The 105535-nt window shown below is 40.8% G+C and overlaps 3 protein-coding genes across 4 annotated transcripts; 2 read left to right on the forward strand and 1 right to left on the reverse strand.

Moving 5' to 3' along the window:
• Positions 1-3838: 3838 nt before the first annotated feature.
• Positions 3839-21258, reverse strand: LOC119720728 (fibropellin-1-like). The gene is made up of 15 exons (XM_038190546.1): positions 20930-21258; positions 18534-18700; positions 16814-16949; positions 15506-15657; positions 14909-15060; positions 14077-14187; positions 11480-11721; positions 10876-11063; positions 10185-10412; positions 9296-9931; positions 8098-8273; positions 7309-7495; positions 6721-6886; positions 5621-5715; positions 3839-4719 (listed from the first exon to the last, which is right to left on the reverse strand). The coding sequence occupies exons 1-15, from the start codon at positions 20963-20965 to the stop codon at positions 4323-4325; spliced, it is 3069 nt and encodes a 1022-aa protein (XP_038046474.1). The 5' UTR covers positions 20966-21258; the 3' UTR covers positions 3839-4322.
• A 4276-nt stretch (positions 21259-25534) lies between these two features.
• On the forward strand, positions 25535-56166 carry LOC119720133 (cytoplasmic dynein 1 intermediate chain 2-like). 2 transcript variants are annotated; one of them, XM_038189688.1, is made up of 17 exons: positions 25535-25623; positions 27926-28069; positions 31283-31397; positions 31644-31734; positions 32570-32694; positions 33790-33807; positions 37172-37270; positions 38085-38241; positions 39246-39345; positions 39659-39784; positions 41119-41265; positions 42378-42491; positions 43139-43272; positions 46519-46663; positions 48466-48606; positions 50136-50261; positions 53620-56166. In XM_038189688.1, exons 2-17 carry the CDS (start codon positions 27971-27973, stop codon positions 53722-53724), a joined length of 1842 nt encoding a protein of 613 aa, XP_038045616.1. In that variant the 5' UTR covers positions 25535-25623; positions 27926-27970; the 3' UTR covers positions 53725-56166. The 2 variants fall into 2 exon arrangements, with proteins under 2 accessions (XP_038045616.1, XP_038045617.1); XM_038189689.1 differs by lacking the exon at positions 33790-33807.
• A 1056-nt stretch (positions 56167-57222) lies between these two features.
• Positions 57223-96406, forward strand: LOC119720134 (macrophage mannose receptor 1-like). The gene is made up of 28 exons (XM_038189690.1): positions 57223-57729; positions 60558-60731; positions 63092-63261; positions 64286-64388; positions 65316-65569; positions 66695-66857; positions 68224-68466; positions 70501-70686; positions 71601-71768; positions 72577-72743; positions 73903-74011; positions 75024-75271; positions 77027-77189; positions 77556-77837; positions 79669-79848; positions 80551-80571; positions 82343-82494; positions 84193-84272; positions 85535-85638; positions 86221-86478; positions 87314-87480; positions 88793-88892; positions 89083-89327; positions 89957-90128; positions 91340-91594; positions 92740-92916; positions 94134-94211; positions 95454-96406. Exons 1-28 carry the CDS (start codon positions 57690-57692, stop codon positions 95882-95884), a joined length of 4890 nt encoding a protein of 1629 aa, XP_038045618.1. The 5' UTR covers positions 57223-57689; the 3' UTR covers positions 95885-96406.
• Positions 96407-105535: the final 9129 nt, after the last annotated feature.

Below are 105535 nucleotides of genomic sequence, written 5' to 3' on the forward strand. Positions count from 1 at the left end.
TGTTTACATTCTCCGCTTTGTTCTTATTTCCTCTTCCCATGGACGTCGCGAGGGGGGGGGGCACCCCCCCCCGGAAAGCGGTAAAAAGGGGGGAAAAGAAAAAGAAAGGAACAAGAGGTGCGAAGCCATGTTGCTGTTTATTTGATGGGGGGGGGGTAGGACAAATGCTCCCCTGCTCAGGCTAAATAAAAATGATAAAATTGAGAATATAATGAAAAAAATAAGGAATTTTGGGGAAAAAATGCTTCCCCCCCGGAAAAAATTCTGGCGATGCCCATGCCTTTCCCCTGCCTTCTCCGTTCTTCGGAACACTGGTACCTAGGGCCTACGAAGCACTTAATCCGGGCCTGTACAGGGCTAGTCAAAAAGAAAGTGACTTGGATTTATTTTGATGCACCAATGAAGAATGTCTTAAAAGAGAATGTTCTTCCACTCTTCTAAAAAAATAAATAATAATAATTGAAATTGATATATGCTAGCAGAAATTACCCATGTTTTACTGAAAGATCATATTTTTGTGGCTGTCTATGATATGCCAGTAGAAGCTTTTGAGCTGAGTAAGAATTACAGTTTTCAAACAGGCATTCAAATACATTTCAGATTTTAATCATTGAGTCAAGACTGAAATATTCTTTTTGCTCCCACGTGTTTTAATTATGAGGAACAAGTCAGCTCCTACCCCTAAAATATTGATGGCGAATTTTGTCTGTTTCCTTTGCAACCTCTCATTCATTCACGAAAGTGGGAAACGTTCATGTTTCATTGTACTTATAACGGTATTTATCAATTCGCAGGACGCTAATAAATGATCAGCGGTGGACAACTGATTGTGTGATCATTTTGATTAAAAGAGACACAACGTAGGACTATATGCAAATTACGTGAACGTTCCAGAGTTACTAAACTATATCTTGTACTGTACCCCTATGTTTATTTTATGAAATGGAGCGAGCCACACATTTTTTGAAATGTTCTTTTCTAATTCGGTCACTTTCTGTTTTACTCGCCCTGTACATTGGACGTTTCGATGACTTATATAAGGGAATAACACAGTGCAAAGTACGATAAATACTGTTTAATAAATAGCTATTAGATTTATGGTACGTATAGGCAACTTGTCTGTAGCGCTTTCATATTAAAGCTTTAGAATTTTAACAGTTCCCGAACATTTTGTATTCTTGATTTCCGCACAAATGTTGGTTTTATTCCTTAACACAGCGATATACTGTCAAAGACTTCATCAAGCTTGTCTCACGTTTTTCGTTAAAGTGTCTGCAATTACTTTGATAATAATCATGTTCCTCCAGAGACGAAGGATGTTGACTTTGCGAAAAATCATGTTTTGGGTTGAGAAGCAATTTTTTTCTGAAAATCGTTGGTCTTTCGCCAAAAAGCCTCTTGCCGTAGAGTGATGGGATTTTAGACAAATGATTGTGATGGTAAAATGGGGGAATAAAAAAGACATCTGGTTTGAATAGCGGATGTCTCCAGTCTTATTTATCAAGACTTCCATTCATTTTCTTCTACGGGGACTGGAATTTTGTGCGTCACAATACACCAAAAGTCGCGTGTACTATGTTTTGTGATACATCAAGGCGCAGTAAATTCTCCTGTAAATTCATGAACACTTCCAACAAATTTATGTATTGATTAAAGGTGAATTTAGCAGTTGTGTTAAACATATAGGCATGGATAATAAATACTGCATATAATCATATTGACAAATTGTAGTTTTCATATATCTGTAGAATCTCTTTTTGGTTTATTTCATCATCAAAAACACTAATTCAAAAACAACTTGCGAGTACAAAAAAGTTTAAATTTGGGTACAAACTACAAAAACGAAATTCTATACTGAGGTATCCTGCCTAATCCGATTTGTATCTGATAGGCTTCGTATGGTATTCAGTGTGACTTCATTCCGATTTTTTTTAAAGCGAAATTGTAAGGCGAAGTCACTTTTGAAATAATTATGAATTACTTCTTTAATGGCTTAATTTAGCCAATACACGTTTTTTGATCAAAACCCAGGATGATTGAAAACCTTGTAAAGGGATACAGTTCAACGCTGAGATAAAGCAGTTTTTCGTGTGAAAAAAAGACACCTAAATATAATGAGGTCGACAATATCCTATTTTCAACGAAATTTACAAAGAAGGGTTTTGATACAACTCGCATGGAAACAAATAACAAACAAACAAAAAAACCAAAATAAAATTTAACAATATAAATCTCTATATATACACATATTATAGGCCAATCTGTGTTATCAATTATATCACGAAGGCCCCTTAAAATGGCGACAGCATTGCGCTAGCTATTGCTCAGATAATCCGTCATGGGGCGGTATAGCTTTGTATAATAGCTCACACAATGCTTTCGCCATTGAAGGGGGGCTCGTGTGTGTATCGTGATCACGTGATCTAATCCGTCTATGCCTCGAGTATAATGAATGAAAGTTTACACAATTTGGAATATATAATGCAAATTATTCTGCAAGCTAATCTATACCTATTTTGTGTTTACTTCTTAATTTGTACGCCTAAAGGGACATACATTTCTGTGTGTGCATGAACCAATGATTACTCTGTATTAAAATATCATCAATGCTCTATAAAGCGGTTTTTCTGTGTATGTATGTTCATCGGTTGCTCATGTGTTAATTACTTACATTGCTAAACTATACAGGGTGAGTAAAAAAAAAAGCGAAACCCAAATGTCGGGAATATTGTTTTAGTGAAGGTCTGCATGTAGCACTTTCAAAGTTTAGGATATAAAAGGCCAATTCATAAGCTTTTGTTTAGTACAAGAATCATTCAAATCACTCGTGTACTTTTCAAGTTACCGAATGTTAAACACAACCACCGTTTTAAAGTTCTGTCCACGGATCACAAAAAAGGTGTGTGTTCTTTCAGCAAAACGAAAACATTTCACGCACATCTCTATGCGATTTGGTTTCGTTTCGCTGAAAGAACACTTACCTTCTTGTGATTCGTGGACAGAACTTTAAACGGCGGTTGTGTTTAAAATTCCGTAACTTGAAAAGTACATGTCTTTGAGTGGTTTGAATGATTCTTGTACTAGAAGAAAGCTGTTATGAACTGGGTTTTCATATCCTAGATTTGTGCTACATGCAGAACTTCACTCAAACAATAGTCCCGACATTTGGGTTTCGTTTTTTTTTACTCGCCCTGTAAAGCAAAAACTTTAATAGTACATTAAAATTATACAGCAGCTGCAATTAAGTTTGTGCAATACGGACATAGTGAAAGCAATGTACAAAGGAGGTATGAAATACAAATACCTCGCCATAGTTTGGAAGGTGCCCCTTAAATAGCTGATCCCAGGTCCGCTTTTACTTTGTTAAATCAGGACTTGGATACTGTGTTTGTATTAATCAAGAAAGGTCACGTGTCAGGTTTGTACATTACATAGTATTTAAATATATGCATAATTCAACATCGCTCAAATACCGTCTGGCACAGTATTTGCGTCAAAAAGGTGCAGTACAGTAATCAGAGATAACATGACGATCATTCATTTCTTACAAAGTAACCGACAACTTTCAATAGCTATTTGGTTTATGGCACAAAACCATTTTACATTACTGTGATCATGGACGTTAATTTTTTTTAAAACTTCGAGACACACGGCGCGTTCAGTGATGTGAAAAACATCATGTCCAACATCACAGTTGGTACTAATTGTTTTTTTTTAATTTGGCACTGAAATTGCATAAATCCCGGGGGATGGGAGGATGCATCCCCCACACTTTCTGACCGGGGGCTGGGGTGTTGAATCATTCCCCCTCCCGCCTCCTCCCCCCCCCCCCCCCCCGTTTTTGAAGATGAGAAACCCCAAAAAATCTTCCCAATTGTCCAAATTAATAAAATAGTTTTGCAACAAAAACGCGGAGAACAAGCTTTTAATGCCCTTTAATAACCCCTAGGCCCATTTTGCTAGGAACCATCCTCAATCCTCCAAAAGTTTACACTCATGCTCAAATAAAGGATACCCAGCGCCTTAACCCTTCAAAATTGTCAGACAGTCCTGCCGCTCAAAATGCATTCATCCTCAATACTCGACTGCAAACACCATTCATCCGCAATCTTCCAAAACCGCCAGGGGGATTTTGGAGGATTGAGGTTGGCCGGGGTTTAAGGGACGTATAAACGCATGTTTCCATTACATAAACATCATTTTGTTTCGTGAATGTTGCATAGTGTCAACCCCCCCCCCCCCCTTTAGAATTCCCACCGCCGGGCAATTTTAGGATTTGGCCGTATGGTCATCCCCCATCCGCCCCACTCGCCAGAATGGATTTACGCCACTGACGAATGTCCTATTTCATTGTACGGGTTCTCCTTAGCAATAGCTTCGGCCTTAAGCGCGGGAATATCGGCGTAGTGGTTGTCTGCCTTCTCCTTGCCCCCATCTAAGGCAACGAAGAAGCCTGAGTCGTCGGCACAGGCGGCGGCAGACCCACAGAGGTCAGGCTGCTCACAGCTCGATATGTACGCGGGGTTGAAGGACTCCACCATGTTGGGACGGGCGGGTCTTTTGGGCAGAGTAGGGGCGTCATCCCTGATGCGGGTACTGTAGGCGATGTCCCCCTCCCCGATGCGGGTATTGTAAGGTGTCTCCAGATCCAGCGGCAGGGCCGATTGGCCCCGGTCGCGGCCTTGGTACTTGATCGCAGCATCCTTGGCTCGATTGATGCTGTAAGAGCAAAAACATACATCTCAGGTAGACCTATACTCCGATATAACTTTTGGTCAGATAAACTCAACATGTCACACTTGCGGCCAGGTGAATTATCACAAAAACGGGCTTTTAAATAGCGCTTTTAACTAAGATCAATGCGCTTTATACATTATTATTACCCCTGATCATTGGACCAATTAAACATTCCAAATACCATCTCCAGTCAGCTCCCTGGGAACTATGCCTGTTAGGCGCAAGGAAGCTAATTTAATCACAATAGCCATCTCTATCCTCACAGGTGCAACTATCAACTGAAAACATATCGTCAGCCGGGTGTAGTTAAGACTGATTTCTACTTCAATCTCATTTCTAACGGTGCAATTTTTATGAGGTATAAAGCGCTGTTACTGGAACATGCCTTGGAAGCTTAGATAATGCATTTTTTTAAAATAGAATTCTAGCGAAAACTACGCGCAGCAGATGCTTGCTTTGAACTTTAATTGGTATCGGTTTGTTCTCATTTTGGGAAGTCGTGAAAGTGAAAAAAGTAGAAAATATTACTTTAGTTCAACATCATATCTTGAGAAAAATAAGAACTATTTATCGGAATACCCTACTATTTCTCAATTTATTGGTAAACTGGTCATTGCTATTTTCCTTTTGGAGTTTGAACTTAATAATTTCATAAGTAGGCATATGTTAATGAAATCGTAAGATTTACAATTTGATGGCCTGCAAAAAAATTAATATAAAACTGATCGTTACATTGATGATATATCTGAAAACTGCTTTGATATAGGCCTACCAGCACCCATCGACATCCTTTGCAAATGCAATTGCAGACAAATATTTTCTCCTTTTTTCCCTGGACCTATGACGTCCTGATTCGACTTTAATTTCGAGCATTATTACTTACTATCCTTTTCGGTAGGAGATGACCCCGACCGCAACAACCGAAGCCACAACAACGACAACGACTAGAATGATGTACCAGTTGGAACCGATCCAGTTCTGTAAAGAAACAGCATATACCTGGCTTTACCGTCTGTAATATTCCATCACCATAATTGAATTGTCACGATAATTTACTTATCTGACCACCATCATCTTTTTTTCACCATTATCAATTCAACATTATCACCATCGTCACTGCTATGTATCACCATTTTCACTACCATCTTCAACCATTACTGTTAGTGACATCTTCCTTCTATTGGCATTTGTCCATCAGCTCTCGATCAGTTTAACATTTTTAAAACACGAAGTCATTATTTAACAAGATTGCTACAGGCCACTATAGGTGGGAGCTACAAAAGAAAACAGAAAACATAAATTTAAAGACAAAATGAAATGAATTACCAGTTGACTTTCCTTCAAATTGAGATGTAAAAGTTGGAAGGGGAAAGAGGGTGGGCAATGAGTTCCACAGGGAATCAGTGAGCGGGAAGACGTTAAGTAACTACCTCAACTCGTGGAACAGAAATGACAGAAGGATGAAAGGAGGCAGGAAATCGAAGAGGGAGGTCAAGATGCGAGGAAGGAGTGAGAAGGGAAAGTCCTCCTGACAGAAGGAGTAGCGCAAAAAGGAAACTAAGCCTCTGTCTTCCAATCCCCAAACCGCAGCCCTTTTTCACAACATGAAAGAGTTTTCACAGCTTACATAATAACAAGTCACTGAAATTGAGTAAGTCAAAGAACTTGGTCACATGTCAAAAAATGTTGTTGTAATCAATTAACCATTGTTTAGTGAGGCATGAGGGAAATTAATTAAAACTCTTAGGGGTTGAGGCCAAGGATTAGGAGTATCTGCACAATCAATAATTTTCAAAATTTACTTCGTAGTTTTGTTGTTCTTTCAAAAATATTAAGGTGAACACTTTTGGGAGATGTGCTGTAGAAGAGCTGCCAGTTATAAGGTCTCCAGGTAGAACTCTCCTGACTTCGCATTGTGCCATGATTGATCCTCAAAAATTTCCACTATTCAAAGTTTCTTCCAGTTAAGGGGAGAAATCCTACCTCTGACGGGTTCCCGGTGAATGGCTCCGCAGATCCCTTGTAGATATCGAGGCCGTACTGGGCAGGAAGATCCGTTGACGCCCCATCAATCCAAGCCTCAATGGTGTCCTTCTGTAAGTAACCCGACTCAGTCCAAGCTAGAAAGGTCACTTTAGTCAGAGGTGAGCTGGGGTGAATAGAAGGTTAATATTTTGAGATGCATGGATTTTATAGATCACTTCATGGTCAATAGTAACCGACGGATTCACTAATCGCTTTATGTAGTAGGATTGCCTTTGCGCGATTGTATGGAGTGCCGCCCTTAATGCATGTTATGCCAATAAAATTAAAAGGCATATAAACATTTGGAAATATTTTTTGTTTCTGTTTTTAGATAGATAGCTTGAAGATTGTTTTGAACTAAATTGTCAACAGGGCTTTTCTCACACGGAAAATGCGTTGATAATCTTTCGGTAAACTAATTACGAGATTATTAACTACAGTATCCAACAATTGAGCAGAATTATGTTTGCACCATTAACTGATAATTTCATTTCAATTTCTGTGTCAAGTAAAACTTGCAAGAAAACTGTGAAATATTATACATACCTATCGGTAGATTTGACATAGTCCTCTGTCAGAACTACTTTCACCGACACAGTTTCTCCGGTGTCTCTGCGCACGCGCGATTGAGGTGCGTAGAGTTTCTGCAGCAGATTGGCCAATTTGGTCTCAAATGCAGACTTATCTTCCAGCTTTCCTGTCACGAAGACGACGGCACCGTACAGTTTTGAATCTTAGACACGTGACAAAAACAAAAGAAATACGGGAATTTTTTATTTTTTAAATTTCGTGAAACGATTGCCCCCAAATAGATGATAAATTAAATTTAAGGCACTATACTAAGCTCTGATTTTGATTTTGAAAATGCAACAATTAAAGTACTTGTGAAAAAAATGCCGGCCTTCAAATGTGCTCAACGTGTGCGAATTCGGAGCACAACTATACTCGGCCCGATTCCGAATTTTGCGTTCGATCGATTCCGCTTCTGCGCTGAGTTTTATCCAACCAACTACATTTTGGTATCACAACTAATGAACGACAGAAAATATTGTCAGATCGGACTTGATTCGAGTCTGTGAGATTGGGGACACCACTTCACCAAAAACAATGTCAGGTATCTAAAGTAGATAACAAAACACATCATGGGACTTTTTATTTCGAAAACCTGTTTGGTTTTATATTCTGGATTTTTTTCCCAATAGAAAATATCAAGCTCCATTAAAATGTGGTAAATGTAGGCCCTACTTTCATAATTATAAAGGCTTTGCATAGACAATGTTGAATTGAGAATGTTTTGTTCATTTAAGTACTAATTCCATTTTGATCTTTTCTTACCTATGTCGCAATTTGTTCCATAGAAGCCGTCATCACAGGTGCATTTATAATTGTAATCGTTAGCGCTGTTGGTGTTTTCACATGTACCATTCTGACACGGTGGGTCTTTGAGGGCGCATGGCTTATCTATCACCGTGTCACACTGAGTGCCCTCGTAAAACACATCACATTCACATCTGTAGAAACCAATTATAATGCTGAGGTAAATGCCAGTGAAGACTGATCCACTGTATGCAGTAGCCATCTTGGAAATATATTTTGCTTATTTTGAATTCAGTGTCAAGTTTGAATGCACAAAATGGTCTGTGCATGAGCTTAGTAAAAAATATCGACTGGCTTTCCTCGTTATTGAAAATTATAGTCGAACATGCAAAGTTTCATACTATGACTAGAAAAAGGAGTTACAATCGACACAGATTTCAATTGCTTGCACAGCTATTTTTCCAAAGTCAATGGAAAAATCAAGTCAGATTGACTGATTTTCAGTTGCACCCAGCTGACCATGAATGGTCAAATTTGCTTTCTTGTCAAATCTGACTAATGCTTTTTTAAAGTGTGTGCATGCCTGTGGGACTAAAGCTCATGCATCCCTAAGATGAATGTCATGCAAAGGGTGTTAAGGCCTATGTCTTGCTACATGTATTAGTAGTTTGTAAACATGTTTATTAAGCAATTGAATACTGATGTTTAGGAATTGAACACAACTGATACACTCAACAACAAAAAAGAAAGTCCCCCCTTTATATATTTTTTTTTTGTAACTCAAAAACTACTGGGCATGTCTTGCTCAAATTACGACTGATCAGTACAGAAATTCCTTAGCAATCCAGCCCTACTCTTTGTTTGGCCCAAAATCGTGATAATGTGTACAAAATTATTCAGTTTATGACAAATGGTACCGAAAAAAATTTGCCCATTTGTATACGTGCAAGGTGAGTGTGAACCACAACTTGCACAAAAGTGCAACTGTTCTCGGTATCATTGGTCATACATTGCATAAATTCGTTAACTGTTTTTGGTCAAATAAGGAGTATGGCTGGATTGCTAAGGAATTTCTGTACTAATTAGTCGTTATTTGAGTGAGAGGTGCTCAGTAAGACAAAAACAATATTGGAAGGGGGACTTTCTTTTTTTGTTTGAGTGCATTAAGATTGTGTTTAATTGCTAAACACAGTTGTTAGAGTGCATGACTGCTCACCTGTAGGCATTCAACTCATCCACACACGTTCCATGCTCACAAGGCGAGCTAGCACACTCATCTATTTCGCTCTGACACAGCACGCCTTCATACCCCGCCGTGCAGTTGCAAACGTAGCCGTTGATGAGATCCCAGCAAGTCCCGTTCAGGCAGGGTGAGCTGTTGCACTCGTTGGTTTCACTGTGGCACGTTTCTCCGCCGTATCCCGGCGGACAGAGGCAGGTGTACCCGTTCAGGTAATCGGTGCAGGTGCCCTGGTGTAGACACGGCGAGCTAGCACACTCATCTATTTCGTTCTGACACAGCACGCCTTCATACCCCGCGGTGCAGTTGCAAACGTAGCCGTTGATGAGATCCCAGCAAGTCCCGTTCAGACAGGGTGAGCTGTTGCACTCGTTGGTTTCACTGTGGCACTTTTCTCCGCCGTAGCCCGGCGGGCAGAGGCAGGTGTACCCGTCCAGGTGATCGGTGCATGTGCCCCGTAGACACGGCGAGCTGGCACACTCGTCGATGTCTTGGTCGCACGTCTTCCCGCCGTAACCTGCCGCGCATTCGCAGATGAACCCCGGGTAATCGTCCACGCAAGTGGCGTTGTTCATACACGGATCGTAATCACACAGATTCAACCTCAGACACCTGACATAAGGAGAAAAGACATAATTACTTCTTAAATTTTAAGAGTTTAAAGCCATCGTTCTGTCCAGTTGGAAAATAGACAAGAGAAGTGAGCTGACGACGCTAACCAGATAGTCACAAATTCGCGACCCTCCTAAATTTGGTTGTGACCCACCGCTGCCAAACGACTAGAGAATTAATGAACTTCTAACGGACAAACTTGGTTGAAATTGTTCACAAATGCTTGCCCAATCATACACGGCGCCACACTTACCAGAAACCGTTGATCTCGTCCACGCAGGTCTCATTGGCATAGCATGGGTTCGAGGCACATTCGTCTATGTCCATCTCGCACGTGTCACCATCGTACCCGTCGACACAGTGACAGTGGTATCCAGCGAACTCGTCCTCACAAGTTGCGTTATTTCTACACGGGGAGCTCAGGCACTCGTCCGTCTCCAGATCGCAGTGTGTTCCCTCATATCCTTCTTGACATGCACACCTTTAGGGAGAAACCATTCAGTTCTTCGATAAATCGAAGGTCAAGCGCTGTTCAAAATGTTCAATGGTATAGTGGTCATGGAACTTTTTTGATGTAGAAGTTCAGTTTCCACCAGTAGGTCTACATTTTGAATGAACTTCCAACCACGTGATAATCCCACACTCGTTTATACGGCTGCAACTGGTGCTCTTCCACCGGGACAATTACAAATCAAGTCAATAACGTGACGACCATTTAAAATTAAAAGTTAATATAGCCAGTCCGATGTTCACAGAAAAAAAAGTAGGGGAGTGTCCCCCTAGCAATCAATGACCATGGCCACAATAAATTCCAAAATGTTATTGTTCTATTTATTGATCAAATAGGCCTAGTATTGAACGAAATCAATAATGCCGGTTTCATTACACTGCATATAATAGGCCTAATTCACGCGTAAATTTGCTTGGGATTCGATCGAACTTACTGATATTTCCCAATGAGATCATGACACGTCCCATTGTGAAGGCACGGACTGGAACTACATTCGTCTGTGTCCACGTCACACAAGAAGCCCTCGTAGCCCGTCTCGCACAGACAGTGAAACCCGTCCACTCGGTCAACGCACGTGCCGTTATTGGCGCAGGTTTGGTTGATGCAGAAATCGATGTCGACCTGTAAACAAAAGAAATTACTCATTAGCAAGAAGCAAACCTCATTATTATTAATAGTGAAGAATAGGGGACTGACAGCTGTAGGCCTATGTCATGTTATGCACAGAACCTTTGATAATGCGACATTCAGTCAACTGTTGTGCAATGGAGTGCATGAACATCTGATCTGATCTGATCTGATCTGATCTGATCTGATCTGATCTGATCTGACTGATCTGATCTGATATCACCAAGAACATAGCCTACAGCAAATTGCTTGTTGGCCGACCAACAAGAATATGGTAAAGTCAACAAACAGCAACAGTTGCTTCATTTATATAAGTGTTGCCGAAACCTCTGAATACGTGAATTTGCTTGGCGTAAATGAAGAAAAAAGACGACATGCGCAATAACAAAGGAACATGATTCCGTTCTTACCTCGCACAGATCTCCAAAATAACCCAGAGGACACACACACTGGAACTGTTCAATCAGATCATTACACGTGGCTCCGTTCTGACACGGCTGACCAGCGCAGTCGTCGTACTCACAGAACACATCCGCGTACACAAAACCAGGGGGACATGCGCAGGTGAAGAATGCCACGTGATCGTGGCAAGTCCCGCCATTTTTGCACGGCGTGGATGCGCAGTCGTCCACGTCGATGTTGCATGTCGTTCCTGTGGAACACATTGACGATTTTTTTTTTTATATATAAACATGGTAAAGCTTACCTAAGAAGTCCTTGTAGAATGTGAGAAGTTACAAGGGATACGATAAAAGGAATCATGTGCCAAGTGGGGGGAAAAAATCTCAGTCTATGTAGTATTTTTTCATGCAGTTCTTGCACCTTCGTGCCCCATTTAACTTTATTTTCAAGGGTATTTTGGTGCCTTTTCTGGTTTTTATGCTTTTGCCAATTTCCATATTCATGAGTAAAAGTGTGATGTCATTTCAGGCAGACACCACTTTGTAACAGCTATTTCAGCAAAAAAAAATTGCAAGGGTTTCGATATTTTGCCGTTGTAAATTTCCTTTTCTTTGGCGATTAGTTGTGTCAGTACATAGCAGTAAGCCAATGAGCAAACCTTTCTCACAAATGGTTTCAATGAGCAGAATTTTGGATTCACATCAATAACTGAACAGTTTCTTCCTGAAATGACTACAGAGCAACAGCGCCCTCAGTTATCTGGAAAAGCATGGACAATTTTTTATATCTTTAAAGAGGGGCACCTCTGAATAAAAATTAACCAAAAAGGGGGTTAAATAGTTTTCATACACTTTAAGAGAAGTAGAAAAGTGCAGAAAAAGTGCTCCCTAGAAAAATTCTAAAGTGGTAAGGAAGGCAACTTTTGGTGAAGCCGATCAGACAGGGGTATGTTAACAATGGACACGTGGCATTTTAAACATTCTGCTAGCGGCCCGGTAGCAGTATAGCAGATCTATGTAGAATGGTTAGAGCAGCAAAAAACTAGAAAGCGCACAGAGAGCGCAAACCTCCACCAAGGCTAAACAATTCCCCGCCATGTGCCAATGGGTCCCTTCGGTGGGGCGTGAGAAATACCTGGATGGGATACGACCAAGGCGCGATGACCGCGAGTGTTGGAGGGCGCCATCTATGGACATGCTTTGTCATCATATACACCCAAAAGAAATACTCGCATAAATGGGGCAGAATCCTCAAAACAAATCCTGGATCCAGACCCAGATCCGGATCACTTCCAAAATCTAATGGACTTCTACTGGTACCAAGGACCATGCACGCCCTCAAAAATGTTCATGCAAATCCGTCCATAACTTTTTGAGTATATTAACAAGAGTTATCTTGTTAACAATAGTTACCTTGTTAACAGACAAACCAACCAATGAAAACATAACCTCCTTCGCGGAGGTAATAATGGGTCAGTTCTTGCCGCATGCCATGAGGTTCGCTCGTACTCCCGACCTGCAAACAGGACGCTGGGAACGGCCAATCTTTTTGAGCCCTGATTGGATAGATTTTGCGTGACCTATGACGTAGATAGCCCCATAGATGTGGCCTATTTACTGGACTGCCTCCGTAAACATAGGCCACACATCCACATGTACAAAAATCGTGTCGACTTTACCCAATTTTGATTTTCACATTTAGGCTTACTTTGTAGGATTTTTTTGCTTTAGAAGCATACCCACCCTCTTTATAGGCTAGTCAGAAAGTGCTGCCTTTTTCAGATGTCTAATTTTTGTGAAATTTCATGTTGAAATTTTGATACGCAAACGTGTAAAAATGAATCTGGAAATTTCACGAAAAATAAACATCTGAAAAAGGCAGCACTTTCTGATTAGCCTATAAAGAGGGTGAGTATGCTTCTAAAGCAAAAAAATCCTACAAACTAAGCCTAAATGTGAAAATCAAAATTTGGCAAAGTCGACACGATTTTTGTACATGTGGATGTGTGGCCTATGTTTACGGAGGCAGTCCAGTAAATAGGCCACATTTATGGGGCTATGACGTAGAATGCAGCACACAAACTCGCTAAAGCTGTTTATCATTCGTGACCATGGGCGTCGCGAGGGGGAGGCAAGGGGGGCACTTGCCCCCCCCCCCCCTGGAAAAGCAAAAAAAAAAAAAAAAAAAGAAAAAAAAAAAGAAAAGAAAAGAAAAAAAAAAAAAAGAGGCGCGAAGACAAAGTGGTGTAAATTTAATGAGTTGGGGGGGGGGGCAAAATGTCCCTGCCCCCCTCTAAAACTGATAAATCGAGAATGTGTTGAGAAATACAAGCATTTTTTGGCAAAAGTTTTTTTTTGCCCCCCTCTAGAAAAAATCCTGGCGACGCCCATGTTCGTGACGCGTGCTAGCTGCATACAGTACATGCGAAGGTCATCATAAGTTACCCAGAATGCCGTCTGCACTTCCTTCACAAGATTCTGTGAAGCTAATCAGCCCCCATCACCCTGTTTGCAAGGCTGGGGTACGATAAAACGAAGCCAAGAGGGTAGGATATGTAGCGCCCTCAACTGTTTACACAATAAATCGTTAAAATGTACTCGCTTACCAGTCCAGCCATCTGAGCAGAAGCAGCTGAATTGATCGGCCCCGTTGACGCATGCGCCATTAGCACAAGGATAAGACAGGCACTCGTTTTTATCGAGCTCGCAATTGGATCCTGCAAAGCAAGAAGACGGAGACAAAATGCTGATGAGAGTTTACAATTAAAGGCCGTGCTCTAACGCCTAAGACTTAGAGCCATTGATGTAATGGTATGACAAAATTCATATAGTCATACTTGTGAACAAAAACAACATCGAAATCACTAAATGTTGTCCCTATTCCCGTTATGATAAATTATCAAAAGGCTATCCTTTTAACGTCTTTGCAAGCTGAGCCGGAAGCGATTTTTTTTTTCCAAACAAGATCGGACAATATCAAAAGAGGGCGCTCTCTCTGCGTTATGCATATTCATGATATGTCCAGGGCTTTAGAGAAGAAGTTATATAACAATGAATAATGGTGTTTAAATCACCGACGATTGGCAGCTGATTCGTGGACTGGTTGGAAGACTAGTCCTGACTTCTAACCAGTGATCCGAGTTCGAATCTCAGAGAGCGTTTTTCACTTCTTCTCATTTTTACCTTTTAAATAACTAAAGTGAGGAAGGAACACTTCCCACAAGACGTTAAGCCTATCTTGGGTTTGTCTTGTAGAGAACAAGGCATTAGATATGCATGTAATGGACCAATCAGAAGATAAGAAAAGATGGGATGTCGGTTGGAAAAAAAAGGTTTCGCGAGCCGGAAGGGTCCGCAATTCGTCTGACGTTTGAAAAAAAGTTTGTGTGTCGCCCATTTAGCTGCGAAAAAAACAGACTATAGAAACACTGGATGTACCTTCCCAGCCACTGTAGCAAATTTTGGCTCCCGAATTTGAGTCACATCGGTAATGTCCATACTGGTCATCCCTGGGAATACAGTGCACACTGCAGTCGGAGCCATAGTAATAACTGTCGCAATACACCCTCACTTGAAAACTGAAGTCGATCCTAGTTAAAAAAAAAAAACGTAAAACGAGAAAGAAAGAAGACACATTAAGAGTTGGTTACAAAAATTACAATCTCCAATTAAGTAGTTAAGTCTGCGAAAAAGAACTGTCAAACGTTGACTTTTTCAAGCCATGCATTCGGAGAAAAAGTTTTAGAGTGCACACCCAGGAAATACATATTTTGCAATTAGAGGCAGGCCTAGTTATTGAAGACTAAATGTCTGACTTTGATTCTTCCCTGACATTTCATATTGGTCTTGTGAGTGAAATGATTATTCATGTGCCGCCTGGAGCTGTTTTTGTTTTGTGTGTTTGTTTGTTTGTTTGTTTGTTGGGGTGTTTGTTTGTTTGTTTTTGCATGGTATTGATTTGTTGAAACATACAATTCGGAAAGATGTTGGTAGATAAATCTTTCCTTTTTTGTCATTCATGTCCTAGTGACGTACTGTGACCGTGAGCCCAGCCTATACTGCTGCCACGTCGCGCCCGATAGACTCCGTGCAGCCGCTTTGTAAATGGTCCTTCTATCACGATCAATCTCGTCATCATTATTCTGGGTATCCAGATCCCAGACTCGAACGAAGACTTCCATGCTGCCCTGTCAAACAATCGAAAATACGAACACTTAAAGTCGGATTGAAAAAAAAAACATGCACTCATGGGAGCGGCTGAAGCCACTTCATTATATAGACTTATACTGCCAGCTGTACGCAGACCGGCAGCAACACATCAGCCCCAGAATCATAGACAGTAGGCAATACGCTTCCAACCAGGATTTGATGTAAAACGAAATGAACACAACTGTTGAACAAAGATCAGCGGCAGTGGGGAGTAGTGGCAGTGTAAAGGGTGGATTTCGGGATGGGCGTTTCCGAAGCCGGCCTGTTTATTTGTCTAATTTGCAAAATATATAAGCCCGCTTGAGAAAAAAAAAACATACATTTCTTTTCATAAGGAAAAAGCAAATTACGATTCATTGTTTAATGTTCCACCTGAACAGGTATTTCATCCTTTTTAGTCCTATTTTAAACCCTTTCAGCATCATAAATATGACAAAATACAATAGGGTTACAGTAAAATGTTTCACTGTTTGAAGTACTTGTGTTCAGGATGAAAAATGACTACTTTGACATAATTGGCATTTTCTCAGCAACCCAACGTGCTATTTTCATGATTTTTGTCTCAGTATTTGAAGAAAAAAGCTCTCAGCTTTAATCAGATACACAAAACATATACTCCCTGCACCCATAAAATTGAGCCCAGTCACGAATCAGATATTTTTCACAGGGGTCAGGTCCGTCAGGCCTACCACAGGACTGAGATGTTTCCAAAATGGGTGAAGGGGCTGTCCAAGAAGTTACAGTCACATTTGTACAGAAACCAACGGTCTTAAGAGGTATTTCCATCAAATTCATTTGTACTCTTGTCATAATATGGGCTGTTGATTGTAAGGATTAGGACATGCACTAGGTACCTTGAAAAATCATTAAGGTGGTAATTGTTTGTGTACAGGATGAAAATAACTACTTTTACATAATTGGCATTTTCTCAGCGATCCAAAGTGTTATTTTCATGATTTTGTTCAGTATTTGAAAGAACAACTCTCAGCTTTAGTCTGATACCAAAAACATAAAAAATCACCAATCACTTTATTGTTATTAAAGTCAAATGTTTTAGGGTTGTATTTTTTTGTTGGGTCACCCTGTATAATATGCTAAATATAGTGTCCCATAGTGCCACTCTGAATAGCTTACCGACCAGGAGTCGACACGTATGGTGTACGGGTTCGCTATCAGGTTGGGTATGGTGGAGGGGAAGTTGAAGTTGTCGTTATCCTCGTGCAGTTTCGCTGTTGTGATAGCTGCCATGTCGCAGGATGTACCCAAGGGACTTGAAAGTGTTCAAAGAGAATGATTAAACACAATTAGATATTTGAAGAGGTCTTAAAACTAAACATGAAACCAATAGGCCTAAAGAAATATATAATTCAAAAAAGGTCTACGAGGTATCACAACTATCCTCGAAAGGCGGCCAACACACAACGAGCTTTTGTTCTTTTGTTTGTAACAAAACCGACACTTAGTTTAGCCCACTTCAAACTAACTTCTCAGAAGGTGAACTTCACTCTGCACTTATTACATATTCATTTCCATATTTTATATTGTTCATTTATATCTATCTAGCCTTGAGTCAAGACGTCACTGATTTCCTTAAAAGTGGGGTCAATTTTCAAGGTACAGCGTCGCAACACTAGTATAGTTTTAATTATCCTGTTTGTATCTCCGTGCCGTTTCCTGACAAAAAAAGGCATCGCTGTGATGTCAGTGTAGGCACGCACTCTACACTTACGATATCTTCACAATTATGAACCCCAACATGTGCACTGAAATTATTGAACATAAAATTGCGCAATTTAAATGGCCTATGCTATGAATTTTGTTCAACTTTCTGTATGTATGAACACTTTTTCGCCTCCCTTGTTGCTTAATTGTATTGAAAAGAAACATTTAAAATGTTCCATGTTTTCCGGACAACTGAGGACGCTGTTGCTGTGATGTCATTTCAAGAAGACACTGTTCATTTTAAGGGCTTTCTGATCAAACTGTGAACCCAAAATGTGTTCATTGAAAATATTTGTGAGAAAGGTTTCCCGATAGGTTAACTGCAATGTACTGACTCAATTAAGGAATCACCAAAGAAATGTAAATGTACGACAGCGAAAAAAAAAAAAAAAATTACAGGGCATATAGCAACTTTTTGTGCTGAAATAGCTGTAACATTTGGGAACGACATTACAGTTTTGCTCATGAATATGGAAATTCGCCTTAGCATAAAAACACAAAAGGCACCAAAATACCATTGAAAATGTCCCCAAAAACACCCAAAATATTGAAAATAAGTTTCGCTGTTCTTGTATCTGCCATGTCGAAGGAAGTGCCACAGGGACTTGACAGTGTTCAAAGAACACAGTTTAATTGTCTCCAAAACTAAACATGAAACTATTGAAAATAAGGTTAAAGGGACACAGAGGTGCATTTCCCATGATAAATTCTTTAAATGGGCCGTCATGTACTAAGTCAACAAACAAACAGAGAATCGACCACGATCCCGGCCCCCAACACACACGAACAAATACTTATACTTTGGAACACAAACACTGAAGATGCTGTAAAACTGATGCTTCTAGATGATGTCACTCTAGCTCTTGCTTGTGAATATGGAAAATCGCATCAGCATGAAAGACTTTAAAAAAATTATCATAGAAATGGCTGTATTTTTTTAAGTCAGAAAATCGTCACCAACACCACGAACTGACATGTCTGCGCAAGTGGGAGTTAGTTCGTGAAAACCACGTATCACCAACTGACACCCGGTAGTACGTGCGCGCGCACATCGCGTATATCGGACACTGACCCGAAATAGAACAATTATATGTTATATTGACACTTGAATGATGCCGACTATCTAACGTACCCTGTATCGTCGCCGTCGATACACACAAAGAAGTAGTTATCACAGAAGTCATCGCAGCCACCAAAGAAGTCATCGCAACAACCACCGTCATAATCATTATGGTCGGAATTGTAGAAAGATACAAACTTGAACTGGACAGAAGCAGTCGCCCATACCAAAAGGAATACCTGCCCAATTCAAACAAGATCATAAAGGAATAATGACCTAAACAATGAACATGACTTGATTAAAGAGTTCAGGCCAATAGCCTACAAATATGATCTGGGTCATTTTCCCTATTTTGCCAATATTTATATTTCATATAATTATAAAATCCATATATCTATTCCCCCCCCCCCCCCGCAAATAACATCTGTAAAGCCAATCATATTCATCATTAGCAAACAAGTCTTTTGACACATTCCTGCAGTTATATTTTCGCTCTTTTTAAAAACAAAACCACTGTCTTGGGTTGTTTTCTTTCATTTTATCAACGAATGAATTCAGCTGTCAGTAAAAATAGATCGAATACTTTTGAAGGCCAGTGTAAACACGGAAGAAGCGCTATGCAGACAAGATGTGGCACGAATTTCGTTTTCGAAAGTAGCTCAAGTTACACTGAAACTGATCTTTGCATATTGCGAACAATTTGTGTCGAGCATTAACACCCATAAGTACCTAATGAGCGTTAATGCTTGTCGTGAAGTGTTCAATTGCAAGGTACAAATACAGGGGCCAATTTCATAGAGCTGCTTAAGCACACAATTTGCTTAAGCACGAAAACGTCATGCTTAATCAATTCAGGTTACCGGCCAAAACTCCATGCGATTGTTATGCTAAGTAAACAACAGCTAAATACCAGTCACAAGCAATGTACATCACATGGAGTTTTGGCCGGTAACCTAATTTTACTAAGCAATGTTTTTTTGTGCTTAAGCAAATTTTCTGCTTAAGCAGCTCAATGAAATTGGGCCCTGCAGGTTTCAGTGCAAACTAATTCAGTTTCAATGAATTCCATAGGCGTAGCCAGCGGGTGGGGGGGGGGGGTGTAAGGGGGGTATTTACCCCCCAATATATTGTAAAGACTGCCTTTTTCCATTCAAATTCCCTTTTTTTTAACGGGCTTACCCCCCCCCCCCAAATAATTTGTAAAGAGTGGCCTTTTTTACGAAGTGGCCTTTTTTTAACAAGTGCCCTTTTCAATAAAGCAGTGGTGCCTTTTTTTGTGGCATTTGGCGTTTTGGGTGCCTTTTTCAGAATTTCGCACATGTATCGCCCTGAGAAGCACCATATATTGGCCCTTTGTGCGCATAAATGTCGGTTTTGAACAGTGCCCCCACCGACAGATGGTACCATTATCCCCCCCCCCCCCCCCGAGGCCCCGACTTTTGTATTTTACGGAGGCTAAGTGTCCGGAGGAAAGAACCCTGTCTACATTTCACAACGGATGTGCAAGTGCCCTTTCAAAATATCCCCCCCATAAAAATGACCATGCTACGCCCCTGAATTCGTATAATTGGTCGTGAGTCGCCATATGTGAGCCCTTATTTTAATGTCTCGCATTATTTTATCATGTCAAAAGTTAGATCGCAAATTTGGAGGAAATTGTTTTCATCTTTGTCGTCGCATAAGAGTATAAGTAATACATAATCATGATTTTCACTAAAAGATATAGCATAATAGAATTACCATATCCAGGTCAACTTTGTTAACCTTCATTGTTATACCCCCCCCCCCCCGCGGTTATTGTCACCCACATGACAAATTTGTTGAATTTCGCTACGAGGTACTTGATCCTTGCATTTATATAGGATCTTTATACTGCTAAATCAGTCATATATAGGCCTAAGTGGTTTACTACTTTGCGAATATGCTGAAAATTCGAAGTCATAAACATACACGTCATTACTGAGCCTCCATTGTATTCTGATCTATGAAGTAAGATAGGTAACAGAGGAACCAAGATAGTTCATGTAATACCAGTTCCTTTGTTAACTTTGTTCCTTTTCTAAAAAGGAAATACCCTTACATAAGCATGGTTCCCTATAGGCCCTGTAGGGAGCGATAGGCCATTGTGATAAATCAGCAAGGTGAATATATTTATATTCATGCCCTTCTTATTCGACCATCATTGCATGGATTCCTCCATGATCATTGCAATCTCAAACACTTCGACCAAAATTGTCCACCGTTGTATTTCCAGATTAAGTTGAAGGATCAATATTGACGAATAGACCTATAGGCCAAGTCAGTCAATAATAAATCTCTTCTGGTGAGGTGCGTATGTAGAGCCAACCAGTTGTTTGCTCTATGGTTGTACACTGCAGAGTCCGCTAGCGCTGACGATTAGTACGCTTAGTCGTTTTGGTTAACTCGAAACCATTATGACCAAATCGAAAAGATCTCAAAATTCTTACCTGTGACAAAGTCGTCAAACGAAGAACAAGCTTCATGTCTGGGACAGGTCGCTCGCAAAATAAACTCGTTGATGTCCGTGTATAAATTTCCCGTAAACTACAAATTGGTATTGCTTTTTGATGCGCAATAAAAATGGAGTTTAGTTCCGTGTACGACTACCTTTATATTCACAACTTGGTAGAATGAGCAAATAAAATAGACACCAAAGAAGTATAAAGGACCACGGAGTTTCGGCTCTAGTGTTTTGCAAATAAGGGTCATGGCCATAAAGAAACCAACGTCACAGTGTTTTTTCGGAATACAAAAGACGCTGTGGCGCTTATCAGAAGTCGTGGAGAATTTGCTTGCTTGCAATGATCTTTATCTCACAACACTGCAGCACCAAGGATCAGGAATGTCAACATAACAGCATAAAATGTTTGCCCTCTCCGTTGCTATAATATGAGTGGTCAGGTTTTTTTTTTTTTAAACATTTTCATTTCAGTAAGTAGATAAGTGATCATATCCTAATATAATAAGTAAGAAAGAAAAAGTTTATACCAAATTTTTTTTTAATCATAGTACATGTATGGTCTAACTACCCTCACATCGGAAGAAACTTTCAAGTTTGGCTCGATTCAGTAGCCAAAGTCCACCCTCCGATTAAGAATTAAATTTCAAAGGTGCATTGTGACAGGGGGTGAGTGTACTATGTCTGTAACATTTGAACAGATTCGCTGATTAATTGTGCCAGACAACCGCATCTTGACCTCCAGATTTTGACCAATCAGCGAGCGCTTTCTATATCCGGTCTTCGGTCATTCACCCGTAGCGCGTCATAGACATGGATAACAAAAACTGTGTCATGCGCTCTGTGTCATGTTACGCGATATGCGCCCGGCTAATGTTGTATTACAAAACACTGCATTCGAATTGACCAATCAAACCATTAGTCCTGATTTTGGGAAAGAAGTGACGTTACAATTTAGTAAAGTCGACTCCGATTGGCTGGCGCGCGGCTTGTATATAATCTGCATGGTTAGACAAAAAAATTTATCAGACGTTATACAGGAGACTTGGCTCCGTGGATAACGGGTGATATTCAGGAAACTTGGCTCCGTGGATAACGGGTGATACTCAGACTAGGGGATCGGGGGAATAGTCTCATACAGTGGGAGAAGAGTGAATTATTTCACCCATGTTGCCATCTATAACCGTTGCAGATCATTATAAGGTAGCTACAACTGGTAAATGGTAATGAACCGCCATTATCAAAAGGGGGGGGGGAGACTGAAGAAAAAAACCCAGAAAGATTGTGTTCAAGGTGGGCGACACGCATTCATAAATTCCTTTTCGGTCAAAAACAAATCAAAATGTTTCGGTCCACAGGAGTAAAACAAAAAGTCACAATTATAAATTTCCGACAATTTCGTTCAACAAAACACCCCTCTATGCTATACACTGGCTCTGGTAAACAACTTACGTACTATGAAATACAGCCTCATTGGTAGTATTGCGCATGCCTACGCGAGGATTGTGATAAATGCACAACCAATAAAACGGTGCTGGCACAGGATTTCATAGGAGTCCAATTTCATGTGACACTGCAAAAGTGTTTAAGTCTTAAAGACCAGCTAGCCAAGGGCGGATGGGGGGGGGGCCAACGGGGCCATGACCCCCCCCCCCCCCCACCTCGACCCCCCCCCAAAAAAAAACCCCGATTTTTTTGTTTTAAGTGACGTCGCAATAAAGTCAGGAAATGCGTACACCACCATCTTTTCCTGAAAAGAACTTGGTCATGCAAAGTGGTCAGAAATTGCCCCAGATCGCACCACAGAGCATCTAATATCCGGGCCCCGAACCCCACGCAGTAATTTTCTGGACCCACTTTTTTGGGAAAAGGACCACATTTTTTTGGCGCCCCCCCCCACCCCCCCCCCCCAAAAAAATAGCGTTTTGGATCCACACCTGCAGCCGGCCATGTCTTTATCAACTGTTTAATACCGGCCACAGGACGGGTTCTCGACCAATACAGGAATGGGTAAACTGTCTTAGGTATTACCCATTATATTTGTCGAGAGCCCGTCACGTGGCCAGTTTTAAAACGGTTGATAAAGACTGGCTGGCTGGTCTTAAACACTTTTCCACTGTGTCACATGAAATTTGGACTCCTTTGAAATCCGGTGTCTTTTGTAACCGTTTTATTGGTTGAGCGTCCACAATGCACTTAAAGTCATGCCCAATACTACCAGTGAGTCATAGTATTTCATAGTCCTATTAATTCACACCACACCGGTGTAGCATGAATTAAGGTTTTATGAAATACTCATTGGTATTGCACATGCTCATGCATAGATAATTAGGAGAGGGACCGGTCACGTGAGAGGGTTTAACCAATAAAAGGGGAAAAGAGTCCGATTTTCATACGAGTCAGAGTTTCATATGACACCGGCACAGCTGTATTCTGCGCGACATCTCGCATTACGCGCGACACGCCGCCGATCTCCATGTAAGGAGTTGTGTACGACATGGACACTACCATAATAAAGCTACATATGGGTGTTTCGAAAAACATGAAGTATCATTGTTGAAAAAAAATCGTTGGAAATGTATGATTTTTGACTTGTTTTGACTTTTGGACGGGAGAGGACTAAGTTGCGTCAACGCTGGTTCATATGGCGCTTGCCACAGTAGAGATTTATCGCACTGGTCAATCACTCAGGATCAATGTCCGTCGAAGGCCACCATATTAATGCCGAGCGAGGATTTATTTTTTTAATACTGGTTACGCCCCAACTATCGCATCGGTCCCAACTATAGTTGGGCCTGTCCCAACTGTAGTTCCACAGTTGGGCTGGCCCAACTATAGTTGGGCCTGTCCCAACTATAGTTGGGACGGTCCCAACTGTAAGATCCACTGTTGGGCTGGCCCATCTATAGTTGGGCCACTCCGATCTTTTTATTTTGCGGTGTCCCAACTAAAGTTTACATTGATGTACAACTATAAAACGTTCCCTACAGCTCTGATACACGTCTGACTTTACTGGGGACCACTGAAATTAGCTATTGATGGGGCGAATCTATAGTTGGGCCACCCCAATCTTTTTATTTTGCGGTCCCAACTATAGTGTACAAACTGTACATTTTTGTACAATTATCAAACATTCCCTACAACTCTAATACACATCTGACTTTACTTGGGACCAATGAAATTATCTATTGGTGGGGACCATCTGTAGTTGGGCCACCGCAATATTTTTATTTGGCGGTCCCAACTATAGTTTACATTGATGTACGACTATAGTATAAAACATTCCTTACAGCTCTGTTACATGTCCAACTTTACTTGGGACCTTTGACATTAGCTATGGGTGGGGCCCATATATAGTTGGCCGGCCATTGCAATCTTTGGGTTTTGCAAAATGTTGCTGGACAATAAAACCCGGCAGCTGCAACTCATCTAGCTAGGCAGTACCACGTGACCGGCCAGCCTTGCGGCATGCATGCACGACGAATACACGGTGCCAGCGCTGCGGAACATCGCTTTGCTCACGAAGTGACAAAAACCTCGAAAATCGATAATTATTCGATTTTGAGTTTTACTAGCCATTTTATTATAGTTGTCTCAAGGAACAATTTGACCAAGTTTCAAGGCAAAATATTGTTTACTTGCTTAATTATTGCAAACAAACAATTGACAAAAAGCCTGAAATCGGTGATTTTCATTTTCACCAAGTGTAAAAATGTGTAAAATGTTCTCACGAAGTGACAAAAAGTCACTTCGTGAGCAGGGCCAGAAATTATACAATGGTCTACACGCGGAAGGATGGGAGCATACACGCGCGCGCGAACGATGTTGAAAAAGAACAGACGCGCGCGCGCAAAAGTAACAAGTTTGTTGCGTCGAAAAAAATCCCACGAAGTGACAAAAACTGTGTACAAAGTAATAGGCAAAATATGGGACCCAAAGTTTTGATGTTTTCACGAAGTGCAAAAAAGTTTTATTAATGAATTACTGTTTAATTACGAACTATTTTTAACAAACAACTATGAATTAACAAAGAGCAAATCATATCCTATCGGACAATGCAAAAATTTCCGAATTCTGTTACTGCAAAGTGGTCGAAAATGTCTTTTGAAAAAAGGAATAACTTCAAATGCGATTATCTCAGAATGAACTTTTGTCAATTTTTTAGGTTTTTGTCACTTCGTGAGCAAAGCGACGAAAGATCTATCAAGCATGAAGCTTCCGGCGCAACTCCAGTCCCAACCATAGTTGGGCCGACCCAACTGCCGCACTATAGTTGGGACAGTCCCAACTATAGTTGGGACCGATGCGATAGTTGGGGCGTACAATACCAGTTGGTTTTGTCTCTATTTGTAGAATACATGCGATACAGGTTGGACACTGTACACGGTGGCCGTGAATGCAATTTTCTCGGCTGGGCTGGTTGCGTGTATCGATACTGTTAATTCCAATTTCTTTTTGGTATACTCTTCGTAGGTTTTGCTTTTCATGTTTATTGGGGATTTTCAAAAATGTTTGATCACAGCTTGATGAAATAGCACATACGCTACTGCAATAGTTTTGAAAAGGGCGAAAATAAATTACGCCTACTCATGGCCACCGTAGGTATTCTCATCCCGTAATGTATGTGATCTACGTGAACAATCATTTATATTGATCCCGTGCAGCTGCTGTCGTTTGAGAAGGGTGGGTACTTTATTTTTCGCGATAAATAATGCTCGATTATTAAGCGATTCTGTAAATTACAGAATTTTAATTTTGATTTCAATGCAATTTTATGTCTGCATCAATCTTAAGAATCCATTGCCAGCTATTTAGAATTCAGTGATCATGATCTTGATGTTAATTGTCATTTTTAAAATTTCTGCTCAATTTTCAGAAGTTTAGGCCTAGTACATGTACTACTACTACTACCATGGAGCTATAAACACATAGCTCCATGCTACTACTTAGGCCTTGTGTTTATAGCTCCATGGTCTTAGTAGTCGTACTCGTGTCGACGCAAAGGCTACATGTATGCAGTTTGTTTGGCGGTAATCCTTACTTTTAGGACCCCGTTCCTATATAGGAAGGGAAAGACTCACCATAACAGTTGGCTAAATGACACTCAAAAGTGACATTCTGATATTTCTTGGCACATCTAAACAATTGGCAATGACACCTTCTTGAATATCAGCAGGTTTAATTTTGTGGAAAGAGGGCAGGGTTTTGATTTATGAGGGAAATTCAGGGGTAAAAGAAGACGATGACAACCAGAAAACACACTCAAAAACCAAGATGGCAAACGTGAAAGCTCGATGCGATGAAAGCTCGATGCTGATTGGCTGATAAAAAAATTAACTTCTTATTTATTTTTTTAGCAGCCAATCAGCATCGAGCTTTCATTATGTAGGGCTTTCACTGTGTTGTGAGAACTACAACATGCACGTCTGACTGCGAAAAAAAGGTAGGAAAGTCACATTTTCTTTAAAAGTGCTTTCAAAATTACAACTAACATGAGTTTATATGAAGAAAAAAGATTGCTTTAGCCTGCAAAAGTCACTTTGGTACTGGACAGTCATCTGCAAAAGTCGGTTTTGAACAGAACTCGTAAAAAAAACAGAGGTGTCCTAAAAGTAAGGATTACCGTTTGGCGATCGTGTAGTGTAGGGCCTGGTTCCTATAGGAACAAAATCCAATATTAGACTGACCAAACTAGTTGGCGACATTTTATCTCAATAAACAGTTAGGCCTATGTCATTGATAGAAAGGCAGGGTTTTGATTTTTGGGGGGAAATTTGGGGTAAGACATGGTCATGGTAAGATGATGATGACTGCGCGGCGACAACACGCAACCCGAAAATAAAGATGGCAATCAATCACAGCGCGATGTACCGTGAGCACGCACGGACACAAGGTACAAACCGCGCAGGGAAATCGTGATTTCTACCCCCCCCCAAAAAAAACTCTTCAAAATTGCAAAACGGGTGTCCTTAGAATGGAGAAAAGTCTGCTTTTGATTGTAAAGGTGATTTTAATTTGAGCAATAAAAACATTTTTGACTCTAAATTTGATCAAAACAAAACAGGGGCCCTACACTACACGATCGCCGTTTTTCGGGGGTTTGTGTAGTTGAGGACGCCTCAGTTTTTTGTTTTTGAGAAAGTTTTGTCGCTCCCCCACCTCTGCATGCACCTCAGGTTTTCTTAATTATGTGCCTATTAATTGTTTCCCCCACCCCTCCCCTCCCGGGCTGCCCCACCAAAGACGTGGGGATTACCGATTGTCACTTTTTAAATGACAAAATCCCCACCCCTCGGGCAGAATTTAAGTGACAATCCCCGACCATGCTTCGACTTACATATGTGGAGTGCACTAGTGATTGCCTTTCCATCAGTACCCCAATGTTAACAATGTAATTTGAGTGACCAAAATCCCCACCCTGGGGCATGAAAAACATGACCAAATCCCGACATCAGACCTGGGGTAGCGCGGAGGTGGGGGGGGGGAACATTTGATAGGCACATTCTACTGACCCTAATTTGGTTAAGACGTCTAAGGTAAGGCCAAGTAAAAAATAATAATAAGTCAGTTTCTCGCACAGGCGTTTTGAAAAAAATGAAGGAGTACTAACACTTACACTTAGGTCTAACGTTAGACAGTTAGATGGGTTTTCCATTTTTTTTTTCTGCTGTTTTTCTGATCAATACTAACTTGTGTCCAAAGTCCAAACGAGCCATAACCTTCCTGTACAGGCCTAGCATGCCTAGGCACCGGCTACAAATTTGTTGGAAACAATTAACCAGTTCGCATCGGAGGATGTGATATTAACACGCTGGTGCGTGTAACAAACACAGTCTAGATTTCATAATCAGGAAAATTAGCATGTGTCGCTGTGTCCAGCATTAGTGATGGTAAGAATGTAGCATCCTGACGCCAGTGTAGCAACTGACAAACTCCATAAACGATTCGCATTTTAAGTAATACTTTTGGTGACCTATTCTGCCAGGCTTGTACATCTAGAGTTGGTAATCTTCATGTTCGTACGTGAGTGATGTCTGACCGAAAAGCAGAGCTTGAACGCAAGAAGCTGCGGCTTCAGCAAATACGAGAGGAGAAGAAACGCAAAGAAGAAGAAAAAAAGAAGAAGGAGGTAAGAAACTAGAAACAAACTTTCATGCTCGAGGTAAGAACTGCCATCCATGCGCGAGGTAAGATTTATCAGAAAAAATCTGTCAAAAATACTGTACTGAATTCAAACCCTTAGTACATGTAGATGTTCCACATACAAAATTACTTTTGCCGACCTTGTCCCATAGCCCATCTTGGTGATTGGTGTGTGTTTACTTTGTCTGTTTGTGTTTTGGTTGGAAAAAAAAATGGTTACTGAACATGTACATCAAGTCCAGCCCTCTTGACCCTACTTCCAGAACTGTAAGGCTTTTTACAACCTTACAGAAAGACCAATTGAAAGTGATGTAGACAAAAATTCTCAATTTTTTTGACATCCAAACTCTTCTGTCATGAAATTTTTGACCTCAATATTTCACAAGTATTATCTTGATGTGGATTAGAACCGGTACCTCTAGGGTGGGTTGAAATCCCTCAAATGTCAAACAAAAAAGTGAAATTTACCAGACTTGCATTCACCAGGATCATTGGAGTCTCGCACTCGGCCGTCTGTCATCGTTTGTCGTCGACTGAGGACGCTTTATTTTTGATTCTCTTGACCAACCACAGTGCGGCTTTCATTTCATCGTGTGAGGCACGGAAGCCCTCTAGGAATGAAAGCCAAGCATAAACAAACATCCAGTACTGAATCAATGAGAGCTAATCCCATTGAACGACGGATCCTCTACACAAGCATAAACGACTCATCTGAGCTTGTGTACAAAGTGTACGAAACGGTTTGGTTAGAACTTAGATACGTGATAACGGCCTGTGTGCGCATAGAACATACAATGCGCGAGACTCGGCGCGCGCCCCCTACATGAAACCCAATCACGCAAGACTTGACAGAAATTCTAGTCTCGGCCCGCGCATTGTATGTTCTATATGCGCACAGGCCGTTATCACGCCTCTAACCAGAACTTTTGGAAGTCGTTTATCCTTGTGTGGAGATCCGTGATTGAACTATGCCACAGTTGTATCCTGCTGCATTCAGTGACCACAGATTCTGAAGCAGTTTGGCCTTGGGACTTTTGACTTGCTGGATCTTGCTACACTGGTCAGGCTTGTCACTTAAGCAAATTTTGCTTGAGTTTGTTTCTGCATTCAATAGGGGACGTTGAACGACAGGGTCCCCAATTCCCGAAGGTCCCCAATTTGGCAATCCTGTACAAAACATACGGGAGGTCTTCCTAAAAAGTTAAAAAGTACAAACAAAAGAGGGACAATAGGGGGTCCCTAATTGCAGGCAAATACACACTTGTTTGTTGCTGTGTTTGGAAGGGTTTCTGGCCAAAATACCCTTGATGGTTAAGGTTTTAAAGTACGATAGAGCTGATAAGAAAATACATGTTAAGTGTTGTATTGAATTTTCTTGTGCTTTGTTTTTCTGTTGTTTTGTTTTCACACAGAAAGAGCTGCAAAATCAGCAGTGGAATGCCACTTTAAATAAACTTGAGGTGGTAATTTTGTCTGAAGTTGTTGTCATGACCATGTAACGTGCTTTGTCCGATCCATTCCTGCTCAAACATCAGCCCATTTTGCTGTAGTACAAATATTGTCTCTGCAAAGTGCAAGCTAAACATTTTCCACACAATTTTAAAACGTACAGAAAATGTTCAAATTGTAGGTTCTTCTGGCACAATCAAGTGAAATGTGCAACAGGCTGTAATAGCAAATTATCATAGGAGTTAAAACTTGCCCAAGATCAAACAATGTTTTAGGAATGTGCCATACATTGTAGGTACATTTAAGTGTTGACAAAACTAAATGTGTTGTCACACTAAAAAAGATACATCTACATATATGTACATACATTTACACCTTCTAACATACACTTTTAGCTTTGGCTGAGCAGCTCAACAAATGGTCGTGTTTCTCCGTTAATTGGTTCGTTGGTTAGTAACAAACATCACCAACAGCCTTGCATGGCTGTAAATTACCTTGTCCCTCAGGCCCTAATGGGTCGCCACTGACCGCCAACCAATATATGCAGTCCTGGAAAATTGGGTCATTGGGGTCCAAAACCTGATGTTTGTACTGAAAACACTACTCATACATGGCACAATCACGTCACACATGCATGAACACAAATGCATTGGCCCGCAGCTTCAGAGATTATTTCGAGCTTGATTTGGTTTGTTGTAAGGGGCATAAGGAGGGGAATTTTCAATGTTCCCCTCCCCACAGTATTTCCACTCATGATTCAGCTACTGGTACATGACTCAGTACGCGTACCCTCGACCCACCTGCTGGCATCCATAATCAGTGCATAATTGGATTCTTCAGTATAACGAGTGTATCACAGGGTTCCTGCACAGTGATGGATTTTTAAGAGTTCAGAAAGATTCCCAGCAAAAATGCTGAGGGGAATGAGGGTTAAAGGAAATGTACAACATTTGCTTTAGCTGTCATTTTTAGAAATGGATGTATTTGGGATGGTTATTATTTTATAGCAAATATTGTGACACTTACGTTTTGAAGTTTTGGGTTTGCACATGTCGATGCTGGAAAAACCAAGAAAAACAATCATGATCTTGTAGTCTGGTTCCCTGGCCCCACTTAATATGAACCGGGGCAATTTATAGACGTCGGGTAATTATCGGGTCCGGGAATCAGTCTAGCTGGTTTGCACCCGTTCACAGGTGTGTAATCAATTGCAAAGAAAACACGGACTAAGTAAATAGTGATCAATTGGGAGCAGTATTTGAAAAAGGCCAGTTGATACAATAATACCACTTTTCTTGAAAATGTCAGCACACCAGCTGCCATGATTTTACAGGATGCTTTAGACTGTCATTCACTAACAGTCCAGTAAGTTATTTCGTGATAATTTGGAAATTTTGTTTTTTTATGTTTGCAAATGTTTTACATGTCCCCTTTGTTAATAACATTGTGCTTTTATAGCGCTTTATACCAAAGTCTTAAAATGCTTCATCATTACCCGTGTTCATCAGACAGCGAGACCAGCTTCCAACAGTAACTCGAGATCACTGATATCCACTCTCTGTATGGAGTATATTGTAGTAAACTATCTTACCCAAGAACACCATCACCATGTTCTACTGTCGGGTTCAAACCCGCCTACCATCACACACATGAGTCAGTCAAACACCATAACCATTGGACCACAGCGCTCCATTGCTAGATTTATGCATTTATGGTATTCTATGTTCTTTGTTTTGCCATGAATTGCCAGGCTAATGATGCCACCAAGGCAGTAGCGGATGCAGCGGGGGCGGGTGATAAGAACCTGGAGAGGAAACGACAGGATGCAGACGCCCTCCTACAAGAGTTAGGCTTGCCTCAATCAGGTAAGTGCCACAGCTCGTCAAATCTTAGATGTTGGCTGCGGTTGGTTAGACAATCTCCCAATCCCATATTGGCTTTTTTTGTGCGTGGGGGGGGGGGGGGGGGAGGGGTAGGATAAGGGGGATGTTTAGACAGAGCAATGGGCCAGAAACTTACAGGGTTTTGATTATATAACTGTTATTTCACATTCAAAGTTAAAGTACATTAGATTGTATCTAATAATGTTTTGTTTATCTTATCTTGTATAGCTGGGTCGCCACCCTCTCCTTCCAAATCATCTGTAAGTGATGGAGGAAGTCAGGACTCCAGTACACCAGATACGACACCATATATCGCCAGGTACTATGTTGTCCAGGTTTGATATTATGCAATGATATTATGTCAAATTGTTCAAGTGCTGAATTCAAATCTTAATCATCATTTGGTTTGGAGTGACTCTAGCATGCCAGTCTGAAATGTGTGTTTTGGGTGACTGGCATTGGTGGCTTGTGCGTAAAGCGCTCGCCTCTCACCAAGGTGACCACGGTTCGAATCCTGGCCGCGGATCGCATGTGAGTAGAGTTGTGTGTTGGTTCTCTCCTGTGCCACGAGGGTTTTTCTCCGGGCCCTCCGGTTTTCCTCCCTCCGGAAAAATCAAACACTTTCGATCTCAGGCTGTGCTCCGTGGTCATATATGGGTCGATGTGGCCGGCAGCCATAGGCGCCTTTACGTGCCAGCGGCCCGACAACGTTGTAGCCGCGTCCTTTGCAATTTAGCATTCCAGCTGCGAGTAAGGATGATTAGCCTCCCAAATTATTATTATTATTATTACATATTTTTCAAATAAACCTCGACGGGAAACTGACTAGGTACATTATAATTTGTTTTTAAAAAATTGAACAAAGAAATTGACTGAAGCGGGGTTTGCACCTGTGACCACCGGATATCCAGACCTATATTAGCTATAACCATTTTGTCAATGTCTTTGTTCAAGGAGTGCTAGTCAGAAGCCATGTAGCCAGGAATCATACCCAAAGTCATGATGCTAGGAACATTAGCAATATTGCAAACCTGGGATATAGCAAACGGGGATCACTCAGAGAGGATACGGCTTTCTATTACGAATTTCTCAAGTAAACCACAAAGAGAAACCAACTAAGTGCAATATCGAAAGTCTCAATTATCCCTTTGCAGTGCCAGCCCAAGACATAAGCTCAAACTGGGACGGTCCAAGCCTACCATCATGGGCTTCCCACCCAAGGAGGTAGTGACATACGCAAAGGAGACTCAGACACCGACAGAGACGCAGGACAAGGAAGGTGGGTACACATCGTAAGGCCAGTTTCTCTTAAAAATGAAGACGAAAAGCCAATTTCACAGCGCAAAACATTCACAGCGAAATTTGCCGGAATCGCATGGGTTCAACTAGTGAGAAGTTACAGTTGGTGTTACTAGTGCTGTCGAGTCCTTCACAGTTCCTCACAAGTCCTCATGAGAAATCTCTTTCTCATGACATACTCTGACTGTGTGCCAAATGCCATGCTTGTATCATCAAAGGCACAATCCCATCACCTATCTGCCGTATTAAATGTTTCAATAATCTGCCACAAGAGCATCCCTGTGATTAGACTTGTGATTGGACTTATGATGGACTTGTGACTAAACAAATCTGGTACAGAATCACCGAACGCTCGCACAACCGTAACGTGGTGGAAGCTTGGGCCAGCTGTGAATTATAATAACCTCCATGGAGGGGTTGCTCTCTACAATGACTTGCAAAAATGTGTCCACCAGTTTAAGGGGCCTCTGTGAATGTGCAGTGAATTTTTTTGTGCCTCGTGATTGCTACTAAACAACCTTTTATCACTGATGGGTGAAATTTGGCGGCTGTTTGGACAAAACTGGTTTTTAACACTGTATTTAACACATGTCTATTTATTTCCCAAGAAATTTGGGATGTGAAATTTAAGTTCACAAGTTGTGGAATTTCTTTGAAAAATCTAAGCTGCCATTGCACTAAATACAATTAAAGCACATGGCTCAAAAGCATCAAGTTTTCCTCAAAAGCTGCACCAGAAAAGCGGCACGCATATCTCAAGCTGCTACAAACGATACGCTGCAATGAATATGCTTAAAAATGTGTGCATCCTTTGTTGCAAATGTCAAATGCATAAAGTTCAAACAAAATATCTGAACTTCTTTCTTAAATTTGTAAATACATCCACTGTGCATGATGTCATTCTACTATTGTATCTACCAGTCGATATTGTATTTATTTACGGAAACAAAATGTGTGTGTGAAGTTCTTTCTCTTCCAGTGTATTTAATTTATTTTTTCGTCTCTTGTGATTTTGCTTTGGATATTTCTCTTTTGTGGTCACCAATGCTATGCCCACACACTTGGCTTGCCACAGATCGATCAGACAGTGAAGGTATAATGGTCCGACTGGAATCGCATGATGCACTCTGCATGTTGTTGTAGTTGAATATGAGATTGTTGTGCGTGATGACACAAGTGATTTATTTTATTTCATTTTATTTTGTCCTTTTTTGGGACTGGGAAGAAGCTTGCTTCTAAAGTGTTATGATTGAAGGAAATTGGTGAATGAAGGTTTTTCATTTTGGTGCAAACTTTGATTTGGTTTTGGATACGGCTGTGCGTCGGAACCGGGTACCCGAGTACCCGACCGTTCATGTCAGGAACTGGTTCCAGATTATGGAATCGGGTACCCGAAACAAACTTTACAACTTACAAAGTACCAGGGGGTAACTTCTCTGACAATAAAAAAAAAAAAAAAGTTTCGACGAATGTCATTTGTTGAGGATTTTAAAAATGAAAACCAGGCTACATGGGAAAACAAAGCATATTTCACAATTATAACGCTCATGAAAATTGCAATTTACACAGTAAAGCTGTAAAGCTCATTGTACACACTTGTATCTTGCTGCATTGATGCAGCGATGTGGCAGTATTATCATGTGGACATTTTTTTAACAATCTAAAACAGCAACTTCTGAGATTTGAATTTCAGGTTGGGTTTCTTTTACGGGTACCCTGATACTCGTGTTTCTTTCAATCGGGTACCCTGTTCCAGTACTACCCGTAAATGCACACCCCTAGTTTTGGAGATGGAGTTTTGATTTGGTGATGGAGTTAATTTAATGAACTAAAATAGGACTTAACTTTCAGTGCCTTTTTTTTTTTGAAGTGTGCAATTATTTTTTGAAGTGTGCAAAATATAAGGGTCAGAAATGCAATCCACTATTTAAGGATTCAAGATTTAAGGATTCAAGAGAATTTGCCGCTTTTCACCTTTAGCTACCATAAGCTCAAAATAAAGGATAAATATACACTAATTCGTCAAACAATTAGAAGCCATTTTTTGTAGTGGTGGAACCATGTTTGCACGCATGCCACATGCGTTCTTAAAGACGAGGCGCGCGCGCATTTTGGCAACCCTGTTGGTGGAAGGAGCCCGGAGTGCGTGCGTACTACCTGAGCCCGAGCCTGGTTGCACATTAAAAAAAATGGCTTCTAATTTTGTTCGCCGAGTTAGTCCATACCATAGACATATAGTAAAACCTAGACACGACATTATCTGCTTTTACGTTGTGAATTCTGTGAGCAAAACGGACTGCGTCACGCGGCTTAATTACGCGATGCGCGAATGTAATGCATGGCTTCGATTTACGCGCATACTTCTTATGTTATTCTATACGCGCAGCATTGTGCTCACAGGCGCAATAGCAAATGTCGTGTCTAGGTTTTATTATATGTCTATGGTCCATACAAACCTGGTTTTGCAGGATGTGGTTGAATACATGCACATAGGCTACGGCCCTGACCTATAGACACTGTGCATGATGGGGCTTTCTGACCACTCGTGAGAGCTTGCAAGGAGGATTGCATTGCAAAGAATACACATAATTAAGTTTATTCTCATAACCCTAACCCTTGAGTGATGTACTAGGAACCGTCACCACTCTTGCAAAATCCAACACCATATGGTAAACTCAACACCCAAACTGTTGGACTCTGATTATGGTGCTATGCCTAAACCCCATGTAAAGCATAATCAGTTCACCAGTGCAGTACTCACTCCAACAGATTCCAACAAAACATGCAGTTGGATTTTGAAGGGTTGGGGTGGTTAGGGTTAAATAAAAAAGTGAAATAGGAGCATGATCTGCATGTTTGTTGATGCTTTTGTGCATTTCAGAGTGAACTGAATGTTATCCTAGTGAACATCGAAAGGGTTTTCATCCATCTGAGGTGGATTTGTCCATGATGTCAGATGATGCAGTATCATAGAGCTGTATTAAATTACTAGAGCACTGACTCGATGCACAAAGTGATGCCTGCTGGGCGCATCCATGTTTGTGCACAAACCTATGGAAAACTCTAGATTTTGTACGGCTTTTTGCATATCTACATTTGTATTTTATACAGGTGCGTTATCGAAGCAGATACGCCCGAGACCGAAAAGCACAATCAGTAAATGAGCATTTCATTTTACGCTGCGCAAACAACGCAATGCGTGCGCGCATCCGCTGCAGATGTTTTTTTACCGTGATGTGTTTTAACGGTCATGGCACTAAGTTGTTTGCGTATGTTGTTCTTGAGCGTTGCACTTAGAGTACACTTTCAAAATTCACTCCATCTATTTAAATTGTATTATTTTCTACAAACACGCACATGAGTTCAAAATGTCTGCACGCAGGAAGGATTCAATACATCTCTGAGTGTAAGACTGAGGAGTTAGCGCTCTAGTAATTTAATACAGTTCTATATGCTTTGAAATGCAGTATGCAGATTTGAAAAAAAAAGGCATTTGCAAAGGCATTTTTGTTCACATGCATTCCAGAGCACTTTGTTTTCGTGTTTTCTTTTAAGTTAGAATGTGAGGCAAGTTGTCAGAAATTATTTGGTTCCATTAAATTTAAATTGTCTGTGGCATGATTCATTTCATCCAAAGTGTGTTAAAGTGTTGGTGCTGGATGTATATAATTTGGTCATTTAGAATGATATGCAAGGATGCTGGTCACAATACGTCTCTCAAGAAATTCTGTGAAGGAAACGCATGATTCGCAAAGCATTCTGGGTAGCTTACCAATATGATCAATGTGTGTGCGTTCAATGCACACTTTACGTGTGCACGAGGCAGAGTTGATCCTGGGGAGCAGGTCAAACGCAATAGGGACCATTAGAAATGTGCGTGTACGAGAGACAAAAAATAGCTGGTTATATCACCATTTTGTGTGGTAATTTAACCAAACTCGCATACATCTTACCAATATGATATGAAATGCATACTGCCCATAGTGTGCCAGATGAGATAACCACGCAAAATGGCGATGTAGCGAGCAACTTGTCTGAGCTGCAGTCATATCCTAGATACAAGCACCATTTCTAACGGTCCCTAAAGTCTCAAGAGCTGAGAGAAATTAGAGGTTACCAGCCTCCGTTGATGCATCGGTGAGGACAAGCAAAGTTGTGTTTGCCATAACCTGAAATGCTTCACTTCATTAAGCTGTTTGTGAGTAACGGTGTATGTGTACAATATCTACATATCCCTTTAGCAGCATTCCCTCGACCTTTACTCTTCCCAAGTCTGCAAAATCCGCCTGCCGATTTGTAGGTTTTTTTGTGGGATAGAGGATTTTTTTTGGGGGGGGGATGTTTTGAAAGAACATTGTAGCTGTCATAGATCTCCTTAAAACTTCAAAGGGTTTTTTGTATGAAGTTTCATGAAGTCAAGGAATGAGTTGTAATGATTGTAATGGTTTGTGTGACAGATGACGATGAGGAGATGCCATTGAGTCAAGCACCGGCTACGGTCACTCCGGTTCCTGAGGCACCACCGGCCGAAGAAGAGAAAGAAGAAGAACCAAAAGGTTTGAACATTCCAAACATTCACATATTCTGAGGATGTGACTCTACATTTAATTTTGTTTGTGGGGTCCATTCCAACACGCTGACATACAGTTATCTGGTGGCATTTTAAAATAATATGATAAAAGGTATGTCAATATTTGCAGAAGCATGTTCAAGAATGTCAGTAAAATGGTCTGTCCAGATAAAACTCCACCCCACAATCTTGAATTGTTTCTGACATCTTGAATTTCTCAAACTTGTTATGTTCAGCTGAGGGATAGCAGCTCCACAAATCATCATGTCTCTCTGATAGTTAGTAACAAACGTTGACATTGTCTATTGCTCCTACATTTGTGATGCGATCAAGCTACATGAGTCGTTTGTCGGGAATTTTCATTTGGAGATACAGGCCAAAATAGGACCACTTTATCACATCACTTCATCACATCTCTTGGTGTTCCGACTTCCATAATTTTTGAACTAAAGATGGTACCAGCATGCGGTTTTCACATGAGTAATGCTGAGATTGTGCTCTTTTCAAATCTGTAATAAACAAAAATTGACCAGGGTTGACAAACGACTCATTTAGCTTGATTGCATCACATATTTTGACCGATTTCAACCAAGCTTTGTCAAGAGTACCAGTAGCCCAGCCCCAACATGTCACATGACCAAACTGGGGTCAGAGGTCATCATGAGGTCACTGGGGTCAAAATACTGATTTTTTTTAACACGATATTTCCAATCAAGCTTGTTTAAAAATGTTCAAACATTTCAAACCGCTTTGAGCAGATGTTCCAAATTTGATTTTTGAATATTTTTTTACTTTTATAGTACAAGAACTGACCGAGGAAGAGATCGATCAGATCCTGGCATCAGAGGAGTTCTTGAACTTCTTCAGTCAGAGCACCAAGGTGGTGGAGAGAGCGTTGACGGAAGACAAGAACATCTTCATTGACTACCGAGGCAAAGGGGACGAGGATGGCGAAGGGTGAGTGTCTAGACAAATCATTCAGCCATCATTACTGAAGTGGTGCGACACTCAGGCGCATGCCACACACGTGATCAACAACCCACCAATCAGATGATGGGGATTTATTCATGTGTTGTATAAAATTGATTAACCTCCTTTTGTTTGATCAGTCACAGACAGTCAGAAATTCATTTCACTTCCCTGCCATGCCTTTATACACAGGCTAGTCACCAATAGTCAAATCATATTTCTGTAGGCACTGTGACTAGTCCTATTCCATCCACAGACGAAAGCAAGTAACTGGCAGATACAGCTGGCTTATCAATCTCCTACAGTCAAAGCATAGCTGTATGTAATAAATACATCAATAAACGGTTGCGGCCAGTCAATCTTGCTTCATATGGGCAGGGAGCACTCAACTGTCAAAAACAGTCACTTGATTTATTTTGACTGCTGGGCTGGCCTTGTTGAAATTGCCAGCCAGAGAGGGGGGTTAAAGGTAGAGTATATCATTTGTCATTTGTGCATTGTTTTTTTGAGCAAAAGTGCTTAACAACTAACCTGATGTAGATTTAGCTCAGCGAATGCTGTATATTCCTGAGAAAACAATATTCTAGGATCTCGATTTCAATTCAAAAGGTGCCGGGTCATGTTTGAATTGCGCCCGAAATCAGCGTCCGGGACACGTTCTCATTCAGCCGATTGCAACTACGGGATGTCACGCACTAAACCAACAAATTATAGCAACCGCACCCATTCACGGCTTCCAAAACATTTCAAAAAATGCGCCTTTAGACACATCTTTGGAAATGACTTTCTTTTATTATTTTCTTCAAAATGACAGCATGCCGGGAAGAATAATTTCAACAGTAATTTCATCGGTTACTTTTTGGATAGCTGCAAATGATATACTCTACCTTCAATTATTGTTCCTTCTTTTATTTACATGACTCATGCACAAAACACATCTCTAATTGTGTGGATATTATCCCTGTGTGGTATTTTCTTGTTTCTTCATACAGGGACAAGGATGCAGGAGCCAAGTTATCCCTTAACTATCAGTTCTTTGATGAGCGCTGGTCTCGTCACCGCACCGTCACCTCACTGGATTGGTCATCTCAGGTACTGCCACGTCGCGCGATGTCGCGCAGAACGCACGTGGGCTGGTGTAGTGTGAATTTCGGGCTATGACATACTGATTCACTGGTAGTATTGCGCATACCTTTGTGAGGAACGTGAACGTTCAACCAATGAGAAGTTAAAAGGCACCAGATTTCATGGGAGTCGAAATTTCATGTGACACTGGAAAAGTGTTTAAGACCAGCCAGCCATATCTTTATCATCCGTTTAAGACCGGCCACTTGACGGCTGTCGACCAATAGGAATGGGTAAACTGTATCTATGAATTTTCTCTCAAATGTTATTTCCTTTGTAGTTCCCAGAACTGGTGGTAGGATCCTACAACAACAATGAAGAATCTCCCCATGAACCCGATGGCGTGGCCCTGGTGTGGAACATGAAATTCAAGGAGGCTTCTCCAGAGTTTGTCTTCCACTTTCAGGTAAGAAATGCTGTCAGGAACTCCTCATCACCGGCCAGCCGACCTCGGCAAGCTGGGTGGGTGAGTGGTAAGACACCTGTACTAGTGAGCAGGACGTGGTGGGTTCGAGTCTCACCCGAGGTAGCTTGCAAAGTGTTTATTTTTGTTATTATTATTATTTCTGATAATGAAACCAAGGATTCCTCAAAAGCGCCCTAGGCACTGTAGCTCGCAAGCCTGAAGAAATCTGTGGAGAGAAGACAATGAGAAGAAATTACAGTTCTAGAGGTGGGAGGAAAACCCCAGAAGAGTATTCTGGGGAAACCCTCGGAATCTAGTCTGAGTATCACCCTTTATCCACGGAGCCCAGACACCTGTCTAACGTCTGATATATCAAAGCATGCAGATTTATGCGATCTCGCGCCTCAGCCAATCAGAGTCGACTTTACTTAATCGTGACGTCATTTCATTCCCAAATCAGGACTTAACATTTGGTTGGTCAATTCGAATGCAGTGTTTTGTATTGCAACAACAGCCGGGCGCGTTATTCCGTAACATGATATACAGAGCGCGTGACGCAGGGCTTTTTTAATCCATTGTCTATAACACGCAACAGGTGAATGACCGAAGACCCGATATAGAAAGCGCCCGCTGATTGGTCAAAATCTAGGAGGTCAAGAGGCGGGGTCTTGCCTAATTAATCAGCGAATCTGCTCACATATCATAGACCCATGTCATTCGCCATAGGTCTATTACATAGACTACTCGGAATCAAGCAGGGACTGAAAACCCAATCCACATGTGGCCGGGCAGGAATTGAACCCGGGTCACAGCGGTAGAAGGCGAGGACAGTAACCACTGTGCCAACCTGATGTCACAAGCTTACTGACAGCACTGAGTATACAGTGCTTAAGACATTATGTTGTAGAGCAAAATCTAATGCAGGTTTTTCCTCAAATTCTCCTAAAAATCACCCTGTACATAAGCGGTTATTATTTGTAAAATTAGAGAAAAGGCCATGATTTTAGAATGACCACCACTCAATGCAACATTCCATAAGGGCCTGTCTCAAATCACACCCGGGACGAGTTCTGGACAAGTTGCGGGTAGAATCATTCACGTGGTCCGAAAGAAGCTTGGCATTTGTCCTGGACATGTTCCGGGGACATTTGCATTAGCAACTGCTTGACTCAACAAACTGATAACTTCATTGCGGGAAGATTGCAGGAAAGTTGTTCAGAATTCTGCAAGTCAAACCCGATACAAAACGTCCGCAACTTGTCCAGAACCTAATTGTACTGAAGTACTGTGGGTGTGCATTGGATCATGTTAGTGTCCTTGTGTTCTGTCTGTAGTCTGCAGTGATGTCGGCGGCGTTCGCCCGCTTCCATCCAAACCTTGTGATTGGAGGAACCTACTCCGGTCAGATTGTCTTGTGGGATAACCGTAGCACCAAGCGCACTCCGGTCCAGCGGTCGCCGCTGTCAGCAGCCGCACATACAGTGAGTTCTATACCATGCTTTGTTCTTTTTAACCCATGCTTTACTACTACATTATTGTCGTCATCGTTGGGCTGCAATTTGCAGGCAACCACAATTTGAAAAACCGAATTTAAAAGCCAAAGTAAACATTCATCAAATCAATGGGAAAAATAGTGTACAATGATGTAAAATTAACACTGATTGTAACTGGACAGTTGCCATCTTCTTCCATGCGCTGTGATTACTGGCTAGGTGGGTTATCTGCCTTGTTCTTGTTGCTCTACTATACCCTACGAAAAACTTCACCAATCACAAGAAAATGCCCATACATTTATTGCATGGACATTCCTATAGTTAGGGATGAGAAGCCACACACTCCCAAGGGATGCTGCGCTAATCCGCTGAAATACAAGTGGGTAATTCCGATTCAAAATTACAAGCACCATAACCTCAAATGTGGTATCAAATAAAAGCTATAGTCCATCATTTGCAACTATCCGAAAAGTAACTGGCGTAATTATTGTTGAAAAGCACACTTGGTTGAAAGATAGTAAGGGGACTAAACTCCCTGTGAAATTATTCCTTATGGGAAGCTGTCATTTTGAAGAAATTAACGAAAGAAGGCCTTTCCAACGGTGCTTCTTAAGACGCACCATAGGAAATTTAAATTAATAGTTCGTTTTGTTATTTGGCGAAGCGCGCGCAAGCATTGGCACGACACACACGCACGTGCGGTTGTTATAATTCGTCGGATCAGTGCGCGACATCGCGAAGCTGCAATCGGCTCAGTGAGAACGTCTCTCGGACGCTGAATTCAGGCCAAATTCATAAAATGATTCAGCAACTTTTGATTTGAAACTGAGATCCTAGAATGCTGTTTTTCTCGGAAAATACAGCCGAAGCTGAGCTGAAACTTCATCAGGTTAGTTGTTTAGTACCCTTCTTTAGATTTTGAGCACTTTTGTTGCTTTAAACGAACAAAATGCACAAATTACAAATGATGGACTATATCTTTAAAGGGAACAACAAGACCTTGTAAAAAATAATAGTTTTTCAGCTATTTTCTTTTTCTCAGAACTATAGCTCTTTGTCTAGAGTATGACTGGTTTTTGTTGTGATCGTTTCGTCCACAGCACCCAGTGTACTGCGTGAATGTTGTGGGCACCCAGAATGCACACAACTTGATCAGCGTATCAACCGATGGCAAGATGTGTTCCTGGAGTCTGGATATGCTCTCACAACCTCAGGTTAATCTCGTAAAAATAATAATCATGTGACTATGTGACGCTTATTGCAAATATCTAAAAGTGTTTCACGATTAATACCCCTGTTCATCAAGCTATGAGATCATTTTTAATGCAGCAGTTAAGATCAGTACAATGTCGTCTCTACAAGCAGGTACTTATTTATATTCCTGGATGCAGAGAGAGGCAATTGTAGTAAAATCTCTTGCCCAAGAACACAAATATCACGATCCTCATGAGGCTTAACAGAAGGCTTCAGGATTGTTCCCCTAACAACATAACCTGCATTGGCATAGTTAGAAGTCGAGGAGCTAACCCTAGGGTATCAGTTAATAGTACTACGTACCGGATCGGAATATGCGCATCATGCGTCAGAAAGTTTGCTAAAAGTACTTTTTTTTTACTACTCTTGGAACATAGACCAATAGGAGAAGTTCATTTGTCTTATGAATATGCATGAGTTGTAATAATATTGCTTGCACTACCAGTCTTGCCAAATCCAAAATAAATAGTCTACCTTCCATGCTTTTTCGAAAACTCTGAAAACCCCCCAACTATACATCTGTTCAACAAATGCATTTGTCTTTAATTCGTCCTTAAAATAACACTGTCCTCAATCTGCTCTTTTGGTGATTTTTTCACCATAACAGGATAGTATGGAGCTACACTACAAACAGTCCAAGTCAGTGGCTGTGACTAGCATGACATTCCCCAGCAATGACGTCAATAACTTTGTGGTTGGCAGCGAGGATGGGTCTGTCTACACGGCATGCAGACATGGAAGGTAATACAACTAGAATAGTAGCCTGGGTGAAGAATTGAAGATGATATTAACAAATTAGAGTTGACTCTAAACCTCCCAAATCCTTCAAAATCCATCAGATTTTTGGAGGATTGCACAGTCAGGCACAGCCAAGCCACTATTACTTTTCACGGAGAATTATGCTTCTTGGAAGTTTAAGTACAAAACAATGTTAAACTAATGAAATTAGCTTGCGGGTACACCATAAAAAAATATCTCTTTCGTGAAAAAATGTTGTTTCTGAAAAGAACTGGTGATGGGAATGGATCTTGACGTTTCAGAACCACGACTCAACATTTCAGAATCACCACTTTCTCACAAAAAAAGAGAGTCACCGCATTAAAAAAGGCTGCACTGTTGAGAGCAGTGAAGCGTGACCAAATCTACCTGCTTGCCCTGAGCTTAACCATACAAAAGAATTGTGCAGGGATTTGAAGTATTATCCATACTCCACAGAAGATTACTTCAAAGGAATTTGAAGTGTGGGTGCTAACTAAGCCAAGCGGTTAGGACACAATCGACTTGTAAAACAAATAAAGGAGTTGTATTACCGGCATAAAATCCAGAACTGCGACCAGAGAAAACTATTTTCTGTAATAGATGACATGATTGGCAACAAAGCAGCTGCAGCAAAGAATTTGCCTCAACACGACAACGATCAAAAATTAGCCGAACAGTTTCTAGACTTTTTTAATAGCAAAATAAATCGTCTTCGAGGGCAACTGATGCACGTTCCTGGTGATATTCCATGTGTATCTACTGAACTTGGTCACTCATTCATGCATTTTAGTACAATTAACGAAAAGGTTCTGATCAAATTCATGAAATCAATGAACTCTAAATCGTGTGTTTTGGATCCGATCCCGACTCACTTTTTGAAAGCTGGTCTTCCTTATGTTTCAACGCATTTATTATCGATTGTGAACAAATCTTTTGTTTCGGGCGTTTTTCCATCAGAATTAAAAACGGCTATCATAAGACCTCTGTTTAAAAAGTCTGGATTGGATCCAAATGAATTGTGTAATTACAGGCCTGTGTCAAATGTTCCTTTTGTTGGTAAATTAATCGAGAAAATAACTGCTCACCAGCTTCATGCATATTTGGTCCGATTCTCATTGTTATCCAAATTTCAGTCAGCTTATCGGCAGTATCACAGTACTGAGTCAGCACTGTTGAAAGTTCAAAATGATATTTTGATTTCACTTGACAATCGGAAAGAGGTTATTTTAGTTATGCTTGACTTGACTGCCGCTTTCGATACCATTGATCAGTCCATTTTACTTCATAGATTGAAAAACAGGTATGGGATTACAGATTTAGCGCTTCAGTGGTTCACTTCCTATTTAGTGGGTCGTACCCAAAGGATTTGCATTGGGTCAGCAAAGTCAGAGTTGAATCCTTTGCTTTTTGGTGTGCCACAGGGAAGTGTACTTGGGCCAATTTTGTTCACATTATACCTTGCACCGTTAGATGATATTTTCAAGAAACATGACATCAATTTTATGTTGTATGCTGATGACACCCAGCTGTACGTATCCTGTAAGAATGGTAATAATTCAAAGACTCATCTTGAAGCATGTGTTAAGGAAATTAGACAATGGATGTTTTTGAACAAGCTTAGTTTCAATGATTCGAAGACTGAGGTGATTCATTTTCATTCCTCGTTTCGTAAATGTGACCTTTTGTCAGGTTTGCACGTTGGAAATAATGATATTACTCCTAGCACAGTCATTAGGAATCTCGGTGTGTATTTTGATAATCACTGTAATATGGCTACTCATGTCTCTAAAACGTGCCAATCGGGATATTTTGCTTTGCACCGCATTAGCAAAATTGGCAATGTTTTAGATCGCACCACTACTGAACGACTTATTCATGCCTTCATTACGTCACGACTGGATTATTGCAATAGCCTGCTTTATGGCCTTCCTGACTATTTAATCCATAGGCTACAATTAGTCCAAAACTCAGCCGCTCGTCTTATTACCCATACTAAGAAATATCAGCACATTACCCCTGTTCTCCAAAGTCTTCACTGGATTCCAGTGGCACAGCGTATTGAGTTCAAGATCCTTATCTTGGTTTATAAAATCTTACATAAACACGCACCTGGTTATTTGTTGGATTTGTTGACAGTTCGGGAAAGTTCTATAGCCACTCGCTCCTCCAATGAAACACGCTTAGTCCAGCCCCGTTTCAATCAAAATCATTATGGCATGCGTGCCTTTTCAGTAGCAGCACCCAGTATATGGAATAAGCTTCCTTATTTTATTCGGAACGCACCTTCTTTTTTATCTTTTAAGTCGGCACTAAAAACGTATTACTTCCGTCAGGTTTTTAAATAACATTCATGATGATTGACTGATTGTGGTTTTAATGTATTTTTAATGAGTTTTACTTGGTATTTAAATCAATAGATTGGTGATGTATTAATATTTTTAATGAGCTTTTTTAGTGTATTTAATGACATTTGTTTTATTAACTTTGTAAAGCGCATTGAGATTGTGTCAATGATGTAATGCGCTATATAAGAATTAATTATTATTATTATTAACTAAGCACTGGCGATATCAGAATTTTCAATAATCAATATATCGGAAATCCAGTATCAAGAATATTCGATATATTGATTATCCCATGTAAAAGTTAAAGACCCATAAGGATGACACTTTGATTTAAGTATCAAAAAAAAACAATCTTAAGTCCCAATTTTCCACAGCTTTCTCTGGTGCATATTGCTCAAACTTTTTAAAACAAATCTCAGCACTGACAGTTTGTCCAGAACGGGCGGTTTCTTTTGAGGTTTTACATTGGGGAGACCGCTAATTCCAGCAAACGTAGAACACAATGGTGATGCTGCTTGGCATTTCGCAATGTTTTTATTTTGAGTCGCAAGCACAAGTTGCCCCCGCGTTTATTTCATAATAGAGCAAATGTTAAACACAAAGTAAAAACACAAACGGGAGATTTATTTTGACGATAAACTGACTCATTTTCGATATTTTCGATATCATTCCTCAGTGTCAAACATTTAAATATGATTAAACAATTGCTGTCGGCAATATAGATATCAAAATAATATCGAATTATTGAGTAGTATCGATATATCAATGATGCTTAGTGTTAATCCCATGGACAAATATGGTTTTGCAAAAGTTGAAAGGGTTGTGAAGTGCAGAAGACTAGGATGATTAACGTAGGTATTTTGTGATTGATTTTCTCCCACAGTAAGGCCGGTATTAACGAAGCGTATGAGGCACACCAGGGTCCAGTGACAGGCATTGACTGCCATCACGTCCAAGGACAGTTGGACTTCTCTCATCTCTTCCTGTCCTCGTCGTTTGATTGGACCATCAAACTATGGAGCCTTAAAGTGAGTAGTCTGGGGTTGTTGTTGAACCCTCACGAGTCCATCACAAGGCCTCCAGTCCCAAGCCAAGTCACAAGCTATTCAAATGAACTGTGATGAAGGCATATTTCCTCGTTACTGTTCATCAGTCTTATGTCGGTCATTCTGTAAATGTGAAGTCCACTTTTTTTCCTGTCCCTGTTACATCTGACATCCATGATTTTATAATTATGATGCTCTCCTTTTAAGATGGAATTTTGCGTTGGGATGATATAAATCAAATTAGGTTTTGCCCTTCACCGACATTTAAACACTGTATACTCAGTGTGTTACCTCCCGAGTGAAAGTTGGAAAAAAATCACTCAGGTGGGACTCGAACCAGTGACCTCCTGCTTTCTAGTGCAGACGTCTTACCACTCGACTGCCGAGCTAACGGGATCGGTTGGCTGGTTCAAATCTGATGTACATAGCAGCGGGTACCGTATAAACTATTATAAGATGGAATTTTGCGTCCTTAACCCTAACTCCCTAGGCCTTTTTTGCTAGGATGTAGCCTCAATCCTGCAAAATCCTCCAATTGGCCTCATGGAAAAACAGCATGCAGCCTCAATCCTGCAAATTCCTCCATTATTTCCTGAATATGGTCTGTGGAGGGATGAGCACTGCTTGAATCCTGCAAAATCCTGTGGCGGTGACTGTCAGTATGTTGAGGCTTGGCCAGTGACATCCTGGAGCAGTGCGGAGGATTTCAAGCATAATCCAGGCCTATATTTATGCATGGCTGAGCAAAAACAACACAAGGTCTGGCCCAAGACCTTGACAAAATGCATCCTACGAAATCAATAACACACTTTTGCCATGTAACCGCAATCCTCCAAATTCCTCCACTTTGGCAAAGACGATTTTGAAGGATTTGGGGCGGTTAGGGTTAATGCAGTCGTCTTCCAAGTGTTATTACGATTTAGCAAACTACCAACCAAAAAAAAAATTATAATAATTTGAAGTCATTCTTAATGATTCTTGAATAATAAATTACAAAGTACCAAGGTAACAGGGACAGGAAAAATATACCACTTTGGACCCTTGATTTAAAGAATGACCTATGTAGCCGTATAAGCTAGTCAATTGAAACTCAAGTCACTATTATGTCAAGTGAAATCCACATAACTCATCAGGCAATACAAATAAATTATAAGTAGTTTGTTTGAGGTACCTGCTTCAACGTTAGACTTGAAACGGCCAAGAACGAGCAAACGGAAGGTCTTTGGTTCGAGATCTGCTCGAGTAAGCTTGTGATTTTGTTTTTTTGCATGCCAGACAACACTGAGTATACAGTGTTCATAAAATACGTCGGTGAAGGGCAAAACCCACTATTGAATTTAAATCACCCCGACAGAAATTCCATTATAACGAAATAAGAGCTAGCATTGAAACACGGCTTCGGATAGAAAACTCTTGTTGTCAAAACAATTTGACTTAGACCATCCCTTTTTGTTGGTAAATACTTATGAACCCTAACAGAACTCAACCCATCAAACCCCAACAACATGTTTTGTTGGAATCTGTCAGGATGGGTACAGTACCCCTAAACTGACAGTCTTTTACATTGGGTTGGAACACCCCCAGAATCAAAGTCAGAAATACGTGTGTGCAGTTTCCCATATGGTTGGAATTTGTCAGGATGGGTATGGTTCCTAGTAAATCATGCTAGGGAGTTAGGGTTAAAAAGGTCAGAAAATGTGTGGTGACCAACAGTAATTTTAACCTCGTCATCTCAAGGTACACCACCTTTATTGTTTTTTGTTTTGATTTTTTGTTCTCCGTAGCAATCCAAGCCGCTGTACTCGTTTGAGGACAACAGTGACTACGTGTATGATGTGCAGTGGTCCCCGGTCCACCCTGCCTTGTTTGCTACCGTGGATGGCATGGGCAAGCTGGACCTGTGGAATCTCAATAATGAGACGGAGGTAAAACAAACATTATTTTTATTGTCATGTTAGGTAGAGTGCCATGGCCTTGTGGTCTGGAGCATTGAATTTGGTGGTCTGCGGGTAATTCTGCAGGCTGTGGGTTCGAGACCAGCCTGGGGTTATGGTGTGTGTGCCCTTGGCAAAGCACTCTGTCACTCATTGCTTCTCCCCATCTTAAACAGAGTGTTTAAAACCGGCCATGCACACATTTATTCCCTTATTAATCATTAGTATTGTGAATACTGATGAGTGTGAGAATGTCCCATATACGGTGAAAACTATCCCTTAATTTCAAACTTGAAATATTCTTAGAACGTTATAACTTGTATTGAGGATATGCAGACGACAACCCTGGAAAACTTAGTGTGTTGGCCAGTATAACCAAACACACTTTCTACGTGTCTACAATTGATAGCCACGTGACTGCATTCCTCTTAAGCCAGTGAAACAAAAAAAACAAGCAAAATTTAAGACTTGTAGGTGTATGTATGATGGGGCGTGCCACCTAATCTTGTTATACCTCTGTCTTGAACACTGTATTTTCGTTGGCCTTGAACGATCATGTGTTGGGTTTATAAAAAGTCACGGCACACGGCCCTGTGGGATATCACGTACATGATATCCCACAGGGAGTGTGCTATGACTTTGTACGTATGTTACGTACGGTGTGAAATGCTTGTATCGTTGGTACCCACGCTATTTTCACCATATTTTCACACATGAGTGGGAGCAGCGAACTAGCAGACGATCAGCTGTTTGCGAGCAACCGACATGCATGTGAGTTGACAATCAAAAGCCAAAGAATCTAAGACAGAGGTATCACAAAACAATTGTTGACTGCTGTGATGTGGGATATAACATTTTGAACACCCTCGGGCCGCATAGCACCCGAGGCGAATATGCGCCCCTCGGGTGTTCAAAACGTCATATCCCACATCACGGCAGTCAACAATTGTTAAATACTGCAGTAACGGCATTGTATTTTTGCAAAATATGTAATGGAATAATTAGATATAAGGCCAAAAAACAAAAATTGTCGGTCTCTGGTCAGCGCGCACGTCAATTTTAATCATGCACGTCAATCCTTTTTTTTTTCAAAATTTTCTGCGGTAGCTCCAACAGTGCCCTCTATTGCCGCACCTCAAATGTTTGTACCAAGGAGCACCAAGGAATGGGGAAATTGCACCAAGGCAAATGATCGAGGGCACCAAGGCAAATTATGGAGGACACCAATGTACATGAGGACACAAAAAAAGCAAAAATAGTACCCCACCTTGTCTGTACAATCCAAGCTTAAAAAAAAGAAAAAGAAGAAAAACCAAAAAACGCGTCGCCGCATCAATCCCGAAACTTTGGTCTGACCAGGACCAGAAACCGAGTGTTTTTTTTTTTTGGCCTAAGATCAATTGTTGTAACATCGCAAGACTTAGTTCAGAAGTACAGGCTCATCAATCCAAGTTTTCATCTTTATCGTCCATTGTGATTGTTCTTTGATGACTTTCTTAATTTTGTTGCGTCGTTGACAGGTGCCAACGGCCAGTGTGACTCTGGATGGTCAGCCAGCAGCAAACCGTGTGCGTTGGTCTCATAACGGCCAGCAGATAGCAGCCGGAGACGCGGAGGGAAGGGTCTTTGTCTACGATGTGGGGGAGGTAAGGCACCAGACATGACAATAAAGAACCAGTCTACTGCACGTAGAGGGCGCTCTGTTGTCTACTCATGAACGTGAAAAATGTGACGTGGGCAGGGCTTATGATCAAATACAGAGGGTCCATTATCTCCATTTCTGTACAAATTATTTTTTTTTAATTTTTCAACTCACTTTATTTTTGACTGATTTATCACTACCTGAATTCATGAAATTCCTCAGAATGCCCCTTTTTTGGTCCTAGGTCTTCTTTATAACTTCTATTGATAGAAAAGATTGAGTCATTAAGGGTACGCCCCAGTAATTAGGCCCAAAATCCGTTCGCCGAGCTAGAAGTTAAACACTCCAATTGTTTTATATTAGAGAGTTCCGAGAGCTATGGAATTGGGGAATTGAAGAGATATGGCAATGAACCTCTGGCCTGGACTTGGGGCTTCCAATTCTGAGCACTTTGGATGCAATTGGGTCCGAAAGTGACGCTATTTAGCCATGTTGTGGAGGGATCCTTTTTCAAAATGTCTGCTTTTCCAGTTTGGAAAGCACCATTTGTTTTAAGGATGGTGTTCTTCGGGTGAGAATTTCTCCCCAAAAAAGTCAATGGTCAACCCACCAAAACTTGAAAAGAAAAGGAAAGATGACATGTTGATGACAATTTGTCTGTCAGCCTGAACACCTGTTTTTATACTAGGGTTCACCCTTAAGCCCTGCCCCATGACGTTTTGACCAATCACAGCTGTGATTTTTTGTGTGTGAAAAGTCCAACTTTCATGCGCTGGCGCAAAACACACGCGGCTGGAACATGCAGAGCGGCAAATGGAGATCTACCCACAGGGTAGCACTGGGTGGAGCCCATTGGAATGGCCGTGACTCTTGTTGTGGTGTTTGTTGGTTCCAGAGGGCAGCGTGAAGTCCTCTTTGAACCTGACTGACTGACTGACTCCCCGTCAATGGTGAATTAGGCTTGCTTAACCCCTTTAAACTCAGCCCTAATTTGGAGGGTTTTTTTGACTAAGTTAAATTCTTGCACTCTTTTCAGTAGTATTCTTTATCATGTCTGGGTAACTTATGTACCATCTGAAATTTTTTGAGCTAGGCAATAAAACATTTTGAATGAAAGATCCAAGTATGACCCCCCCCCCCCCCCCCCCCCCCCCCCCCCCCCCCCCCCCCCCCCCCCCCCCCGTCTCAATAGCAGCCATTTTAAAAACAAAACATTTTGGGTTGTTTTAATCCTTTTTTGTTGATTTATGGCCAAAAATGTATGTAAATGCATTGCTACAAAATACAATTCTTGTTTCATGAGATTTTTTTGGGAAAATTTTGATTGCCGGCAATCAATTTTACACAGGGCTGAGTTGAAAGGGTTAAGTCACCTTGGCCCAAGAGTTTGAAACAGGATTTTCCGATAACTCTAACGAATGGGCAAAATACGGCCCATCGTGTAGGCTAACGTGCTTAAAATGATTTCCGCTAAATAGCCATTTTCAATCAATGGAATTGTGCACTTTGGGACCAGCTTTACTAGGCTGCCTCGTCCTGTTTCACAAAACGCCCTGTAGCAGCCTTAGCACACTCCCAAGAGCAACCAATGTCCAATGCCTCGGTCCACAGGTACTGCTTTTAAGTCGGTTTCTACTAACATATCAAACCATAGAGCAAGGACCCAAGGAGTCAGAACTCTTGGGCGATTTACATTTTGATCATTAACATACCAATCCCTCGGGAATGTCTATAGCTACAGCACTGTGACCGCAAGCCTCGACCATTCAAAGCGTGAATGCCAGCGGCCTTTGAACACGATGATCGTCGCCGCCTTTTTAGTTGGTAACCAACAACCTCCCTATATGCTGCATAATAAGTCATGTCACGTCGCTGCTCTTTTTTGAAAAATATATTTTACGACAAGATAGGTTTTTACAACTGCGCAGTTGTTAGATGTGAGTTATGAACTCAAGTTAGCAATGTGCAGTTGTTGGTGCTTAAAAGCGTTATCTGTCCCTGTAATTTGGAGATAAATTGGATTTCTTTCAGATAAGTTTTCATGTATTTTCAGACATTTTAATTGGCAATATATCATTGATGAAATGTGTTTTTTTGGAAAATTTCACAAGTTTTCACTCTAAAGGTACAGAGCATTTTGTTCTTCATGAAATGATTGTTCCAGTGATGTTGACCACATTTATATACAGTATCATCCAACTGCGAACAAACACTTCAAAATCATTCATTTTTAGCGATGTATGACAACTGCGCATGCGTATTTACCATGGTACTGTCTACGAAGCCATGCAAACTCCTTTTTCTGGCATTAGTGAGCGCGGATCTCTATTGTGTCGAGATTAGCGTAGTGAGCGACTGAGCAAGCTGGCGCCAGGTGCTTTCTATTGTAGCTTTCGAGCGCGGCGACCATCATTTTACTTTTGAAGTCTTGGAGTACGACTCCTTGGGTCCTTGCTCTGTGATCAAACTAACAACAGTCGAGCATGTTTTCATACCACAGAGGTTTGACCTCAAAAATTGATGCTTTTATATTCTGTTCAATTATTTTGAGAGCTACTGTGAGGTTTCTTTTTATTGATTGTGAACCCATTACACAAGCACCTGAACTACAGTTTATAAGATTGTATTTATTAAGTATTCACTGAAGGATACATACAAATCATTGAGTGCTCCTGTGGTTTTTGAGGCACAGGGGTTGAAGGTAGTGAAGATCATTTGTCATTTGTGAATTTTTTCCTTTGAAGCAACAAAAGTGTTCCAAATCAATTCAATTCAATTCAATTCGATCAACATTTATATCCATAATGCCGCAACTTTTATAAAACAATCTAACAAAGTGAAGTAATAAATACTATCATTAAGATTATACATGTAGATCTTATGGATAAGAAAGAAAGGACAATAAATCAATAGGCAATTATGGAGGCATTTTCCGAAAGAAGGGTGCTTAACAACTAACCTGATGAAGTTTTAGCTCAGTGAATGCTGTATATTCCAAGAAAACAATATTGTAGGATCTTGGTTTGCCGAGTCATGATTTGAAATGCGCAAGCAATCAGCGTCTGGGACACATGTCACCCACTGAACCGAAGAATTATAGCAACCACGCGCCTGTGTGCATCGTGTCTACATTTGCGTGCACCCATTTACGGCTTCGCTGAATTGAAAATGAAAATTCCAAAAATGACAGCATGCCAGAAAGTATTTTTTTACAGGGAGTTTTAGTGCCGTTACTATCTTTAAACCAAGTATGCATTTCAACGATTATTTCCTCAGTTACTTTTTGGATAACTGCAAATGATATACTCTACCTTTAAATAAAGTCACTAGATAAGTGTTTCTTGTTTTATTTTCCCCGACAGAGTCTTGCCACACCCAGACACGACGAGTGGTCTCGGTTTGTCCGCACGCTAGCTGACATCAAGGCAGTGACTGCAGACGCTGAGGAGGATGACCTATCTAGATAAATGGAATAGCCCAACTCATGAATATGCATGAGGCACAGTCAGCCAATGGCACTTTGCTTGCTTTTTAGGACAACGTATCCGATCGAGATAAATGAAATACCTATATGAATAATAATTGGAGTACCCTGTTAGGGCCTGTTTCACGAATAGATGCATAATAAATGGAATATCCCGGGTCATGAATATGCATAATGAATCATACCCAGGCTCATAAATATGCATGAGATAATATCAGCCAATGACAATTCACTGGCATTAACACAATGGTTTGCCCTACTACGTAGCTATTGAAAATACTGAAAGGCACAGCACAATGAACCAGGCATTAAAGTTTTACTTAGATGAGCTAGTTTCTGCATCGTTTACTTCCCATGTTTGTCATGAGAAACAAATGAAACAAAAAGTGTAGAAAGTCTGGTACAGCTAGGAATTTCCTTATTTGTTGATGCTTCTATGAACCAGATGCCATTGACTTTTAATAAATACAGAAAAATGCAATCATCCAGTTTTAAATTATTACATTTAATGTAAATTTTCATCCATGTATGGCAATTGACCTATCGCCGTTTGCGAGTTAGCCACGCCCCTTAGACAACCCTATGGAACTGTTGTACGTTTAGTTTTGTTTGGTTGTCTCAGAATTTGCGCGTTCCGCGTTTATTTGTACATCATGTAATTGGACAATATTTCACAAGCTGCATTGACGCGATTCTACCGCGATAGGTCAATTTAGATTAGTACTGAATTATTGTTAAAATATTATGTTCATATTGCTGCCTGTGGGTGATCTTATCAGCCTTCCATTTCAGTCAAAGACAAATTAGTGCTGTGATGGTAATCTAAGTAGAAGTCATTCAATACAGATATCTGGATGGCCAACTTTAGAATAGAGACTCGGACTTTGAACTACTTGTCCACTTCTGCCCAAACAAGACAAGATCATGTAGTTGAAATCAATGGGTACTGATGATCTTATCTGTCAAGTAGTTTGTTTGGATTAGATCTTGTAAAGCGGCCCTCCTGTTTGTTATACAGTCCTGTAATTTGTGGGTGAATTGGGTCATTGAGGCAACGCATCAGGAGTTAACTCTGTCACACGTTGTTATAAAAACAGGGAAACAAGATTAGGGTTTACCTGTTCAGCTGAGTTCAAAAAGTCTTGGTGTCGGTCATTATTTACTCTCGGTGACTCGGTCAGTCAGTCGGGGAGTCAGTCGGTCAGTCTGAGGTCAGTCAGTGACTCAGTCAGAGGACACTAAGCTGGAACTTCGGTTCCATCAAAACAACCTTAATTACAGTTATTTCTATGTATAGCGGTCACAGTAAATGTATTGACATGCTTCCGAATCTTGTATTAATTTGCAAGAAATTGCATGGAACATTCAATCCTTGCTGTCCAATTTAAAATATTTTCAAAATGACAGATGTCCTTGTGGCTGCGTAGTTTCATAAAACCGAAATTGAAGGAAGAATGTAGTTTATTTATATTATAGTGAACGTGTTTGATAAATAAATACAAACAAAAGCCAAAATTGTATGCATCATAATGATCGAAGTTGATGGTAACAAAAACAAAAAAATGATAACAATGAATCAAACTCGATAATACAAGAGCAAAATATTCGTCGTGTGTACTGTCTGTGAAGTTTCTTATGCGCATGTGCTTTGTCAAAATTAAAAAAAAAAAAAAATACTAAAAATTACTTAAAAGCCTTTGGGTGAAATTCTCTAACCGATTGTTGTCTCAAAAACCTGACACATTTTGGTTTTCAATTATTTTGGGGTATGGTCCATAATTCTTGCCATTTATTTGGGTAAAAAGCACCTTATACATTTCATTTTCAGATTTTTGCAAAATGTATTTACACTCCTGTAAAAGTTGTGATAAGTTTCATGTGAGAAGTAATTTGTTTCTTCTTACCAAAAAAAAAAGAGTTTTAGTTATGTAAAACACGGTCATTGTCATTTACAGATTCATAACTGTCTTTGCATTTGGGATTTGTTTAGAAATTTATTTTCTTGAATTTTCGTTAAATTATGGTAAATTGAAATGGCTAAATAGAATACATTAACTTTGACAACTTTTTTAAGTGTGGGGTCATTCCTACTGGTTTTATCTCAATTTTGGAAGACATTCAAGCCAGATTCTCATCAAATTTTGCATTGGCTGTAAAATGCAGAAATACTGCCAACATATAAAACTCCTGGAAAATAATTGAAATTTATCATATACTTTTGGAGAAGTACACTTTTTTAAAATAGAAATGTTACTGAATAACAACAGTGGAATTACAAAAGGTTCAATTTATTTTTAATCATGTCTTAGATTTCATAGGATTCATTAGTTCATTATGGAGTTGATTTAAAGACCTTTGCATGCTGGTATTTATGGTTGTATATTTTAAGTTTTGGCAGTTCTATTAAATGTCCAAAGGAAACGCTGTTGTGTTTTCAGAAGTATGTTTTATTGCTATTTGTCTCAATAGAGCCTTTGCATTCTGCAGCCCTTGCTGGGTTTTTTGTTATTTTTAATTCAGTATCAATAAATGTACATTAGGTCTACCCATGTGTTAAAAGCACAAGAATCTAAGATGGCTCCAACGCAAAAGATCTGTACGCCAGTCTTGTAAATTGATATTTGTCTCGCTTAGAAGTTGACCGGAAGTGCTTTGTTCCATGGCAGAATATGTCACATTTTATCAAGGCTGTGATGACCTCAGAAAAATGAATTTCAGAAATCTGACAAATTTGTTAAATTTTGTTTTATAAGTTTGATTATTCTGACTCTTTCCACCTTTATGCTTTTCAAAATTTGTTTTTGTGTCGAGAACTGTATAATATCTTCAGATAATTTAAACCTAAACAAATTTATGCGGCTTGACATTGCAAACTTAACAAATTGTTCTTCAGAGGCTAAATGACGAAGATACAAGAAACAAACATGTAGGGACTCACCCCGTTTGTTGCTTGTACCTTCGCCATTTAGCCTCTATGGAAGAACTTGTTAAGTTCTCAACGTCGGGCCGCATTCATTTTTTAGATTTGTATATTTAGGTCAACCCACTCAGTAAGCAGTTTGCAGCAATCCTATTAATTTTCATAACTTAAACCTGAAATGTCTGTTGTCGAAGATAGCTGTATGCGTTTCAGGCAACTGAGAACATTAAATGCAGTGATGTGATGAAAATGAGTGGTTAAAGGTAAGAGTATACAAATTAGCCTTTTTATATTTAAATACGTTTAACCTGTCCCAAAAACCAGTGCAGTCATTAGACGGTCTCATGCTGTTTGCTTCAGTATTTTTCAAAGCTACTCGAGGTTTTTAGATGCAACTACTTCTTTTTACTTGGACTTTAAATCTGAAAGCCTTGCATGTTGTGACTCGGATTGGAGAAATTAAAGAAGGATTACAAGAATACTTTTTAGAACATTTGGAATAGGGAGGAAAGTTTGTGAGTTGAATATCCTTTTATACAATTTTACTCATAAGACCACTCGCATCCCTATGAATAGTGTTTCCAATCCGCCTAGTCAAACTGCCTCGATAAGGTTTCATAACTGTACAGTACTTCTGCTATTTTAAAGTTTCCGGACATTAGTTCCAGTACCCAAATTCTTGTTTCAACATTTTTGGGTGATTATCCTGCAATTACCGACAGTACTTTGTACCATTTGGGCGGTAATTTCCATTTTTTATCAGTCATCATGTCAATGATTAATCTACCTCCCAAGTTTTCTGTTGTGCGTTTTTAACCCTCTTTTTCAGCAAAGTGCTATCAGGAAAACTTTGTCCTCGGCCATTAGGGAGTACACCAGTGCCAGGCATCGCTAAACAAGGAAAGACAAAAGAAAAGAACCGAGCGAGCCAACTTGGTGCGGAAATTAGAATCACATCTGGGTTTTGCTGCCGGTGATGAGTGCCGTTTCCATATAGTGGGCTATTTCTGTGATGCTTTCTTGAGACGATGCTACGACTAAGTGTCATTTTGCTCCTGTGCACCATTGGTAAGTTCACAAATTGTAAAAATTACTCAGAATTATCTGAGGTTGGGTTTTTTTTTCTCAGGACGATACTAAAACTGCATGGGACATTCCGGCCAAACATTCTTGTACACAGAGCTGCCCAGCAGAAAATATTGCTTAGAAAATTTAATTGTGAAGTATAACTCAACCAGAAACAGTCACAGGAATTATACATAACAAGGCATTATTACTGGGAAACTGTTTTGCCTATTGCTACAAATATTTATGCATTTAAAATGTTTAAGGGAAAGAATGTTGCAACCCGACGCCACTTCAGCTGTTGTGTACAAGGTCTATGGAGAGTCAAGAAAATTGTCTAAGTGTTTCCTAACAAAATGGGAAATGTTTCTCAGTCCCAGATTCATGTCTTCTCATAATTTTTGCAATGAATGTACTTCATTGAGATGATATATGAAGAATATGAAGAAAAAAAAGTGGCATCAGGTTGCAACATTCTTTCCAATTATAGTTTGTGGAAATTTGTTTTCTTTCCGTAGGTCTTGCTGAACTTAAAGTTATTGACATTGTATTTTAGCCCCAAAATAGTCTTTGAATAAAAAAAGCAGCTGATGAGGACGGGAACTATAATATTTTTGAAGAACACTGCTTGAGCATTTTCTTTTTTTGGGAGGGGCAGGTGTTTTTTTTTTAAATCTTTTAAATGTCTGGTCTCTCTATAAGACTTTCTTTGAGTTGCATTTAAACTACACAGAATAACATGTTAATACGTTGAAGATATGGGTTCTTTCTGCCTTTTCTCTCCAGTATACATTCACTTCTGTGGCAGAGTATCTTTTCAACTATTTCAAGATCATTTAAAAAAATAAAGAGAATTCAAAATCATTTGCCTACATATGTGTTCTTGAAATTGGTCAACAGTGGCTAACTTAAAGGGAAAATACAACATTTGCAAACATCAAAAAATAAAACTACCAAATCATTTTGAAATACCTTGCTGGACTGATAGTGAATGACAGTGTAAAGCATCCTGTAAAATCATGGCACTTGGTATACTGTCATTTTCAAGAAAAGTGATATTTTTGTATCAATTTCCAACGCTGATCAGTCGATCAGCGTTGGAAAAAACTGGCCTTTTTTCAAATACTGGCCCCAATTGACCATCGCACTTGTTTGCAATTGATTACAAACCTATGAACGGGTACGAGCCAGCTAGACTGGTTCCCTGACCTTACAATTCCCCAATGTATGTAAACTGCTCTGTTTCTTCTTATATGGAGTCAGGGAACCAGACTACAGGAAAATGATTGTTTTTCTTGGTTTTTATAGCATTTTCGAACCCAAAACCTCAAAAAAGTAAGTGTAACTATATTTGCTATAAATTTCCAACCCCCCAATTCCATCCATTTCTGAAAATTACAGCAAAAGCAAATGATGTATATTCCCTTAAAGCAAAAACTTAATTCATAATGTTAAATTGTTTTGGCTTTAAACCCTTGAAAATTAAAGTCGTTTTCCCAGTGCTCTTCAATAAATTCCACTTTATTCTCATTATAACTTTCAACTTGTATGTTTTATTCCAATAAAAAAATACTCCTTTTTTTCCCTTCTTTTTTTTAGAGGGGTCTGCAATCCTTGTGAGCAGACTGGTTCCCGGTCCGTAAATTATCAATATACTGATTATGGGGCGGGAACCAGCCTACCCCGTGAGAACAGAACTATTGTCAGGCCGCAAGTAATGCCAAATTTGGAAAGTACTAATTCAGTGACTATTAATGCGGGCCATTTTTGGGGGGGTCGATGGCTCATTTGAAAAAGAAAAACGTATTGCTAAAAAAAATAACCAATTGAAAAAAGGAATCTAATTTTCATGATGAAACACGAAAAATTCGACTTCAACGAATGCAACTTCAGAAATCTTACGATAAGATGAGTTGTAATGCTCTGTGGTTCTGTTTTCTTTATAAGAACATCCACAAGTCTCGTGGCCACATTTGCAAACTTGGCCTGAGCAATCTAGGCGTGGATCTAATTGACTCGCCGAGGGAAAAGTCCAAGGGGTGTGACCACAAAATAATCATAAAAAGTAAACAAAACCTTAGCCTCATTCAAATTATTGCAAAAAAATGATACAGCTGAATGAGTTTTTGTTTACTTTTGTACTGTAAGTGGTTAAGATTAGTGCGTCTGTAAACCCAGTTGGTTGACTACAAGTATTCAGTTTCCTAATCAAGATCTAAAGATTAACCCCCCCCCCCACCAATAAAAAAACAACGTGTTTTAGTAATGGTCATCAAGTGATAAAAAGAGATATCACATTTTGGTTTTTGAGCCAATTTGAAAATTTAATCCAATGTTGGTATTTAAATCATCAGCTAATTTAAACGTCTTAGTTCAAACACGTAAATAGGATCACTGTCTGGAAAAAACACACAAAACTTAAATAGAGAGTTAAGATTAAATAATTAAAAAAAAAACCAAATTGATAATGATAAAAAAGAAAGAAAAACAAACCCAAACTAAAAATATTGGTAGAATATCAAGCAATTTTCAAATTTTTCAAAATGGCCGCCATTGGTTGTTGTTCTACTTATATTTTTGTCAAAGAACAAATCTGTGATGGCCTTTTAGCCAAATATCTTTCTCATGACATACTCTGAATGTGTGCCAAATGCCATGCTTGTCTCATCAAAGGCACAATTCCATCACCTATCTACCATACTATTTCATCAAATCACAGTGTCCTAGTTTTGCCCAATGTCCTATCTGGGATTTCTGCTCCCAATCCCAGTGCAACTTTTTTTCTTCTTTTTTGGTCTTCTTTTTCACAAATATCCATCTTTTAATTGCAGTTCAGGTGCAGGGAACGTGCCCAGACGGTTACTCACAGTTCTCTGGTACATCAAAATGCTTTGCCTTGAAACCTACTGAGGCTGCACAAACCAGGGTAACATGGCAAGAAGCATCCACCCAGTGCGCCCAAGATGGAGCCACTCTTGCCTCTATCCAAGATCTTAATGACCAAGGTAATATGTTGTGCTGTTAAGTGGACTTGTAATGCTCAGTTTCCTTAAATCTGTACACTATATTTGGGTCAAAAAAACAGAAAGGTAACCAATGTTTTAGTAATTACAAGGGAAATGATGTCTTGACTGCAATAACTACAATATTTATTAGACCACTTCAATAATGTACCTAGGCATGTCAGGCATCAAGCAGAACAAATAAATCAGCATATTGTATGCTTTCGTAAAATGTGCTCGGATGACGGCAACATTATCAGTTAAAGTACCCGGATTGCGGACAATATTACTTTTGATATTGTTCAGTGCGCCCTCATCCAGGCACTTTTGCTGGTTTCTGCACGATTAAGAGCGTAGAAACTCACAGTTGTCAACCAGTCAACAGAGCGTATTATAACACCTCACCCACAGATTCTGTGTCTTGATTGGCCGAGAGCGAGTCACATGTTACTTTCTAATTTTGCTATCTTTCTGTGCACAGCCAAAAGTACTATGCGCATAGCAACCAAAGTACTATACCATTAGCAACCAAAGTACTATTTCCACGGCACGGTATTTGTGTGCAAATGCATGCTGGTGTGCGCATTGTGCGTAGCGCGGACGTATTATTCTAAAGAGAGCGTGCCGCAGACTTGGGTTCAAACATTTCGTGAAGGGGTAGTTTTTAAGAGAGAAATACATTTTCCACCAATTTTGTATTGAAATTGAAGTTTATTTCAACTGTGTTCAGATTTAAATAATTTAAAATATTAAAATCAAGCAGAATCTGTGGGTGAAGTGTTATAAAACAAATATTGAATGCTTTATCTCGTGGTGAAGTAAAACTAGCCTCCCTCGGTGATCCATGGACCATTCTATTTTCCCTCGGCTTCGCCTCGGGAAAATAGAATGGTCCATGCATCACCTCGGGAGGCTAGTTTTACTACACCACTCGAAGCATTCAATATTTGTATAATATTGCACTTGCTATGACAATACTGCACTCATCTTCGACTCGTGCAATATTGTCATAGCTCGTGCAATATATTCTTGTTTTCACCTCAAAGCCATCCAATATTTAAAAAATATTTCAAGTATTTATATAACATTCATTGTAATGTTGTTAAGAGATAAGCAGGGTCCCCAAGGTCATGTAAAAATTCCTTGAAAATCCTAGAATTTTAAATCCATCCAGTAAAGTCTTGAAAAGCTCATTGAATTGAATTTTGTTATTTTACAAGGAGGCCTTGAAAGTTGGTATTCCAAGAAAAAAGTCTTGTACCAGTCAGAAACCCGCACGTGATCATGCATAATATTTGAGAAAGGCAGTATAAGCTTCCAGCTTGCATTGCAGTTTATTATACTTTCTCCTCCATGTACGTTTCTATCTTTCCATGGTCTGTGCACCAACTGTGGTCCTTTTCTGGTCTTGTGTCAAACTCGAAGGTAGTGAAAGGAAGTGGCATCCTAATGGGAGACTTTTGAGACGTTGGTGGCAGCAAACATACCGCTCCTTTTTCAGTTGTTTACGTCACGTTTAAGACAAAGCCCGCATGCTCAATGTGACGCAAACAATGGCAAAAGGACCGGTATGTTTGCTGCCACCCTCGTCTCAAAAGTCTCCCATTGTCTCAGTGTGAAGACTGGCTAGTGTGGTGTGTGAAGTGGTCATAGAAAGCCCTAATTTTGTCCTTGAAAGTGGTGATTTCTTTTTAAAAGATTTCAGTGGGAAGATAAAACAAAGTTATTTAACGTAACAAAATGAAGAGTAAAAGAATATCGATAAGATAAGAAATCGGCCATGCACTTAAAGGTACAGTCCATCATTTGTAATTTGTGCATTTTGTTCGTTTGAAGTAACAAAAGTTCTCAAAATCTAAAGAGGGTTCTGAACAAATTAACTAACCTGATGAAGTTTCAGCTCAGCTTCAGCTGTATATTTGGAGAAAAACAACATTCTAAGAGCTCGCTTTCAAATCAGAAGTTGCTGAATCATGTTTTGAATTTGGCCTGAATTCAGTGTCCGAGACACGTTCAGACTGAGCCGATGTCACGCACTGATCTGAAGAATTATAGCAAGGGCGCACGTGTGCATCATGTCAATGCTTGCACGTGCTTCGCCGAATAAAAGAAAATGAACTAACCGAAATTTCCAACGTTGGAAAGACCTTAAATTGTTGATTTCGTCAAAATGACAGCGTGCCATAAAGAATAATTTCACAGGGAGTTTAGTCCCCTTACTATCGTTCAACCTAATAATTATGTTTTTCAACAATAATTACTTCAGTTACTGCAAATGATGGACTGTAGCTTTCAGATTTGTGAATTTGTTGTTGGGTTGTTGCCAATCTCTGAACCGTGAAACCCTTCTCTACTGTTTGTAGTGTACCTGAATGTGTTTCTGAAGACTGCGTCTCAGTCTGATGGCGTATGGATGGGACTGAGTGACACAGCCGTTGATGGCGAATACAGATGGCCAGATGATACTAATACCTCTGGTTACAACAATTGGGATCTAAATCAACCAGACGATAATATACCTGCGGGGCAGCGGGTAAGCACTGTGTACATATTTCTGTGATATACTATAAATATTATTACCGGGAATGGGTCATTTGGGAGACCTACCCATAGACTTGTGCAAAATTTTTCAAACTGAAATGTGCCCTAACCCACTATTTCCTTGTCCTTTTTCCACGCATTTCGGTATGCTTACTTATTAGACCACGAGCAACAAATATAACTTAATTGCGACACCAAAATTTTGCCTCTAAATGGGGGCTGTGACATTAGGGAGACAGTTATGTGTCTCCCTAATGACCGGTGTCTCCCTATTATTGAAGGAATTACAATAACGCGTCTCCCTAATGGTACATTTAGTAATATAATGAACACTATAGCGCTGGTATCTACCAGGTGAGACCCTCATGGCACATTACACAGTCAACTCTCGTTAGTACAAACACTGTTAATACAAATTCTGGTTATGGCAAACACAAAGCCTTGGCCCCGACTGTGCATTTATGTGCACAATGAATGGGACCGATGCTCCTCTAAATACAGAATTCCTTCATTGTCATGCCATCGCCATGCTAAATTCAAAACGTACAATTCGGGCAATTCACAATGCAGTGCGCCACCAAGTGTTTGCCATGGAGTGACCATTTCTCAAATTTACAGTCAACACAACACACGGCCCATTTAAATGTGTGTCAGTAGACTACTTGAGCTAATTTGTTATAGATTGGGGCATAGCGTTCGGCTGCCTTACAAAAAACACCGTGTCGATAAAAAGAAAAGAAAAGGAAAACAGATACTCGAATCATACGCTTATGAAACTACTGACTGGAAAAACAGTTTCAAATAGCCCGCGCTGCGAATTTTTCAACCATTTCAATGAATTGGGAAAAATAAACTCTCCATGGCAAAATCTTGGTGGCGCACTGTATTTTGAATCGCCTCAATAAATTGAGTGTGGCATTGCAGTAGCTCGGTGTCCAGAATGGGCCTTGGGGTATTGATGTGACAGTGGCAGGCAAAACCTCAGGCAACACAGAACCTTCCTTTTTCTCATGCAGTGTGTTCGGCTAGTTCCTGATGATCGAACACCGGGTTTGTGGAAAACATTCCTATGTGATGAAGCAAGCACGCCCTATTTCCTCTGCGAAGTAGCTCCTACAGGTATGTACAAAACAATGGAAAGTGATCGTTCGTTAAGCATACATTTTTCATTTTGTCCGTGATAGACATACAGTACTTTGGTCTAAAACTTACTTATTTGTCATCAACTCTGACTATGTTAGTTATCCAACAAGCATGACAGTGCAACATGGAATAATGCAGTGCATCTGTGCGCCTTAAGGCCGAAGGGACATAGACGCACTGCATTTCCTGTGTTCCACGAGCGCGAATGAGATTCAACCAATTAATCTTCAAGCAAACTTGATGCACAGTGGTTAACCTATTACACGTGCGTGCAGCAGGAATGGCACATGCATCTTGCTCCACAGTTTGTTGCCATGGATCCTCCAATCAGGATCGAGGATTTAATGTTGCCTAAAGATAACGTGTCTGCTAAGGGCCAGTTTGGCTGAGTTTTGGAAGGGAAGTGATTATTCTGTGTTGACCACTTAATGCCGGGATAATTTTTGTCGAAAATTAAAGCAAAATTTTCCAGCCAACTTCTGATGTCCAGGCAAATGCCACAAATACTGATTCGCAAAAGTCATTTCATCAGTATTTGTACGATATTTCTTTCCAAAACCGCAAAATAGTTTCAATACTCCGGGTGTGCACTGGAGCGTCAATTGTACAATAGGCCTTGCACCACGGCCATTTCAAGTTCAGCACACATCCCGACTCCACAGACTTCACAGACTTTGTGTGAGTGTACAAAAGGCACAAGGGATTAGCATGGTTAGACGTCACCCGGAGGCCAGTCAAAGCCATCTTAGCGTCTTAACCAGTCGACCGTGCATGTGTATAAAAACAGCCGGTGCGTGTTTACGCACACCTCTGGCGTTAACTGGTTAAATAATATAAAGAGAAGAGAGAAGACATGCCAAAATAAATCATTTTTAAACTTCCATTCTTATTTTCTGACTTCAGACGATACTGATCCGGTACAGCCATCATGTCCAATAGGTGGCAGTGATGCCGACTATTTTGTTTATGACGGGGCTTGCTTCAAAATCACCAGCAGCGGAATGTCATCAGCTGATGCTGAAGAAGCGTGCCGGGCAACCGGAACTAATGCACATCTGGCGACAGTGAGCAACGCGTATCATAACAATGCCATCCGTCTGTTGTTGCTGGGTGCGGGCGAAACAACGTCATGGATTGGGCTGAAGAGCACCCGAGGGGTAAGAAAAGATATTCTGAAAGTCGTGAGAGTGAAAGTTACGGTTAAATTCAATGGGTTAGGCTCAAAACGAATGGATGATGTGTATGACAGGAAGACTGCGCTTTGTGACCGCACACCAGAGTGCACTGTGAAAAGCCAGTGTGTAATTTTAATTGGCTTATAATGTTTGTAAGGCAAAACAAAAAGTCTTCGGTTTCAGGTATGGAGCTTGCCCCAAAAGTGGTGCAGCGACGTGGGTTTCTTTTCTTCTTCAAATGCCGGCTGATGTTGCAGATGACGTTTTGATCCCCCTAAAACTCTCAAAAATATCCTTCTGGGTGGAGCTTGAGGTGACCTCAGTAAGACAAAAAAATATAAGACTTATATAATATAAGCCATAAGACTTAAGAATTCTGCACCCACTTACGATCTCGACAGACACGAACATTCTTTGGGAAATTTGGATAGTCAAGACAAAAATCAGAGAAAATGGTAACGTCAGACCATAAATCGACACCGTGCATGTGCTGCCAGGCTGGTCATTTAGTCTGCACCCTTACATATTGCGCTAATTAAAAAGCGTTTATTACAGGTTCCAGATACACGACCATTACTCCCTCAGTCTGGCTCCCAGATGCACAATTACAAAATTATAATACCATCTGCAAATGGTGCCCTAAATTTAGTGCAAAATATACAGGAGCCCAGAGACGCCACATAAAGCTTATTCTCGATTGTAACCCCATCTAAAAACATGTCAAACTTGTACAGCAGCAGGATTCTTAAATTTGCCGACGTGCATGGCTACAGCGATGCAATAGGGGTTAAGGCCAAGGATAAAGAGTAACTGCACAATTAAAAGATGTCAAAATTGACTCCATGGTTTTGTAGTTAGTTTAAAAAATAGTCAGACGGACACTTTTTGGGGGACATACTGCATAGGTGCAAACGGCATTTCAAAAACAAGTACCTCTGCCCTATTTAGTCTTGGTAAACTGGATTGCCTGAGGACACACGCTTCACAACTAATCAGTAGATGATTGAGGTGGATGCTTCGCACCCATGTAACACCACTCCAGAGTCGTTCCAAGAGCAAACTGTTTGATTCTCCGCAAGTTTTCTTTGTTTTTGTTGTCCCCTACAGGCGTTCACCTGGATTGATAGATCTCAACTCGTCGTTTATACCAACTGGGATGCAAGGGAACCACAACCTTCCGATACCAAATCCTGCGTGTCTACAGACGGTGACATGTGGACCACTGAGGATTGCGAAGGGAACATGACAGCCATCTGCTCCATCTCATTAGGTAGGATCCTGGTCACTCGACTTAAATGGACACTAGGTCCTGGAACAGCCCAATTGGGCTACAAAACGCGCTTTAAATGAGATGATGTTAATCGGAAATAACATTTAAAAGTAGGATATAAACATCCACACAACTATCCTTTCAAACTGGGCGTTTTTGTGTCATTCCTGTATAACTGAAGGAATTTCGGGGTCCACTTTTGCAACCCTATAAATTCGAGCTATTTGGGATGCTAGTTGTGATTTCATTCGTGATGTGTTCGCCTTTTGCGGACCTTGAAGAAACCATTTTTTTTTTGCATTGGTGATTGGTCACAGCTGTTCCAGAGACACACAATGTGTATATCGTACACTAAAAACAACACGAAAAACGTATTTGTTCTCCGTCATGTCCGATGTAAACAAGCAGGGTTTTTTTTGTTTTTTTTCGGGAGCAGTGAGGCATTAGGTTGGTTTCCTTTCAACCAGATGTATGAAATAGGCCAAGTAAACAATCCAAAACATAAAATTTTCAGGGATTTCAGGACCTTGTGCCCTTTAAGCTTAGTCGAACCATTATCGGCAAATGTCTTTGCTGGTTCAGGCTTCACGCAGTGGAGCAGATTTCCTGACATACCTCAACAATTGCAATTTCAATGTGACCTTTGCCATTACCCTAAATGAAGTCCACTAAATTCTGTTGCATGAGGTATGAACCAGCCTGAAGAGTGACACATGTCACTGTCTTAGAATGACTTCAATCGCCTCGAGCCACTGTGTTATATCGACTGGACTCAATTGACCCAAGTCACCGCCTAAGAATGACTCAACTTGATTCAAGTCACTGCTTAAGAATGACACAATAAGAATGACACAACTCGACTCGAGTCACTGCCTGAGAATGACTCGCTCAAGTCTCTGTCTTAAAATGACTGGACTCAACTTGTTTCAAGTCACTGCTCAAGAATGACACAATTGACTTGAGTCACTGCCTAAAAATAACTCTACTCACTTGAGGCACGGCCTAAGAATGATCCAACTCGACTTGAGCCGCTGCCGTAGAATGACTTTACTCAACTCAACTGTAGTCAAAATGACTCGACTTGATAAGACAACCTACTTGACTCTGGTCACTGTCATAAAACGACTCGCTTTGACTTGAGTCACAAAATTTAGATACTCGTTACGACTATTTGCCTTAGAAAAACCTTAACTTAACCGACTCTGTGCTGTGCTTATAGGCCTACTGCTCACAGTTTCAGCGAAAAGGATAGAGGCTCTGTTATCAAAAAAAAAAAACAGACTATATGAGAACGGGTACTTGTCTGATTCAATCTAACAGTTTCCATTACTAATTAGAAAACAATTGGAAAACTCTCCTATCTCAGATGCGGGCCCCGAACGTCCACAGGAAGGTGAATGCCCAGCAGGCTGGAGTTTCATAGGCCTCTATGAGTTTTGCGTCCAGTACGTCAGCGAAGGCATGAATTGGACGGCAGCACTGCAAGAATGCACCGCCAGGTACCCCTTCGCTTCCCTGTATGCTCCGCACAGGGAGATGCCAATCAACTGGGCTGAATACGAAATGGCCGTTGGTACAGAATTCTGGCTCGCAATGAGGAGAAATGAGGGTAAGCACAATCGGTTGCTCCGCCCATCGTCTGGAGACTGAGTGAAAGAAAGGGGGGGGGTCAGAAAACGTGAATGAACATTAAACATTCTCGGAAGAGAAATATGCTTCAGATATTTCCAGTGTTGAAGTCCTGTCTACCACAAGTCAATCGCAAGTTTGTACATAAACATATATATATGTATCATTTTTGTTGTAAAATTCCAAAATGAAAACTTCTCAAAACAAAAACATTACCTGGACGTATATGTTTATGTATAGTCAGCCTCCTAGTACAGTCTCCCTACGATGAATAGAGCATACTGTGCGAAAGTTGTTAAAGAGGTTGTGGAATGCTCGAAAACATTTACGTCAATTTTCGGGTATATGTAGCCTAAGGTGTGATGAAATAAAAACGACTATTGTGTCCGTCATGAAATGAGTACAAAAGGTACTTTTAAGAGCTGTTTTCAGGTCCTGTTTCGACCCGAACGTGCGATTTGTGTAAAAGTCGTCGTTGGGGGCAGCAAACAAAACATAGTAAATCGTAATAAACAGGACTCCCGATGCAGCGTAGTATAAACGAGTCCTGTTTATTTCGTCACGATTTACTATGCTTTGTTTGCTGCCCCCAACGACGACTGTTACACAAATCGCACATTCGGGTCGAAACAGGACCTGAAAAACAGCTCTCAAAAGTACCTTTTGTACTCATTTCATGACAGACACAATAGTCGTTTTTTAAATTTTATCACACCTTAGGCTACATATAACCGAAAAAATGACCGAAATGTCTTCGAGCATTCCACAACCTCTTTAATGGTATTTCCTGGTTCTTTTCAGAACCTCACAAACTCACAAAAAGATGTGTCGCGTGATGTAACTGCAACTTTACTCATTGCTAACTTCACAGTACAAACCTCATATCTCATAGAACCCATAGCAGTGGAAGTGCAGGTGACCGTTTTGTGCTTTCTTACGGGGAGTAAAAGTAGATTTAGAATAATAAAGCGGGCCTCGATCTTTGAATATGAGAGGGCAGTGTTTAGATTTCAAATTATGTGAAAGTGGAAAACTACATTTTTCACTTAATTTCTTCATTTGAATAAAAGTGAGAAAAAAAAAACATGGGGGGAAAAAAAATCTGAATGGGTAGGGTCCCCTTGCCCAACCCTCAGCTTAATACTTCAATTATTTTGGTCACACATAACATGTGTGTTTACTTGGAGAACTAAATATGCATGTAGTGTGTGCCAGCATGGTGTTTTGTGTGCCAGTATTGTCTTCCAGCAGTGCCTTTTTTTTATAAATCTATAGAACTGCCATTAATCTTAAAATAACCACACCAGATGGAATTTTTTTCAAAGGGAGATTTTGTGCAAGAGCCTGTCAGAAGCAACTTACGACCTCCTGCACATAGTAAAGAAACAAATTGGAAAGTCTGTCGAGAGCCAATATGGCCCAACATCATCAGGCCAGCGTTTATCTCTGGTTTTCTTGGCATAAAACAAGTGGGATATTTCTATTCCCCCCCCCCCCGGATGGGATGCCAGTCCATTGCAGGTTGCTCCCTACAGCTAATGTCAATACCCATTTGTACTCCTGGGTGGAGAGTGTTATGTGGTTCTTATCTAAGATTGAGGCTTGGAAAGACGACACATATCCAGTCAGGATTCTGACTAACAACTGTGTATTCTAGAACTCTCTTGCAACTGCAAGTCTGGTTAACATAGCAACAAACTCCAGAGGGCGCTATACAGTTTTAGTGGTTATGAGTAACTCCTACATATATCCCAGACAGAGAGAAGCTGCAGAGACAAGTAAGGGTAAAGTGGTGTGTCCAAGGACACAACATGTGACCAGCAGCATGAATTTGAGACCCTGACCTCTGATCATAAGTCACAAACCCTAACCACTAGGCCACACTCCCTAGTAATATGGGTGTCTTACTGTCTTCCACTCGACCTCTGAGCTTGTCGAGGTCGATTGGCTAATTTGAATCTAATATAGCAGCGGCAATAAGAAGTTGATGGTATGTTTCGTGTCTCCTCACCAGATGACAGGTATCAAATGGCTGATGGGAGTGCGATAGATTACGTTAACTGGGCAAACAATCAACCTTGTTGTTGGGATTCTAATCAGGACTGCGTTGTTGGAACTGTGCAAGCCTCGGATGCTCTCTTTGAGTGGTCAGGTCGTGACTGTGATCTCCAGAAACCCTTCTTCTGTGTATTTCCTTCAAGTGAGTGGCACTTTTATGTTTTGTCATTATTGTCAAATCGTAAAGACATGGTTATTTTGTTTTTTAATTGGTACTGCATTTAGCACTTAGCGCTGTGTACTGCATATTCAGGGTTTAAAATTGGAATATTGATAAGGAAACCTCGTGAAATAGGTAATGCTGTTGTCAAGTCCATCACAAGTCTAGTCACAAGTCCGGTCACAAGTCAGGTCACAAGTCCGGTCACAAGTCATGTCACTAGTCAGATCACATGTCAAGCCCGGTTAATACTTCACGTGAAAGCGAAAGCGAAGCGAAATTTGTGACGTCAACAATACATTCAAAGCGCGTCCACCATTGTTGACAACATGAATTTCGCGTGAAGTATGAACCGGGCTTCAGGTCACAAACCAGGTCACAAGTCCGGTCACAAGTCAGGTCACAAGTCCGGTCACAAGTCCGGTCACAAGTCCGGTCACAAGTCAGGTCACAAGTCAGGTCACAACTCCGGTCACAAGTCCGGTCACAAGTCAGGTCACAAGTCAGGTCACAAGTCCGGTCACAAGTCCGGTCACAAGTCAGGTCACAAGTCCGGTCACAAGTCCGGTCACAAGTCCGGTCACAAGTCAGGTCACAAGTCAGGTCACAAGTCTTGAAACAGGTAACAAGGGATGAACTGTAACAAAGGAATGAGTTGTCACAGTTTATGTGAATTACAGCTACTGGATTGACTTTAGAGTGGAAGGCTCGTGATTGACTGGTAGTGCACTTGTGGTGAACTTGACTACCCTACTAGATATCTGAAACACATTTTCCAGATTTTTCCTCTCGTGAGGATATTATTCATTCATCTGTACTTTTGCTTTTCGTTGTCTCCACCCATTCTCTCCGCCCTCTCTTTTGCACCCCTCCCTGTAAACATTGTGATCTTGCAGTTACGGCTCCCCCACCATATGGCGAGTGCCAGGAGGGTTGGTTTAAGCTTGGCCAGAAATGCTACGGATATTTTCCCGAGGAGGTAACATTTGCTGAGGCCCGGAGTAACTGTGAGAGTAATTTTGTCGGTGGACACCTTGCCGCTATCAGCTATACCAGTCTACAGGGTTAGTTTGAGTCTGGTAAATGGGCTCTTTACAGATATAGTCCATCATTTGTAATTTGTGCATTATGTTCATTTGAAGCAACAAAAGTGTTCAAAATCTAAAGAAAGGTACTGAACAACTAACCTGATGAAGTTTCAGCTCATCTTCAGCTGTATATTCCGAGAAAAACAACATTCTAGGATCTCGCTTTCAAATCAAAAGTTGCTGAATCATGTTTTGAATTGGGCCTGAATTCAGCGTCCGAGACATGTTCTCACTGAGCCGATTGCAGCTACGCGATGTCGCGCACTGATCTGACGAATAACAGCAATCGGGGGTGCTTGTGCATTGTACCAACGCTTACGCACTTCGCTGAATAAAGAAATGAACTACCAACGGAAATTTCCAACTGTGCTCGAATGCTTGGCACATTTTCACTTTGAATTCTCCAGACCAAAGAGACTGTCACTATATCACGTGATTTCGGGGCGAGCCTTATGCTAGCAACCCCCAGCTCTGGCATGGTCTGGTGTCTTTGTGCCATTCTCACCCATCGTGAACAATGTATTGGTGCTGAGCATCTCTTACGTAACTATGGAAGAGCTTGCCCCAAATCATGTGATATAGCAACAGTGTCTTTGGTCTGGAGAATTCAAAGTTAAAACGTGCCAAGCATCATGAGCAAGTCAGTGTACCAGATGTTATTCAAATTAATTTTAAGTCGCAAAGTGTATAGGCTATTCGCAAATGTCTTATTACATTCTCATGAGTACGAGTTCGAAAAAATGTTGATACTGATCTTTGTTTTCTCATTATTATTTGGTTGAAGATATGCTGGTCTACTTCATGAAAAGCTACGCCAAAAATGTCTGGATCGGCCTTTTGGATACCACCAACAACAAAGAATTCAAATGGACAAACGGAGACAGCGTACTGTTTACCAACTGGGCACCGGGCCAGCCAGATGGGTACTTGGACTTCTTTGATGAAACTGAGGTGAAAATAACAAAGTGTATGATTATGAGGGGAGGGAGTGGTGGTCTGCCCTGGAGTGCTGTGGCCTCATGCTCTGGTGCATTGAATTCGTGGCCTAGTGCGGGTAATTCTGCAGGTTGTGGGTTCGAGTCCAGCCTGGGTTTATGGTGCCTGTGCTTTTGGGCAAGGCACTTCGTCACTCGTTGCCTCTCCATACAAGTACATGTATACCTGTGAGGGCAGAGATGGTCATTGTGATTGATTTTAGCTGCTTTGCCCTGAAATAGCAGCTTTTAGCTGCATATACTCCCCAGGGAGCTGAGATTGTCTTTGGAATGTTTCATTGGCCCAATGAGCAGGGTAATAACAATGTAGCACCTTGAGCACCAATTTTAATGTCTCCCTATTGTCTCCCTATTGTCACAGCCCCCCTTTAGATGCAAAATTTTATCGTCGCAATTACGTTATTTTTGTTGCTTGTGGTCTAATTAGTAAACATACCAAAATTTGTGGAAAAAGGACAAGGCAATATTGGGGTTGGGCTCATTTTAGTTTGAACAATTTTGTGCACAAGTCTATGGAAATGTCTCCCAAATGTCCAATCCAAGGTAATTATTATTAGTAGTAGTAGTATTACGGGAAATGGGTCATTTGGGAGACATCCCCATAGAATTGTGCACAAAATTTTTCAAACTTCAATGTGCCCTAACCCAATATTCCCTAACCCAATATTTTCCTCAAATTTTGGTATGTTCCTCAAATTTTGGTATGTTCACTAATTAGACCACGAGCAACAAACTTAATCTAATTGCGACAGAAAAATTTTGCCTCTGAAGGGGGGCTGTGACATTAGGGAGACATGATAATGTCTCCCTAATGACCGATGTCTCCCATCGCGCGAAGAAATTACGATAACATGTTTCTTTAATGGTACCTTTACACGTATTATGATTATTATTTTTATTACTGTTAATTGGTCTTGGTTAAAGACTGGCTTGGGATTTTTGTTTTCCTGATGGATGCGTTTCGGGGAACAAAAATCCATACTTAGTCTGGGACTAAGGCTAGCAGCCGGTATGCTCATGTGCACATTGTAGCTCCATCCGTGAAAGTATGACAATTATCACAAAAAGGGAACCAATGTGAAGAGTCGCAGTCTTTATTTGAATCCTCCGTGCAGTACAAGAATGACTGCGGGATGATGATGGCCGATCCAATCACACCTGGCTTATGGGATGACGTCAGCTGCGGAGGGACCAAGCTGCCTTACTTGTGCGAAAGCTACATCGGTGAGTTCAGTGTATTAAAACCCTCCTATGCAAACATACGTTCTGTGCCAAGTTGTCCTTTCAGTCAAAATCAATCAGGTGACTGTTTTCAACAGTTAAGAGCTCCAGCGTACGCAAAGCAGCATTGACTGGCTGTGACTGTTAATGTAACTTGATACAGCTATGCCTTGACCGTAGGTGATTGATCAGCCAGCTGAGTCTACCACTTGCCATTTTTTTGTCTGTTGACTGAATTTGACTAGTCACAGTGCTTACTTGAAATATGATCTGACTGTTGGTGACTAGCCTGTGTAATGATTTTTATTTCCACATCTGATTTTGGGATGACAGGTCCTCAACCATAGTGCTTTTTTATTACCCTTGTTTTCCCAATGCCCATCTAGATTGTGATATATTATACAAATATTGAATGCTTCGAGTGGTGTAGTAAAACTAGCCTCCCGAGGTGATCCATGGACATTCTATTTTCCTGAGGCGAAGCCGAGGGAAAATAGAATGCTCCATGGATCACCGAGGTAGGCTAGTTTTACTTCACCACGAGATAAAGCATTCAATATTTGTTTTATAACACTTCACCCACAGATTCTGCTTGATTTTAATATTTTAAATTATTTAAATCTGAACACTGTTGAAAATAACTTCAATTTCAATACAAAATTGGTGGAAAATGTATTTCTCTCTTCCAAACTACCCCTTCACGAAATGTTTGAACCCAAGTCTGCGGCGCGCTCTCTTTGGAACAATACGCGCAACGCGCACACCAGCATCCCATTTGCACACAAATACCGCGCCGTGGAAATAGTACTTTGGTTGCTAATGGTATAGTACTTTGGTTGCTACGGGTATAGTACTTTTGGTCGTGCACAGAAAGATAGCAAAATTAGAAAGTAACATGTGACTCGCTCTCGGCCAATCAAGATACAGAATCTGTGGGTGAGGTGTTATAAATTTTTATATGGCATGAATAAATAATAATAATAATAAGTTATTATTGTGACTCTCTTGTGTTCAGATCCTGTGATAGCCCCACAGCCGCCCCCAAACTCGTGCCCCCCGGGCTACATTGAAGATTTTTACGGGTCGTGTTACACCTTGTTGCCATTCAACCTGGAATACGACAACGCCTTGGCAGCGTGTCAGAGTAACGGATCTAGTCTGGCCTCCATTGCAGACGGATACGAGCAGGGTTTTTTGCAGTATGTCATGACAGTTTTCAGTGACATACCCACGTCTTTGTGGATTGGGATAAACGATAGAGATGTAAGTATACATTCGCATTGAAGGACCTTTCCTTCCCCCCCCCCCCCCTAAAAAAATTAAAATTATCCCAGTGCAGATTAGGCCAATCAACATTGATTCTTAGGTTTTCATCACTCAAATTGAAAAATTGGTTGGGAGGGGAATATATATTTTATATTTTATAAATTTCACTTGATTTGAGGGGACAACGTCAGATGAATCTTAAAGAAGACAAAACAAACTTGGAAATGACTTACAGTCAGCTGTTAAATGACCTAGGCAGTGGCACACCCAAGGGGGGCCCTCTGAGTGCTTGAGCCTTCCCCCACCCCGGGTTGTCAATTTTTCTTGGGGGGGGGTTAAGTTTTTGTTTATTTGAGTGCCATGATTTGACCTTGGTGATATGTATGTGGCCTATTTTCAAGTAGTATAATAGGGGTGTTAGTGGTGCCACCAACATTAGAATAGTCTGCCCCCCGAAAAAAAAAACACATTTTTTTTCTGCAGCCAAAAATTTTGGGCAACATTTTTGGGAAAAAAATTAGAGCCCCCCTGCAGCCAAATCCTGGGTGCGCCACTGGACCTAAGGTTTGCGTCTAGAATCTAACAAGGGTAATGAACCTCACAGTTTACAGCGGATTAGAGTTACTGTTAAAGGGACACTAGGTCCTGGAACAGCCCAATTGGGCTACAGAACGCGCTTTGAACGAGATGATGATAATCGGAAATAACATTTAAAAGTAGAATATAAACATCCACACAACTATCCTTTCAAAACTTGGCGTTTTTGTGTTATTCCTGTATTATGCATGCGAGAACGAATTTCGGGGTCCACTTTTGCAACCCCATAAATGCGAGCTGTTTGGATGCTAGTTGTGATATCATTCGTACGGGTAAAGTGTTCGCCTTTTGCGGATGTTGAAGAAACCACAATTTTTTGCATTGGTGATTTGTCACCGCATGCTATCTCCGAGACACACAACGTGTATAGCGTACACTGAGAACGACACAAAAAACATATTCGTACTCCGTCATGTCCGACGTAAACAAGCGGGGTTTTTTCGTCTTTTCTCGGGAACGTAAGGTTGGTCTTTTCTCGGGAACGTAAGGTTGGAACATTAGGTTGGTAGCCTTTTAACCAGATGTTTGAAATAGGCTAAGTAAACAATCCAAAACATAAAATTTTCGGGGATTTCAGGACCTAGTGCCCCTTTAACAAAAATGCAACAATGGCCTACCCTTGACAGATGTCAAACTTTGAACTTCAATACATTACGACCACGAGTTCTGTATGGTGCCTAGAGCATTGTCGTATCAATACCACATTGACTCGTCATGCTTCCCGACTATACGATGACGTACATGTATGCATTAGCACTAAGAATTTGCACAACCTGTCTGGAACATACACTTTTCATGGTGGAAAGATATCAAGACAAGATAAGTTTGCGGTAGCACCATGTGAATAAATCTCTTTTCTGAGTATGTGAGGTTCTGGTTCTTTTGAGAACCACACATACTCAGAATGGAGATTTATTCACCTGGTGCTACCGCAAACTTATCTTGTCTTAACATTCACTTTTCTATTAATATAAAATATAAAAAAATCGGGGCTGGATTGAAAATCAAGGGGGCCGGTGATGAAGTCCTAAATATCAATGTTGTGAAGATACCAACTTCCTAATGAGTCCGGAGCCTTTTGGGTACATCTCGACCAATATTTTTTTCCCTCCGTTTTTCCTTTGATAAATTAGTCCTTATCTTTGTCAATCACAGGGCGACGGCGAATACACCAATACAGATGGGACTCCAGTCACCTATGTGAACTGGCTTGACACTAACTCACCGCAAGCCGGAATGTGTGTCGCTGCTCAGAAAGGCTCAAAGTGGTTGGAGAGTAATTGCACCGAAGGACGTGCGGCCATCTGCAAAATACCTGGTGAGGGTAGTGGCACTTGTTTATCTTCTTTTTTTCTTTTTTTTTATAAGCATGGTGGGCAACTTTTGAAGCTTGGCGGCAGCTTTTGAAGCTTGGCAGGTGCCTCAGAAAGCTTGGCAGGGCACCAGGTTATTTTTACAGGTTGGAGAACACAGGGTACATCTGAGGTTTTGTAAGCTAAATGACTTTGAAAGCAGTTCTAATTATTATTTGTGTCTGCTTGTTTATGGTTTAACTCAAAGGAAGACTTTGATAACGTAGATCCATGTTATAAAATTCATGGTGTGACTTACTAAAACCCAAAGTTTCTATGTAATAATTCCATCATTTTATGTCAAACCCATGTCTTTTCTTTCCCCTGTATAGCTGCACCTGTTACCCCTGCTCCTCGTGAAACACATTGCGACGAAGGCTGGATAAAATACGAAGGCGATGGCTTGTGTTATCTGATCAACACGTATCGCCTGCCCGACGATCTCACCGACACTGTTTTCGTCTCGTATGCCGACGCGAAGCGGCTATGTAAGACCCAGGGGGCCACACTCGCGAGCATCCACACTGCTGCGCAGAATGACTGGCTGTATAAAGTGTCTCGTGTCACCTTGGGACAGAGAAACATCTGGATAGGCATGCATCGGTCGACTGAGGGTAGGTTCATGGTGGAGTAGGGATGTAGAACTTTTGCACTGAAGGGTAGGAGATGCGCTGAAGGGCACTGAAGGGTAGGAGATGTGACTGAAATCAGCCTTCCAGGGCTATTGCTAGGGCTATTTAAAGGAAGAGTATGTCATTTTTCATTTGTGCATTTTTTTCATTTGAAGCATTAAAAGTGCAAAAAAATCTAAAGGAGTGTGCTTAACAACTAACCTGATGAAAGTTTAGCTCAGTGAATGCTGTATATTCCGAGAAAAACAATATTCTAGGATCTCGATTTCAATTAAAAAGTTGCCTAGTCATTCTTTGAATTGCGACTGAAATCAGCGTCTGGGACATGATCTTATTGAACTGATTGCATCTACGTGATGTCGTGCACTGAACCAACAGATAATAGCAACCCTGCGCATGTGTGCTTCATGTCAAGGCTTGCGCAGCCATTCGCGGCTTTGCCAAAATTAAAAACGAATTACAAACAGAAATTTCCAAATAGTCCTTAGACACATTTTGGAAATGACATTCTTCGATTGTTTTCTGCAAAATGACAGCATGCCAGAAAGAATAATTTTACAGGGAGTTTAGTGCTATTGCTATAAACCTAGTAAGCTTTTCAGAAGTAATTGGGTCAGTTACTTTTTGGATCACTGCAAATGATGGACTCTACCTTTAAAGCTACAGTCCATCATTTGTAATTTGTGCATTTTGTTCGTTTGAAGCAACAAAAGAGTTCAAAATCCAATGAAGGATACTGAGCAACTAACCTGATGAAGTTTCAGCTAAGCTTCAGCTGTACATTCCGAGAAAAACAGCATTCTAAGATCTCAATTTCAAATCAAAAGTTGCTGAATCATGTTTTGAATTGTTTTGAATTGCAGCTATACGCGGCGTCGCGCACTGATCCGACGAATTACAACAACCGCGCGCGCGTGTGCGTCGTTCCAATACTTGCGCGCGCTGCGCTGAATAACAAAACGAACTACTAATTTAAATTTTCCTACGGTGCTTCTTAAGAATCACCGTTGGAAATACCTTCTTTCGTTGATTACTTCAAAATGACAGCTTGCCAGAAAGAATAATTTCACAGGGAGTTTAGTCCCCTTACTATCTTTCAACCAAGTATGTTTTTCAACAATAATTACGCCAGTTACTTTTCGGATGGCTGCAAATGATGGACTATAGCTTTAATTGAACTTCTTTGCGCAAGGGTACATTGGGTGCATTTGAGTAGCTTCTCCAGGTCGACTCGGGTTAGCTATGAGAGCCGGACTAATCGAATGCCCACCCGCCCTCTTGTGATCCGCAAGCAAGTAAATACCAAAGGTCAACCAGTTACGTGACTTGTGGATGTGGACATCAGTAGGCATTTCACGGACCGTATCCAAACAGCTTACGTTTTCAACACGCTTTTGTTAAAAGCCACAGACATAAAAAGACATAAAGAGACCATTCTGGACAGAGCTGTCCGATTGTACCATCATTTTATGCAGTCACGGGGAAATGAGACAAACAGTTAGATGAAAAATAAAGTTGACTTCTGGTCCACTTACCCTCTCGACATTTTCAAATTTTTCTCCCTGTCGAATCTTCCACAGTTTTGGTTGATTAATTTGGGCCATTTAAATTTACCTAGCTTTTTATCGGCAATCTGTAAATTAACCAGCTTACAGTTAAGACACCTGCACCAGCAGTCAGTAGGTCTCGGGTTAGCATCCCACCAGAACAAGTCGTGAATGATTGTTTTTTAGATTGTCCAATGTTCCATATCATGTTTTTTATTTTGCCACTAATTCTTTTTTTTTTTAATGATTTGCGTCTTTGTTATCAGGTATGTTGCAATGGGACGACGGTTCTGTGGTGAACTATATATTCTGGGACGAAGGGGAGCCCAGCTCTGGTCAGGAGGGGACGGACTGCGTGTCATTATTCGCTGGGAATGACGGCGTAGGACCATGGAAGGACGAGAGGTGCTTCAAACTCAATGCCTTCATTTGTCAAAAGCCGGCCAGTAAGTCATGCTTTGCCCATAGATACTGACAAATCTAGAGTGCTGTTTCTGGTGGGGGGGGGGGGGGGGGGTCGGCTGCCTTTCTCAGGGGCCTGCTGGCAGCCTATTTTAATTTTGAGGGGTGGGTGAGTAGGCGAAACTAAGACAGCATCATGAAGGATGGCCCCCAAAAATAACAAACAAAAAAGACCAAAAGGCCTTGTGTTGTGTAATGCACGTTAAAGAACCCAGTAACGCTTGTCGCTAAGAGAAGGGGTTTTTAATTTTGCTGACTTGCATGGCTACGGCGAGGCATGCGCATACCAGAAACCGGCGACTTTTTTGGGGGGGGGGGGGCCCAACAGTCGGCAATCGACTTGTTTACATTGTGTCAATAATTCGAAAAGCAAAGTTTGTTTTTTTGCTGTTCAAGATATGATTTAAATTATTGCAGTATATAATATTAGATTGATGTGATGCTCTGTGTCAGACGCTGTGTCAAACTCTGTGTTTCCAAATTGTTTACAAGTGCTCAAACTTTGACTTTTTAAGGAGACAAAACATTTTGGGATCGACCACGGTCAAAGGTGACACATGCCACTTGTAACCAATTTTTACATTGTAAACCTTTCAGGCAGTGACATTTCAACAGTACAAAATACATGACAAAACAACTGTATTTGTTCCTCTTTTTTAAACTTTTAATTATTTTTTTTTTAACAGATGATGGACCTGAGCCACAATGTAAGTGTTACACATAAAATATTTCATTTATTACAACATTTGCCTCGTGATTGTTGGGAGTGCTGACCCTTCAATATAGTTCCAACAATTCAACCATCATATTGCAAGGTCAACTTAGAAATTTGCATGAAAACTACTACATTCCATCCAGCCTGTTCTAAATTAAATTGAAATAAAAAAAAAAAATTACTTAAAATTTAATGCATATGGAAATAAAATCCATTAAAATGCACAATCTCTCTTAAAAAAAATAATTGTTTTGAATATTATGTATAATTCAAAATTTACAATTCATGGAAATTTAGCCATCAAATTAAGCACCTTTTAGCACCTCAACTTCTAACTTTCCTGCTTAAAAGTGCCTACTCATGAACAGTTATTTGTCTTGAAAAACAAATTTGTTACTCTACCTGGCGTGGTATTGTTATCATCCAGTAAAGTACTCACTTAACTTTCTTGAAAAATAAAACTTTTCTGTAGTTTTGATACCATGTGCACAGTAAAAATAATTCAGTTCAAAACTTTGATCTCGTGTCCGAATCCCGGTGTTTTATTATCTGGGTATTTCCAGTTTCATGGACATTAAAAATAAAATGTTTTTTTTTAACTATAAAAGGCATAGGGTAGATCATTTGTCATTTAAGCATTTTTTTCGTTTGACGCAACAAACATGCTGAAAATCTAAAGACGGGTGCTTAACAACTAACCTGATCAACTTTGAGCTCAGTGAATGCTGTATATTCCGAGAAAACAATTTTCTAGGATCTTGGTTTCAATTCATAAGTCACCGAGTCATGTTTTGAATTGTGCCCGAAATCAGCGTCCAGGACAGGTTCTCATTCAGCCAATTGCAGCTACTCAACATGCTCAATGTCACACATTAAATTGACAAACAATAGCAACTGCGCTAATGCATGTGTGTCGTATCAATACTTGCACTTCGTGCACCTTTTCACAGATTCGTTGAATTACAAACCAACAGAATGTACGGAAATTTCCAAAAATGCGCACTTTTACGCATCTTTGGGCACAATTGCAGAATACAACTCGATCTATGCACCTCGTAGCCGGCTACGGAGTCACGGTTGATTGCCCTCAGTAAACATTCTCAGCGCTACAAGGCCTACACACGACATGCTCCACTGCACTTCCACTCTGTATCCGCGTAGCCGGCAACAGGGTAGTTGGTTTGGACTTAGAATTTTTTCAGCAACTCCCATTCATTTTGTGTTTCTTCGTTCTCAAGAGGACCCCCACTCAGTATCCGCGTAGCCGGCAATGGACTTGAATTGTTTATTTTCCAGTGATTCCAACCACGTAGCCAGAGATTTTAGGGATGCATTTCCAAGTGGCGGCGTATTCTGCAATTACTCCCTTCTTTGAAAATGGCCTTTTATTTTTATTGTTTGATTCAAAATGACAGCATGCCAGAAAGAAAAATTTCACAGGGAGTTTAGTATATAACCATCTTCAAGCAAGTAAGATTTTAACAATAATTTTGTACGTTACTTTTTGGATAGCTGCAAATGATTTATTCTACCATAAAGAGCTCAGTGAATAACCATGAAAAAAACATATTTTTTAAACATTATACATCTATCATCTAGTAATGGTCAAGGAGATGACAGACTAGGAGTTTTGGATCATTTCCCTGAATCCTTAATTAGATATCATGGTTAATTGTCTCTGTCATGGACATTACATTTTGCTTCTTAACAATGGAATTGACCATCTGTTTTTATTTATTTATTTATTATTATTTTTTTTTAAGGTGAACCAGAATGGCAGTTCGGTGGACAAAATTGTTTCTACTTTGCGATGGAGATGATGAGCTGGGAGGAGGCCGAGATGTCTTGCAATCAAATGGGAAGCAACCTCGCAAGTCTCAACGATGAAGTTGAGCGAAGGAATCTCTCTACCATCGTAAGTTTTGGTCCGATTCAGTTGAGTAGTTTCGCAGTACGAATATTTTGAGGATCGATGGCACAGTAATGCCAGCACGGTGTTGTTTTTTTTGAAAATCAAAAATACTTGAATGCGGATTAACCACGGAATTATTTTGACACTGACCGGACCAGGGTGCTGGATTTCTTTTCACGGACCTCCATGCCAGATGGGCTTAGGCTGTTCTCTGCGGGTAGCACTGGGATATTTCTGGCCTCGCTCGTTGCGAGCAGCCTGGCACACAGATATTTCCGGCCTCGCTTGTTACGTGCTTACCCGTCAGCCTTTCCGAATACCGCAAAACCTTTGCGTGTGAACAAGGCCTCCGGCGTGAAGTGGTTCAGTCATATTTGAAACTAGTGAGGGTTTGGGGTAACACCAAGTGGAAGAATCTCTTTTGAGAAGATATGTGGTTCTGAAAAGAATCGGTTGGTTGTGAAACCCGTCCTTCTGATCAGTATGCTCTGATCGTTGTCAGGGAAAAACCAAACAGAAAGCCGGAATAACAGAATTGTCTGTGTTCACGCCCTGTTAAATATTGACATGACTTGTGGTTGTGTGCATTACATCTCTACTGTCCAATTCTGTTTATGTTGTGCCCTGGTAGCCCTGGAAGAAAGTTATGTATAAATTTAGTCATTACATTAAGGAGAATACACGAGAAAGTGTGGATTCGTAATTTAAGAATCACCGAGGTACGAAGCGCCGAATGAATTCATAAATTAGGAATCCACATTCTTCGACTAAAACCATTGCGTCAAAAGAAGTATTGTCATTAATTAACAGTCCAGTGAGTGGGGATGAAAAGACTTGCATATCTCGTGTCGAGTCATGGCCATTAGGGTAATTTTCAAGGGAGTTTTTCGAGGCTCTTATAAATCAAGCATTGTTGTGTGTTTAGCATGTGTATCACCACACCCGTACAACAGATTAATTTTGTGTGTAGGCTCCTTCCGCTAACATGGATAGTTCAGACGACGATTTCTTTCCGACTCAAAGTAGGTTTTGCAGTGACGGCGGAGAATCTGACAGTGAAGATGCATTTGTTATTTTTGGAAGGAAACTTTTCATGCAGACGGTCCTATTCATGCTCATTATGGAGAACAATTGTCCGACGTGTTCAAAGTGTGGATTCGTAATTCCTAATCCACACTTTACTAAAGATTCTTCGTTCCGAATCCACACATTGTGACCAGTGTAACAGATTTGTAGTTCCGAATCCACACTTTTAACAATAGTGTGACGTCATAGCAATGGTTTAATGATACAGATTGGTCATGCTATAAAGTTAAGGTCCAAAGTGGGTCATTTTTTTCCTGTCCCTGTTACATTGGTACTTTGTAATTTGCCATTCAAGTATCATTAAGAATGGCTTCATCACACGATTTTTCATTTGTTTGGTAGGTAGTTTAATTTGCTATTCATAATCACTCTTGGAGGACGACTGCATTAAGGGAGCCCATCAGAATTATCAATCATCGATGTCAGATGTAACAGGGAATGGAAGGAAACAAAAAGTGGAATCCTAAATTTATAGAATCACCCAATCTCAGACTCGGAGTATGAATTGAGAAAAATAAATTGGCTTAAAATTGGACCTTCTTTGATGAACATGTAGTTTTGCTGAAGGCCAGCAGAGTGCTGCTAACTTTCCTTTTCAATTTTTTAATTCGTCAGCTCATCTATGAATTCCCAGAGATTGTAGAGTACTGGCCTTGGATTGGATTCCGTCGATTACCAAACGCCGCAGACTTTACGTAAGTACTTGCACGTTTTTCCTACCTACTACTTTATGGCCAATTATCCCTTACCCTACTAGACCCTCCAACGCATGCCAATATGTGCCTCAAGAAAATCTCCTATGTTTTTTGCATGGCCCTCCAATATCTGCCATGTCATTTCAAGGGTAACTGGACAGGCACTCCAATACATGCCACAGAGAACAACGAGAGTCCTCTGATAACAAAGTGAGTGCCCCCAGCTGGTCAGTATCAGGCACCCTCCAGGGCCTCCAACTCCTGCCAATTGGAGCCTTCACTGTTAAGACAAACTATCTGCCAATAAACTGCAGCTGGAGGGCATTGGCATAACCAACTGACATGCAGTAAACTACCCTCAGAGAGTAAGGGTTAAGCAGTTGAGGTTTGTTTAGGACAGAATCCAAGATTTCCTCATTTGGGGACTAAAAGGGCTATATGACAAATGTGGAGGTCATTAAGGCCACAGAAATATTGTTGTGTTGCCCTCACAAATCTTGAAATCTCTGGGGGGGGGGGTTTCACTTGTAAAAAAAAAATTAAATGAACATGAACCTTGCTGGAACTGTTTCTTTGTGATGCCATACTTTTGCATTTCATCACAAAACGCACAGTTGGATTTACGTGTACGTGTAACTGAGGCCGAGACCTCGTGCCGCTTGTGCCGAGATGGACTGTGCTATGCGGTGTCCATGACAGCTGTGTTAGGAGCAGAGCAGCTAGGCCTATGTCTTTAAATGGCAATTTTGCCGAAGTATTCGTGAAGTACAACACAAAGCACCCCAAGTTTGTTTTGTCGGATGTTTTGGTTTCACTATCGCATCAAAGGCCCTGTACAAACTGTCTTGCTGACTGAACCTGTCACTTTGTCAATTCGTCAATTAGAAGAAACGTTAGGCTTATATAAATCTTTACTGTGTATACCCACCCCCCCAAAAAAAATCCCAACCGACCGACCCTCCTGATATTTTTCATGTGAGAGCAACACACAACATTTTTGTTTTGTTTTGGCCTAATATTTGAACTAGTTAAGCTAGATTGAATACTCTAATGGCTAATACAATTGTAGCAACTAACGTTTTTTGTGAACGCATAGCTGAAACCATTTTGAAATGTTGATCATTTGGTCGTAGTTATGAATGTATAAGTCAACCATTACCTCAAAATAGTTTTACACAAGTTAAGTGCATTCCGATGTAATTTCAGTGCTGTAATTTATTTTCTTTATATGCGTGTGATGAATGAGTCTGGTGTATTTTCAGATGGTCCGATGGCACTCCTACCAGTTCTGATGAAAGAGCTACATCATGGAGCCTAGGCCAACCGGACAGTGATGACGATGATTGTGCCGTCATTGAACTCAAAGGTAAGGGGACTGGGTGGGGGTGAATGCAAACCCTCCCCCCTTGTGCTCCCCGCTCAGAAATCTGTATGACCATATGACAGTAGGACCATACACACCAGAGCTGTTTGTGGGGTCCTCGTACAAAGGGAACGGTAATCCACAAGTGATATGTTTAGAAAAAAAACGGCATCCCAGAGGCGAAATCTTTAGAAAAAGGGATAAAAGGACAACAATGCTCCTACCCCAGAACTCCCATCCGCTGAAACATCCGTAAGACCAGCTGGCAGCAACTTCGTTCTCATGGTCTACTATCATTCATTCAACATCAACCTCGTGCCGGATCTATCACTAGGTATGAGCTGCCCACGAACATGTGAGGCGGTGCGGCAATAGAGGGCGCTGTTGCAGCTAGCACGGAAAATTTTGAAAAAACAATTGACGTGCACGATCAAAATCCACGCGCTCGCTGACCAGACACCGACCATTTTTTTTTGCCTTACTAACAGCAAGATTGAAGATGATCAAAGCCAGTTCTTTACTTGACAAAGCTCAACATCTGCCATCACAAACCAAAAAATAAGTCCCTTGTTCCTTCACTTTAAGGTACCTATGAAGAGTGGAATGACATCAACTGTGGGCTATCGCGGCCCTTCATTTGCAAGAAGGCACCCGACTCTCCAGGCCTGCCTACTCCAGCGATGACGCAAGAGCCGCAAGGGGGCTGTCAGTCTGACGGAACTCGCATTGGCACTCATTGCTATAAAATGAACTGGGATCCACTCAACTGGGACGCTGCTCGCACGGAGTGTGCCAAGTTTCCCAATGGCGATCTAGCCTCCATACCTATCTATGCTGTGCAAGGTAAGGTCCCCTGAATTGCAGTTGATTTGAAAGACTCTGGAAACGTACTTCACTAAAAAATCTTCTGAAATATTGTGAACTTCTGATTTCTCGACCACGTACACACATGTACTCCCTGTGTGGAATGAGTAATATTAATAGAATTGTTGCCCTTCAAAAAGCTCTGGGAATAATTAACCATACTGACTTTCGGGCCCACAGCAATCCTTTATTTTATAAACACAAACCACTAAAGGTCAACTATATTTACCTTCTACAGCTTGGGACCTTCATGTGCCAGCTTTCCAACAATAACCTGCCTAACACTATCTGTTCAGTGTTTTGTAAAAATCGGGATGTTCACCGTCATTTTACTAGGCGTTGTCTGACATTCATCAGACCTGGGCTCGTACAATTTTAGCTAAAAAAACTGTTGAACATGGAGGGCCCAAGCTGTGGAATTCTCTTAATTATTCTCTTAAAAATGAATCAAAAGTATCATTATTCAACCGCAAACATAAAAACCAATTAATTAACAAATTTTTGGTGGAATAATACCCTTTTGTAACACCAAATAATCATAATTTTAATTCCTATTACTAGCTTTTTAGCAACTTTTATGTTATTTAACTTCTGTCGTTGCCCTGGTAATTGTAATTGTTAATTTCACACAGTTGGGTTTCCACTCGATTAGCTCAATGCTTTTTGGAGACCTACATCCATACACAATAATTTGAATGTTAAATAATTGTATCTGCATGTACATTTATGTGTTGGTAAAAATTAAAGATCTTGATTGAATGATTGATTGATTGAAAAAAAAAAAAAAGTTAAATGGGATACCATTACATTTCAGCCCTGATGGCGTCACTGCAAAGCCAGGTCCCTGTTGACAGCATCTGGATTGGACTGACCTCCCGGATGCCTAACAGTGACTTTGTCAGGGTATTCCACTGGATTGATGGCAGCACCTTGAACTTCCAAAACTGGGGAGCTGGACAGCCTAGTTTACCCACGGATGAGGTTCGTTGACAGTTGTAAACCTTCGCTGAGTAACTGGGGATCCAGACAATGTAGCTAATATCAACTACAGTAAACTCCGGCCACAAGTCGACATTGTACAACTCGCCAAATTGCTCAAGTTGGCCCTCTGACTAAACACCGATTGTCTGTAAGGCCAAAAATAAAAAGTCTCCGTTTTTTTTTTTTTTTACCGTTTTCTTTTTCTTCAAATGTCTGCTGATGACTGCAAATGGTGCCCGACTAAATTTAGTGCAAATATATGGGAATCCAGAGAGGCCACATAAAGCTTATTCTCGATCGTAACCCCATCTATAAACACGTTAAAATTGTGCAGTAGCAGGATTCCAGTCAAACCAGTGAGTTTGGCGATTTTGAGACATCATCTTACATTGAGAAAAAGATCTGTTCATTTTGCTGACGTGCATGGCTACGGCGACGCGCGTGCATACCAGAAACCTCATACGTGTGGAGTGTCATTGCCTAGCGGTTAAGAGCACCGGACTTGTGCTCTGGTGTTTCAGAGGCAACAGTGGTGTGGGTTCGAGCCCACCGGGTGGACACTTGTGCCCTTAAGCAAGGCACTTAACCATTATTGCTTTGTCCTTCCGATGGGACATAAAGCCGTAGGTCCCGTGTGTTGTGTAATGCAATGCACGTAAAAGAACCCAGTGACGCTTATCGCTAAGAGAAGGGGTTTGCCTCGGTGTTTCTGGCCTCCTGTATAAACTCCCACGCGGAGTATTTAGGAGAAGAACCAACCAAGAACCAAAAACCAGAACGTGCTTTGTTAAAATATCTAGGAGATCTGGACAACCTTGATCAAGTCTTGAGATTAACTTGAACACGAGGCTTACTGGTAATAATCTTTTAACTGAGGATCTGTTTGGATCAACTTTGGCTTTCTGGCACTAACTTTCAGTTACTAAGTGTAGGAGATCAGAACAAACTAATTGACCAGTTTACTGGGACCTTCGCTTAAACTTGATGGTTTCTTGCTATGACTTGAACTTTCCCTAACTGGACAAACTGGTTTATCAACTTGAATTTGACGCTTCTTAAAAATAACTGCCATGAAATAACTTGGAGTGTGGACAACGTAGTTCATCAGGCAGTGAGGCTTTCATGCGCAAAAGAATTTCTATCATCTGAAAACTAGTTTATCGACAAATAACACACAATTACTCCAAAGTTAAGGCTTTGCCTTTTGTATGACTCTAGATTTAATTATCCCTGGAGCTAAAACTGATATATCAGAATTCAAATAAACATTTTTGATTACAGTTTGAGTAAAATATTCATATTGATGTGACAGGATAACTGTGTGAAGATGTTAACTGATCCTGATGCGCCAGGCAAGTGGTATGACGACGACTGCAGCAAAGAATATACATCTGTCTGCAAATATGACTTGGGTGAGTTCAGGTTCATTTGTTAATTTTTTTTTACAGTAATTCTAATTGATAAAAATAAACCAGTTATGAATAATGACATTTCAGCTTTTGCTTAGTTATGTCTGTATTTAGAGGATATATTGTGGTCAGCAGAAAGATAATTCCAGTTGGAACTGATTGAAAATTCTCCTTATTTGCCTCATTGCAACAGATCCAAATTCTCAGCCTGTACCACCCGCGACTTTTGCACCGTGCCCGAATGGTTATTCCGGCTCGGCACCATCATGCTTCAGGATCGAAACGACCGAACGTACCTTCTCCAATGCAATGGATGCATGCACGAGAGTTGGCGGTATCCTAGCTCCAGTCATGGACGGCTATGAGAATGCTTTCACCGAACTGCTTATGTACAATAGCGGCATCGAATCTGCGTGGGTCGGCCTCCGTTCAGATTCTGTAAGTCGTCTTTGTATTTTGAGATTATGTTGTGAATGTAATTTTTTGCCAATCAGCAAGATGTACTAGTGAGCTTCTCATGGAATAATTTGGAGGATTAACCCCAATTAGGGTAAACTTCCAATTGAGTGATTCTTAGTCGCGGTTCTATAGGGAGGGGGCTAGAAATTTTGTTTAGCCCCCCCCCCCCCTCCAAAACATATGCCATAACAAAAAATCAAACAGCATTAGTGAATGAGATTGAAAATTTATAATAAGACAGTACATGTCTATCAGAAGCGTAGCCACCCCCCCCCCCCCCCTACCGATCAGGGTAGACTTCCAAAGGAGTGATTTGGAGGATGCAAACCCCAATCAGGGTAGACTCCCAATGGAGTGATTTGAAGGCTGCTCTCTCCCCTAAAAGTGTCTAAGTAGTCAGGCCTTAACAAGGGGCGTGTTCTCAAGGCAACGCTTGTTTTGGGGGGTTAAATGTTTTGGAGGGTTTAGTAGAGCATGGGCTGATCAGTCAACTCAGTGATAACTTGAAATTAGACTCGGACTCTTTGTTCAAGGACTTTAAAGTTGTGAAGATTGTCCGTCACAAGGTTTGTCCTTTCTCTATTGTTTCCTTGGGGTTTTTTTTATAGAGTACCTCAGGAACTTATGAGTGGATTTCTGATCAGTGGCCTAAGAAATACCTGAATTGGGCTGGCCAGGAGCCGGTGCTTGAGCTGGGATGTGCAGCGTCCATGTACTCCGAGGGCTGGAAATCTATGGGCTGCACTACTGCGAGACCGTCCATTTGCAGATCCAACCAGGGTGAGTCGAAACTGATGAACGTTATGCAGTGCAAGTCAAGCTTACAGAAGGAACTCAAAGTGTTTGGTTTGCTCCTATCCTCCTCCAAAAGAAGTTGCCTTCCTTATTCCTATCGCCGTGTCTTTGCAACACGGTTGTATCTCCTAAAATGGTGTGTGACGTCATGTACGTGAAACGTGAGTTTTCACTGTCAAAACGTCATATGTCACTTAAAATAACTGGGATGTACACACAAAATCAATGAACGTAGCGATACCCGAGAAACGACCTTGTTGCACAGAGCGCATTTGGGCGAGATACGACTTGTTGCAGAATCGAGTTACGACCTTGTTGCACTGACGCGACGATGTTCTGTTCAGCCATTCCTGCAGTATGAAGGAAAAAAACATTCTTACAAACCTCAATTCCCAAAGAATTGAAACATTTAGGAAACTTTTTAAATGTTTGCACTTGTTGAAAAACTCATGTGCCTATATACTCTTTAATATTGTACATCATGGCTTGGCTTTGAGAACGAAGATTGATGAAGGCTGTCCACGTGGAATGCAGGCACGCTGGTGGCTTAGGGGACCTATCCGGGAGAGCCAGATCCTACTGTAGCGGCTGCAGATAAGAGATTGGTCATTGGGCTTGGCCTGGGGGTTCTTTCAACAGTCTCTCTTGTCCTCAGAGCAAGCGCATTATTGCACATAGCCATGATACACTCAACCAAAAAGAGAGTCCCCCTTGATACTTTGTTGTCTAACTCAAAAACTTCTGGGCACATCTTGCTCAAATTACGACTGATCAGTACAGAAATTCCTTAGCAATCCAGCCATACTCTTTGTTTGGCCCCAAAACAGCAATCATGTGTACAAAATTATGCAATTTAAATTGCATAATGTCGTACACATTATCAGTGTTTTGGGCCAAACAAAGAGTATGGCTGGATTGCTAAGGAATTTCTTTACTGATTAGTCATTATTTGAGCGAGAGATGCTCAGTAGTTTTTTAATGTTAGACAAAAACAGTATTGGAATGGGGGACTTTCCTTTTTGGTTGAGTGTATTAAACCCATGCAAGTGAACTATGCCCTTTTACGAATCCTCCATGTTTACTCATTCAATTTTTCCTTTTTTCTTTGCGATCCAAACAACCCCTCAAGATTGTCATCACTCGTCTGAGTATATACTCACTAGTCTAAAACCTGTCACACTTTTTTTTTTATCCAGACATACCCCCGACTTTCCCCCCTGTTGGCCCGGGTCTGGAATGCCCAGAGAATTGGTATCCATTCGAGAACCAGTGCTACCTGATTGACACCGGTTTCACCAGTGACAACCTGCTGAACACGTACTTCAAGTGCGCGACGATCAGCGCCTTGCCGCCAAGCATTCACAGCCGGGATGAAAACACCTTCATCAGGATCAATTCCCTCAACGAAAAGACGGGAAAGTTTGTCTGGATTGGACTGGTCACACAAGGAGGTAACTTTAGATTAATAATGCCACTGAATTTACCGTTTAGAAAAAAAGTCATGTCACTCGTCGGAGGGAATTTGGCATCGGGGGATTTAAATCCAATATTGGGTTTTGCCCTTTAGGCCAAAAAAAAAAATAGTCCGTCTCTGGTCAGCGGGCGCGTCGATTTTAACCATGCGCGTCAACCTTTTTTTTCCTTAAAATTGTCCGCGGTAGCTACAACAGCTCCCTCTATTGCCACACCTCCTCAAATTTTTGTACCAAGGAATGGGGAAATTGCACCAAGGCAAATCATGGAGGGCACAAAGGCAAATTATGGAGGACACCAATGTATATGAGGACACAAAAAAAGCAAAAAATAGTACCCACCTGTACAGTCCAAGCTTAAAAAAAAAAAAAAAAAAAAAAAAACCCAAAAACCCGTCGCCACATCAATTCTGGAACTTTGGTCTGACCAGAGACCGACTATTTTTTTTTTTGGCCTCACCGACACAATATCGTTCATGGAATTACGTTGGTGAAGAAAAAATCCTAATATTGTAACTGTTAAATTTGAACATTTAACCCCTTAAACACGGGTTATAATGGGGACATTCCTCCACACATGGAGCAAGTGGCCCGCATGACTGCACAGCCTTTGTGTGGTAGCGGGACTGCACAAAAGCAGCAGCTGTGGAACTACCCACTAGCCATGTGCCACGGCATACCACAGCTGGCAACTGCATTCCAATGAGGATTAGCGGCCGCGGCCATGACCGCTTCCCGTGCGCATGGGGTTAACATGTGCTCTATGATTTTTCATATAATGGTTCCTTACACGGCTTGAGATACATATAAGTATGAAAGACATGCTTACTAATATACTTCAAATGGCTCCACAATTCATTTTGCCAAAAGTACGGAGCCTAAATCAGCATTTGGATGTAGCAGCAAGTATTTTAAAAGATACGGAATTACACTTAAAATTGAAAGGAAATGACATTTTGTTGTTCAATAATTGATTGTGGGATGTGCAAACATCGAAATGAGCTCACATCCAAATATTTGTCGTTCAAAACTATTTTATTTTTTTTGTCTGGCTGTATAAAAATAGGCTTTAGAAATCGTCTAAAAGTTGGGTTTTTTGTGTGTTAATTTTGTACCAATTGTAGGCACATATGCCTGGATGGACGGTAGCGTTGTTGATTTCACCTACTGGGCGGACGGGGAAGAGCCGACGCCTAACGACGGGAAGGAATGCGTAGCGATGGTCCCAGAACTGGACGGCAGATGGCAACGGAAGGAATGCAGTCTACAAGCTGAAGTAGTCTGCATGCTGTTTGAACCAAGTCAGTGTTGAACCCAATAACACTTGTATTACATTGTATTACATTGTACTACATTGTATTACATTGTATACATCCCTGATGAATCAATATAACCATACAGCGCTGGAGTAGTCTTGGGCAGTATAGGGTGTAACTGGCAGGGTGGGGTGGCACAGGGATTAATGGTTTAAAAACTGGAAAACAATAAATGGATTTGGGACATACGTTGAAAATCCAGGATTTTTATAATTGCTGAGGTGGTTTTTTTTCTACACAATCTGACAAGGCCAAAAAAAAAGAAAAAAAATTATACTTCCGGTTACCCAACCCACCCTATTTTTATGGCTGCGACCCTAACATTTTTATTGGAAAATTAAAAAAAAAAAAAAAAAAATGCTGTACTGGTTTCCGCTGCTCCGCACACCAAAAGGGCCAAAGAAGGCACGATGGAAATGCGGCAACCAGTCTATGCATATGGCTGACCAACATAGCCTAACACTGCAGAGTACACTGCAGTTGCAGGTCGGATTGACATTGTCAAAATGCCAAGTAAACACCGATGGAGAAAGAAGATTTCTGCAAGTTAATTCACAGAACTTGATCTCCCTTGTCTGTGTATGTATTTACCGTGTTCATGAATTTATTTCGAGGTTGTACCGCTCGTACTTACAGCGCAGCGTGTTTCCCCTAAATTTCCTGCCGCAACACGAGGTTCGTCGCCCGCCATACATAGCGCATCACGCATTCTTACACCGCGCGATATACGGACAGTGTTGGCCAGTTTTCCGTTGTTACGAGCATTGTACATATGGTGTGATAGGACCTGAATTCCCATTATTTTTCAGAATTATCGACCGCAAATATTTTTGACATTAATGGAGGCAAGTTTTCGTCACTTTCTGTGGCCATTTTATGTGCAGCTTTTGAAGCGCAAATTGAAACAGTTCTGACAAGCCAGAACCACCAACCGATAGTGTTGTCACGGAACGACCCCCTGGTACGTTTTTAAATTGAAACAGTTCGGGCTGAAATTGGCATGTAATTGGATCCCCCATTCAATTAGCACAAAACAAAATTGGCCAAAAGAAAATTGTCCGACCTACCTACCGTATTATGGAAAGCATGTAATCGGAAGCAGAACTGTTTTGAGGGTTTTTTTTTTGCTTAATCTAACAAATTGTGTTCTTAAAGCTGCAAATGATTACTCTACCTTAAAGCATTTTCTCGTTTATTTGAAGGCATACCTACTGCTACCACAAAACTTACAGACAAGCCAGAACCACCAACCGATAGTGTTGTCACGGAGCAACCACCTAGTAAGTTTTCAATTATTTAATGGTTTTATATGTATATATATCTTGTTTAGCATTGAAATTTAAAAACTGAGAAACAAAATTAAAGGGTTTTTTTTGGAAGCTGAAAGCATTGAATAAAGTTGAAAGTTGAGCGTTGGAGAAATGGTACAAAATGATGATTTTCCCTAATTATGTTTCAGCAGTAGTAAATATATGTATTGATATGCAACTAGGAGGCGGAGTTTGTACTCTGTATTTAACAGTGTTGTTGTACTCGTACTCGGTACTACTTTTTTTCAGAGTACTCGTACTGGTACTCGTACTCAAATGTCAAAGTACTCGTACTCGAAATGACGGTACTCGTACTCGGGCAGCAAAGTACTCGTACTCGCCATGTCGAAATTGTGCTCGATCATCAAAGTACCCGTACTCGAATAGCTGTGCTCGAAAACAAAATGGTATAGCTTGACTTACCACGGCCTTATTTTATTGATACTTTCAGTTTGAAAAGGTTGATTCACTTGATTGGCTTGAGGAGAAATCGAAGTTTCTTGATTTTCTTCTGTGCGCGTCCGGCCGGACAAACATATTTAACAGCTAGCCGTGAGTGGGTCTGTATTTCGGTCTGACCGGGCCTGGGCCAATTACGCATAATGAAACATTTGCCGTATGGCTGTATTCAGAAATAATTCTCGTTATCGGAATACAAGTACTCGTACTCATACTCGGAAGTACAAGTACTCATACTCAGAGACCTGTACTTGTACTCGGAAGTACTCGTACTCGTGCTTGTACTCGGTAACCTATAGTACTCGGCAGTACTCGGAAACTCGGAAAAAAGTACTTGACTACAACACTGGTATTATATAAGACAATCAGTATTATCCGGTTCCAGATGTTTTTGTTTTTTTTCAAGCTTGGTCAAAGAAAGACTTATATTACTGTGGCAGTGGAACAAATGGGTGGGGGAAAAGAGAAAGCAAAAAAGAGGCCTACTACCAAGAAGCTGCTAGCTCTTAAAAGTAATATAAAAAAAAATAAAAAAAAAAATAAAACCAAACAATAAATCATTCCTCAGGTTGATGCCTCATATTCATTTTGTCTCTTTAGTTGGTTTTTCTACAAGTTATTAAAGTGCATTCACCTTGAATGAGTTATCTGTGTACATTACTGGACCTAAACCGAGATTCCAAGACTCGTCAAGTCTGGCCTTGTTAGATGTGGATCTGCGTTGAACCTGTCTCATGTTTCTTGGCTACACAGTCCTAAGCACCGGCGCCATTGTTGGTATCAGTGTCGGCGGCGCTGCGATTCTCCTACTCTTCATCATCTGGCTCTGCTACTTCTGCGAGAAGCAGATGAACAACAGAAAAGAGTGGGAGCAGCATCAACGAGAGGACAACATCGATGTAGACTACGGCGTCGAAAACGTCCAGTACAGCGAAGATATTGAGCTCCGGAAGAAGAAACCCGAGCAGGTCGCCGTCAAGGTTGAAACCGAGTCAGATGGGAGCGAGGACTCCTCATCGGTGTCCAGTGGTTCCTCTGGAGGATCTGGAAAGGGTGCGTCCGGAGGAAAGGGTGCGCCCGGAGGAGGAAAGGGTGCGTCCGGAGGAAAGGGTTCGGCTGGAGGAAAGGGTTCCGCCGGAGGAGAGAGTTCATCTGGAGAAAATGAGTATGAAGAAAAATTGTAGATGCTCACGCTCGATTACAAATTGTTTTGGTCTGAAAAATCAATTTACGGTTTTATGTAGGGGGTTGATAATGAAACTTTGTTGTGGTACATGATACGATCAAATGAGCATTATTTCAAAATACTCAAAATAAATTAAACAAAAAAAATGATGACTGGCTTTGTATTCAAAGGCAATTGATACTCTGATTGCAAAACGTTTGATTAGACGGTTTTGTTTAAAGGGCCCATGCAATGTAATCATTGTTAATGCAATCGTTGAATTGAAAATACACCTTTACTTGATGTCCCATTTAAGTTAACCTTATTTCAATTTTCATTTTGCCACTTTCAAGTGTTTTTTGGAGCCTTTAAGGTTTTTATACTAATGTAAATTTCCATATATGAGCAAAAGTGTGATGTCATTTTAGACAAAAACCTGTTACGTTACCAAAAGCACCAAAGAATTTTTGATATTTTGCTGTCGTAAATTGTCTTTTTTCGAGTGATTCGTGGTTGTGTCAGTACATGGCAGTATAGCCAGTGAGCAAACTTTTCTCACAAACGTTTTCAATTAGCAAATTTTTGGTTCACAATGTGAACAGAAGTGTCTTCCTGAAATGACATCACAGCAACAGTGCCCTCAGTTGTCCGGAGAAAAACATGGATCATTTAAAAGTTTAAAGAAGTGCGCTTTTCAATCAATTTATCCCAAAAGGGATGTCAAATAGTCTTCATACATTCAAGAAGAGTAGAAAGTTCAATAAAATGTGTTCCTAAGAAAAACTCAATTCATTCCTTGTGTGTTTAGAATTGAAATGTGTATTGTATGTAGAATATTTGAACATTTAACAGCTTGTTTTGATTTTTGAAAATTCTTTCTTTGCATTGAATAATCTTTTTCAATCTGTGCTTATATTTTGCAAAGGAAAGAGAATTATAAACAATCGAAATAAATTGACAAATCATCAATCAAAGCAGCTTGTAAATATGCAACAAAGATGTAGGAACCTTTTTCAATGAGTTGCTTAGAAACAACGAAATTAAAAAACAAAAACAGTTTGTGTGTGTCACATCTATCTTGATAAACCACTTAGTCAGTCTTCAGAAGTGTCAGATACTTAGCTTTCGTAGTAGGCCGTAGAGTTGTTTGCATTTATATTATAACATTTGTTATAGCAGTATTAATCAGCTTTTGATAAAGATCGAATTAGTAAAAAAATGACATTTGTGTTAAGTTTATCAAGTCATGTAATTTGTCATGTAATAGATGTCGGACAAATAATGTTCTTTAATTGTGTACATTTTTTATACAGTATTCATTAGCTTTTGATAAAAGTTGAATTACATTTAACTCTACTCTTAAAGTGTATGTAGTTTCATTGAATATCACCAGAATGACTTCGAGACAAGCTGCGGAAAATATTGAATTCAATTATTTGCTGATTTTTTTTTAAAACCTGTTCCTCTGGTTAAAAGTTAATCAATCATTTTCCCCCCACTACTTGGAAATAAATTATCTAGTGTGGACTTTTACTGTTAGGAAAACAACTTGTTGAAAATTTGTGGAGATTGATGTAAAAATAAATTCCCCATTTGAAAAAATCAGATCCCCAAATTTTGGTGAAATTGTCTTTATTTGTCTAAACCACTTTTTAATTTCATTTTGTGTTTTTTTTATGAAAGCTGCTTAATTATTCTGTCTCAGTATTGAATCGCTCATTTGATGCATGAGAATAAATATTAAGGAATCATAATGCTGTGCAGGTAATGTTGCTTTTTATGGGAATTCTCAACTGGATGAGGTAAGCTAAAATGGCATCAGCTCCTAAATATACCCCCCCCAAAAAAAAAAAAAAAAAACCACCAGATATTGACAATGATAATAATAATAAAATAATAATAATTGATACATAAATATGTGTCATGTTCTCCTGGTGCTGAAATGACAGTTGTTTTAATATCTCTATTTATACTGCCTTATACCCTCTAGGGGGCCTTTATGTTGAGCTTGGTTTTGTATATATTTGGTCACTTTTATAGAATGTACGAGGGTGACAACTGGAATGGGCATGGGAGCACCCCACCCCTCCCTCAAGCTATGTCGTGGGGAGAATTTGAAGACGAAATGCGCAAAATGTATTTTTAAAACTATGACCAAACCCAGAAAATGAGTAGGACCACCAATGCCCCCCCCCCCCAACTTGCAAATATAGGACTCTTACATTGCGAGGTCTACAATCCGGCAAAAATGGTTGGGACACTTCTTGAGCCTGCCACGGTCACCCATCCCCCCCCCCCTCCCCCCTCCTCCGCTCCTCCCCGGTCAATGTTGTTCTCCCCAGCTGATGGAGCACACACACCGCAATGAGAGACAACATTGAACGGGGGCCTGGGGATCGCGAGGGTGAGGGCCCAGCGAGATTTGGCCAGGATTTGTAGGTACAGGCCAGTAAATCGGTCCGAAATTGCCTACGCCGGCCAAATCACGATTTACATGCCCTCATAATTATTCAGTATTTGAGCACATTGAGGATTCGTACAAAATAAGGATGGGAGCCGTGCGCTGGAACGCGAGCTTGTATTTCTGTACAATTTGGATGAAATTGGGGCCCTAGTAAAAGCGCTCTCTTTTGCAATGGAGTGTAGGCACCGTTTTTCAAAATGGCGATGGGTTTCAGGACTATATTTTAAGGGATGATCATATTCGGGTGGAAATTTCTCCAAAAATTCATCAAGTTAAAGAAAAACCATGAAATAAGCTTTAAGTTTGACGTGTGTCTCGAACACCTTGGAGAGTAAATTGTGAGTATATTTCCTGACTTTCTGAAGTGGGGCCATTTATCATTGGGGTCTTTATTGCACCCATAGGGACACTGTTATTAAAGCGGGCCAGCCGGGAAGGGCTAGGCGGATGAGCTTCACAGAATCTTGTGAAGGAAGTACTGGGATGGCATTCGGGGTAACTTATCAGGGTGCACACCTGTAAATAGTCCAAAAATTAGAGAGTTTTGAGAGCCATACAATTGGGGAATTGAAGAGATATGGTAATGAACCTCTGGCCCGGACTTGGGTCTTCTAATTCTGAACATTTTGGATGCTATTGGGCTCGAAAGTGGCGCTATTTTGCCATGTTGTGGAGGAATCGTTTTAATTTCAAGATGGCTACTTTTCCGCTTTGGGGAATATAGGGGTCGTCTTCTTTGGGTGAGAATATCTCGAAAAGTCAATGGTCAACCCACCGAAAAATGAAAAGAAAATGAAAGATGACACATTGATCATTATTTTTCTGTGCAGCTTGAATACCTGTGAGAGTTCTGAGTATTTTTAAAAGAATTTTGAAGTATGCGCATTTAGCACAAGTGTCTATGGGATTTTTTTGCAGGGTTGCACCCATCATGCCCTATATTATAAAGACATAATTAACGCTGCTGTAGCTTTTTAAGGGTGCAACAGTGCAAAAAAAAAATCCCATAGCCACTAGTGCTAAATGCCCATATTTCAAAATTCTTTTAAAAATACTCAGAACTCGCACAGGTATTTAAGCTGCACAGAAAAAAGATGATCGACATGTCATCTTTCAATTTCTTTTCATTTTTTGGTGGGTTGACCATTGACTTTTCGAGAAATTCTCGCCCAAAGAAGACGACCCCTATTTTCCCCAAAGCGGAAGGTAGCCATCTTGAAAAACGATCCCTCCACAACAAGGCAAAATAGCGCCACTTTCGAGCCCAATTGTATCCAAAATGCTCAGAATTGGAAGCCCCGAGTCCGGGCCAGAGGTTCATTGCCATATCTCTTCAATACCCCCTATGTTATGGCTCTCAGAACTCTCTAATATAGAATATTTTGAGGATATACCTTTTATTCATGAGCTCGCTCGGCACAGTCCTGTGCACGGCTTCCACCCATATTTTTTCACAAACCCTCAAGTTCATGGCCCACAGCATGCTCAAATACTGAAGATTTTGAGGGCATGCAAATCGTGATTTGGCCGGCGTAGGCAATTTCGGACCGATTTACTGGTCTGCACCCTTAGGTGGGGCCGGGAAACAGTCTACAATCCCGGCCAAAATGATTGGGACACTTCCTGAGCCTAGCAACAGTCACCCGGCCACTCCCCCGCTCCCCGGTCAATGTTGTTCTCCAGCTGATGGAGCACACACACCGCAATGAGAGACAACATTGAACGGGGGCCGGCCGGGAGGGTGGGGGCCCAGCGAGATTCGGCCAGGATTGTAGCTAGTGTTGGGCCTTGAGCCCAACACCTAATGGTTTTGTAAGAATTTACTGGTTTTTTTCTTCTCAGCATATTCTCAGCAAATCCTTCTCCAGAACTGTTTGGAAAAATGGAAACATATATGAACTTCATTTGTCAATGACCAGTCCACCGCAGATGTGGTTTTTTTGCAATTACGTAATCATGACGTCATCATGGGTCACGTGACGTCACTTGAAAGTTTAATAAATTTAATCTTTGAAATTCCATATAAAATCAACCGTAAGAGCTAGACCGGTGTGGAAGGTAATTCTGTCCCCCGGTAAAACTGTCCGGGGGGACAGAATTACCTCCCCCGGCCCGTTAATTCTGTCCCCCTCCAGGTAATTCTGTCCCCCAGGGGTTTTTTGTCTCCCTCTTTTGAAACCCGGAAGGCCAGTTCTCTTTATTGTTTTTATGAATTCACTAAACAAGGTATACATTTTGGACTTTTAGTCTGCCCTTCATGAATATAAAATTAATATTTAATTTGGTCTATTACATGATATATGTTTCGATTCGGAGTACAGTGAAATCTACCGAGATTCTACCGCGATGGGTCAATACAGCGGCGATGCGTGGCGATGGCCCTCGTCTCATTGATACAACACCTACTTGGATTGGTCTGTGTTCCCATCATAGCGCGTAACAAAATTTCCTATTGGATGAATTTCCATTGAGAGAGGGAGACGCATGTACACATGTGATAATCACTGCCACAAATCTTGCAGCATGTACTGGCACGCGCGACACGCTGCTGCTCTCAGTACATACTGCATGGGTATGGCGTGTCAAACGTTGCAATATTCAAATTTTGCAATATATATGTTGGATGTTCAATATGTGTTTGTTATCTTTTACATTTATGTGCGATGTTCAATATAAGTGTGCGATGTTTTTCATCATTTGCGCGATATTTAATATATTTGTGCGATGTTTTACAATATATGTGCGATGTTCAATATATGTGTGCGATGTTTTACATTTATCATGTTTCATGCGATTTTCAATTTATATGTGCGATGTTTTGACGATATATATGTGCGATGTTTTCAATATTATGTTCGATTTTTTGCATTAAATGTGCGATGTTTTTCGATACAATTGTGTGTGTTGTTTACAATATATTTGCGATATTCTCAAATATGTGAGCAATGTTTTACACATATGTTTGACATTTCGAGCTATTTGTATTCGATGTTTCATCGGTATATTTGCATTCGATCTTTCTGCAATATGCATTTGATGTTTCCCTTTTCATTCGATGTTTCGTTAAGAGTCAAAGTCTGGTTACTAGACCGCGAAAGTCTTACTATTTTGCCTAAAGTCAGTGTATGAGACGTCAGGGGATCGCGTAAAGTGATTAGAGCCAGACCTAAACGGTAAAAACCGGAATTGTGGGTAATTCTTTAAGCATACGCAATGCGTTCATCATTGTTTGGGCAGTACCCTGTGCCTGTACTACCCATAGTGTTATGTGCATCATCTATGCATTGAGGAGTGCATGGCAAATGGTCTGAGCTCCAAGGCACCTGTCCCGTTTAATGATCCAGTTACCTGGTAATTTGTTAGCATAAGCTGATGTAAAATTGGGCAAAATTAGATGTTTATGAAAAAAAATCAAATTGTAAGGGGTTAACCTTGCATTTTTTTTAGCAAAATGGGGAAAAATCAGATGTTTCTGGAAAATTGCAGATTGTATGGGGTTAGATGTTTATGAAACATTTCAACTTGTAAGGGGTGAACATTGCATATTTTAGCGAAATTGGGCAAAATCAGATGTTTCCGAAAAATGTCAGATGTAAGGGATTAGGCCAAAAAAAAAAAAGTCTCCGGTTTCTGTTATGCGCGCGCGTCGCCGTAGCCATGCGCGTCGGCAAAATGAAAAAGTTTTTTTTCAATGAAAGATGATGTCTCAAAACCGCCAAACTCACTGGTTTGACTGGAATCCTGCTGCTGCACAATTTTAACGTGTTTTTAGATTGGGTTATGGTCGAGAATAAGCTTTATGTGGCCTCTCTGGACTCCCATATATTTGCACTAAGTTTAGTCGGGCACCATTTGCAGTCATCAGCCGCCATTTGAAGCAAAACAATCAGGTAAAAAAAAAAAGCCGCGTCGCCGCACCACTTTTTGGGCAAGCTCCATACCCGAAACCGGAGACTTTTTTTTTGGCCTTAACCTAGCTTTTTTAGTGAAATTTGCAAAGTTAGATGTTACGAAAAATTTCAAATTGAAAGGGGTTAACCTTGCATTTTTTTAAAGCGAAAATGGGAAAAAATCAAATGTTTCTGGAAAATTGCAGATTGTAAGGGGTTAACTTTGCTTTTTGAATAAGATTGGGAAAAAATTAGATGTTCATAAAAAAATTCAAATTGTAAGGGGTTAACCTTGCATTTTTTTTTTAGCAAAATAGGACACAATCAGATGATTCTGGAAAATTGCAGATTGTTAGGGCTTAACCTTGTATTTCTAGCAAAATTGGGCAAAAAGAAATGTTTATGAAAAAATTTAAATTATAAGAGGTGTACCTTGTATATTTAGTAAAATTTGGCAAAATCAGATTTGTATGAAAAATCTAAAATGGTAAGGGGATAACCTTGCTTTTTTAGCAAAATTTGGAGCATTTTACTAAAATTGGGCAAAATCAGATGCTTCTAAAAAAATCCAGATGTAAAGTTTCCGCAAAAACAGCTGTTGAAAAAGAGCCCAATGTTGAACTTTACTGAGTCTGAGGTCTATCGAGGGGACGATCCTTATTTCAACTCCCGGAGATTCGCTGACAGTCTCTATATTTCTTTTCAAGAAAGTCGAAATAGCTGAAGAGGGAGGTGAGAATCTATATGTGCCCAGATACAAAGAGTAGGAATCTACGCGTCTGCCTTTTGAAAATACACAATTGCGGTGTTCATTGTTGCGTAATGATCCGCCTAACACACGACTGTTTTGCACATTAGGCTGTGTTATGCAGCTTCCTAACAAACCAAACACACTGGGCTCATTATATCGACTTGTTTTTACCCATGAAGGTAAAGCAAATGGACCCAGTAATCTTCCTGGCGCGTTTGCTCACCTATAAAGACAACTTTTCTCAGTTTAAGGAAACTTCTAAGGTAACGAAATGGCCGAGTGGTTACGATTCGTCGTCCAAGGTTAGCGGGGTCCCGGGTTCGAATCCCGCTGGTGTCTTTTTGGTTTTTAACGTATGAGTTCAATCATTCACTATAAGAGATTTAATTTCCCGTCGTAGAGTACCAACAGTACCTTAGCTTAATCGGTAAGCACTGCTGCTGGTACTGTCCGCGAGTTCCAGGTTGGCGCCTTCGTACAGGTTCAGGGCATGTGGTCCACTCGGAGGATCAGGGCTTAGGGGCCGCCCTGTTCCTCCTTAGCTCTTTGCTTTTACATGGTGCCTGGCCCTCCGGGGTTATATGGATGGATAGGGAAGGAAGTGTGTATTGGTCGGGGACGCCGAGAACCCGGAAGAGAACTAAGGGATCGGCTTGGGCATTGTTATGGCTCAGACCGATCCCTGAAAGCTTGACTAGCACATAACTTTTTGATTTTTTTCCCCTATATTTTATACTTTGGTTTAGTTTTATATCTACAGCTGCTCGGCAGGTCTACGGGTAGTATCAAAATTGAAACAAAGGTATATGTCATAAATCAATGATATTTCATAATTGACTATAATCAAAACGGAGTTTCGTTTGATCAATTTGACTATCATTATATAATGACGCGATTGCCAATTGACGTAAGAAACGCCATAATTTAGACCGAGACACATGAGAGCCATATCGGCTGGCGCTGAAAGCCCTTGCTATGGGACTTACTGCACAAAAACGAAACTGGGGGCATCATGTACCTACGTCTGGGGCGCACTCCAAAAGTTTCAAGTCTGAAGCCTTGCCGATTTGTCAGCTTGTTGGCCTATTCATGCGCCATCCAACAAGCTATAGTTTGTCAAAATCCATCTATGTTAAGGTACATTTAGACCGAGACACATGAGAGCCATGTCGGCTGGCGCTGACAGCCCTTGCTATGGGACTTACTGCACAAAAACGAAACTGGGGGCATCATGTACCTACGTCTGGGGCGCACTCCAAAAGTTTCAAGTCTGAAGCCTTGCCGATTTGTCAGCTTGTTGGCCTATTCATGCGCCATCCAACAAGCTATAGTTTGTCAAAATCCATCTATGTTAAGGTACATTTAGACCGAGACACATGAGAGCCATGTCGGCTGGCGCTGACAGCCCTTGCTATGGGACTTACTGCACAAAAACGAAACTGGGGGCATCATGTACCTACGTCTCTGGGGCGCACTCCAAAAGTTTCAAGTCTGAAGCCTTGCCGATTTGTCAGCTTGTTGGCCTATTCATGCGCCATCCAACAAGCTATAGTTTGTCAAAATCCATTTATGTAAGGTACATTTAGACCGAGACACATGAGAGCCATGTCGGCTGGCGCTGACAGCCCTTGCTATGGGACTACTGCTGCACAAAAACGAAACTGGGGGCATCATGTACCTACGTCTGGGGCGCACTCCAAAAGTTCAAGTCTGAAGCCTTGCCGATTTGTCAGCTTGTTGGCCTATTCAAGCGCCATCCAACAAGCTATAGTTTGTCAAAATCCATCCATGTTAAGGTACATTTAGACCGAGACACATGAGAGCCATGTCGGCTGGCGCTGACATTCCTTGCTATGGGACTTACTGCACAAAAACGAAACTGGGGGCATCATGTACCTACGTCTGGGGCGCACTCCAAAAGTTTCAAGTCTGAAGCCTTGACGATTTGTCAGCTTGTTGGCCTATTCATGCGCCATCCAACAAGCTATAGTTTGTCAAAATCATCCAGTTAAGGTACATTTAGACCGAGACACATGATAGCCATGTCGGCTTGCGCCGACAGCCCTGCTATGGGACTTACTGCACAAAAACGAAACTGGGGGCATCATGTACCTACGTCTGGGGCGCACTCCAAAAGTTTCAAGTCTGAAGCCTTGCCGATTTGTCAGCTTGTTGGCCTATTCATACGCCATCCAACAAGCTAATAGTTTGTCAAAATCCATTTATGTTAAGGTACATTTAGACCGAGACACATGAGAGCCATATCGGCTGGCGCCGACAGCCCTTGCTATGGGACTTACTGCACAAAAAACGAAACTGGGGCATCATGTACCTACGTCTGGGCGCACTCCAAAAGTTTCAAGTCTGAAGCCTTGCCGATTTGTTAGCTTGTTGGCCTATCATGCGCCATCCAACAAGCTATAGTTGTCAAAATCCATCCATGTTAAGGTACATTTAGACCGGACACATGAGAGCCAGTCGGCTGTGCTGACAGCCCTTGCTATGGGACTTACTGCACAAAAACGAAACTGGGGGCATCATGTACCTACGTCTGGGGCGCACTCC

The sequence above is a fragment of the Patiria miniata genome, unplaced genomic scaffold (genome assembly GCF_015706575.1).
Source record: "Patiria miniata isolate m_02_andy unplaced genomic scaffold, ASM1570657v1 HiC_scaffold_9, whole genome shotgun sequence".
Taxonomy (NCBI): domain Eukaryota; kingdom Metazoa; phylum Echinodermata; class Asteroidea; order Valvatida; family Asterinidae; genus Patiria; species Patiria miniata.

Coding starts and splice junctions, on each gene's coding strand:
- LOC119720133 (XM_038189688.1), top strand. CDS start 27,971: ATGTCTGACCGAAAAGCAGAGCTTGAACGCAAGAAGCTGCGGCTTCAG. Junction 31,735..32,569: donor ACGACACCATATATCGCCAG/GTACTATGTTGT, acceptor ATCCCTTTGCAG/TGCCAGCCCAAGACATAAGC. Junction 38,242..39,245: donor GGGGACGAGGATGGCGAAGG/GTGAGTGTCTAG, acceptor TTCTTCATACAG/GGACAAGGATGCAGGAGCCA.
- LOC119720728 (XM_038190546.1), bottom strand. CDS start 20,965: ATGAAGCTTGTTCTTCGTTTGACGACTTTGTCACAG. Junction 11,064..11,479: donor ATTTTGGAGATCTGTGCGAG/GTAAGAACGGAA, acceptor TTTTGTTTACAG/GTCGACATCGATTTCTGCAT. Junction 6,887..7,308: donor TATGTCAAATCTACCGATAG/GTATGTATAATA, acceptor TATTCACCCCAG/CTCACCTCTGACTAAAGTGA.
- LOC119720134 (XM_038189690.1), top strand. CDS start 57,690: ATGCTACGACTAAGTGTCATTTTGCTCCTGTGCACCATTG. Junction 89,328..89,956: donor TCGGCCTCCGTTCAGATTCT/GTAAGTCGTCTT, acceptor TTTTTTTTATAG/AGTACCTCAGGAACTTATGA. Junction 90,129..91,339: donor CATTTGCAGATCCAACCAGG/GTGAGTCGAAAC, acceptor TTTTTTATCCAG/ACATACCCCCGACTTTCCCC.